At 43.2% G+C, this 144,179-nt stretch overlaps 1 protein-coding gene across 1 annotated transcript; it reads right to left on the bottom strand.

The window, feature by feature from the left end:
• Window positions 1-24,777: 24,777 nt before the first annotated feature.
• Window positions 24,778-66,757, bottom strand: LOC126424847 (UDP-glucosyltransferase 2-like). Its single transcript, XM_050087657.1, has 5 exons — window positions 66,696-66,757; window positions 53,086-53,932; window positions 45,898-46,120; window positions 36,958-37,177; window positions 24,778-25,901 (listed from the first exon to the last, which is right to left on the bottom strand). Exons 2-5 carry the CDS (start codon window positions 53,929-53,931, stop codon window positions 25,622-25,624), a joined length of 1,569 nt encoding a protein of 522 aa, XP_049943614.1. The 5' UTR covers window position 53,932; window positions 66,696-66,757; the 3' UTR covers window positions 24,778-25,621.
• Between the last annotated feature and the right edge of the window lie 77,422 nt (window positions 66,758-144,179).

Genomic DNA, 144,179 nt, shown 5'->3' with positions numbered 1-144,179 from the left:
TCTCTCTTGTTTACAAGACGGCAGATTTCTTCAGCCAAGAACTGTTTACCATAGTAATTCAAATGTAGGCCGTGACTAGTATGCATGTCTCTGTTTAATGTACTGACATCTATTAGATTCACATAAGGATATTTTTTGCACAGTTCATTTATCTCAATGTTCACTCTTTCTGTCAGTTTGTTTACCTATGAGGTTGATTTACCACAGTTACGTTTGTTTTGTTTAATTTGGGCAGCACACTGTCGAGAGCTGTGATGAGTATTTTACCTTTATCTCTGCCAACGTCGTTTGCGCCTGCACAAATTGCGACACAGTCATTAAAGTCAAGGTTTTCACATGATTTTGCAAGAGACTTCGTAACTTCTTCCATTGATCATTTGTAGATGCTTCCGTAGTCCAAATCAGTCATAATCCCTATGGATTTATTTTCATGATAATGAACATACCACGAATAGAGCTAATAAATCCTGTAAGTCATTCATATAATTCATGCACTATTTGAACATGAATATTTACACTTTGCAATTTCACATTCACGCTATTAAATCTCAGGAGTAGGTCCTTCCAAAACGCTTTCATGAATAGTGTTTCTAGTCTGCAGAGCTGATTCAGTAAAGTCGAAGGCTTCTTTCCCTTAAGTAGTTTCTCGCAGGTATTAGTGGCAACGTGTGTGAGAGCATTTTAATTTAGACCTACACATGTTTCCTCTCTTACCGACGAACGTGCTTTCGATAAACTTTCAACTGTTTGTCTTCCTGGTTTCATGAAATAAGTTGATCCCAGCGTTGTCTAGAACCGGCGAAAAAATTACTTACGTTTTGCGCGGAACTGAAAAATAAACATGTTTCCTGACAACGGTTTGCAGCACTAGTGCCGAATAAACTCAAAGAATGTGCTGCATGAGGCACACAATGTGTATTCGGATTTCGTTTTTAATTGCGTGCCTGCAAACCAGTGTAGGCACCTGACAACTTGCCTGTGTAGCTGGCCTCTACACTCAGTAATATCAATGAAATTTGTAGACAGGACTTTCAGTACGGCCTCAGGTAGGTTTTCAGGCTTGTGTTCCATCTTTGGTAAAAACAGAAGGAAACATTCCAACAGGTTCACCATTCTCGTTCACATATCTTGATATGAAAGATAACTGGTCAGCATGTGAAATGTCAGCAGTAGAGTCTATTATTTTAGAGAAACATGTGGCCTGTTTGATATCACCTATGATATCTTTTATAAATTCACAGAGCAGTTCTATTATGTCATCACAGATTGTTGAAGATAGATAACGTGTGTGTGTCTGCCCCGGACTTTCGTATCCTTCACTGTACTCTGTGAGAAAAGAATGGAAAAATGAAATGAAATATCGTGTGGCTAGGGCCTCCCGTCGTGTAGACCGTTCGCCTGGTGCTGGTCTTTCGATTTGACGCCACTTCGGCAACCTGCGCGTCGATGGTGATGAAATGATGATGATTAGAACACAACACCCAGACCCTGAGTGGAGAAAATCTCCGAGCCAGCCGGGAATCGAACCCGGGCCCTTAGGATTGACAGTCTGTCACGCTGACCACTCAGCTACCGGGGGCGGACAAAAGGATGGAACTTGCCTACAAGTTCAAGAGACATCACGAATTAACCGTTATGCAATGAATGCAATTTTTCAACGTGAGGGAAGTCCACGATTTGGTAGCTTCTTCACCAATGCAAACGCCCTTTCGAACGCATTGCGCCAGGACATTATTTTCTGCCTCAGCATATGAATCGAAATGGTTTTCTACTGTTCCATGCGATTTTTTTCTTGTCAAAAGTGACAACTCATAATTTTTGTGTCCAAATGAATTTTCATGATGAGATAAAATATTAGAAGTATTTCCCCGAATCTGAAATACCAATAGTAGCGATCGCAGTCTTACCTCCGAATAGTTTACATGGTGTACAAAAAATAGTAATGGTACTAGAGGGATATGCTAAGTAATCACGCAAAGTTGATTCACCATTCAAAAGCTTACGATAAAATAAATTTTTCTTCAATAACTGGTTTTACCGCCTACTGACCTTCGTGAACTAGAAAAGTCACCATTACAATTTTGATTAAGCCATGGCGTAAAAGAATGTCGATTGTTGATTCATTAACAGGCCATCCTGCAGGTTCATCACTACGAGGTTATTTCTCTTTGTAATATCTGTTTCGACATTCGGGTTTTTGTGTGGCTTGAATTCAGAAATAACTTTTTTTTCATTTTTCTGTTGTTTCGTTACCATTTATTTCTTTCACTCCATCTGTAGTGCTAGACCTTTCATCAGTACTACTTGAACTTAGACGAACCAGCAAAAATTTTTATGAAAAATTTGTTTGCTCTGCCAAGCATTTTTAGAACATTAGCTTCTTTTCTCGCTTTTTCTTCTCAAATTTCCGAAATGCCGCCCCACTTAATTTTGTGTTTGTTTTTGTCACTCTCAGTCATGTTACAGATACTTATGAAATTATCAACCAGCTCTGACATAAAAGAAAAATCACTTTGTAAATGAAAAGTATCCAGCTCAAAATAGGGCACACGAGCACAAAGCATTTTACTTTAAACACAAAAGTCAACCATCACCAAAAGAAAAGAATGTAAGTTTGTAAATAAAAGGTATCCAGTTCAAAAAAGTACCACGTGGCACATAAGCACAAAGGTTTTTTCTTTGAAGACGACAGTGATCGGCTGATTAGCTTGGATTACTTGAGCGAACTGTGCTATGAAATAATATCTCTAAGACAAGAACGACAATGTAGAATAATTTAATGTCATTGTCATCCCTTTCTCTGTTCTCAATGAAGTCAGAAGCCGACAGCACTCTCGGGGTAATAACGTTTCAGAGCTTATAATGTCGATCGTCTTCCAGACTGCTGTGAAATAACATTGAACAATTTCACAAACGTGATTCCTGACATAAATAAAGTTTTTAAATATCTATGCTGTCACCAAGTAAACTAATGATATTTCAAAGTTTCTATTGTCGATTTATGGGTTGTTTAAGCTATGAAATCACAGTACTAATAATTTTTGTATTTTTGTAAAATTTTAAAATAAATACAGTGCAAAATATGCCACCCTGCAAAGCTGCCGCCTCTAGGCCCGTGCGTAATGGGCCTATATGTGAATCCTCCTCTGGATCTATCAGTTGAATGTAGACAAGGCAGTCAAGCAATTTCAAGGTAAAGAAATTAATGACACCAGAGGGCCGCAACTTACGTGCTTTGCCAGCAAGATTAGATTAGATTCGATTAGATTAATACTAGTTCCATGGATCATGAATACGATATTTCATAATGATGTGGAACGAGTCAAATTTTCCAATACATGACATAATTAAGTTAATTTAACAACATACTTAAGTTAATATAACAACTTTTTTATTTTTTGTGTTTTTATTTTATTTTTTTAAATTTTTTTTAATATTTTTTTTTCTTAATTTATATCTAAAAATTCCTCTATGGAGTAGAAGGAGCTGTCATTCAGAAATACTTTTAATTTCTTCTTAAATACTTATTGGTTATCTGTCAGACTTTTGATACTATTTGGTAAGTGACCAAAGACTTAAGTGCCAGTATAATTCACCCCTTTCTGTGCCAAAGTTAGATTTAATCTTGAATAGTGAAGATCATCCTTTCTCCTAGTATTGTAGTTATGCACACTGCTATTACTTTTGAATTGGGTTTGGTTGTTAATAACAAATTTCATAAGAGAGTATGTATACTGAGAAGCTACTGTGAATATCCCTAGATCCTTAAATAAATGTCTGCAGGATGATCTTGGGTGGACTCCAGCTATTAATCTGATTACACGCTTTTGTGCAATAAATACTTTACTCCTCAGTGATGAATTACCCCAAAATATGATGCCATATGAAAGCAATGAGTGAAAATAGGCGTAGTAAGCTAATTTACTAAGATGTTTATCACCAAAATTTGCAATGACCCTTATTGCATAAGTAGCTGAACTCAAACGTTTCAGCAGATCATCAATGTGTTTCTTCCAATTTAATCTCTCATCAATGGACACACCTAAAAATTTGGAATATTCTACCTTAGCTATATGCTTCTGATTAAGGTCTATATTTATTAATGGCGTCATACCATTCACTGTATGGAACTGTATGTACTGTGTCTTATCAAAATTCAGTGAGAGTCCATTTACAAGGAACCACTTAGTAATTTTCTGAAAGACAGTATTGACAATTTCCTCAGTTAATTCTTGTTTCTCAGGTGTGATTACTATACTTGTATCATCAGCAAAGAGAACTAACTTTGCCTCTTCATGAATATAGAAGGGCAAGTCATTAATATATATTAAGAACAACAAAGGACCCAAGACTGACCCTTGTAGAACCCCATTCTTGATAGTTCCCCAGTTTGAGGAATGTGCTGATCTTTGCATATTATGAGAACTACTTATTTCAACTTTCTGCACTCTTCCAGTTAGGTACGAATTAAACCATTTGTGCACTGTCCCACTCATGCCACAATACTTGAGCTTCTCTAGCAGAATTTCATGATTTACATAACTGAAAGACTATGAGAGATCACAGAAAATCCCAATGGGTGGTGTTCGGTTATTCAGATCATTCAAAATTTGATTGGTGAAAGCATATATGGCATTTTCTGTTGAAAAACCTTTGTGGAAACCAAACTGACATTTTGCTAGTACTTCGTTTTTACAGATATGTGAAGCTACTCTTGAATACATTACTTTCTCAAAAATTTTGGATAAAGCTGTTAGAAGGGAGACTGGATGGTAATTGTTGACATTAGATCTATCCCCCTTTTTATGCAAAGGTATAACAATAGCATATTTCAGTCTATCAGGGAAAATGCCCTGTTCCAGAGAGCTATTACACAGGTGGCTGAGAATCTTACTTATCTGTTGAGAACAAGCTTTTAGTATTTTGCTGGTAATGCCATCAATTACATGTGAGTTTTTGCTTTTAAGCAAGTTTATTATTTTCCTAATTTCAGAGGGAGAAGTGGGTGAGATTTCAATTGTATCAAATTGCATAGGTATGGCCTCTTCCATTAACAGCCTAGCATCTTCTAATGAACACCTGGATCCTACTATATCCACAACATTTAGAAAATGAATATTAAAAATATTTTCAACTTCTGACTTTTTGTTCGTAAAGTTTTCATTCAATTTGATGGTAATACTGTCTCCCTGTGCTCTTGGTTGACCTGTTTCTCTTTTAATAATATTCCAAATAATTTTATTATCAGAGTTGCTGATTTCAGACATGATACACATACTTCTGGATTTTTTAATAACTTTTCTTAATATAACACAGTAATTTTTATAATGTTTGAAAGTTTCTGGGTCACTACTCTTTCTTGCTGTCAGATACATTTTCCTTTTCCAGTTACAAGATATTTTTATACCTTTAGTAAGCCATGGTTTATTACAAGGTTTCTTACAAGTATATTTAACTATTTTCTTGGGGAAGCAGTTTTCAAATGCATTTACAAACATGTCATGAAATAAATTATATTTTAAATTGGCATCAGGTTCACGGTACACCTCATCCCAGTCTAACTGCTGTAGGCTTTCCCTGAAATTTGCAATTGTTAAATCGTTGACTGAACGTACTACTTTGGAGGACTGTTTAGTATTGCTGAATGGAGCTATGTCATATATTGTAACTAGCTGTGCACCATGATCAGAAAGACCATTCTCAACAGGCTGAGCATTTATCTGGTTAAACTTATCTTGGTCTATAAAGAAGTTATCTATCAGTGAGCTGCTATCCTTTACCACCCGAGTAGGAAAATCAATAACGGGTGTCAAATTGAAAGAACCGAGTAATACTTCAAGGTCATTTTTCCTATTACCCTCTTTCAGAGAATCTACATTGAAGTCCGCACAAATAATAATTTGCTTCCCCCTGTCTGACAGATAGCACAACAAGGAGTCCAAATTTTTCAGAAATAGATGAAAATTTCCTGATGGGGACCTATATACAGTTACAATTATAAATGTGCCGTTATTTAATTTAAGCTCACAGGCACATGCTTCTATATGTTTCTCTACACAAAACTTTTTTGTTTCTATACTTTTTGCACAATGATAACTTTTGACATATATGGCAACTCCTCCTTTCTCCATATTTTCTCTCATTACATGTGCAGAGAGCTTATATCCACTTACATTTACCTTATCCATATCAGTAACAATGTGATGCTCAGACAGGCATAGTATATCTATTTCATCCTCAGCTTCTAAATCTTCTAAACAAACCAGAAGCTCATCTACTTTATTCTTTAAGCTCCCAATATTTTGATGAAATATACTTACATTATTTTTAATTATACTTTTATGAGAACCTTTCCTTATTCTAACATTTGCAGTACTCTCCTGTCTGAGTTTCTCATTGTGCTTAGGCCTAGTTCCTATACCAGTGGTCACATGGTGTTCAGAGAGGCACATTATGTCAACTGGGTTGGGTGACTTTAATTCATCAATGCAATTGCCTGGGACTGAGATACAACTTGGTGGAGATAAAATTTCTGGTGATTGGTGAAAATTTATAATTGATAGCTGTGATTGGTGATCCAATGTGCTAGAATTGTGCTGTTTAATTTCTTTCCTAAACTGAAGATTTGTTTCAATCCTGACCTCTCGTAGAACTTGACATCTTTCTGTCTTACCTATCCTAAAAAAGGTGCTGCTCCAACACCTGTAACCACTGGTATTTTACCATTCATGGAAGTGCCTCCCCACCTTAAATTTCCTGCCATTACCCCAGCCAGTTTCCCCTTCCCTTTCCTGTTGAGATGTAGGCCGTGCCTGGTATAGTCCCACCTATTGAGAGAATCAACAGGAACCACACCAATATGAGCCCCGCACCCGACCCAAGCAGCCGTTCCAACTCCAAATTACTCTCCCAACAGAAGAGTTCAAATGAGGCCGGTCATGGCGTCTCAGGACAGATACAAATTCAACATTGGTGTGTCTCGATGCCGACGCAATCTTTACCAGGTCACACGCTATACTGTACCCAGGATCTCTGTCGATGCTGTTCCCTGGCCCTCCCACAATAACCACGGTGTCTTCCCTGGTAAATCCTTTACAGAGTGAACCTAAATCCTCTGTCACCTGATCCAGACTAGCACTTGGTTTGAAAAAATTTGTGACCTGGTATTCTGGTCCTAATTCCTCCTGCAGAAGTTGGCCTACACCTCTGGCATGAGAACTGCCTAACAACAAAACTCTCTTCCTTTTTGATGACTTTCCTGCATTCTTTTTCAATTTACTATTGAAAGTTTGGTGTGTCCTGTCTACACCTATCTCTGCTTGAGGCTCATCAGTTTCTAACTGAAGCAACAGGTCAAACTTATTTTTGACATTCACCACAAAACTGTCAGACTTAGTTCTAGGCCTGTTCCTTCTGCTACCTGTTGCCACTTCCCACCTCTCTTTGCCCTTCTCCCTCCTTAACCTGTCCAAATCTTCCCTAGCCTGATCTAGCTCAGCCTGAAGGGCAGCAATTTTCCCCTCCTGTTCCACTATCTTCCTATCTCTGCTGCAAATCCTACATAACCACTGATGAGCCTGATCCACTTTCCCGACACCCACGCCACTGCAGTTCCCCCAGTGAAAAAAACTACTGCATCCATCACACCAAACCCCGGAACTAACAATTCTACGGCAAGTCAAGCACTTCTCACTCATGGCAAAAATAATACTTTAGCTAGAATAAATCAATTAAATTACCAAAAATCAAAAAAGACGTTACAAGAATTAAGCCTATTCACAAATGTATATAAGCAAGTTTCTGATTTAAAATTCCGCTGTTTTTCTGAGATCTGTATTAAAACAATGAAGGTATACGCTATTTATTATATATTTCACTCGATGGAATGAAAAAAAGGACAATTAAACGAGATACTTTAACTTTGATTCTCCAAAAACGTTACGAGAATTAGGCCTATAAACAAAAGTATATAATCAAGTTTCTGATATGAAGTTACGCTGTTTTTCTGAAATCTGTATTAAAACAATGAAGCTATACGCTATTTACGGTAGTTTACTTATTTGTTACCGAGAAGCTAGTTAAATTACCGTGAAAGAAGAAACAAACACGTTTACAAAATTTAAGCCTAAGCGCGACTTCGCGAAGTTACGATCTTTTCGTGTTTTCTGAAAAAATACGCAAAGAAAAGTCAAACCTTTAACGGCAAGACTAAACGATACACTAATGCACGTATTTAATTTGTTGTCGGCGTTAAACTAAATTATATTCCTGTCTAAATCATTTAACTTTCTGGAAATGGTTTCTGGCGTCACTTACTCGGCGGCCATCTTGGCACAGGAAGGTAGGCGAAAGCTGAGACACCTGGAGTGGTTGCACACCGGTCCCTTGGCAGAGGAAAGTTGTGGTTTCTCACACTGAGAAGAAAGTTGAGTTGGCCTCAGTCTTGCCTTATGTCACTGATTCACTTAATGAATTCGTTGAAGCGGGATATTACTGTCATGACCAACAACTCAGGTACCTCATCAACACGCACAGGCACTGTTCTGCATTAAACTGACCTGGCTGTGTGAAAAGTCGCCCAGATGCAGCATCAGTCTGTCACCACCATCGACTCAACAGGCTCGTCTGTTGACAGCTGGCGCAGAACGTGACATAGATGCTGGTTGGCCATGGACAGCTGCAATCAGTCGATGATCAGTTGGCTCTGCGTTGATAACTGCTGGATCGCTTGACTTGTCGGTTAGCTGGCTCTGGAAGGCCATACTAGCACCACCCTCTGTGTATGCTGGTTCGAGCCCAACTGAGGCGTCGGTCTCCATTCACCTCCAGGGGGCAGCCTATTCAACTGGTCGACACACCACGCCCCTTCGTGTCGCCACAAGACGCCTCTGCGAGTCCCAACATCAGGAATCGTGTGCCATGTGTGCAGTTTTCCTTGACCTTCACATCGCACAATCATGTACACCATTTACACAGATCTTGTACATAATTCTCAGTACCGTTTCCTGACAAATCAATAAAAACAAGTCCACATCTACACAGGTATAGGGTGGCAATATCAATCTATTCACTGTGATTTAGTTATTAAATAGAGCTGTGTCAGATTGTGCCACAACTGTCCTGAGTGGACTTAAAGCATACATAAATGGACGTCTTTATGGGACATGATGCAAGAGTGTGCATATTAACGTTTAATTTCACGTTTCATTTTTAAGAGACATATCTAGTATGGTTAAAGTGCCGACAATCCACAAGAATCCTGTAGGGAGGCAAAACAACATTAGTGACACTCAGTCGGGTTAGAGTTCAAGGATGTTAATTAATTTATCTGCATCATGCTATGTCAATTTAGTTTCATCATGCTATTAGTGAAAACAAGTATAACAGATGCTGCAAAATAATTCTGATACTCATACTCACCGCATACTCCCAAGTATACTACTGGACATACCAAAGATTATTTCCTTGCACTTAGATCATTTCCTAAATCAATGGGCATTACATCTGGCTTACTTCATCCATTACGTCATCTGTAACAAACTTGGGACAAAACATCCTCACAGTGCAAAGAGAAATAATTATAAAACCATCAAACTACATCTACTAATTATTTCCATCTGCTAACTTATGTTTTAAGAACGACAAGCTGCTGTATATTTCCTAAAAACCTTACCTCATGTTACAATACCTCGTTATTACCAGTTGGTTCTATTTTAATACCTCTTTTAACTCTATTTTGGCGTGAAATCCTAATTCTGTTACCTTTACCTCTGGCTATTCGTACTTACGTGAATGTCTGATGCTGCATATTATGTGACATTCCTTCTTTGTGCATCACGTCTCTTATTAATCTGTCTGCCGCTTTCCCTCCATACATGTACAGACAAAACAAAATTTAAAGTCTTTATGTGTATTATGTCTCTAATCTCCGAGATTAGCAGCTGGACGCCTCACAAAGTACAAGGATTCTCTCGCTCACCTGTGAGCCTGGTCGTTGAAACTCCTACCTATCGTCATCTCACCTTTTCAGTGGTCCTCTACAAGAAACCCTAATTACGCAAAAAAAAAGCCGACACCTGCCCTTGGGCCATGCCAAATCAACTTCACCTCAATACTGAATTACAAAAGGACTGCACCCCTCGAAGTGCGCCGAATGAACATCACCTTATGTGCCAAATGGCTAAAATGGCTCTGAGCACTATGGGACTTAACATCTGAGGTCATCAGTCCCCTAGAACTTAGAACTACTTAAACCTAACTAACCTAAGGACATCCCACACATCCATGCCCGAGGCAGGATTCGAACCTGCGACCCTAGCAGTCACGCGGTTCCGGACTCTAGCGCCTAGAACCGCTCGGTCACCGCGGCCGGCCACCTCATGTGCCACCTCTAACACTCCTTCACTTGTATGCAATGACTTCCTTCATTTACTAAACCAAACAGCAGAAACTTGTGGATAGCATGGGCTGTGTCTAACCACTCACATTGATTGCATAGGGAAGATTCCTTGATACATGGCCTACACGCTCCCTGTATCAATGAGTTTCGGGGCTAGAATGGCAGCATTTCCGGCCTCAATTTTTGCGTTCAATTTCTCATAACTTTCTTTAATCCTCTGTTGCACTGCGGCAGTACTGTCTTCAGTTTGTTTTTTAGCCATGTGCTACAATCAATTTGTTTTTTCATCTTTCAGTTTGTTTTTTCATCCCTGTGTTACTAACGTCAGTTTGTTTTTTCACCTCGGAATTCCTGTCTACAAGTAATTTCATCGGATCCTGCGTCTCTTTAACCCATTACAAGCGAAAACTTTATTATTTTATTTTTCAACATTTTTGACAATAATGTGATACCGCAATTGATAAATTGAAAGAAAAAGCTGTTTTGAAAAGATTCAGTATATTAATACAAGAACTACATACCGTCTCATTTTTGGGACACTGGCCAAATTACCTGTCAAAATGGGCAGTATTAATGTCAATGCAGGAAACTATAAGAAACTTCGTGACCAAATGAAAACACCGTTTGCAATCTTATGCATTGTCTGTTCAGTATCAAATGAAACAAAACAGTTGTCATATTGCACCTATGACACATTTTTGTTGCGTTTTTTCTCCTTTCTTGTAGTATCCACATCTCTTCTGTCTTTTATTTCAGAAAAGAAATTGGTTTCCTGGAGCTACTCATATATTTTCGCTCACCCGCCCTCCAATCACTTTGCCTCCATATGGTTCTCTGTATTTCGGTGTTGAACCTGCTTTCTTTGAAAGGTTAATGCTATTCTCCTTCGGACATCCAAAGGTGAGAGCTTCTCATTTGGGTTAGCAATTCCATGTGCACACAAAGCTTTTACTATGCAGATAGCAATCATCTGGGTGAATAATAACCACCACCAATTCTGTGATATTGCCCTCGTCCTATGAAGTGATATCTGCTTGTCCAGTAGATCAGTTCCTGTTGCCAGTACATATTCTCATGAGGAAGCTTATGGTACTCACTCAGAAGTAATGTGCCTATAAATGGTTTTAGCTCTCCTTTGGCTAGAAGAAAATTTATGCCTGTTGGCAAGCATAGATTTTGCTTTGTTGTGTAATATACTGAAGTGTCAAATAAACTGGTATAGGCGTACGTGTTCGAATACAGAGATACGTAAATAGGCATAATACGGCGCTGCAGTCGACAACGCCTACATAAGACAAGTGTCTGGTGCAGGTGTTAGATCGGTTACTGCTGCTACAATGGTAGCTTATCAAGATTTAAGTGAGTTTGAACATTGTGCTATAGTCGGCGCACGAGCGATGGGACGCAGCATCTCCGAGGTAGCGACGAAGTGGCGCTTTTCACGTACGACCATTTTACGAGTGTACCGCGAGTATCAGGAACCCGGTAAAGCATCCAGTCTCCGACACCGCTGCGGCCGGAAAAAGATCCTACAAGAACGGGACCAACGACGACTGAAGAGAATCGTTCAACGTGACAGAAGTGCAACCCTTCCTCAAATTGCTGCAGATTTCAGTGCTGGGACATCAACAAGTGTTAGCGCGCGAACCATTCAACGAAACATCATCGATATGGCTTTCGGAGCTGAAGGCATACTCGTGTACTCTTGATGACTGGACGACATAAAGATTGACGCCTCGCCTGGGCCCGTCAACACTGACAGTGGACTGTGATATGGAAACATGTTGCCTTGTCAGACGAGTCTTGTTTCAAATTGTATCGAGTGGATGGACGTGTACGGATATGGAGACAACTTCATGAATCCGTGGACCCTTCATGTCAGCAAGGGACTCTTGAAGCTGTTAGAGGGTCTGTAATGGTGTGGGGCGTGTGCAATTGGAGTGATATGGGACCGCTAATACGTCTAGATACGACAAGTGACAGGTACGTAAGCATCCTGTCTAATCACCTTCATCCATTAAATTCCACTGTGCATTCCGACGGACTTGGAAAATTTCAGCAAGACAATGCGATACCGCATACGTCCAGAAATGCTACAGAGTGGCTCCAGGATCACCCCACACGTCTACAATTCTTACGGAGTGGCTCCAGGAACACTCTTCTGAGTTTAAACACTTCCTCTGGCCACCAAACTTCCCAGACATGAACAATGTAGAGCATATCTGGGATGCCTTGCAACGTGCTGTTGAGAAGGGCTCTCCGCCCTCTCGTACTCTTATGAATTTATGGACGCCCTGCAGGATTCATGGTGTCATTTCCCCCCACCACTACTTCTGACATTAGTCTAGTCCATGCCACGTCGTGTTGCGGCACTTCTGCGTACTCCCTGGTGCCCTACACGATATTAGGCAGGTGTACCAGTTTCTTTGGCTCATCAGTGCAGTACTTACTAGTTCCTCAAGAAAAATATCCCCAAACGCCGGGTCCACTGTCTTATTTGCTAGACATTCTGAAACATAATTTTCAGTGCTCTTACCTGGTTCATTATATTTGTGTACAATTGTTCACATTTATACGACTTACATTTGTGTTTTGTGTTTGATATGTTTTGTATTTTCCAGTCCATGTCCTAATGCTTTTATTCGCTTAGCTTCTGGCGCTAAATCGGTGACATAAGCATCATGCCTTGTGCTTATAAGTTCTAAAGTACCTGGTGCATCTTGTACAATGTAGTCATTATTCAGTGCAGTTTCAGTAATGTGTCCTTCATCTGTTATTTATTCAACATTGGTTGGAATAATCACCAATTTTAGGTCATCCACATCGTATTTGCAGACTTCATAGCTTCCCAGTTCTGCTGAAACTTCTTCAACTGTAAGTTCACGTTGTATGCTTTTATCCTATTGGAATCGTAATATGTGAAATAGAATATTTCGTTCAACTACCTAACCCTGGGGAAAATCTCATACAACATAAAGAAAACAGATATCAATAACGTATATAATAATTTTTGTATATAATATGTGTAGAAATAGGCACACCTCTGAAGAAGTGCTAATGTAACATACCATTGTCCCAGAATTGGGACGCATAAAATAAATTAATATTGCACTTATGTAAGGAAATCTGAAATATACCGAATGTATGTTCATAAGAAACACACCCAGACAACTAAATAACAATTCATTGTTCTACAGAAACCACCATGAAGCATACAGTATACCCAATTGCGAAGATAGAAAATAGGCAGATTAATTCCTTTCCTAATTTAAGGTACTTATCGAAAGTTATTTCTTTTCAATGTGCAAGCATTAAAGCGGTCAGTTCAGTCTTTAGGCACATCAGTCAGAGTTGAAAGTTTCGTGAAATAAATGAAATATTTACATGCCAAAAACGGGACAATGGTAAATAATGGGTTAAACAAGTTTGAGAATTCCGATAACAGGTCAGCTCCAAACGCTTAACGTGTCAAATTGGACAGAGTTGGTGAGGTCGTAAGCATCTCTTGTGGGGTAGTGTCTGGCGTTACCTTACAGTCCTTGTCATCATATTCCCTACCTATAACTAACACGTCCACAGGGGGTGGTCCCGTATCAACTGGAGTTACCTCGTCTACAGTGCCATGTCATCCCTAACAGGATTAGTTTCCATCTCAGACATACTGTCACGCCCAAGAGCTAGCTCTCTCACGTCTTGCCTCATTCCGCATCATCATGAACCACAACTTCCTTCAGATCTCGCCTCCAGTCTACGTTCTAAAAGCAATCTATCCACAAAACACCAGACAACAACTTCAACAAAACAACGCCAGTAATCGGATCAGCAGAGAATGCAAAACTGGAAAAACGCGCACAGCATCTTAAATTTACTAACTATCCATTTTGTAAACAAAGCTATGAATTTACTGACTATCCCCTGATTTAACATATAAATTTCAAATGAGATTCACAACCACCATTAGTGAATACATTCATCATCTGAAAGGTACACTGTCACGAATTACATAAATATATCTATCTGACTTGATCAAAAGGTTACCTAACGGTGAAATCCGGGCTAAGGGTCGCCGTCATTTAATACAAGGCGCCACTGGTGTTGGCTGTAATAAGTCTCATTTGCACTGAGTGTCTCCACTCAGGGTGTATGTCCCCCACTACAGTCTGGGAGTATACAGGGTGAGTCACTAACTATTGCCACCAAGAATAACCCCGAAAGTATGATAGAAGCTGAAAAGTTTGTTTGACAAAAGTTGCATGGGGCAACAGGGGCCATAATATGTTTTTTTTTTTTTTTTTTTTTTCTAGGTGGGGTCGCGTTGGAGATACTGAAGGTCAAATTTTTTCTTTTAATGGGATGCTATAGTTTGGTACTTATTTTCTGACGGCGGCTATCGAGACGAATCCAACGATGTGTAACAGTAAGGTCTTTCAAGGTCAACGAAGGTCACAAAGGTGGCATGAACGTTCATTTACAGAAGATGCTCGATGTGACGACCATTGGTATCAATGCAGTGCTGCAATCTTTTTATCATGGATTGAGTGGTATTCCTTTTCACATCGGCACTTATCTAAGCACATGTTCGGACATTCTTTCGCATATCTTCAGGTGTAGTTGGAACGTCTTTATAAACAATGTGTTTCACAAATCCAGAGGTGTCAAGTCTGGCGAACGAGCCGGCCAAGACACATCTCCGCGTCCAATCCAGCGATATGGGAATTGTGTCTGCAACTCATTTCTAGCAATCAGCGAAAAATGTGCCGGACACCCATCGTGTTGATACCACATTCTGTTCCTTGTTCCTAAAGGTATTTCTTCGTATAACAGACCAAATGTTTCTTGAAGGAATGTGGTGTACTTCCCAAAATTAAGATTTCCTTCGATGAAATACGGGCCTATAATTCTGCCCTCCGGAATCCCACACTATACTACACCGACCACGGTTTTTGGTGTGCAACTTGCCACAGCCAACGTGCATTTTCAGTTGCCCAATAATGCATGTTATGGAAATTAACATTTCCATGGCTCATGTATGTAGTCTCGTCAGTAAATAAAATCTAATTAATAAATGTGTCATCCCTCTGAATCAAATTGAGCCCATTGGTAGAATTCAGTGGGATGCATACAATCTGTACCAGTTAATTCCTGGTGGAGACTGATATAAGGATGATATTTATGGCAGTGCAGAACACAAACAACACTACTCTGGCTCATGCCAGATTCCCTTGCGATTTGATGTGAACCACAGTGGCAAGTGTACCAATTTCCGTCTCTTCGTTAGTAATGTAGCCGTCACTGCCAAATGTAGATGTTGGTGTGCGGTGGAGGAATGTTGGACGTGGATGGAAACTGTCAGGATGTGCCGTATTAAAACTCGGCCGTCATCTTCAAGTATTTTATTATTCCCAGCTACAGTGCCGTGTTCCTCTCTGTCTGCGTCAAAGGGCCCTGCGATGCCGAGGACGCCACGTCGCAGTCTGAGGAGATCTGAAGGAAGTTGCAGTTTATGAGAATACAGAGTCAGCCAAAAGGCGAGAGGGATCTCGGGACAAACAGTTCGTCTGAGATGAAAGTGAATCCGGTTAATGATGGTATGGCAGCTGTAGGCGACTTCACTGCAATTAGTAAGGGATCACTTGTTCCAATGAAGGACATACCAGCGCCTAATGTGGTTAGTGGCATGTCGAGTGTTGGCATGAGTAGTGGGCCCTTTGATGACTTGGATGTGAATGAACCACACCCCATGACGCAGTAGTCATAATTAGGGACCATAACGACCAGGAGCAGTTGAATGGAATGGACAGTGTCTTGAAAGGAGGATATAAGATGAACATCAACAAAAGCAAAACAAGGATAATGGAGTGTAGTCTAATTAAGTCGGGTGATGCTGACGGAATTAGATTAGGAAATGAGGCACTTAAAGTAGTAAAGGAGTTTTGCTATTTGGGGAGCAAAATAACTGATGATGGTCGAAGTAGAGAGGATATAAAATGTAGGCTGGCAATGGCAAGGAAAGCGTTTCTGAAGAAGAGAAATTTGTTAACATCCAGTATTGATTTAAGTGTCAGGAAGTCATTTCTGAAAGTATTCGTATGGAGTGTGGCCATGTATGGAAGTGAAACATGGACGATAAATAGTTTGGACAAGAAGAGAATAGAAGCTTTCGAAATGTGGTGCTACAGAAGAATGCTGAAGATTAGATGGGTAGATCACATAACTAATGAGGAAGTATTGAATAGGATTGGGGAGAAGAGAAGTTTGTGGCACAACTTGACCAGAAGAAGGGATCGGTTGGTAGGACATGTTCTGAGGCATCAAGGGATCACCAATTTAGTATTGGAGGGCAGCGTGGAGGGTAAAAATCGTAGGGGGAGACCAAGAGATGAATACACTAAGCAGATTCAGAAGGATGTAGGTTGCAGTAGGTACTGGGAGATGAAAAAGCTTGCACAGGATAGAGTAGCATGGAGAGCTGCATCAAACCAGTCTCAGGACTGAAGACCACAACAACAAACAACGACCAGGGTTGTGAGTCAATGCCCGACACTAGCCGACAAAAAAGGCGTATGACCTCACCAACTCCGATCTTGTCTAGTGAGGTGTATGGAAGTGATCTGCTGTCAGCATTCACTAAGATGTTTAAGTGATGCAGGATTCGATGAAATTTCTTGCACACAGCAATTTCGAGACGAAAAACACATTGAAGATACTAAAGCAAGGATGAAAAAGCAAACTGACGATAGTAATGCAGAGAGCCAAAAACCAAATTGAAGATTATAACACAGAGCTACACCAAATTGAAGATGGTAATGCTGCAATGCAAAGACAGATTAAAGATGGTTATGAAAAATTGGATGCAAAAACAAAGGGCGGGAAAGTTGGTGTTCCAACTGTGCAACTCGAATTACAAGAAACCAAGAGGGAATTGGCATGTGGGTTAATAGAATAACTAAGACGGTAGATCAGGTTCCCACTCGTAAAATGCAAGTGGAAGAAATGATGAGTAGCAAGATGGAACCGAAGATAAGGCGAGAAAAGTGGGAAAGAGGGTGGCGATGTTGGAAGACAAAGCTCTTCAAACGTCAGAGCAAACTGAGCGGCAGTCGTGCGCGACTGCCGAGCAGTTAAAAATTAGTAACCATAAGTCAGTCAGGGGAGAGATTAAGACTGGGGAAACGTTTGCTGTTCCGATGAGCAAAGCTCCAGAAGTTCAAACATTTCTAGACTTTAAGAAACGGCAGATGATATTATTAACGGCCAGCAGAAAGACATGGCTGCGCAACTATAGTTGGAGTCACGAACGATGGCGGTCGAGTTAGGGTGGTTCTGCGCACCTTCATTACGCATTCTCCCAAAGCCAATGAGTGTGCAATAGTACTGTGACCGCTCTGGTCTTAATGCTGTAGCTAACGCGAGCATTAAACGTGATCATAGCGAGTTGTTTAGTGAATTTCTATTCCATTTGTTGCGAATTACCCCTCGCTTTCCAAAGCGATAAATTCTGCAGAAGCAAGCGAGAGACAATGTGCAGGATATACGCTTTCTTCAAGTGGAAAGTACGCGGATGAGCGTACCGCAACTGTCGTTTGGAGTCGTCAGCAATGCAATCCCCGTCTGTGCTTCGACATGCGCGAACTGCTATCTTTCGTGGATTGGACTACACTATCAGGCAAAGGAGCAGTACGGGTGAACCAACGAAGTATTGGGGGCTGTGGGGGAGGTATGTGGGGCACGCGAAACAGTCACAGTCTCAATAACTGTGCACCACTTAGGAGAATACACGCACATGATTTGGCAAGTGATGTGTAGGAGTCGACACAGTGGAGTCCATCCCTGTCAGGTGGAAACAGGGAAACAGTGGGGAAACGATGGGACTTCAGAGGTCACGAAATGTCAGGTGGCTAGACAGATTTTATTATTTTTTATTACTCCGTAAATTTCATACATTCAGTGATAATGGTAATATGCTCATCCTCGCGCTTGACTGGAACAATTTGAAATTTTTTCCCAACATCCATGGCTATTAATGTACCAGCTTGAATTCGTCTGTGGGCTGTTAGAAGGGGAATCCGCCATAAGAATGCAGCCGGTCGCGCAGCAGTGTTCAACTTAAACCATTTCACGACGCCTTCATGATTAGATTAGATTAGTACTTGTTCCATAGATCATGAATACGACACTTCGTAAAGATGTGGAACGTGTCAGGTTAATAAAAGGTGTCTGTACAAGATATTACATTACACAAAATATTACATGACACTTAACAGTTCTTTTGTAGGGGTTGGGGAAATTACCCACTTACTATATCCAAAAATTCATCCAATGTGTAGAAGGAGTTGCCATTAAGAAATTCTTTTAATTTCCTTTTAAATGCTTTATGGCTATCTGTCAGACTTTTGATGCTATTAGGTAAGAGACCAAAGACTTTTGTGGCAGCATAATTTACCCCCTTCTGAGCCAAAGTTAGATTTAACCTTGAGTAGTGAAAAATGAAATGGCGTGTGACGAGGGCCTCCCGTCAGGTAGACCGCTCGCCTGGTGCAAGTCTTTTGATTTGACGCCACTTCGGCGACTTGCGCGTCGATGGGGATGAAATGATGATGATTAGGACAACACAACACCCAGTCGTTGAGCGGAGAAAATCTCCGAGCCAGCCGGGAATCGAACCCGGGCCCTTAGGATTGACAGTCTGTCGCGCTGACCACTCAGCTACCGGGGGCGGAGCTTGAGTAGTGAAAATCATCCTTTCTCCTAGTGTTGTAGCCATGTACACTGCTATTACTTTTGAATTCGTTCAGATTGTTAATAACAAATTTCATAAGTGAATATAGGCTACAGCGAAGATGTCTAGCTCTTTAACTAAGTATCTGCAGGATGATCTTGGATGAGCTCCAGCAATTATTCTGATTACACGTTTTTGTGCAACGAACACTCACTCAATGATGAGTTACCCTTATAGCGTAAGTAGCTGAACTCAAACGTTTCAGCAGATCTTCAGTGTGTTTTTTCCAGTTGAACCCCTCATCAATGCATACACCTAGAAATTTTGAATATTCTACCTTAGCTACCGATTTCTGATCGAAGTCTATATTTATTAATGGTGTCATTCCATTTACTGTGTGGAACTGTATATACTGTGTTTTGTCAAAGTTTAGTAAGAGCCCATTTGCAGAGAACCACTTAATGATTTTCTGAAAAACATCGTTTACAATTTCACCAGTTAATTCTTGTCTGTTCGGTGTGATATCTAACTTGTAACATCAACAACTGGTTAAAGGCAGTCTGAAAAAGGATACAGGTAGAAATTACGAGGTATGTCCACGAAGTGAGTCCCGTTTGGTTATATAAAACAAACGTGTACAGATACAGAAAGAAATATTTATTGTACAAAAATCTACAACTGTTAAACTACATTTCTACATAGCTTCCGAAATTTTGTAGGCACCTGTCATAGCGTGGCACAAGTTTTTGAATGCCTTCTTCATATAAGGTTGCCGCCTCTGTATTCAACCATATGGTAACATGTTCTTCCAGCTCGTCATCATCATTGAAGTGTTGACCAACATGGACAGATTTTAAATGTAAGAAGCGATGAAAGTCGCTAGGAGCGAGGTCTGGGCTGTACGGAGGATGATCAAACGCGTCCCAGTGAAATTTTCGTAAGAGTTGTTTGGTCATATTCGACGTGTGAAGTCGGACATTATTAACAGGTGCTCGATCGTGTTGAAAGATGCAATCGTCATCACCGAATTGCTCTTCGACAGTGAGAAGCAAGAAAGTGCTTAAAACACCAATGTAGGCCTGTGCTGTGATAGTGCTACGCAAAACAACAAGGGGTGCAAGCCCGTTCCATGAAAAACACGACCACACGATAACACCAGCGCCTCCGAATTTTAAAGTTGGCACTACACACGGTGGCAGATGACGTTCACCGGGCATTCACCATACCCACACCTTGCCATCGGATCGCCACATTGTGTCCCGTGATTCGTCACTCCACACAACGTTTGTCTGCTGTTCAGTCGATCAATGTTTACGCTTCTTACACCGAGCGAGGCGTCGTTTGGCATTTACCAGTGTGATGTATGGCTTTTGAGCAGCCGCTCAACGATGAAATCCAAGTTTACTCACCTCCCGCCTAACTGTCATAGTACTTGCAGTGGATCCTGATGCACTTTGGAATTCCTGTGTGATGGTCTGGATGGATGTCTGCCTATTACACATTATGACCCTCTTCAACTGTCGGCAGTCTCGGTCAGTCAACAGACGAGTTCGGCCCGTACGCTTTTGTGCTGTACGTGTCCCTTCACGTTTTCATTTCAGTATCACATCGGAAACAGAGGACGTAGGGATGATTAGAAGTGTGAAAATCTCGCATACAGTGACACCCAATCATCTGACCACGTTCGAAGTCCGTGAGTTCTGCAGAGCGCCCAATTCTGCTCTCTCACGATGTCTAATGACTACTGAGGTCGTTGATATGGAGTACCTGGCAGTAGGTGGCAGCAAAGTGCACCTAATATGAAAAACGTGTTTTTGATGGGGATTTTGCAGAAATTGCTTAGCTTTCTAGGGGTGTGTCCGAATACTTTTGATCACATAGTGTACCTGTTGCTTAAGCAACACAATTTTCTCTACCATACGTGGGGAGACGGTCTGACTAGCACTGGCAGTCATGTGAAGCTCTCTCGTTCACGTTAAGGGCTTTGTGGCAGCCACAGCTGCTTGAGGTTTTCCATACCTGCAGCATCTCTCTTGGCTCGCTTGTTCATATAAATACTGGGGGAGTTTCTCATAGTCCAGGTGTGTACGTGTAACAGTGATCGATATTTCCACCGATGTGTTGGGATCTGATTGCTGTTACTGCAGACTGGAGATCCACAGCCAGAACTGATATGGCATCTGCGCCTTTTGTGTCAGCCACTAGACGAGAGAAGATTATATGTCTCCTCAGCCATTACTAATGTTGTGTTCGTGGCTATACTGTACACATCTGAGTCCAACTGGTGGACTATCCTGCAGGCAACGTGTTTTTGATGGGGATGTTGCAGAAATTGCTTAGCTTTCTAGAGGTGTGTTTTGTAGTTCTGTTCTGGTTTGGTTGGTAGCATCAGAATCTTACTATGACATCATATAATGTAGTACTGTTGTGGTGGCTTGGCAATGGATTATCTATTGCAGTGTGATATTTCTTGTGCATACTCTATGTTTGGTTAGAAACTGGTAGTGGTTATAGAATTTGATTTTACATCACCAATCTTTAAACATGGAAACAGAAAAGATTGTAACAACTACAGAGGTATCTCTTTAATCAGCGTTGTGGGTAAAATCTTCTCAGGTATTGGAAACAGAAAAGATTGTAACAACTACAGAGGTATCTCTTTAATCAGCGTTGTGGGTAAAATCTTCTCAGGTATTGTTGAAAGGAAAGTGCGAGTATTAGTTGAGGACCAATTGGATGAAAATCAGTGTGGGTTTAGGCCTCTTAGAGGTTGTCAGGACCAGATCTTTATCTGACGGCAAATAATGGAGAAGTGTTATGAGTGGAACAGGGAATTGTATCTATGCTTTAGATATCTAGAAAAGGCATATGCCCGGGTTCCTAGGAGGAAGTTATTGTCTGTTGTACGAGATTATGGAATAGGAGGCAAACTTTTGCATGCAATTAAAGGTCTTTACATGGATAGTCAGGCAGCAGTTAGAGTTGACGGTAAATTGAGTTCATGGTTCATAGTAGTTTCAGGGGTAAGACAAGACTGCAACCTGTCTCCACTGTTGCTCATATTATTTATGGATCATATGTTGAAAACAATAGACTGGCTGGGTGAGATTAAGATATGTGAACACAAAATAAGCAGTCTTGCATATGCGGATGACTTAGTTGTGATGGCAGATTCGATTGAAAGTTTGCAAAGTAATATTTCAGAGCTAGATCAGAAATGTAAGGACTATGGTATGAAGATTAGCATCTCCAATACGAAAGTAATGTCAGTGGGAAAGAAATATAAACGGATTGAGTGCCAAATAGGAGGAACAAAGTTAGAACAGGTGGACGGTTTCAAGTACTTAGGATGCATATTCTCACAGGATGACAACATAGTGAAAGAACTGGAAGCGAGGTGTAGCAAAGTTAATGCAGTGAGCGCTCAGCTACGATCTACTCTCTTCTACAAGAAGGAAGTCAGTACCAAGACTAAGTTATCTGTGCACCGTTCAATCTTTCGACCAACTTTGTTGTATGGGAGCGAAAGCTGGGTGGATTCAGGTTACCTTATCATCAAGGTTGAGGTTACGGATATGAAAGTAGCTAGGATGATTGCAGGTACTAGTAGATGGGAACAATGGCAGGAGGGTGTCCACAATGAGGAAATCAAAGAAAAACGGAATGAACTCTATAGATGTAGCAGTCAGGGCGAACAGGCTTAGATGGTGGGGTCATGTTACACAGATGGGAGAAGCTAGGTTACCCAAGAGACTCATGGGTTCAGCAGTAGAGGATAGGAGGAGTCGGGGCAGACCGAGGAGAAGGTACCTGGATTCGGTTAAGAATGATTTGGAAGTAATAGGTTTAACATCAGAAGAGGCACCAATGTTAGCACTGAATAGGGGATCATGGAGGAATTTTATAAGGGGGGCTACGCTCCAGACTGAACGCTGAATGGCATAATCAGTCTTAAATGATGATGATGGTGATGATGATCGCCAATATGATATGATGTCATTATTTCTGCAATGTTCATTTCTAACACACGAAATATGATAATGTGCATAATAGTAATGTAGTGATGGCTTAATAGTGATACATAAATCGGGACCATGCTGCATTGTGCTTGGCTGAGATGATCATGACGTCAACATGATGCAACGTGACTCTATGACATGACGAGATGTTATGCGATGCTGCGACACATTGTCTCGACGTGACGTCATGATGTGGTGTGATGAGATGCTGACGTGACGTCAAGAGCAGTGGGTTGGAATTCACGTAACTAGGTAAAATCCATAAAATTGTGGATAAACGGAAAAAATACAAAAACACGAAAAATTTGGGGAGAATGAGAGTACTTTCATATATGCAAGGGTAGGACCTCTGCTGTTGCCTCTAATGATGAAATATTGTGTTGTTGTTTACAAACAGCGACACCCTAGACCTCAACTGACATGACTTCATCATAATTTGTTACTAACAAATAGACACAGCCTACACCAATTCCAGAGTGTCCCAGTTATAGAAGATGAAGATGGAGAGGCGGTGGAGAAGAGGGGATGCTCGTTTCTCCTTGGTCCATTTTTGTATGACATGAGCAGTATCGAGTCGACTTGCATAACGTTTGTGGATAGGACCATATGAACGGTATCGAATTACTTCATGACAGAGTCTATAACGTGCACAATCGCCTTAGGTTTGTGGTGATTCTCCTGGGTGCCACAGAGCAATTCTCAGTGGCTCCTCAGGGGAGAGAGTGTTGGAGAGGCTTTGAATATAAGTCGGCCAAGTGGGTAGCTCGACACAGGTTGTGTAACCTGATACCACGCTTATCTTATCGGTGATAAGGATGGAATGTGCCTTAACTCTCTTTATTATCCTACTGAGATAGTATTGCGTTATGCCATTTTGTATTTCGGTTGCTAACCCCAGGTTCACCTAACACCATAATTCCCACATTCCCACTATAACTTATCCATTTCTCTTCCAAAATTCTATAGCTTGCCTATCCAATTAAGGGATGTAAAATTACACGCTCCGACCCACAAACATAAGTTTTATTTGTTTTTGCTTATTAGATCCTCCAGAAGAGTCTTCAAAATGGTTCAAATGGCTCTGAGCACTATGGGACGTAACTGCTGAGGTCATCAGTCCCCTAGAACTTAGAACTACTTAATCCTAACTAACCTAAGGACATCACACACATCCATGCCCGAGGCAGGATTCGAACCTGCGACCGTAGCGGTCGCGGGGTTCCAGACTGTAGCGCCTAGAACCGCACGGCCACCCTGGCCGGCAAGAGTCTTCACTCAGAGATCCGAATGGGGGAATATTTTGCCTTTGGAATAGATTACCCAAGAGGATGCCGTCATTATTAAGCCATACAGCAGAGTTGGATGTTTATAGGAAATGTAGCGGCTTTAGTTCCCCTTGCTTCCAGCTGTTCGTAGTACCAAACTAGTAAGGCCATGTCTTCTAATGTTAGAAGGCCACATCAATCAATCAAACTGTTGCCTCTGCTGCTACTGATAAGGTTGCAGCTTATCTTTTGGGAACGGTAAGTTAGTATGACGTCTGGATAAATCTGTATCGTTGAGGCAGACAAGCTTTAAGGCCGTGGTAAGTGAGAGTGGTGTAGAGTTTATAAAATGATATTTGTGATCAACAACAGTAATTATAAAGTAATCATTTATTAATTCGAAAAATTACATCAATATGACGTTTATTTATTAACAATACAAATTACAGGAACATTCTTGCTCACGTCTAGATAGATGATAATAATCGTCCTGACATAACAGGAAAACAAACGGTGGGTAGGAAACAAAGGACTCATTCTTGTGATCTCGTATATGTCGAAACTAAACTCATGTTCAGTTCTGATATAATGGCTCTCCTGCCCTCGGTATGTTTCCTTTATTGTCCTCCAGCCTGGAAGTGTGGACCACAAATCTAAGAAGACTGTGCTGTATGGGTGGTTATTAATCTTCCAAATCAGGGAACATCTTTTCTACTAAGATACTTACATGCGTTCAGGGAATGAAGGTTTTCCAGTCTGGCAACCACCTCGACACACATTACAGTTCATTATTCTCAGGTTTATAGTCTTTCACAGTTTGCTTTTGAATCTGCATGGAATTACTAGAAGCAATAGACTGACTAGAAAACGTAAACCATGTGAGAGATCACAGTCTAAAGATGCTGCTCTTTGAGAGCGCTGTGCACTGTCAAAATCATCCACCACATGCACTGATTACAATCCCATCTGGTCACATGTGTATCAGTTGGTCTGGGGCTTCTCATATGTCATGATAGGTGTTGACGTTTCTACAGTTGGCTCAGAGTGAAGTTATGAGCTTCTTCACTACAAGACAGTTGGTCTGGAGCTTCTCATATGTCATGATAGGTGTTGACGTTCCTACAGTTGGCTCAGAGTGAAGTTATGAGCTTCTTCACTAAAAGACAGAGATACAGCATCCTCCACACGTTTTGATGAGCCCTATTTGCCCATATCCCTATCAGTGGGTCTTGACCTTCCCACTGTTGGGCCAGAGTGAAGAGATGAGCTTCTTGACTAGAAGGTAGACAGCAGTACAGCCCGAGACAGCGACCAGGAGGACGAAGGCGATGATGTCCAGCAACCACCTCTGGTACCAGTAGAGGTCCAGGGAGGCGGAGCGCATGTGTGGCGCACCCCGATGCCTCAGAGCATACTCTGTCCACCAGACGGCCGTCTCCAGGGCTGTCTGCGGCTTGTCCCGATAGATGGCTGACAGCCGCTTCATGTTTTCCCTGTAACTGAAGACAAAAGCAAAACATTAAGACGTGATCTTCCAAAAAAGTAACAGTTTGCTATTCACAGTGGACTAACTCGTCTGAACAACAGTGGAATCATTACCACCGCTATCAAATAACACAACTGTTTGATGGATTAAAATCGTGCACCAGACTATGGGTACCAGTCACCCATGTTGTATGTTTCTTCATCTTTGCATGACTACTGTAATTTACATCCTCTGGAACCTCAACAATTTGCCCTTTTCCCACTTTCTTCCATCATCAATTCACCTATTCACTGATGCATTAGAAAGTGCGCTATCGGTCATCCCTCATCTTAGACTTGTTATACCTCAGTTTACTCGTTTCAGTACCTCTTCATTAGTTATTGAAACTACCCACCTACCTAGGGGCTTCTACTGTAGCAGCATATTTCAAAAGCTTCTGTACTCTAATTGTGCGTCCTGTTTATCACCAACACTTTGCTTCCATTTAAAGGTTCCCTCCAGACAAATAATTTCATTAAAATCTTCCTGTCATTGGCATCTGTGTTAGAATTCGATGCATTCATCCATTCCAGAAAGTCCAGTTTGCATTGTACTCGTATGTGCTCTTTACTTCTGGCATTATGAGTTAGTTTGCTTAAAAAATAACACTACTCGTCTATTATTTTTAGTAAGAGATTTCCTAATCAAAATTTCTCAGCGTTACATGGTTTAGTTCGACAAGCGTCTCATTTCCTAGGTCCCTCATTACCTGGCGGTATATCTCGAGTAACTCGTGCTCTGTACCTTGCAAATACACACACCCACCCACCCACCCATCCAGCCTCCCACACGCACACACACACACACACACACACACACACACACACACACACACGCATCCAGCCTCCCGCGCGCGCCCACACACACACACACACACACACACACACACACACACACACACACACACACACACACACATATATATATATATATATATATATATATATAGACGTAAACTGCCGAATTCAGGTAGAGTTACTGTCATTTATTTCTTGCCAGACTACTATTACGGAAATGCCAATCCTACATGCTGTTTTCTTAGCACATGACAAAGATGACTGCCAATAGCGTGCATATAAACTGAGGTGAGAAAAGTTATAGCGGATGCCGGTAGTGTAGTATACATAGGGCATAAAAGAGCAATGAATTGACGGATTAGTACTCAGGTAATGCGTGCGACATGGTTTCCGACTTCATTATGGCCCCACGACAGGAATTAACAGACTCTGAATGCAGTATGGTGGTTGGATACAGGGGACATCCAATTTTCGAAATCTTGGGGGAATCCACTATTGTGAGATCGACATTGTCAAGAGAATGCCGAGAAAACCAAATTTCAGGCATTACCTCTTACCACAGAGAACGCATTGGGCGACGGACTTAACGACCGAGAGCAGCGGCCTTTGTGTACAGTTATCAGTGCTAATAGACAAGCAACACACCGTGAAATAACCGCAGAAATCAATGCAGGGCGAACGACGAACGTATGCGTTATGAGAGTGCGGCGTTATGACAGTGGTGGCTCCATAATGGAATGGGCTGTGTTTACATGGGATGGACTTGGTCCTCTCATCCAACTGAACCTATCATTGACTGGAAATGACTATGTTCGGCTACCTGAAGATCATTTGCAACATTCGGGAGGACGACGGTTCAATGCCGCATCCGACCATCCTGATTTAGGTTTTCTGTGATTTCCCTAAACCGCTCCAGGCAAACGCTGGGATGGTTCCTTTGAAAGGGCAAGATCGACTTTCTTCCCATCCCTCCCTAATCCGATGAGACCGTTGACCTCGCTGTCTGGTCTCATCCCCCAAAACAACCCCAACCCATTTGGAACAATTCATGGGCTTAATGTTCCCAAACAACGATGGAATTTTTATGGATGACAATGCCCCTCGCCACCAGGTTACAACTGTTCATGATTGGTTTGAAGAACATTCTCGCCCACCATGAATACCATCGAACATTTATGGGTATAATCGAGAGATCAGTTCGCACTCAAAATCATGCGCTGGCAACACTTTTGCATTTATGGACGTCTATAGAGGCAACATGGCTCAATATTGCTCAAGGGGACTTCCAACGACTTGTTGAGTATATGCCCCGTCCAACTGCTGCGCTACGCCGGGCAAAAGGAGGTCCAGCACGATATTTGGAACTATCCCATGACTTTGACACCTAAATGGAATTATCTTATTGCATGACAGTTTTATCCATCATATTACTTTTGGGCATATACACTTATCAGGTATATTTCCGTTACATGGCTAAATTGAAATACCTCAATCATTCAGTTTCTATTGTTATGAAGTTCATCTTTAAACCTCTTCTCAGGACTATCACCACTTCTTTCAATTGTTCTTTCTAGTCCTTCGCCGTCACTATTAGAATTACAATGCTGTCAGCAAACATTAACTTTTTTTCCCTCTGTACTTTAATTTGCTTTCCAAATTAATCCCTGGTTTTCTTTACTGCGTGATCTACACTCTGTAACTTACAAATAGTAATTGAAAGGAATATTTATGTAGATAGAAAACGTAAGAAATATTTTTTCTGAGGAGTTATGAGTATAGAGTATTTCATTACTTTCAGACGGTTACGGCAACGACATATTTTTATTACGTAGCAGATCTATTTAAACCTAACGTGAGCAAGCCAATTTAAACAAAATTTGTATCAATTTTAGTTAGGAAAAAAGGTTTAGGAGGTGATGCAACATGCTGTTCATAATAGGCTGTGTCAGATGGATGTTCTGGAGGCTGAATGATCATTTAAGTGAGGTGTTGAAATGAGAGCCCATTTTCCTGAACGTAAAATTTAATACGCCTTCTAAACCACCAGTAGGTACGGACTGGACAACGTGGAGCATAGGCTACAAAATTGTCTCGGTTCCTTCTCAAGTACTTCAAATGGTTCAAAAGACTCTGAGCACTGTGGGACTTAACATCTGAGGTCATCAGTCCCCTAGAACTTAGAACTACTTAAACCTATCTAGCCTAAGGACATCACACACATCCATGCCCGTGGCAGGATTCGAACCTGCGACCGTAGCGGTCGCGCGGTTCCAGACTGAAGCGCCTAGAACCGCTCGGCCACACCGGCCGGCTCTCAAATACTGTTACCCTTTAATGTTTGTCGACTTTTTTCAGCTACAGTCTGATTTCCGTAAAGTTTTAGATCACCTTTCACTTGCTCTATTCTTTCTCTGGTAATTACAGCGATTCATACAACGAATTCAACTCAATAATGCCGTAAGATATCACTAAATCTATTAATTACGTGAATGAAGGTTTTGAAAATAGCATTTTGATCGTGATTGATACGTCAGTGATTATCGAAATGCTTTTTAAAGCTGTATATTTGCTGCAGTGTCACGTATAATTTCATTAATGAGCTACTGGTCTCGATCGTCGGCGACATACCTCAGATAACTTGTAGTTTCCTGTGGAAATTACATGAGACTGTTCAGAAAATATAACAATGTGAAATATTGTAACTTGGCTTTATAACAGCATAAAAGTAGATATCTGCATCTACTTCATACTCTGCAAGACACCTAATGGTTTGTGGCGGAAGATACTTTCGGTACCACTATCTGAACCCTCCAACCGTGTTCCACTCGCGAATAGTGCATGGGAAGAATGATTGTCGGTAAGCCACTGTATTGGCTCTAATTTCTCGAATTTTCTCCTCGTGGTCAATACGCGAGATGTATCTGGGGGGAAGTAATATGTTGTCCGACTTTTCCTGAAAAGAGATGCCCCGAAATTTCAATAGTAAATCTCTCCTTGATGCACAAAGACTGTTTTGTAACGTGTGCCAGTGAAGAATGTTTAGCATCTCCGTAACGCTCTCTGGCCAGCTAAACGATCCCGCGATGAAACGCGCCGCTCTTCTTTGGATCTTCTCCATCTCCTCTATCAGTCCTACCTAATAGGGATCACAGATGGATGAACAATACTGAAGAATCGGGCGAACAAGCGCCTTATAAGCCACTTCTTTCGTAGATGAGTTACATTTCCTTAAGATACTTCCGATGAATCTGAGTCTGGTGTCTGCTTTTCCCACCATCTGTTTTATATGGTCATTCCACTTAAGGCGGCGCTGAGCATTCGCAGCCACGCCTTTATATTTTACGGCAGACGCTGTCTCCAGCTGTTTGTCATCAATAGTGTAGCTGTACAGTAGTGGATTTCTTTTCCTGTGTATGCGCAACATGTTACACTTATTTACGTTCACGGTCAACTGGCAGAGCCTGCACCAATTATCAATTCTCGTCAAGTCGTTCTGCAAATTCTTCTGGCATTGCTACTTTAGTATAGACAACTGCATCATCTACAAATAGCCTTAAAAACGCTTTCTACTAGATCATTTATATATATATTGTAAACAGCAACGGTCCTATCACACTTCTCTCTGGTACTAGTGCAGTGTACAGTTCTTGCAGTATGGGCAAGAGGATTTTTACATCAATGGCTTCTATGGAAATGAGCGTTTGGCGTCATTGGCCGGGAGGCCCCTTGCGGGGCAGGTCCGGCCGCCTTGGTGCAGGTCTTATTACATTCGACGCCACACTGGACGACCCGCGCGTCGGATGGGGATGAAATGATGATGAAGACAGCACAACACCCAGTGCCTGAGCGGAGTAAATCCCCGACCCAGCCGGGAGTCGAAACCGGGCCCGTAGGACGGCAATCCGTCACGCTGACCTCTCAACTATTGGGGCGGACAATGGCTTCTATTGGAGTTACAGAGAACACGACTAGAAGTGGCTCATTGGCATTACAGGTGCGTTGCTGTCTCGTACAAACGGTTGTCTCCCAGGACTTGGGGGTCTTTGCCGGACCACATGGAGCAATCTGCAGCAGCCTCAAGTTCACGTCTTCGTCATGGTATCAGCATCTTGCACTGAGCCCACCTCCGAGACGTGGTGCCTTGGTGCAGTGTGTCATCCCATGCTCATTCCATCAGAAGCCAAACACCTGCCGAGGGACAGTGGGTCATACACCGTGCACAGCAACCGAATTCCAACCTCAAGGTGTGGGTGCCACACGCCAAGGGCTTCTAGGTTGCGGTCGTTCATTGCATAGCTGGCTGCTGAAGCAAGATTCCCTATCATCTTCATTCGCCACTGACGCGACTCAAGCAATGAGGTTACATGCAAGGCTGGGCATGTGTGTTGCAGCCAGTTGGCTGGAGCCTGGTTGTCGTCTAGCTGCTCACGTGGCTGTCCCCTCTGTTTAATGGGGGCGTGGTCGCTACACCACGCCGACGTAGCACGAATGAACAAGAAAAATAAAGTGTTGATTTCTACAGCCGAGTCTCTGCGGTTCTTCACCAGCCTCCGCTCCCATCTCGACGATCCGCTGCCAATCGTCCTGCACTGTAGCTACCCCTTCAGTCACGGGATTAGCTATAGGAACAATGGAAGAAAGTCGTTTCTTCAGATGAGTTTAGTTTCACATTATTTCTAATTTCTGGCCGAGTTTATAATCCAAGAATGGAAAATGATGGGGGTTCGGCGATTATTTGGGCAGCCATATCGTCCTACTCCATGGGAGTAATGGTTACTGTGCAAGGTGGCAGTACTGCCAAGGATTATGTGACCATTTTCGCTGATCAGGTCCCTCCAGTAGTAAAATGTTTGCACCCCAAAGATGATACTATGTTCCGAGACGACAGAGTCCATGTTCACAGAGCTTTCATCGCCCAGGACTGGTTTTGCAAGCACGAGCATGAATTGTCGTATCTCGTCTGGCCTCCACTGTCACCAGATCTCAATATTATTCAGTCTTTGTGATCTACTGTGAAAACATGGATATGCGATTTCTATCCACCTTCATTATAATTATCTTAATCTGCCACTGTTTTTCAAGAAGAATAACATAACAGTACCTTTAAAAACCACACAGGACCTGTATTTATCTATTCCGAGATGATCGGAAGGTGTTACGAACGCAATTGGTTTCTGACACCATATTAGACATGCTTTAGTGTTACCATTTTTTGTCCAACACGAAATGTAAATGTCGTGTGCGTAGGGCCTCCCGTCGGGTAGACCGTTAACATGGTGCAAGTCTTTCGATTTGACGCCACTTCAGCGACTCGCGCGTCGATGGGGATGAAATGATGATTATTAGGACAACACAACACCCAATTCCTGAGTGGAGAAAATCTCCGACCCAGCCGGGAATCGAACCCGAGCCCATAGGATTAACATTCAGTCGCGCTGACCACTCAGCTACCGGGGGCGGACTGTCCAACACTGTAGTCCCCGGAAGGTCGAAAAAATTTGCATAGAAGATTTCGGATTTGGCAGATATTTGTCGCCGCAGGTGTGTACTAGCGATAAATTGGATCCTTCACGACACAGGGAGCTGGCTTAGATTCTTATCAAAGAGTTGCACCACAGCGGAATTTGAGTAGATGGTGTTGGATCGTGTGGTGAAAGGTTTGCCTCGTAAGCACCCGTCAACTCTCCCACGAAATACGCACTTCTAAGAACACTTTGGATAGTATTGCTTGACCATCTTATACGTCCCTACCACAAACCACGTGTGTCAGCTGTGAAGCCAAATAATTTGGATTCCAGAATTTAGTTGTGTGGGTAGATAACGTAGTAAAGCATGCAATGTCACTGGTGAACTAGCAATTTGGACAGGTCGCTGTAAGTTGTAGGTTACTGATGTAAGAAAATATCTGTTTCCAAGTATTAGTCGAGTCAGCGAAGGAGAATTAGGGGAAAAGTTATTTAGTAGTAAATTACTGCACATTGCTAGGATGGAGTGTCATGGACAACATACTAAACATCCTGATCGGTGGGGTGTGAGCGCTGGGATAGGGGAGCATTCGAACATCGCTTTTGAAAGGTTTTCTCGAATAACTCGAAAACTGCGAGTCCAAGAGAAAAATTTTTTCGGTACTAAATTGAACCAAATTAAATTTCCTACAAAACAAGTCCCATTCACTTTTGCTCCGCGATTAGTAGTTTCCGTAGTGCGGGGGATAGAAGCGACGCGAATAGAAATACTGCTCTAACGCTATGAAATGAATGTTTATCTGTAAATTTAGTGGGTTAAAAAACAAATATTAAGTGCAGTAGAACCATATTAAGAAACAGACTGTGTCCTGGGAGAGTAACAGTGTGGACTGCAGAGGTGTCTGGCGCAGACACGGGACTGATGGCATGTCGTCTGATTGAGTTCATTCACCAGTCCTTCTTCACAGATCTGAAAACTGAGTGTCGAGCACGTGATTCCCCCTCCGTCTACCTCACTACGTCACAAGAAGCAACTGCAGGTTGACAAAGTTATATGGACCTCCACAGCGTGCCTTATGGATCCCTGGCGGCGCATATGCAACACGCCCGGGGAATGTTAATTTGCACAAAATTTGTTAGCACTACATGGAATGCAGGTACGAGTTCCTAGTAACACTAACGCATGTAATGCACGTTCACAGAATATATGTAAATCTCAGCGCTGCACTCTGCACGCTGTTCTGCACTGCTAGAGGGGAAACTGATTCTTTGTCATCCTGTGCGGAAGCTGTAGGATTCTTCCGGGAAAGGGAAGTTCCCTCTTCGTCAGTGCTGTTCGGTTTTCAGTTTACATACAGACCTCACCTTCCAAACCTTTACTTTCCAGTTTTCTTTTGCGAATAAACAAAATAACTCCACAGAGCTCACGTTTATACAGTGGAGTTATATTCAGCTTGCTAAGAAGGAACTTATTAGCAGTTGTTAAGTCAGCTGTTGGGTGAAAAAGCTCAACAGCTGGTTGTGTCAAGTGTCTACCACACTGAAGAGCCCTTTCCGAGTGCAAAAATGGTTCAAAGGGCTCTGAGCACTGTGGGACTTAACATCTGAGGTCATCAGTCCCTAGAACTTAGAACTACTTAAACCTAACTAACCTAAGGACATCACACACATCCATGCCCGAGGCAGGATTCGAACCTGCGACCGTAGCAGTCGCGCTGTTCCGGACTTCGCGCCTACAACCGCTCGCCCATCGCGGCCGGCTTTCCGAGTGCGGAACGCTGTCAATATGTATCCAACGATGTACGAGGGTTATCCAGAAAATAATGCACCGCATTTTTTTTCTCAACCGAAAACAATGCTACGAATGCAAAACGTTACGTATGTATTATCTGAAGCCTCCTAAGTGAGCACGCCAAGTTTCCGCACTTCCGACGGATAGCGTAGCTGCACCTTAATGGTGTAAGTGGTGTACGTTACAAGCAACGTACCATCATTGAATTTTTCACTGCAGAGAAAGAAACTGTGGGGAATATTCACAAACACTTGTGCAAAGTGTGGAGCATCTGCTATCGACAGAAGTACAGTTAGACGCTGAGCACGGAGGGTGAGGTCATCAGAAGGCGATTCGGCGGAGCTCCACGATTTGCAGCGATTGGGGAGACCATCCACGACTGTCTCACCTGACACACCTGACCTAGCCGCCTTGAACTTCCACTTCTCTGGGCCATTAAAGGATGCCATTCGTGGAAGACATCTTGAGGACGATGAGGAGGTGATTGACACAGTGAAGCACTGGCTCCAACACCAGGACAAGGGTTGGTACCGACAGGCCATACACGCCCTTGTTTCGCGCTGCAGGAAGGCCATAGAACGGGATGGAGATTACGTGGAAAAATAGGGTCTGTAGATAAAACACCATTCTTTCCTGTGTGCAATTCTCATTATGTTCAATAAAGAATTGCTGAAGCAAAAAATGTGCTGCATTACTTTCTGGGCAAACCTCGTTGATTTCATCTGGAATAATTTTAACAGTGTGAGGGGTACATCACACCTCGAAGTTCAACACACGGGAACGTATTTTACATAAAAACCCACTTCAAAACAGCAAATAAGAGAACTGGGCAAAAATCGGTGGGGGATACAGTCTATTAACTGAGAATCGAGCAGCGTTCTTTGTGGAGGAAGTCATCTGTTCCAGAACAACACTACAGCTGCCATACAGGACGGCTAAGCGTAAATTTCCCCTCTGGCAGTGTAGAATAATATGTATAGAATTCCCGCCTGGTTAGCTGTGTGGTCTACCGCACGGCTTTCCGAATTGGGAAGGAGCGCCTGGTCCCCGGCACGTATCCGCTCGGCGGATTTGTGTCGAGGTGCGGTGAGCCGGCCAGTCTGTGGATGGTTTTTAGGTGGTTTTCCATCTGCCTCGGCGAATGCGGGCCGGTTCTCCTTATTCCGCATCAGCTAGACTATGTCGGCGATTTCTGCACAAACAGGTTCTCCACGTATGCGTACACCACCATTACTCTACCACGCAAACATAGGGGTTACACTCGTCTAGTGTTCCCTGGGGAGGTTCACTGGGGGCCGAACTGCACAATAACCCTGGGTTCGGTGTGGGGCGGCGGAGGGGTGAAGTGGACTGCGGTAGTCGTCGTGGGGTTTGTGGACCACTGCAGCTGCGGCGGGGACGGAGCCTCTCCATCCTTTCTAGGCCCCCGGTTAACATACAATACAATACAATACAATACAGTGTATAAAATTACGTAGATTCTGTACATATGCATTACTTGCGTTAGTGCTGTTAGTAAATCATGTCTACTTTCCATCTAGCGTTAACACACCTTGTGGAAAATAAACACTCAGCAGGCATGTCTGCACCAGTGGTTCGTAGGGTGGCTTGTGGAGTGTCCGTATAACTTTGTGAAACACCCTGTAGCTGCTTCTTGTGACGCAGTGAGGAACAAGCGTGGGTAATCACTTGTTCCACCTTTGGAGTTCTTGAGTGAGTATAGGTGTACGAACACAATCTGGCGACGTATCTTTCCTTGTGCTTCTACACCACATATCTACCCCCTCCACACAGTTACACCTCTGGAACACAATTTATCCTTTATTATGGCTCTACTGCACGTAGATGTGGTACACACATTTAATATTTTTTCCTAACGCACTTCATTTGAAGATAAACATTAACTGTATACAGACAGCACAATATGCAGTGTGCAAACTATTAGTCGTAGAGAAAAAAATTTGTAAGACTTTTTTTTGGCAGGAAAATTTGATGTAGTTTAATTTAGTGCTGGGAGACAATTTTGCTAGAATCCGCGGTTTTCAAGGTACTCAAGAATATCTTAATGAAGTGACCTTCTTACACTCCCCCCCATCCCGACGCTCACACCTCACCGGTCAAAAAATGTTTCAAATGGCTCTGAGCACCATGGGACTTAACTTCTGAGGTCATCAGTCCCCTAGAACTTAGAAATACTTGAACCTAACTAACCTAAGGACATCACACTCATCCATGCCCGAGGCAGGGTTCGAACCTGCGACCGTAGCGCTCACCGGTCAGGATTTTTATTATGTTGTTCAGGACACTCCCTCCTAGCACTGTGCTAAATTTGCAACTATATGATTTATTTCTCCTAAACGACCACTTTTGGTCTTCGTTTTCTGGGCTGTATTGTTTCTTAGATATGAAGTCTGAGTTGTTAGGTCGTGTCATATGCCTCTTCAAACTTCTGCGATACTGGACGCATCAACTCCTCTGTTTGGATCTCTTATGATATCACCAGGTTTCATTCAGCCACCCAGTGATAGCATACTATTTCTGAAGAAGCTTCATGAAGAAAATCCCCGTAGACGGATCGAAACGCCCAGTGTTGGAGAAGTTTGGAGACGCAAATGACGTTACCTAACAATTCAGAAGATTTTACCTTCGCCGGCCGCGGTGGCCGTGCGGTTCTAGGCGCTCCAGTCCGTAGCCACGCTGCTGCTACGGTCGCAGGTTCGAATCGTGCCTCGGGCATGGGTGTGTGTGATGTCCTTAGGTTAGTTAGGTTTAAGTAGTTCTAAGTTCTAGGGGACTAATGACCACAGCAGTTGAGTCCCATAGTGCTCAGAGCCATTTGAGTTTACCTTCAATGGCAACAGCCATTAAAGCACGAAAACCTCTGTTATCACCTGCTCTCGAAGCAATCCCTGTGGGATCGCCTACCGTCTGCAGAATCTTGGGACGCTTTGTGTAGAGGAGATGGTCTCAACATACCTGGGATCCTTGAGGACCTTGTTGAGAGCGTCCAAGACCTTCTCCTTGGTCAGGGTCAGAGGGTCCAGCTCCACAGCGACGCCGTGGGCGACCAGCTTGTGCATGTTGAGCGCCTGGTCCAGCATGTACGGCACCACCACTGCCGGCACCCCGTGGTACAGCGTCTCGAAGGTCCCCAGCAGGCCGCCGTGCGCCAGGAACACCCTCACGTTGGGGTGGGCTGCGGACAGTGGACAGAGGCGTGCTAACCAGGCTCCATCTTCACTGAAACGATTGTTTATTGAGAACGTGATCGCTGCATATAAAAAGCCGTGTTCGGACTGACTGACCGACTCACCCAGTGACTCATCATCGTCAAGCCCAAACCTTTAAGAATAGAAACTTGCAATTTGCAAGTGGCGTCCATCTTAGACTGTAGGCGTCGTCTAAGAAGGGAGTTTTGGAAATTCCATCCCTAGGCGGGCGAAAGAGGCGATGAAAGGTTTTTTGAAAATATGTCACTATTAAAGTAATTCTGAAGGTAAAGGGTTGGGTTGATTTGGGGGGGGGGGGGGGAGACCAAACAGCGAGGTCATCAGTCTCCTCGAATTAGGGAAAAAAAGTCAGCTGTGCCCTTTCAAAGGACCCACCCTGGCATTGGCCTGAAGTGATTTAGGGAAGTCATGGAAAACCTAAACGAGGATGGCCGGATGCTGGATTGAACCATCATCCTCCCAAATGCGAGTCCAGTGTGCTAATCTGAAGGTAGACCCACGAAAATAGGTATTTGGTTCCTTAGTCGAAATCAAGAGGTGCGTGTTTCATCAGTTTTGAAAATCTAGCCCTTATGGGGGTAAAGTAGTGGGTGACAATTATTTTTAAATAAATAATTATTAAAGAAATACTTAAGTATTTTGAAAGTTTCGTCTCTGAAAATTGGAATCTGACTTCTCAGTTAGAAGGGAAAAAAATACATGTTGCAGTGTTTTTGGAAATTCAACCAATATTTTATGAAATATTTCATCATGAAACCATTTTTAAACCTAAATCTATGAAAATTTGAGTTTGGGTATTCGGTTGGAAATAAAAAACAAAATACGTGTGTTACTGTGTCTGAGAATTCAGACCCTAAAGCAGTGAAATGTTTTATGAACATATTTCATTGTGAAAGTATTTTTAAAGCTAAATCTGTGAAAATTAATATTTGGCTACTCATTTGGAAATGAAAAAAATAAATGTTTTACAGTTTTTGGATATTCACCCGCTAAGGGTGTGATAGGTTTTATGAAAATTTTTCATTGTGAAAATATTTTTAAAGCTAGTGTTTTTGAAAATAAATCATTATTAAAGAACTACTAAAGCATTTTTAAATATACAACTATGAAAATTGTTATTTGGTTTCTCATTTAGAAATGAAAACATATGTGTTTCACTGATTTAGAAATTCTGTACCATACCTAAGAGGGTAAATTAGGGCAAGACTGATTCATCGTCGAGTCCAAACCGCTAAGAATACAAACTTGAAATTAGGAGAGAGTGTGGATCTTATACTGTAGGCATCGTTTAAGAAGGATTCTTCGAAATTCCACTCCTAAGAGGATGAAATAGGGAATGAAAGGCCTTTTAAAACCATGTTGCAATTAAGGTGATTTTGAAGCTAGAACTACGAAAATTGGTATTGGTTTCGCAGTAAGAAATAAAAAAATACACGTTTCAAAGAGTGGAGAATCCAGGATGAAATACTGACAACATTGTGAAAAGAGCAGATTGCTGGTCAGTATATAGCGGAGATGTCGATTCGAAGATAGGCACAATAAAAAGACTAATAAACAAGTAAGATTTCGACCAAAAGGCCTTCTTCCGAATCAGACATCACACACACACACACACACACACACACACACACACACACACACACACACACACAGCCAAGACTGCGTTCAAATGTGTGTGAATTGCAAAGTGTGTGCGTGATTCGGAAGAAGGCCTTTTGGTCGAAAGCTTACTTGTTTGGCAGTCTTTTTAATGTGGCTATATCCTTTTCATAATATTGTTGAAATACATGTTTCAGCATTTTTTGAAATTAAACAACTAAGGGAGTAAAATAGAGGGTGACAGGTTTTTGAAAATAAATCATTATTAAATAACTACTAAAGCATTTGAAAGCTACGTCTACGAAAACTGATGTTTGACTTCTCGGTTGGAAATAAAAAATACATATTTCGATGATTTTGTGAATTCAACCTCGTAAGGGAGTGAAATGGGAGATGAAACGTTTTATAAAATTATTTGATTATGAAAGCATTTTAGAAGCTAAATCTATGAATTTTGTATTTGGCTTCGCTGTTAGAAATAAAAAATACGTGTTCCACTCTTTTTGGAAACTCAACCCCTAAGAGAGTGAAACAGTGGTTGAAAATTTTTAAGAAAATATTTCGTTGTATTAAAAAGCTTTTAAACCTAAATCTACGAAAGTGGTTTTTCACTTCTCCGTTAGATATAAAGAAGTACATTCGAAAAAGACCATGCTTCTATGGCCTTTATTAGCGTGGAATGTTTAAAAGTATTGCAATTTGTGAACTTTAATTAAATAAAAATAGAAGAAATCTGTGCTAACCATGTAGTCTATGCGAGCGAAGCAGTGGGCGTTAAGCTAGTTGATAGGTATAGTAGTAATACACTTAATTCATTAGCAAATGCTGTAGAAGCAACTGATATATCCCATAAGCTGTCAGAAGCGTTTGACTGTGTAAATCACAACATACATCTAAATATTTTGAGATACCGTGACGTAACAGGAAATGACGCAAACTGGTTCAAATCATACATATCTGACACGAAACAAAAGGCGTCAATGGGAAATGGTCTTGTATTATCATTATGCCACCGATAACAAGATTCTATCTTAAGACTCTCGTTTTTTTTTTTACCTGCTTCAGTGACTTTTTATCGGTAACATTAGTAGATGGGGAGTTTCAGCTTTGCAGTCTGAGTGAAACGGGCAGAATGCATCGCTGCTTAAGGTAGGTACTGGGAGATCAGAGGACACTGCAGCAACCACCCAGGATAGCTACCGAATGACCAGACAGCCTAGACTCCATTCTTGTTACTACCAGTCTTCACTGATTACCCAGACCATTTTTGCTAAAGAGATTTGCCGCATACTTATTTAATTTAGTGTTCTATAATTGCGAATAAATTATTTTGTGTTTATTTTGTATTATGTATTTTGTGTTACCAGGTATTTAATGCTAGAATCTTCGATTTATATGACAAGAAAGATATTTTGAATGAATGATGTACTTAGAAATTTCAAAGTTTTATTCTGTTCACTTTAACTCCCAAATAGATGCATTTTGGTTTAGGGCAAATGAGTGGTTGGCTCTACAAATAAAAGAGATTGCCAACAGACATGACAAAAAAATTGCTAACTTAGTTGAGAAGCAGGAACGTGCTAACAAAATGACTCACACTAATTTCACAGCTGAACCTAAAAAATTCTTTGACCGGGTCATTAATAAGACAGAAATTGTATTTTCGCCCCAAGAGGAGTCCCTCCTCTCCAAAGGATTAAAATTTAATTTCGAGCCTAGCACCGCAAATCCGAAAGTTCTAGAAGACACAATAGTTGTCTTGAAAATCGGTCTAGATTACGCCAAAATGCCTAACGAGAAACAAACCCGATTGGCCTACAAAATTATGAGTAAGGTCGCACACAGTGTACACAAAGAGGATAATAAAAATAAGGTTTTAAGCAGTATTAACCGCAAACTAATACAAAATGATGCTATTGTCACTAAAGCCGATAAGGAAAACTCCGTAGTTATATCCACAAAGCAAGAATACATAGACAAGACCGAAGCTTTCTTCAATGACAACGTGATAGTTATGCTTAACAATGACCCCACTATTACTCTCCAAAAAGAAATTAGAACTGGGATCCAAAATACTAAAAATTTGATAGGAGAGTTCCGAAAGAAGGGGCTGATAAACATGAATCCCAAGCCCCCTAAACTGAGAAGCCAGTTTAAAGTTCATAACTTAAATCATCCAATTCGCGCTATCGTTGACAGTACGGGAAGTGCCTATCATAAGCTGGCGAAATACTTGCATACTAAGATTAAAGAAAATTTCGTTTTTAGTAAAAACTATTCCGTTAAAAATTCAATTCTTTTAGCTACCAGTTTACGCGAGGTATACTGTTCTGAAGATTCTAAGCTATTATCGTTTGACATAACAAGTTTATACACTAATGTACTGGTCGATCACACACTGCAAATACTAGAGTGCAATTTACGTCACCATAAAAAATTTTTGGATAAAGAGGTCAAAGAGTTGATGATGCTGCTACGGATCGTTTTAAAACACAACTACTTTACATTTAATGGGAGGTTTTACTTACAACCAGCAGGTTTGGCTGTGGAAAGCCCCCTAGCTGGGATTTTATCAGAAATTTTTATGAACTAGTTAGAGTCTGATTTTTTTTGCCAGTGACAGAGAGATTCTTAGGAGAATAAAATTTTACAAAAGATATGTTGACGACATTCTATTAATCATTGATGATTCTCAAAATGATGTAGACCATATTTTTTCGATTTTTAATGAGCTTCACCATAATGTCAGTTTTACAATTGAGCGAGAATCCGATACTAGGTCCTTAAATTTTTTGGACCTCACTTTAACTGTGGTTGACAACCGCATTGAATTTAAGATTTTTCGGTAAAACACGTTTTCCGACAATATTATACCTGCAGACTCGGCCCATCCGTACACCCATAAGATGGCCTTTTTTCATTCTAATAGTCATCGAGTTACAGCTATCCCTCTTGCACCAGATGCGGTAGAAACTGAGCTGGTCACACTTGAGAATATTGTTATAAATAACGGCTATAGGCCTCAGTTGATAAGACAGATGTATAACAAGGAAATAAAGAAAAGTAACATTACGTCTTCCACCCTAGGGGATGTGTTAGACGACAAACAGGTGGCAACGATATCTATCCCTTATATAGGCAATATAGGTTACAAATTGGGGCGTTTACTCAGGGCCCATAATTTCAGAGTCGCCTATTCTACTAATAATAGTTTACATAGGAATTTTATTCACTCCGTGCAGAGTAAGAGCGATAAACTTTCCCAATCAGGAGTATATAAAATTACATGCGGGGATTGTCCAAAATTTTACATCGGGCAAACGGGACGATCTCTGGGTCTCAGGTATAAAGAGCATATTCGTACTAGAAGCGGTGACGGTACTAAGGGCTCTACTTATGCGGAACATCTTGCGCAAACGGCTTATTCGCCGTGCCCTCCAGTTACTATCGAGTTACTTCATGCCGAGGTTAAGGGCTTAAAACTTATACCTCCCGAGGAGATCACGAATGTAAACTTAGATTCGAGCGCGCACGGAAGCCTTCCGGCAGTCGTTCTTCCCGCGAACCATACGCGACTGGAACAGGAAAGGGAGGTAATGACAGTGGCACGTAAAGTGCCCTCCGCCACACACCGTTGGGTGGCTTGCGGAGTATAAATGTAGATGTAGAGGTCAGTTCGCGCACAAAACGCTACACTGGCAACACTTCCAAAATAATGGACGGTTGTAGGGGCAGCATGGCTCAATATTTCTGCTGGAGTCTTCCAACTACTTACCGAGCGAGGTGGCGCAGTGGTTAGCACACTGGACTCGCATTCGGGAGGACGACGGTTCAATCCCGTCTCCAGCCATCCTGATTTAGGTTTTCCGTGATTTCCCTAAATCGTTTCAGGCAAATGCTGGGATGGTTCCTTTCAAAGGGCACGGCCGATTTCCTTCCCCATCCTTCCCTAACCCGAGCTAGCGCTCCGTCTCTAATGACCTCGTTGTCGACGGGACGTTAAACAACACTAACCTAACCTAACCTCTTCCAACTACGTGTTGAGTCTATGCCACGTCTATGCACTACGCCGGGCACAGTGAGGTCAGACACGGTATTAGGAGATATTACATGACTTTTGTCATGTGTACATTTCCACTGGTGGTCCCATGAAATACGTGTTGATTAGTACACTTTTAGTGCTGACTCAGTCTTCACGTTACAACAAAAAAATCTGCAAATTCCAACAGTGAAAATCTACGTGAAGACTCCTCGGAGAGGCACTCGCGGTATTCGATGGTAAGTCAATTATTATCCGCAATTTAGTTAGATTTTTGTTTATGTTGGTAGTACTACCGTCTTACGTTGATCACGCATGCTGTTATATGTTGTTATATCTCTGCAATTTTCAAGCTGCTAGGTTAGTTTCGTGATCGCTGCCGTGCTGTTAATCATGGCTGCTCCGCTGTCTATTTGCACCAAAGGAGAGCAACGCTTAGTGATCCGTTTTTTGTGGTCGGAAGGCGTCAGGGCCGAACTTCATCGAAAACTTTCGGTACAGCACGGGAATAGAGTTTTACCTCAACGGAGTGTCTACCAACGGATTGAAAAATTCCCAAATGGTCGCACAAGTGTTTCGCACGATGAAGGAGCCGGACGACCGTTTACTGCCACAAATGAAGAAACCATTGAGCGTTCACGTGAAACGATTCTTTTAGACAGACCATTAACTGTTGACGAAGTGGCACATCGTCTGCATATTAGTCATAGTTCTGCCTATGAAATCACACATAACACACTTGGGTATCATAAAGTTTGTGCTAGATGAGTTCCGAAACAACTCAAACAGTTGCATAAACAGTCGCCCTTGGACATCAGCAAAAAACATTTGGATCGCTATGGTAACGATGGGGACAACTTCTTACACATGATCATTACTGGTGTCCCAACATGGAGCCATCATTACGAGACGGAGAGTAAACGGCAGAGTATGGAATGGAAAATCCAAATTCGCCGTGCAAGAAAAAGTTCAAAACCCAACCGTCCGCAGGAAAACTGATGCTTACTGTTTTTTGGGACGCACAAGGTCCAGTACTGGAACATTATGGGGAAATGTGCACAACAATAAACAGTGTACAATACAGTGAGATGCTTACTGCCAGGCTAAAGCCTGCAATCCGAAGCAAACGCCGAGGATTGCTGTCAAAAGGTGCTGTGTTGTTGCACGACAATGCCCGTCGGCATACTGCTCCCCACACTGCTGAAACGCTCCAGAAACTCAAATTTGAAGTACTGGATCATCCTCCATGTAGTTCCAATCTTGCCTCTTCTATCACTTGTTTGGTCCACTCTAACAGGCATTAAGGGGCCGTCGATTTGTGTAGGACGAAGCAGTGAAAGAAACGGTGCATTCCTGGCTCGCAGCTCGACCGAGAAACATCCTTTATGAGGGCATCAGGAAACTTGTACAACGATGGACCAATTGCGTCGAAACGCAAGGAGACTATGTCGAAAAATGACGCTCTTGTAAGTTTCGTATTTCATTACAATAAAATTGTATAACTACAATACTGGCCATTAAAATTGCTACACCAAGAAGAAATGCAGATGATAAACGGGTATTCATTGGAGAAATATATTATACTAGAACTGACACGTCATTATATTTTCACGAAATTTAGTTGCATAGATCCTGAGAAATCAGTACCCAAAACAACCACCTCCGGCCGTAATAACGGCCTTGATACGCCTGGGTATTGAGTCAAACAGAGCTTGGATGGCGTGTACAGGAACAGCTGCTCATGCAGCTTCAACACGATACCACAGTTCATCAAGAGTAGTAACTGGCGTATTGTGACGAGGCAGTTGCTCAGCCACCATTGACCGGTCGTTGTCAATTGGTAAGAGATCTGCTTAAACGCTCCATAAACTCAAATTTGAAGTACTGGACCATCCTCCATGTAGTCCCAGGAGAATGTGTTGGCCAGGGCAGCAGTCGAACATTTTCTGTATCCAGAAAGGCCCGTACGACATGCGGTCGTGCATTATCCTGCTGAAATGTAGGGTTTCGCAGGGATCGAATGAAGGGTAGAGTCACAGGTTGTAACACATCCGAAATGTAACGTCCACTGTTCAAAGTGGCGACAATGCGAACAAGAGATGACCGAGACGTGTAACCAATGGCACCCCATACCATCACGCCGGGTGATAGGCCAGTATGGCGATGACGAATACACGCTTCCAATGTCCGTTCACCGTGATATCGCCAAACACGGATGCGACCATCATGTTGCTGTAAACAGAACCTGGATTCATCCGAAAATATGACGTTTTGCCGTTCGTGCACCCAGGTTCGTCGTTGAGTACACCATCACAGGCGCTCCTGTCTGTGATGCAGCGTCAAGGGTAACCGCAGTCATGGTCTCCGAGCTGATAGTCCATGCTGCTGCAAACGTCGTCGAAATGTTCGTGCAGATGGTTGTTGTCTTGCAAACGTCCCCATCTGTTGACTCAGGCATAGAGACGTCGCTGCACGATCCGTTACAGCCATGCGGATAAGATGCCTGTCATCTCGACTGCTAGTGATACGAGGCCGTTGGGATCCAGCACGGCGTTCCGTATTACCCTCCTGAACCCACCGATTCCATATTCTGCTAACAGTCATTGGATCTCGACAAACGCGAGCTGCAATGTTGCGATACGATAAACCACCATCGCGATAGGCTACAATCCGATCTTTATCAAAGTCGGAAACGTGATGGTACGCATTTCTCCTCCTTACACGAGGCATCACAACAACGTTTCACCAGGCAACGCCGGTCAACTGCTGTTTGTGTATGAGAAATCGGTTGGAAACTTTCCTCATGTTAGCACGTTGTAGGTATCGCCACCGTCGCCAACCTTGTGTGAATGCTGTGAAAAGCTAATCATTTGCATATCACAGCATCTTCTTCCTGTCAGTTAATTTTCGCGTCTATAGCACGTCATCTTCGTGGTGTAGCGATTTTAATGGCCAGTAGTGTACTTTGCAGATAATAAGTGGCTTACCCTCGTATATTGACATTACTTCCTCAAGGAAGAAAATAAAAATTTTAGATTGTTAACTTACCCAGGACATCGTTCTGCGGAATCCACTTCATGATCTTGACGTTTGCCGGCTTCCCCGGCAAATCTTCAGCCTCGAACTTCCAGAGGACCTTGTAGGGCAGCTCTGCGAACGCCTCGAGGAAGGCCCTCCGCTGGTAGTCCTTGAGCATGTCACTGCGGATGTTGGTGCCCAGGTTCATGTAGATGACGCCTTCCGTCGCCGCGTCGAGGAACTGCTTTATGTCCTTCAAAAGAGTCGCAAGGACGTTCGGTTACCTTCACTGCTAAGCAAATGATTCCTCCAAATGTGCACCCAGCTTAACGAACCAGGCAAAATAAAGTTATTGATTAAATTCGGTCTTGAGTCACAGTATTCTTATTTTCAGATTATTGTCCAAAGCGTTTCGGACGTACAACTCCATTTTCAAGAACTGTACAGGCACAATGGGAGTTATATCTCCTTCATTTTTCCATCTTTCAGAAGCAGAATTATTAGAAGGAACGAGAAGACATTGTCACTCGGCACTAATGAGAGAAATGGTAGAGAAATAGGAGAAATTAAGTATTGTAACATAATACGTGCCTTCGATGACCACCTAGCATTCCAACTACCCTGGTCTCTTTCTCTCTTTCCTTTCTCTCTCTAATTCTGTCTCCGTCTCTCCGCCTCTCTCTCTCTCTCTCTCTACATCCTTCCACCCTCTCTCTCCCCCTCTCCCACAGTCACTTTCCAGGCGGTTTCATTTCATTTGTATGCGTAATTTATTTGGATTACTAGAATAGTATTACTATCCGACGAGATCAACAAATATAAATTACAGACACTAGAACCAGTAAACTGTAACAAGTATTTTGAGCCACTCTGTATGTTAGTAAGCATGTCAAAACTCGTGTTGAATACGTAATAGCCGGCCGGAGTGGCCTAGCGGTTCTAGGGGCTGCAGTCTGGACCCGAGCGATGCTACGGTGGCAGGTTCGAATTCTGCCTCGGGCATGGATATGTGTGATGTCCTTAGGTTAGTTAGGTTTAAGTAGTTCTAAGTTCTAGGCGACTGATGACCTAAGAAGTTAAGTCGCATAGTTCTCAGAGCCATTTGAACCATTTTGAATACGTAATAATGTAAAACTAAAATAGTTAATTGTCGCTCCTCAAAGTAATATTTTAATTTTTTATTTTGTTTTGTAACCGTAAATAAAACGAAATTCAATACAGGGTTATTACAAATGATTGAAGCGATTTCACAGCTCTACAATAACTTTATTATTTGAGATATTTTCACAATGCTTTGGACACACATACAAAAACTCAAAAAGTTTTTTTAGGCATTCACAAATGTTCGGTATGTGCCCCTTTAGTGACTCGGCAGACATCAAGCCGATAGTCAAGTTCCTCCCACACTCGGCGCAGCATGTCCCCATCAATGAGTTCGAAAGCATCGTTGTTATGGCACGTTTCTTGGTAGAGGAGGTTTAAACACTGAATCTTTCACATAACCCCACAGAAATAAATCGCATGGGGTTAAGTCGGGAGAGCGTGGAGGCCATGACATGAATTGCTGATCATGATCTCCACCACGACCGATCCATCGGTTTTCCAATCTCCTGTTTAAGAAATGCCGAACATCATGATGGAAGTGCGGTGGAGCACCATCCTTTTGAAAGATGAAGTCGGCGCTGTCGGTCTCCAGTTGTGGCATGAGCCAATTTTCCAGCATGTCCAGATACACGTGTCCTGTAACGTTTTTTTCGCAGAAGAAAAAGGGGCCGTAAACTTTAAACCGTGAGATTGCACAAGACACGTTAACTTTTGGTGAATTGCGAATCTGCTGCACGAATGCGTGAGGATTCTCTACCGCTCAGATTCGCACATTGTGTCTGTTCACTTCACCATTAAGAAAAAATGTTACTTCATCACTGAAAACAAGTTTCGCACTGAACGCATCCTCTTCCATGAGCTGTTGCAACCGCGCCGAAAATTCAAAGCGTTTGACTTTGTCATCGGGTGTCAGGGCTTGTAGCAATTATAAACGGTAAGGCTTCTGCTTTAGCCTTTTCCGTAAGATTTTCCAAACCGTCGGCTGTGGTACGTTTAGCTCCCTGCTTGCTTTATTCGTCGACTTCCGCGGGCAACGCGTGAAACTTGCCCGCACGCGTTCAACCGTTTCTTCGCTCACTGCAGGCCGACCCGTTGATTTCCCCTTACAGAGGCATCCGGAAGCTTTAAACTGCGCTTACCATCGCCGAATGGAGTTAGCAGTTGGTGGATCTTTGTTGAACTTCTTCCTGAAGTGTCGTTGCACTGTTATGACTGACTGATGTGAGCGCATTTCAAGCACGACATACGCTTTCTCAGCTCCTGTCGCCATTTTGTCTCACTGCGCTCTCGAGCGCTCTGGCGCCAGAAACTTGAAGTGCGGCTTCAGCCGAACAAAACTTTATGAGTTTTTCTACGTATCTGTAGTGTGTCGTGACCATATGTCAATGAATGGAGCTACAGTGAATTTATGAAATCGCTTCAATCATTTGTAATAGCCATGTACTTCACGACAGAACTGGACAATAGGTGAAGTATGTCACAAATATGCTAATTCGTTCAAAATGTGGAAGTATTTTACCAAAGCAAAAGACGAAGTAGCGAAATGTAGGTAATTTGTTACTAGACTTAAGTGCTCTCACTTCTTTAGCACTTCTCTCATTAATCTCACCCACTTCTCTCATTAATCGAACCTGAGACAATTTTCTCGTTAAATGTGGCAACTGTGTCGTTCCGTTACTGTTAGGTGAAAAGCTGATGTGGGCATAACGCCCTTTACGCCTATACGGTCCTTGAAAATGGAGGTCTAACTCCGAAACGCGTTGGACGATATTTAAAAAATAAATATATTGTGACTGGGGACGGAATTCTATTATTACAATTTACATCTGTAACCTAGAAGTTACAGTCCCAGACAGCCCACAACTTGATGTCTGTTAATAATGTGACAAAATAAATGTTACGAATAAGAGTAAATACTTTAGTCGCCACAATGCAACGTAATTGGAAAAAACAGAAATGGAATGAAGGTAGAGCTTAACGTTTCAACGACGACATTGTCACTGACGGTGCACAAGAACGGGAAGGGCAGGGGGCGGGAAAAATTTGGCGATGTCCTTTGTAGAGGAGTCATACCAGTGTTAGCGGTAAGGGATTTACAGAAACCACAACAAATTTATTCTGGATGGCCAAATGAAGGCTGGAACTCTTGCTAGACACGCTTGGAAGTCTTACACTATGTAATCAAAAGTATCAGGACACCTGGCTGAAAATGACTTACAAGTTCGTGGCGCCCTCCATCGGTAATGCTGGAATTCAATGAGGTGTTGGCTCACTCTTAGTCTTGTTGACACCTTCCCTTCTCGCAGGCATACGTTCAATCAGGTGCTTGAAGTTTTTCTTGCGGAATGGCAGCCTATTCTTCACGGAGTGCTGCACTGGGGAGAGGTATCGATGTCGGTCGGTAAGGCCTGGCACGAAGTCGGCGTTCCAAAACATCCCATAGGTGTTCTATAGGATTCAGGTCAGGGCTCTGTGCAGGCCAGTCGATTGCAGGGATGATTGTCGTGTAACCACTCCACCACAGGTTGTCCATTATGAACAGGTGCTCGATCGTGTTGAAAGATGCAATCGCCATCCCCGAATTGCTCTTCAACAGTGGGAAGCAAGAAGGTGCTTAAAACATCAATGTAGACCTGTGCTGTGATAGTGCCACGCAAAGCAACAAGGGGTGCAAGCCCCATCCATGAAAAACACGACCACACCATAACACCACCGTCTCCGAATTTTACTGTTGGCACTACACACGCTAGCAGATAACATTCACCGGGAACTCGCCGTACCCACACCCTGCCATCGCATCGCAACATTGTGTACCGTGATTCGTCACTCAACACAACGTTTTTCCACTGTTCAATCGCTCCTTACACCAAGCGAGGCGTCGTTTGGCATTTACCAGCCTCATGTGTGCCTTATGAGCAGCCGCTCGACCATGAAATCCAAGTTTTCTCACCTCCCGCCTAACTGTCATAGTACTTGCAGTGGATCCTAATGCAGTTTGGAATTCCTGTGTGGTGGTCTGGATAGATGTCTGCCTATTACACATTACGACCCTCTTCAGCTGTCGGCGGTCTCTGTCAGTCAACAGATGTGGTCTGCCTGTACGCTTTTGTGCTGTAAGTGTCCCTTCACGTTTCCACTTCACTATCACATCGGAAACTATGGACCTAGGGATGTTTAGGAGTGTGGAAGTGACACCCAATCGCCCTATCAAGTTCGAAGTACGTGAGTTCCGCGGAGCGCCCCATTGTGCTCTCTCACGATGTCTAATGACTACTGAGGTCGCTGATTTGGAGTACCTAGCAGCAGGGGGCAACACAATGCCCCTAATATGAAAAATTGTATTTTTTGGGGGTGTCTGGATACTTTTGATCACATAGTGTATGTTTTAACCACCTCTATCACTAGCAACAGAGGAAAGGGCAAAGAGAGAGAAAATGATGTGAAAAATCCGCCACAAGTCGGGAGTGTGTTTGTCTCTTGGTATCGGGTTTGCAACAGCAGTAATTACATTTCTTCGCCTTATGATTTTTCATTGGATCGATTTCAGCAAAACTTGCTTGGTACGTTTATCACTTAAGCGCCTGGAAAGAAGCATCATTTGGATAAGAAACACCAACCTCCCATAGGAATTGGGGTGGCGACCTAGAAGCACGAGTCAGGGATGAACTGAGCAGTTTCAACCAATTTTTGCATATATGTGATTCATGACTTGTATTTTTGTGTTATTACAACTACACCTATAAACATACTACGTGAGGGATACATTATTTTTACACGGAGAAAGAACTGAGAAGAAATGTTCCAAACCCGCAAGGTTTGCTAGCTATGCGACTTCATACACTTTGCTCGTTAATAATACGGCAGACAAATTGAGAAATTACCGTAAACCAGGTATACTTAGTCATGATTATCACATTTAAATGTGAAAATCGGTCAGTTTTTTAGCTTCTGTGGTATTTATGTTAGTGAACATAGGGGCTTGAATGAAAGGATTACGTACTAATTAGGACAATACATTTTCTAGAATGCGGAGGAGGAAAGGGGGAAAAATGTATGTGGTCAAAATTAGCATGGATTTGGGGATACAATGACCGCCCTATTCTTGCACCACTACTGTCAGCTGCCGCTCCATTTGTACTGAAAAGAACGCAATGAAACTTTGACCACCCAGAAATAAATACTTAGATCTAAACTTTTCTTAAGCGTTTTATTAAGTCTCATAAAAGAGAAGGCCTAGTACGGTATATAAATACAATGGAAGATACTAAGATGGAATACCACACACATAGCTCCAAATTTAGCCGAGCATAATACCTTCAATTTCTTTCATCTTAGACCTAAATCCTCGTTTCAGAACATTCAATGCAGTTAGAATAATGCTGTCTGTTCTTCACTTATGGCCAAACAAACTTCGTTCCATGTTTCCGGAGATATTCGGAATTATATGTTGTACCTGAATCACTGCCTGAACTACAACAACTTGCAATTTGAGCAATACATTTCTGGCATTTGTTTTTCTTAGTTGTAGGCAGATTAACAAGTACAAATGAGCCTTCCCGATGGTTAATTTTTGTATACCTTAGAGCCATACTGTTCTTACACCAACGATGTTTATTAAACTATCTATCTGTAATCCTGGGGTAACAATGGCCAATGGTCACAGTAACTCCGAACCGGAGGAATGGTGCACACGACCTCAGAAATCGCAATATAGTGGCAGTTATATCCATGAGTACTGTACTGCTGTGCGGTCTGGGATCCTTACCAGATAGAATTAACGGAGTACGTTGAGAACGTACAAAGAAGAGAAGCACGTTTTGTATTATCGCGAAATAGTGGAGAAACTGTCACTGACATGGTACAGGAATTGGGATGGCGTTTTCCGTTGCGGTGGAATTTTCTCACGAAATTTCAGTCACCAACTTCCCCCTCCGGATCCGAAAATATTTGGACGTAACCTATATAGGGACGTTGTTAGCTGTTTTTCATTCTCCATTGCCACAGTGTTTATCTGTGGCAGTCAAGAATGAAAAACAGTTAAGTGTATTGGTTAAAAACGGTCTTGGTTGCAATTTTAGTGTTTTATTTTTCAACGACGCGTTTCGCCTTATTTAGGCATCTTCAGGTTATCTTTTCCAGATGGACGCGATAACCTGAAGATGCCTAAATAAGGCGAAACGCATCGTTGAAAAATAAAAAAAACTAAAATTGCAACCAATACTGTTTTTAACCAATACTGTTAAGCACTGGTTTGCTGTATGCCACATATGGATTGGAAGAATTTCTAAACGGTTAAGAAATCAATCGTAAATAATGCAGCACAATAAATAACGCGGAATGCCAAAAACTGCCAAGTGCAGATGTGAAGTGGAGCCTGTCGACTGCTAGCAAGAGCGGAAGGAGCAGATTATGTAAAGAAACACCAGTAACCACAGAAGATGCTTTGTAAATAATTCTTTGTAATCAGATTGCAGCCAGCTCAAGACAACCTATCGTAACAGATACTGTGAAGGTGGTTCTATGAACCCTCTGCCAAGCATTTAAATGTTATTTGCAGAGTATCCTTGTAGATGTAGAATACACTGAAATTCGATATTTCATTTCAAACAGGTTAAAAAATTCTAGTTTCCCAGTTTCTTACACTGAATCCTCTAAGTCTGATTTTACGAATTAGATATTTATTCTGGAACACAAAGTATTATTCAAAACTTTAAGATTTTGCTTATTGACGAACACATCCGATGAAAATGGGCTTCGTCGCTAAACCAAACCATATAGCGCATACTAACTCCCTATGCCACGCGATGAACAGTGCAGTTTGAACGTCCTAAGGCAAACCGTTCAGAAGTTATGAGGTTTTATTTCATGTAGTTCAACAGTTGTCACCCGTTATGTTTCCGAGTTTGTAGTTATTGCTGTTGCATTGTCTTCGGCCTACACGTTTTTTTGAAGAAGACTGGTTTACATCCGTCGAAACCATGGTACAAGGTTGAATAAAACCACCTTTCATTGCAACAGGTGGGCTGCTTTTCATGCGTTTACTGATCTCTAGCCGTTGCTGAAGCGCAGCCGCATTCGAAATATTTAAGTAAACTATCTTAGGTTTTTCTTTACCTTAGGCAGTGGCTTCGGTGGTTCCACTTGCAGTCCACCAATCTCTATAATGGCCGGCACCAGAGGCTTCGGGTAGTCGAAGCTGAAGTGCGCATTCACCATCACAAACTGGAAATTCTTCTCTATTTCACTGGGCGGAGGCACAGACTCGCCAAAGAACTTCCGAGCGATCTCGTCCTGCACTGGCAAGTAGTGGTATTTGCGGTAGAGGCCGACAGCTGTGTCGAACACGAAGTTGTGGACCCTCTGCAGGAACGTCATGTGGTCCGTATGCTGCAAGGTGTAGGTGTTCACGTAGGCGGGGTTGTGGAAGTTCCCCATCAGCTCGTTGGCCCACGGAGGGCTCCCGTAGGCTATGATCCCGATGAGAGGGGGATTTCCGAACTCGTGTACGAATCCCAAGAGGCACTCCTGTATCATCACTTCGGCGATGATCAAGTCGAAGGTTTCGTTTTTGGTGAGCTCCATCAGCCGGCGACCGCCTTCAGAGTTGATGGCGTGGTCGCAGCACATCTCGCCCCAGTCGAACAGCTGTTTGGCCAGGTACCAGTGGCTGCGTTCTGCCAGGTCCTCGAACTGCTCTTCCTCCCCCTCCCGCAGGCCCTCGTAGCCCCTCTCGGAGAGGATGAGCCGGTAGTTGGGGACCGGGCTCTTCTCCACGTCTGGGGTGAAGACAGTCACCTGGTGGCCCCTGCGGGCCAGCTCAAGCATGAGGGCGCGGTTGAAGTGGTAGTGGCTGGGCGACGCCGTGCTCATCAGGCCCAGGATCTTAGCCGACTCGCAGGGCTCTGTGAGTGACACCAGCACCAGCATCAGTGCAGCTACCGAGATGTGGGTCTTCTCCATCCTGAAATCAAGACACTGCATTAGGGTCATCAACAAATGGAACATACATGTAGAGAGCAGAGCTATTGTCAACACTGAGGGTCTTCATACATCCATAATTAAACTGGATGATGGTGGGACATCAGCTGGTATAATTTTTATTAAAAATGAAACTACTCCTGCTGTACTTAAGATTTCATATTTATTTGGCTACTAGTTTCGATGTTGCGTCAACGCCATCTTCAGGCCCATACACTTTGATGATATCAATTGTGTGTGACTAGAAGTCCGCGGTGAGACCAATACGTGCTCCACATGGATGGCGGGCATGGTTTAATTTTTGACTGAAATTTATTTTTGTATCTTTCTTTTGCTACTGCCTTTGTCCCACATTGTGCACAGGGTTGGCAGGGTTAAGTACGGAATTGGCATGGTTAATTTAAAGGGGTGGTCGGATGCCCTTACTGCAATCACCCCATACCCCCCCCGGGATGGAAGTAGTGTACTCGAGCTGTCTGCGTCTAGTGTAAATCGTGAAACAGCGTGAATGTGTTTCAAATGTCTGGGAGTCGTGGAACGGATTCTGGGCGTAGGAACCAGCCCAGTATTCACCTAGGAGGATGTGGAAAACAGCCTAAAAACAACATACAGACTGGTCGGCACACTGGCCATCGTTGTTAATCCGCCGGACGGATTCGATCCGGGTCGGCGCACTTACCTGAGTCCAGGAAGCAGCGCGTTAGCGCTCTCAGCTGCCATGGCGGGTTGTCATTTATTTTTATATCTTACGTATTAAACGCTACTCTTCCTGTGTGTAAGCTACTAAAATGTTCTAAAAACATAATGAAGTTTAATGTTAACTTGCAATAGCTTTTGGTCTTCATTGTGATTTTGCTTCATAATTGCAGTGGAAGATGTAAATTTTGAGTGTCCTGTTATCTAGAAATGCACACATCATCTACACCGTTCACTTGTGTGTGTCAAATTCTGCAACGTAGATGAACCAGTCACAAAGATGTAATAGTGCTCCAGAAACTGAAATATAGAAAAACGAAGCCCAGAAATAAGATTTACAGATGTTTATGAGGATATCAATTGGCTTTGTAGTTTTGGGAACATTTTTAGTACTAAATATGTAATTAACTACTTCTAAATAGTTGTGTGGTTTCTTTTCCACATTGCAAAAATTTTGCTTCACTTTAGAAAATACATTATAGTGTCTTATATTTTTCGTAATACCAGTACATCCCTATCGCTATCGCTATCGCTTGCGCCTTTGTCCCGCATTGTTTACGGGATTGGCGTGGTTAAATCGGATTTGGCATGTTAATGTGAAGGGGTGGCCAGATGCCCTTCCTGCCGCCACTCCGTACTGCCCCAGGATGGAATCAGAGTACCCTATCTGTCTGCATCTAGCGTAAATCATGGAAAAGTGCGGATGTGTTTCAAATGTCTGTGAGTCGTGTAAATGAGGCGGGACATGGGGACCAGCCCGGTATTCACCTAGAGGGATGTGGAAAACCGCCTAAAAACCACATCCAGGCTGGCCAGCACACTGGCCCTCGTCGTTAATCCAGCGGGCGGATTGGATCTGGGGCCGGCGCGCCTACCCGAGTCCAGGAAGCAGCGCATTAGCGCTCTCGGCTAACCTGGAGGGCAGTAGTACATCCCTAGTTACCCCAAAAAATTGATTTCGTAGTTTCTGTTAATCGATGGAGTATTTTAAATTTTTTGATATCTTGCCGATTAGGTTTGAAGTGTCGTCAGTATTTGTGATTATTGTCGCCAAGTCTTTAGCGTTTCTGACAGCACAACGATGTCACTGACAAAGTTTCAATTTCTTCTACTTTACATCGTTCATCAAAAGTTTCAAATGGTTTCCTCATTAAGATTCTACCATTTAAAGTAGATAATGATAAAATGATACATATTTCCTAATGCTAAGCTGTAGCATATTTGATAGGTTCTGATGTGTAAATGCTTTCTGGCGATGTTATGTTGCAGACTAACATATCAGCATATGTAATATTTATACGGTACATGTGTTATTCTTTCCATTTCTTGTAGAGAGCGATACGATATCGACCATGTAACGCAGTAGGGGACAGACTAAATTAACAATATCATGAGATCGGTATCACAGTTTGGGATGCATGTTTACAGCTGAATTACGATTTAGGCTAATATAGGTATGTTACATCTGTTCCCGTCAGCACTTAATGTCGATAGTCATTTGTTACTACCTTGCACGATACTTAAACGTAAGATTTCTCAAACAAAGTTCGTCTTGCTATTATCTCATTTGGAACAAATAAACATTCAAACATAGAAGAATTGTAGCTTTTGTGGAAGTAGTAATAATTTTTCTTTTATGCTCCCTTCCACGTATGAATTGAGAAATTCGTAATTATAGTCAGAGTTTTGTTTCAAAGATTAAATATTTTAATTTATTATTCATCTTGCTGACTGGAATAACGTGGGTAAATTTATTGGAAATAATTTATTTAAAGAAATGTTTTACAAAATATTAATGCAAACAAAGATGCATAGGTTTTATGTTCTAGAAATTTCGGAAAGAAAACGATGTTAGATTGCATAACAAATATTACTGTTTTGTTGCATTGAAACTGTAAATTTATAAAGTATACATAAGCACTTTTGATTAACATATGTTTTATGATTTGTCAACATTTGAGTAAGCTATTTTTTCGATCGTTCTCACGCCAAAGCAGAGTTTTTGTAATGGTTGACTAAGCGCCAGGTGTAAGTCAGTTGATCCGTTGCTTTAATACGTACAAAAAGCAGGCCATTTCTTGTTCAAATTTCAGACGCAACAGCTGTATGTCTTTTGTCTTCATCTCTTTGTCCTGTGTTATTTGTTAAAATGAAAGTGTGAAGTGTGTTTCCTAGAAAATGTGAACAGATTGTGAATAAATAATGAAATTACAATTAGAATTTTATTTAAAACAATTAAAACTTGGGGAACTCGTAGACATCAACATCACGGCTGTATCCACAACTGAACTACGAGCCGCAATCACTGGAGATAGGTAGTTAGAATTAAATTTTGTTATCTGCCTCACTTTCCACTAAATTCTGTCACAAGCTTAATTAGTTGTAAATAACGCTACTACGGAATAATGAAGTAAGCCTAAGAGATGAGAGCTGAATCATTTTAAGCTACATGGAACATCTTGGAGATTATAAAAGGTAAGTGTCGCAATAAATGTAGCTTTTTGGAAAGTGAGATGCTATAATCTTGTCAAGACTCTTGTATCTCAAGAGATTAATGAGGATCTAATTAATAGTTTATAATACCCAAGTTACATCTACGTCTTGAAATCCGAGGATGAGATTATGGGTCGAAATGTTTCGAAAAAAATTAGTCATAATTTGGTTGCGTTACGTACGTGCAAGCATTATTGCAAGACAATACCGTACAACAAGTCTGCCAATGCAGTGTTTCGCTTTGCACATCAAATGACTGTCGTCATTCTGTAACAACATTTGATGTGGCCATTCATGACGCAAAATCATTTTGCACCTCATTCCCTATTTCTGCCTTGCGCGTGTAGCACAATTTACTGACCTAACTGCTTCATATCCAATACCACGGTGCACAGAAGACGAAACCAAATGTTCTCATGTTATCAGAGATGTAGGTTTCACAACTGCATTTCCTGTTATCAGTGGCGTAGCTTCTTTATCAGCTTATCCAAGTTACGTTCCCCCTGTCCTTTCTCTCACATCGCCAATACTCCCCCAGTTTTTCTAATCACTGTTTCTTTCAGTTTTGTCCTATTACCTCTCGTTCATTTAACTTTATCCTATTATTTCGTTCTTCTAAATTTATGCTATTATTTTTCGTTCCTCAAAATTCCCCCTGCTGTTTATCTTTCTTGCTCTGCTATATTGACTTCTTCGGCAGGCTTGATTCCTTGTATTTGACGCAGTGCTTTTCTGCTACTGTATCGTCATTGCACTAGAAAGGAATACTGTATATACATTCCACTATCTTAATAGGAGTAAAATGTATGTAATATCTATGTCCACATTGCAATTATTTGTATTATTATTGTTATTATTTTCAACTTATGCTCTATGTAGGTTCCAATGAACTATTATCAGAATCTGCAAGGTTGCCTGATCACGTGCAATAGACTGTCTAGAGGCATCAGTTATGTGAGATAAAATGTAGATGAAAATAAACAATTGTTTTAATTTTGATTACATATTGCAGACTACTAAAACTCTGTGGACCATATGTGCTAAAGTGGTGAGGATGGAATTCTTCCCAGCTGTTCTGTGAGTGTCACACATTGATCCGGGCAGTCAGCCATCTCTTGATGGTAGACATGATACAAATCTGTGAAAGATTGAGTTTCCACTAAAATGTAAAGTGATTTCAATACCAAGTGCATTTGTACAAGGATGATTTCGCAAGAAGTGAGTGCCACGTTCAATCTATGTGTCTGGGAAATTAGCTTTATATGTTCATAATAGAGCATAAACTCTGTTACTGACAGGCTGCAGCTTGAAATTTATAACACGACTGAATAGTTTACCTGATGAGACTAAGACCTGGTATACCTTTTCTCTATTCCTGTTTCCCAGGCAGTGTTGAAATTTAATTCCATGAAACGGTCTGTTTTCGAGGAAGGCATATATCATGAAAAATCAGTGTTATAATAAGATGATGATGAAGCCCCATATTCCGTAACAGAGCGTAGGGGACGATGCAGGAGACCCGCACCGCCGTAGTGGCAAGGTCCTAGTGAAGGTGGTTTGCCATTGCCTTCCTCCGACCGTAGTGGAGATGAATGATGATGATGATGATGATGAACACGACACAATAACACCCAGTCATCTCGAGGCAAGATTCCCCGCCGGGCATCGAACCCCGGACCCCGTGCTCGGGAAACGAGAACGCTACCTGAAGACCACGAGCTGCGGACGTTTTAATAAGGCAAATATACACACGATTGGCCTAAACAGGTAGGAGGCGACGTCGGGGCTGATGAGTTTGGACTCAGGAGAAATGTAGGGGACAGTACACGTGAGACAGCACAGAACTTTCGAATAATACAACGTGGGGAGGACACGACGTTGGGATCACAGGCTTACTTCAAACTTTGTACACCTTTAGTAGGCCATTAAAATAACATAATGTGCAACCAGTAGGGTGCACTACTCTGGAAATTAAGAGAAAATCTCCAAAGAAGTTTAACGCGTCAGTTATGTGGCTTAAGTGTCAGTGCCTAAGTGCGGCACATCAGAATTCATGGTTGTCAAGTGGGGCAGGCACTGTAGCTCAGCGAGTTCGGCCAGAGGGTTAGCTGCTCTGTGTAGTAAAAAAACTGAGTAATGAACTTTAATGAGTGTCAACGGACGTTCGGCGCGAACAAATTCAATGAACAATAACGAACAAAAAGAGATTTAAAAAAAGTCATAGCTTTCGAGCTTCGTAAGACGAACGTGTGTGAGGCGACAGTTCGACTCCCACCCAAACTTAATTATTCATATTTTTTTCATCAATGGTCATATTGTTTAATTTATATGACATTTGAGAGGTAATAGAATGCAAAAACCCACGTTTGTTTGCATGAGGTTTCAATATATGTTTTCCATGTTGTATGACAAAATAGCATCCTGCAATGTGTGATGTCGACAGCACATTTGACGAGTAACTGTACATTACTCTTGTGGTCTGGCACACTGTGATTTACTACATTACTGACTGTGAATAACGTCAGTGGCGTCATTATTTATCGACGTTTGACTTGGACTTCCCTAGCTTTCCCTCGTCCTCGAAATTTAATTAGTAAATAGTCAAATAACGTATTATATTCACTAGGGTTTTTTCTATTATATTACCTCTCAAATGTCATGTAAATTTAATAATGTGACAAGTGGTGAAAAAAATATCGATTACAAACCTTCGCCACGTCCACACTCCTTTCCCAAAGCGCGAACGTTAACCACATAACCACAATGACTCCTTACGGCCAGTATCTTCGCAAAGGTACAGCAATCGTACACTAAAGCGCCAAAGCAACTGGTATAGACATTTGTATTCGAATACAGATATATGTAAAGAGGCAGAATAAGGTCCTGCGGTCGGCAATGCCTCTATAAGACAACAAGTGGCGCAGTTGTTAGATTGGTTACTACTGCTACAATGGCAGGTTATCAAGATGAACGTGGTTTTATAGTCGGCGCACGAGCGATGGAATACAGCATCTCCGAGATAGCGATGAAGTGGGGATTTTCCCGTACGACTGTTTCACAAGTGTACCGTGAATATCAGGAATCTGGTAAAACATCAGATCTCCGACTTCGCTGCGGCCGGAAAAAGATCTTGCAAAGACGGGATCAACGACTGAAGAGAATCGTTCAACATGATAGAAGTGCAACCCTTCCACAAATTGCTACAGATTTAAATGTTGGGCCATCAACGAGTGTCAGCATGCAAACTATTCGACGAAACATCATCGAAATGGGCTTTCGGAGCCGATGACCCACTCGTGTACCCGCGATGTCTGCACAACACAAAGCTTTACGTCTCGCCTGGGGCCGTGAACACCGACAATGGCCTGTTGATGACTGAAGACATGTTGCCTGGTCGAACGAGTCTCGTTTCAAATTGTATCGAGCGGATGGACGTGTACGGGTATGGAGACAACCTCACGAATTCATGGACCCTGCATTTCAATAGGGGACTATTCAGGCTGGTGGAGGCTCTGTAATGGTGTGGGGCGTGTCTACGTGGAGTGGTATGGGACCCCTGTTACGTCTAGATACGACTCTGACATGTGACACGTACGTAAGCATCCTGTCTGATCACCTGCATCCATTCATGTTCATTGTGCCTTCCGGCGGACTTCGGCAATTCCAGCAGAACAATGCTACACTCCACATGTTCAGAATTGCTACAGAATGGCTCCAGGAACACGCTTCTGAATTTAAACACTTCCGCTGGCCACCAAACTCTCCAGATATGCACATTATTGAGCATATCTGGGATACCTTGGAAGTTGCTGTTCAGAAGAGATCTCCACCCCGTCGTACTGTTACGGATTTATGGTCAGCCCTGTAGTAATCATGGCGTCAGTTCCCTCCAGCACTACTTCAGACATTAGTCGAATCAATGCCACGTCGTGTTGCGGTTCTTCTGCGTGATCTTGAGGGCCCTATACGATATTAGGCAGTTGTAGCAGTTTCTTTGGCTCTTTAGTGTGTAATAGACGCGCAAAACTCCTCGTGTGAGTTTCTTGGATTTGCCAGAGTAGTGCACCTTACTGCTTCCACATTATATTGTTTTAATGGCTACTAAACGCGTACAAAGTCTGAAGTATGTCCGCAATCCCAACGACATGGTCTGCCATTGTTATAACGCAGATTGAATAATGACAAACCCAAATTTAAACACTGTTAAGTGTAATATGATTTATGTAATGCTGAAATTGTGAGGGATGAATTACGTAGAGTCGGAGTTAATTTATAACTTGTACAGAAATAAGACAGCAGTTGTAAGAGGCGAAGAACCTGAAACGAACGTGAATTTGAGAAGGTTATGGATCAGGGTTGTAACCTATCCCTCATGCTAATCGGGGTGTACATGAAGCAAGCAGTAAAGGAAACACAAAAGAAATTTGTAAATGTAATTAGTGTTCAGTCTTTTCCGGGGACGCTAAGATTCTATTACGGACAGCAAAGGACTTGGGAGATCAGATGAACAGAATGGATTGTTGATTGGCGACTCCATGGAGTGCTGCTGTATGCATAACGACCTTATATGTTAAATTAAAAGGAAGGTCAGCGTTGGCCGTAATATTGATGTTTTATTGATAGCAGAATCGATTTTCGATCACATAGTGATCATCTTCAGTGCCGTACAAATTAAACTCAGACACTGGTATCAAGTTATCAATAACCAAAACTGAGAAGCGATCACAGTAACAGTTATTGTGATCGTTTCTCAATTTTGGTTATTGATAACTTGATACCAGTGTCTGAGTTTAATTTGTACAGCACTGAAGATGATCACTATGTGATCTAAAATCGATTCTGCTATCAATAAAACATCAATATTGCGGCCAACGCTGGCCTTCCTTTTAAAGAATGGATTGTGTCTTGAAGAAAGGTTATATGATGAATATCAATAAATGTTAAATACGGATAAAGGAGTATAGCCATTTACAAGAATTGATATATTGCTGCTTTAACACATTGACTAATTTGTAAAGGAATCACACGTTTGAAGGCGTTTTATACATGGCAGTTCGATTCTTTAAAGAATCAGAGTTCGGGGATTTAGCTGTACTAGTATCGCTTGTGGTCGAACTTCGACCAACTGTGAGTGGACCCAATCTGGGGTAAAAAGTGCCATGTATCTTAAAGTGATGATCTCCACGTAAAACTGTTGCTGAAATGTTAGTCTGAGAACTGACCCATAACAAATGCTGCATAGTAGCTATGAGTATTCTTGAAACAATTCTTTGATTTCGCTTTAATTGATCGATCATTTGAAGTGAGTCTTTGATACAGTGCGTTAAAGAGTAAATTTTATGTTAACAGCGGCACACTAACTTTCCCTTTATGACAACACAGTGCGAATGCCGTTGTATTGCGGTACAGTAGTCTCTGATTTGAAATAATTTGCATTATGAAATATGCACTGTATATTCATGAAACTGCAATTATAACTGTTAAAATTATTTAGAATCACATTTAAATGTATCCTTCAAAACGACAACAGAATTATCATTATCAATGTGAACGTTACTCCTATTATTGTGCCTGTGCAAATATTGTGTCTCTAGCTCTTCGTCTTTCAGCCCAACCCGTTAGTGTTCTTCTTCAATGCATAACTTAAAACAAATACATTCTCCGAATAATAAGGGAAGTCCTAGCCATCAAAATGAAGAAATTGAAAATTAGGAACACTTCAAAGTTTGTGGTGACAACGACTAACGAATACAAAGTTAGCCCCATTTACTCTCAGACAGAAGTGAGAAAACAACGATAATAAACAACGTTTGTTGCCCCCGACCGCTTGGTTACTACGTTTTGCTTTCCACTGCTCACAACTTCAGCAACGTAGCAGTTGTGGCATTGTAGATGCCCGGTAAGCTTGTGTTACTGCAAATGAAATAACTGTAACATTTATACATGAGAATCCGTAGAATGCATTTTCACGAAACATTGTTTACCTTCATGCGTTATCCCTACCGTTGCACCTGGTCAGTACACAGGGTGGAAATTGCTAGCACTTCAATTTTCGATGTTCACGTACTGGAGACTTTAATGCGCGGTAGGGAAGGTGTCATCAGAATTATGAATGTGAAAGGATCTGCTTCTTTACCACTCTTAGCGGCTACGTAGATACCTTTTCCCTGTGCACGTCTATGGCAAAGTGCCTTTCAAATTATATAAGTTTCATTGGTCTCCGTGTATAATTAATATTAAAAAGCCGGTAGTTCAAAATGGCTCTGAGCACTATGGGACTCAACTGCTGAGGTCATTAGTCCCCTAGAACTTAGAACTAGTTAAACCTAACTAACCTAAGGACATCACAAACATCCATGCCCGAGGCAGGATTCGAACCTGCGAGCGTAGCGGTCTTGCGGTTCCAGACTGCAGCGCCTTTAACCGCACGGCCACTTCGGCCGGCCCGGTAGTTCAGTTTTCGTGTTCACGTGGTAATATTATGATAATGTAATTACCGCTACGCCAGACAAATCATTCTATCGTAGATATTTAGAGGTTTCCGCGAGAAGCCGAGAGGAGGGGTGTCCGTAGTCTAATATAAATTTAAATATTAGGAAGTTTTTTTGAAAATATGTGTGTGAAGTGTTGCCTCGTATGAAAGAGAAATGCGTGCAATGAACCGCATAGGCCAGAGGGAAATAAAAGCTTTTGGAAGTCTATTGTAACGGAAGAATGCTAAAAGTGGTTGGTTAGCTCAAGTACTGAATCCAGCTGATGAGAAAGGGATATGTGGCACAAAACAACGTAAAGTAGGTACCGGTAATACGACGCGTACTTAGGCACCAATGAATAGTTAGTTTGGCAATCAAAGGAAATGGATGTAGACATCCGTAAGCGGGTTCGTACGGATGTAAGTTGCAGAAGCTGTGTAGAAATGAAGAAACTTGCACTGTATACAGAGCCGCTTCAAACCAACGGTTGGACTGAAGACCCGTCAGATGTAGAAGTAATTTCGGGTGTGCCCCAGGGAAGGGTGTTGTCACCCTTGCTGTTCACGTAGTATATTAATGACCTTGCAGACAATATTAATAATGAAATCACGCTTTTTGCAGATGATGCAGTTGTTTATAATGAAGTATTGTCTGAGAGAAGCTGCTTGAATATTCAGTCAGATGTTAATAAATTTCAACGTGGTGCAGAGATTGGAAATTTGCTTTAAATGTTCAGAAATGTAAAATTTTGCACTTCACAAAATGAGAAAACGTAGTCTCCTATGACTATAATGTCAATGAGACACTGTTGGAATCGGCCAACTCGTACAAATACCTGGGTGCAGTACTCTGATGCGATATGAAATGGAATGCTCACATAGCTACAGTCGTGGGTAAAGCAGGTGGTAAAGTTAGGTTTGTTGGTAGAATACTGGCCAAGTGCAATCAGTCTACAAAAGGGATTGCTCACAAATTAAGTTTGTGGGACCTGTACCAGATAGGATTAACAGCAGACATTGAACGTATACGGAGAAGGGCAGCACGAATGGTCACAGATTTGTTTAATTCGTGGGAAACTGTCACAGAGACACTGAAGTTGTGTGACTGAATTCGTGATTTCCTGTCAGAAAGATCACAGTTCGTACTAATAGACGGAAAGTCATCGAGTAAAACAGTAGTAATATCCGGCGTTCACCAAGGAAGTGTTATAGGCCCTCTATTATTCGTGATCTATATTAACCACATAGGAAACAATTTGAGTAACCGTCTTAGCTTGTTTGTAGATGATGCTGTCATTTACCGTCTTGTAAAATCATCAGATGATCAAACCGACTTGCAAAATGATTTAGATAAGATATCTGTATGGTGCGAAAAGTGGCAATTGACTCTGAATAAGGAAAAGTGTGAAGTTATTCACATGAGTACTAAAAGAAATCAGCTAAATTTCGATTATGCGACAAGTCACACAAATCTGAAGGATGTAAATTGAACTATATACTTAGGGATTACAATTACAAATAACCTAAATTGGAACGATCAAAAAATGGTTCAAATGGCTCTGAGCACTATGGGACCTAACATCTGAGGTCATCAGTCTCCTAGAACTTAGAACTACTTAAACCTAACTAACGTATGGACATCACACACATCCATGCCCGAGGCAGGATTAGAACCTGGAACGATCACATAGATAATATTCTGGGTAGAGCAAACCAAAGACTGCTTCATTGGCAGAACACTTAGAAGGTGCACCAGGCCTACCAAAGAGACTGCATACACCACGCTTGTCCGCCCTATTCTGGAGTATTGCTGTGCAATGTGGGATCCACATCAGGTGGGACTGATGCACGGCATCGAAAAAGTACAAAGATGGGCAGTTCGCTTTGTATTATCGCGAAATAGGGGAGATAATGTCACAGACGTGATAAGTGAATTGGAGTGGCAATCATTAAAACAAAGGCGTTTTTCGTTGCGACGGGATCTTCTCATGAAATTTCAATCACCAGTTTTCTCCTCCGATTGCGAAAACATTCTGTTGGCACCCACCTACGTAGGGAGAAATGATCATCACGATAAACCAAGAGAAATCAGGGCTCGCACAGAAAAATTTAAGTGCTCGTTTCTCCGCGTGCCGTTCGAGAGTGGAACGGTAGAAGACAGCTTCAAGGTGGTTCATTGAACCCTCTGCCAGGCACTTTATTGTGAACAGCAGAGTAATCACGTAGATGTAGATGAAGGAACTGAACTGGCAGACCCACGAAGACAGATGTAAACCATCCTGAGAAAGTCTGCCCTAAGTTTCAAGAATTGGCTTTAAATGATTACTCTCGGGACGTACTACAACACCCTACACATCGCTCATGCAGCACAGAGGCATGCAAACCATCTGTAGTGTTGGCAGAAGAGCCAACACCGTGTTACTAGAGGAGGCCGAAATGCACGCGTTTTAGCTCACGCAGGCTGGCGTGAGGAGGGAAGAACTATACTGACGTGAGGTCTGGTACATGACAAGGAATGAGAATTCAGAAAGCGGACGTAATTAGTTTCAGACTTAACTTTAATCCATTGATGATGAATGTCGCTCTTGACGGTACATGATTCACAATATTATATGTTCAGAATAGTAACTGAATATGGCGCCTTGCTAGGTCGTAGCAAATGACGTAGCTGAAGGCTATGCTAAACTGTCGTCTCGGCAAATGAGAGCATATGTAGACAATGAACCACCGTTAGCAAAGTCGGCTGTACAACGGGCGAGTGCTAGGAAGTCTCTCTAGACTAGACCTGCCGTGTGGCGGCGCTCGGTCTGCAATCACTGATAGTGGCGACACGCGGGTCCGACGTATACTAACAGACCGCGGTCGATTTAAAGGCTACCACCTAGCAAGTGTGGTGTCTGGCGGTGACACCACACTATCATTATTCCCGCCCTCCATACATGAATGGGACAGGAAGAAAACCTAATAACTGCTACAGTTGAATGTACCCTCTGCCATGCACGTTACGGTGCTTTGCAGACCATAGAGGTAGGAGTAGAAGACTGCAACAACAACAGAGCGGAATATCAATATGAGTAAAACCAACCTGTTACGGACGCCGGCACAGTAGATGTCGGTGAGTAAGGTGCTATCGGTACTGCAGTATCTGTGGGAATGAGGCTCCCAGCGATCGCCCAGCTGATATATCCGCGCGGCGCGGCCTTGCACAGGATGAGCTGACACTATCTCAAGGTCACACGCGCGCATGGCTCGTCATGCGGTCCGGACCCGTACGCTTAACGGACGCCCGCGCACTGAGCCCTACCCTCGAGCAACACCGAGCAGCCGGAAAGCAGCGCCGTGGAAACGCTAAGTCCCATACCTCCAGACATCGCGCCTCTGTTCCACCAGGATCCCTCACTCCTCGGTTGCGCACGTTATTACGCAAAGTTACGAAAGCAAACCTGGTTCCTGAGACCTGTTTGCACGATATCGATAAATTGCAAGTAGGTCTACACCCTTACTAGGATAGGTCGTACTACCTACATGTCTTTCAGTGCTCCCATGGCGCTCACAACTTCCCTTTCAACTACTTTATTTGCTTCCTTCCGATTGACACAGTGTTGCGCAATATTGTGGGTGGTTGTGCTGCATAAAGGCAACACCAAATTTTCAGAAAGCTCAGGCTCCACTCTCGGACAAGCTATGTTCAAATTTACCTACGATGTGTTCAAATGGCTCTAAGCACTATGGGACTTAACAGCTGAGGTCATCAGTCCCCTAAACTTAGAACTACTTAAACTTAACTAACCTAAGGACATCCATGCCCGAGGCAGGATTCGAACCTGCGACCGTAGCAACCGCGTGGTTCTGGACTGAAGTGCCTAGAACCGCGCGGCCACCACGACCGACCAATTACCTACGATGTACCTAAATTTAAAGAGAAAACACAAGATGGTTTCTAATGCCATACAAACACAAACTCACACATAAAATCATCAACATTTTCAAAAGACAGGACATAAACATAGCGTACACAACAGTTCTGTCCAAAAATACATTCCAAAACTAACAATAGACACAGACATATACCAGAAAGCAGGCATATATCAATTACAGAGCAACACTTGTGATGACAGGTATATAGGACAAACAGGAAGAACATTGGATGTTAGATACGAAGAATACACACATGCTGGAAGTGTGGGACAAACCTCTCGGCATTTCCAGAACACCTGACAGAACACAACCACAAACCAACCTCTAGAGAAAAAGACACGAAAATAGTTAGAATCGACAACAAAAAACACCTCCTAACTCTGCAAGGAAACTACGACGTACAGAAAACCGAAGCAGAAAAAAAAAAAGAAAAAGAAAACTGTTGAATGATCAAGTACATATGACAAACAACTCATTGCTTGCGGTAATAGATAATGTAATAGAGTAGCACTCCAACAAAGAGTAATATTAGTAATAATACCACCAACCCCCTTTCGACTACTTGTCCATGAATCCCTCCACAAAACATGTAGATCACATACACACACACACACACACGTGCGCGCGCGCACATGCACACATACAAATTGCACACAAAAGGGTACGTATACACTCTTTATCTCTCTTACACCACAAAATACTAATCCATATATATACAGGGTGGTCCATCTGAAGTTTCAGATGAGATTACCTGGAAAACTATACATTGTGTAAGACAAGTTCGTTAGCTCAAAGGGGGACATCAAATGATACTTCACGTGACCCCCAGCCCCCGCCCCCTTGGGTGGGGTGGGGGGCAGCTTGTAAATCTTAAATGGAAACCCCCATTTTTTATTGCAGATTCGGACTCTCCACAAAAAAGTAATCGAGTTTTGTCCGAAAATTTTTTTTAAATCATTGACAGATGGCGCTGAAATCGAGAAAAATTAAAATTGGGGAAGAACGATTTATTTAGAATGATCTGAGAAAGACGCATCAAATCGGCCGAAAATGTGCACCCTATATATATACTCATTGTCTCCCTCTTAGGACTGAGGTGGCGCAGTGGTTAGCACACTGGACTCGCATTCGGGAGGACTACGGCCATCCTGATTTAGGTTTTCCGTGATTTCCCTAAATCGCTTCAGGCTAATGCCGGGATGGTTCTCTTGAAAGGGCACGGCCGGCTTCCTTCCCCATCCTCTTTATATATCTTCTGTTCCAGGACAGCTTCCCATTTGTGTCTTTTCTCTTCCACATCTAATCTTATAGTCTCTATCCAGAGTTTTCTTGGTCTTTCTCGTCGTCTCCTTCCTGCGAAGTTCAGGTTGAAATACCATTTGGCAGGTCTTTGGCCATTCATTCTCTTTATGTGCTCATACCACTTAAGCGTGGGTTTCTTTATGAACAGGAGCCTCAATACCAGCTACTTTTCTGTTCACCTTATTCCTAATTTCGTCCTTTCTAGTTGTTTGGTTCATGGTTCTGTTGAATCTCGCTTCTGTTTCCTGAATTCTGCTGAGGTCTTTGTTTAATAGGGTACATGTTTCTACACCATATGTTATGATTGTTACGAAATAGGTGTGGTACATGGTCGCTTTTGCTTTTCGTGGCATTTTATCATCCCAGAGGAGATTTCTGATTTGACTGAAAAAACTGTATGCTTTTTGTATTCTGGTGTTGTCTTTCGAGATAATGCTTCCTAGGTACTCGAAATGTGAGACAGATTCTACTTTGACTCCTTCTAGAAATATATTTGAAGTTGTTCCTTGCCTGTTGATGGTTATTTCTGCTGCCCCAGTTTTACTTACTTTTAGTCCGAAATTTTTGAATGTGTTGTTCCAATCATTAAGTTTCTTCTGTGCTTCAGTTTCTGTCCCTCCCCATACTATCAAATCATCAGGGTATTTCGTTCACTGTCTATTTTATTGACAGATTGTATGACCTTGTCCATTACTATTACAAATAGTGGCGATAGGGCACTTTCTTATTGGACACCACTCTTTGTTTCAAACAATTCTGATCGTCCGTTACCTATGTGGACACAGCTGTAACACTTTTGGTACAGCATCTTCACATTATCCATTAGGTACTTTGGTACCTTTAGGCCTTCCTAACATTCCCATATCTTGTTCTGAGGAACATTGTCATGTTGTTGTTGTTGTGGTGGTCTTCTGTCCTGAGACTGGTTTGATGCAGCTCTCTATGCTACTCTATCCTGCGCAAGCTTCTTCATCTCCCAGTACTTACTGCAACCTACGTCCTTCTGAATCTGCTTAGTGTATTCTCCCTCTATGATTTTAACCCTCCACACTGCCCTCATATGCTAAATTTGTGATCCCTTGATGCCTCAGAACATGTCCTACCAACCGGTCCCTTCTTCTTGTCAAGTTGTGCCACAAACTCCTCTTCTCCCCAATCCTATTCAATACCTCCTCATTAGTTATGTAATCTACCCATCTAATCTTCAGCATTCTTCTGTAGCACCACATTTCGAAAGCTTCTATTCTCTTCTTGTCCAAACTATTTATCTTCCATGTTTCACTTCCATAAATGGCTACGCTCCATAAGTATACTTTCAGAAACGACTTCCTGACACTTAAATCTATACTCGATGTTAACAAATTTCTCTTCTTCACAAACGCTTTTCTTGCCATTGCCAGTCTACATTTTATATCCTCTCTACTTCGACCATCATCAGTTATTTTGCTCCCCAAATAGCAAAACTCCTTTACTACTTTAAGTGTCTCATTTCTTAACCTAATTCCCTCAGCATCACCCGACTTAATTCGACTACATTCCATTATCCTCGTTTTGCTTTTGTTGATGTTCATCTTGTATCCTCCTTTCAAGACACTGTCCATTCCATTCAACTGCTCTTACAAGTCCTTTGCTGTCTCTGACAGAATTACAATGTCATCGGTGAACCTCAAAGTTTTTATTTCTTCTCCATGGATTTTAATACCTACTCCGAATTTTTCTTTTGTTTCCTTTACTGCTTGCTCAATATGCAGATTGAATAACATCGGGGAGAGGCTACAACCCTGCCTCACTCGCTTCCCAACCGCTGCTTCCCTTTCATGCCCCTCGACTCTTATAACTGTCATCTGGTTTCTGTACAAATTGTAAATAGCCTTTCGCTCCCTGTATTGTAACCCTGTCACCTTTAGAATTTCGAAGAGAGTATTCCAGTCAACATTGTCAAAAGCTTTCTCTAAGTCTACAAATGCTAGAAACGTAGGTTTGCCTTTCCTTAATCTTTCTTCTAAGATAAGTCGTAAGGTCAGTATGGCCTCACGTGTTCCAATATTTCTACGGAATCCAAGGTTGGCTTCTACTAGTTTTTCCATTCGTCTGTAAAGAATTCGCGTTAGTATTTTGCAGCTGTGGCTTATTAAACTGATTGTTCGCTAATTTTCACATCTGTCAACACCTGCTTTCTTTGGGATTGGAATTATTACATTCTTCTTGAAGTCTGAGAGTATTTCGCCTGTCTCAAACATCTTGCTCACCAGATGGTAGAGTTTTGTCAGGACTGGCTCTCCCAAGGCCGTCAGTAGTTCTAATGGAATGTTGTCTACTCCCAGGGCCTTGTTTCGACTCAGGTCTTTCAGTGCTCTGTCAAACTCTTCACGCTGTATCATATCTCCCATTTCATCTACATTCTCTTCCATTTCCAGAATATTGTCCTCAAGTACGTCGCCCTTGTATAGACCCTCTATATACTCCTTCCACCATTCTGCTTTCCCTTCTTTGCTTAGAACTGGGTTTCTATCTGAGCTCTTTATATCCATTCAAGTGGTTCTCTTTTCTCCAAATGTCTCTTTAATTTTCCTGTAGGCAGTATCTATCTTACCCCTAGTGAGTTAAGCCTCTACGTCCTTACATTTGTCCACTAGTCATCGCTGCTTAGCCAATTTGCACTTCCTGTCGATCTCATTTTTGAGACGTTTGTATTCCTTTTTGCCCGCTTCATTTACTGCATTTTTATATTTTCTCCTTTCATCAATTAATTTCAATATTTCTTCTGTTACCCAAGGATATCTACTAGCCCTCGTCTTTTTACCTACTTGATCCTCTGCTGCCTTCACTACTTCATCCCTCAGAGCTACCCATTCTTCTTCTACTGTATTTCTTTCCCCCATTTGTGACAATTGTTCCCTTATGCTCTCCCTGAAACTCTGTACAACCTCTGGTTTAATCAGTTTGTCCAGATCCCATCTCCTTAAATTCCCACCTTTTTGCAGTTTCTTCAGTTTTAATCTACAGCTCATAACCAACAGATTGTGGTCGGAGTCCACATCTGCCCCTGGAAATGTCTTACAATTTAATACCTGGTTCCTAAATCTCTGTCTTACCATTATATAATCTATCTGATACCTTCTAGTATTTCCAGGATTCTTCCATGTATACAACCTTCTTTTATGATTCTTGAACCAAGTGTTAGCTATGATTAAGTTATGCTCTGTGCAAAATTCTACCAGAATCTTTCATTTCTTTCCCCCAATCCATTTTCACCTACTACGTTTCCTTCTCTCACTTTTCCTACTCTCGAATTCCAGTCACCCATGACTATTAAATTTTCGTCTCCCTTCACTACCTGAATAATTTCTTTTATCTCATCATACATTTCATCAATTTCTTCATCATCTTCAGAGCTAGTTGGCATATAAACTTGTACTATTGTAGTAGGTGTGGGCTTCGTGTCTATCTTGGCCATAATAATGCGTTCACTATGCTGTTTGTAGTAGCTCACCCGCACTCCTATTTTTTTTATTCATTATTAACCCTAGTCCTGCATTACCCCTATTTGATTTTGTATTTATAACCCTGTATTCACCTGACCAGAAGTCTTGTTCCTCCTGCCATCGAACTTCACTAATTCCCACTATATCTAACTTTAACCTATCCATTTCCCTTTTTAAGTTTTCTAACCTACCTGACCGATTAATGGATCTGACATTCCACGCTCCGATCCGCAGAACGCCAGTTTTCTTTCTCCTGATGACATTGTCATATGCTTTCCCAATGTGCACAAATAAAATCACAAGATTTCTTCCATACTCCCAGTGCTTTTCTCTCAGTTTTCTTATTGCAAAAAATAAGATCCATAGTCCTCGGTCTTTCCTTAATCCCTATTGTTCTTCCTCAAGCAAAGATGCTACTATCTTTCTAATTCTCATTTCTATGATCTTTTCAAACAGTTTCAGGGTGTGTGACAGCAACGTGATGCTGCTATAATTTCCACACTTCCATCGACTGCACTTTTTGAACATAGGGATGATGACTCCTTTACTCCACTCTTCTGGAGCAAAGGAGTCATCATCCCCCATTCACACCACATAAATAATGCACCTTTTTATTATCTTCAAAATTATAACTCAGTACATTATAAATGAGGACAGCTACCAACTCGTATGCTGCCTGTCTGTGCTACGTGTATAACAGATCTGACATTCAACTTAATAATTAACAATTAGAATAAATTTATTATTTTTCACATTTCGCGTTCTTAGATTTCACGAAGTTCTTCCTTCCGCACTGCCCGCTCCATGAAATTCCCATCTACACCTGAGCAAGTAAAGTCGTTCCTTACAGCCACCGGATCGTTATCACTGGTATCAGCACATACGATTTAAAGGACCTCCCAACAGTGGGTGCGCACCACTTATCTCCTACTCTCAGTCACGAACATTTTTTCTCTGACCTATGTATCTCGTGGTTATAATTAAACTTTCCCTGTTTAACACTTTAAAACACGGGAACTTTTTACCATACGAGTACCAAACATGGTAGCATAAATGTCAAGGGCATGGGGAAGAGAAATAATGGAGAAACACTTTTAATATGCTGCTACGGTACATCGTGCCATTCCATACAGGTACCATTACTGCTACAAAACGGGCTCAATATGGCGCCAATCAGTGTCCAGAAGAGTCTGAACGCGCAGGATTGCATTCTGCACAGCAGAACGAAGCATGTCGATAGGTATGTTTGGTACCTCTCTTGATTCGCTGCGCTTCAGATCAGCGCATTAGTGAATGTTCCCCTGCTAAACCCTGTCCTTCAGGTGGCTACACAACCAGAAATCACAGGGAGTGATATCAGGTGATTGTGCCGGCCAAGCATTTGGAGGCGATCTTCTGATATTTCGATCGTTTCGAAATGCGTTTCGGAGAAGCAGGTGAACTTCACGAGCGATGTGCGGTGGGGCCCCATCTTGCATGAAAACTGTTGATTTCCATGCGTCTCTCTCCTCTAGAGCGGGTATGACATGCGGGCGAAGAATATCGCAGTACCGCTGGCCAGTCACATTCCACGTCTTTGGTCCTTGAGTGCCAACCTGTTCAAAAAAGAATGGGCCAATGATGAACGTAGCCGTGAAGCCACGCCATACGGTGACACGTTCACAATACAGAGGTACGTCATGCACAGTGACTGGAGATGAAGATCCCCATACTCGGCAATTCTGTGTTTTCACCTCACCGCTAGAGAAAAATGAGCTTCGTCTGTCAATAGAACGGTCCAGGGCCAGCCCTCATCAACTTCAATCCTTGCGAGAAAGTGAAGGTAGAAGTCAACACGTTGTTGTGCGTCCTGGAGTGCAAGCTGCTGTACGATATGGATCTTGTACGGATACCATCTGAGAATGGTTCGAAGCGCTTTCAATACAGTGGACTACGGAATATTCAACTGTCGTGATACAGCACGCGTCCTGACGATTGGGAATTGCGCGCAGCGTTGTCTGGCATAGCAACAGCGATTTCATAAGCCACCTCTCTTCCCAGAGCGACGCCCAGTTCTCCAGTTGATTCGAACTTCATCATGCTCCGCACATCAGGTGGAGAAAGAGGACCCTTCCATAATCCTTTCAGCCGGTGATATTCCCGAAGTGCACCTCCGATAGCTGAGTGGTCAGCGTGATGGAGTGTTGTGCTACGGCCCCGGGTTCGATTCCCGGGTGGATCGGAGATTTTCTTCGTTCAGGGACTGTTTGTTGTGTTGTCTTCATCATCATTTCATCCCCATCCGGCGCGCAGGTCGCCCAATGTGGCGTCGAATGTAATAAGACCTGCACCAAGGCGGCGGGACCTGCCCTGCAAGGGGGCCTCCCGGCCAATGACGCCAAACGCTCGTTTCCATATCCAGTGCAGCTGCAGCATTACTGTTGTTTTGATAATAGATACTCACTAATAGTGCCCTGCTCCTTTTGTCCAGACTCACGTTGCACATCAACAAGTGTACTGTGACTGGTCAGGTTTGTGAGACTATGAATCAAGATGACTGATCCCGACACCTGTTGGCCATAGTTGGAAATGGACGGTGGTGCTGTTTCACATGGTAATCAGATGCCCCATACTCTGGACATTAATGCTGCCAAGTTTGGTACTCGTAAGGTAATTAGTTTCCGTGTTATAACGTGTTAAAAATGGTTCATATGGCTCTGAGCACTATGGGACTTAACAACTGAGGTCATCAGTCCCCTAGAACTTAGAACTACTTTAACCTAACTAACATAAGGACATCACACACATCCATGGCCGAGGCAGGATTCGAACATGCGACCGTAACAGTGGCGCGGTTCCGGACTTCGCGCCTAGAACCGCTCGGCCACACCGGCCGGCTATAACGTGTTAAATGGGGAACCACCCCGCATTTAAAGACGTGATACCTCTCATTCAGGGAACCTCTCATTCAGGGAACAACCGTAGGTGCAAGCATAAGCGGCCAAAGGCACTACTAGCTAGGGCATAACCACCTATGGCAAGCAACATACACCCACAGGCGACAAACGTCGGCAAGCCCCTGCATAGCAGCAACGTTGACTGGATATACCAGCTGCTATTAAAGCCGACCAACGGGCTACAGCAGGGAAACCGACGAGCTCTCCCACTGACGCACAAACAAATCGCCAACATCAGCCTAGACTGTGCATCTGATATATGACCTATCGGCCCAAAACGATGATGAACCTAACTGTCACAGGTTGCTGACGCTGACCGAGAGATAAACGCCGGCACCCAGCGGCAGCCGCACAACGTCAGAGGTATCGACATGCATGATACCCACTACTAACAAAGCCTACCCTTGCATGACCTGCCGCAGGCAGCAAGACATCTGCTACTGCTCTTACTACCCGACCTAACTATCGCAGAGGTTTTTCCCTTGGTTGTTGCCTTGGCACTTTTTTCCCTCTGCCCTTCAATTCACTATCCTTCGTTCGACTTTCGACCCAATCTATCTCCAGATGAGCGCGTATTAATGGTTAACCTTAACCAGACGTACGCAGACATCGCAGTACCCACATCCTCCGACACATCGCTTTAGTGCAGAGATGGCAGTACACCTTTTGAGTTGGCCATGATGCCGGTGTGGGCATGGAGGGACTCCACCTCTTGTGTGTCATTCAGGGAATGGGATGTATCACTACGCCCTGATTGACTGTACGAAGAAAAATGAAAAAGTAAGTTATACTTATCGTCCCACACTAGGACCACAGTGCAACAGGAGAGGCGCATTGTCAGGAGAGGGTAAATCTTCCTAGTTTCCTGCAGAGAGAGTTATGCTGCAGTATGGATGACAGGTGCATCGCAGGATGAGAGCGAAATGGCTCAGCAACTGGAAACGTACTTCAGATCTGAAGCATGTGGGACAGTATGATTCTTCTGAGCAAAACGTGTGGATATAAAACAAATTCAAAGTGATTTTCTGTTGGTATGCAGACCAAATGCAGTATCGCGTTGAGCTGTGGTGGTATGGTGTCGACAAATTGACGAAGCCCATACAGAAGGGGGTGATTCTGAACGGAAAACTGCGTGGTCTAAGGGGGAATTGTCAGCGTTCGCGCATGGGTGTGTGTGTTGTCCGTAGCGTAAGTTAGTTTAAGTTAGATTAAGTAGTGTGCAAGCTTAGGGACCGATGACCTCAGCAGTTTGGACCCATAAGAACTTACCACAAATTTCCAAATTTTTGAACGGATCCCGGCGGAGGTTCGAGTCCTCCCTCGGGCATGTGTGTGTGTGTTTGTCCTTAGGATCATTTAGGTTAAGTAGTGTGTAAGCTTAGCGACTGATGACCTTAGCAGTTAAGTCCCATAAGATTTCACACCCTTTTTTTTGAACGGGAAGTCCTTATCTTATTTATTTATTTATTTATTGTTTATTTAGCGTGACCAGACTAGGGCCTTAAGACCCTCTCTTACATCTGACCAGGAACAACACATACCAAAGATTTCACAAAACGTTCACAGTAATAACAGTCATAATAATGTTAACAATGATAACAGTATTGTAATAATAGCAAAAGTGGACACTAATAACAATAATAACAATAATAATGATAATGATAATAATAGTGAATGGCATAAGGAATTAAATACATTTTTGGGTACCTTTGAGTCTGTATTAGAGTTATTAGGAGCGAAAAGAATATAGATGAAGGAGAAGATTGAAATGGCAGTGGCAGTAGAAGAAACAATAAAATACAAACAGAGAACTGTGCTGACAAAAGTGGGGGGGGGGGGGGGGCGGGGGAGTGGGAATTGTGGGACGGGGGGAATTTGCGAAACTAAGCTGTTGATCTGAGTATGGGAGAGATGGTTGTTGTGATAGGTGGGCTATTAGCTGTCTTTTGAGGCTTGGGAGGGATTTGGTTTCTCTGATATGCTGTGGAAGATTGTTCAGCAGTCGGGTTCCTGATACGGAGAAAGACTTAGAGAATATGTCAGTGTTAAGTGCTGGTGCAGAGAGGATTTCACTTTGTTGAGAGCGAGTGTTTCTGCTGTGCTGTTCAGGTAGTAGTCTAGAAGCTGGTGGTAAGGAAGAGGTAGTGCAATGATAAGAAGACGATAGAGCGAGCGTAGGGTATGATACTCTCTACACCTATTGGCACGTAGCCATTACAATTGTTTGTAGGCAGAAGTGATATGGTCGAAAAAGCGAATGTCACAAATGTAGCGTTCACAGGCATTCATCGCCAGTTCCAACCTGTGTGAGCTTTCGTATGAAAGCCCTTGGAGAATAGCATCACCATAGCCGAGTATGTGGCTTACACCAAGCGAATTCCATCTTTTTGCAAAGCTGCAAGAACACAAAGAAGGAAAAAGATTTTCCAATTATGTGAACATTCATACAGCGGTTCTCTAGTGGCTGCGCAGTCAGGGAGTAGACTTCAATGGTCGAGGAACTGAACAGCTCATAGAACATTCCGACCGTTGTTTACAGAGACTTGTTGATTATGTTGAAACATGGTGTGGTGTATCTAGGTAATTTTGAGGGGTAGTGCACCATTCAATAAGGAATGACTTACTTTTTGAAGTTCCATTGATCAAGACATTGAAAAAAGGATTAAAAGTAGGTGAAACTTCCTGGCAGATTAAAACTGTGTGCCGGACCGAGACTCGAACTCGGGACCATTGCTTTTCGCGGGCAAGTGCTCTACCGACTGAGCTACCCAAGCACGACTCACGCCCCGTCCTCACAGCTTTAATTCCGCCAGTACCTCGCCTCCTACCTTCCAAACTTCACAGAGGCTCTTCTGCGAAACTTGCAGAACTAGCACTCCTGGAAGAAAGGATATTGCGGAGACATGGCTTAGCCACAGCCTGGGGGATGTTTCTGGAATGAAATTTTCACTCTACGGCGGAGTGTGCGCTGATATTAAAATTCCTGGCAGAGTTCGAATCTCGGTCTGGCACACAGTTTTAATCTGCCAGGAAGTTTCATATCAGCGCACACTCCGCTGCAGAGTGAAAATTTCATTCTAAAAGTGGGTGGTTGAAATGGAAATGAAAGTATGGCGTCACTGGCTGGGAGTTCCCAGGTGGGAAGATCGGCCGCCAAGTGAAAGTTTTATTGAATGCGACGCCACATAGGGCGACTTGTGCGTCGACAATGGCGATGAAATGATGATGAGGACAGCACAACACCCAGTTCCTGAGGGGAGAAAATCTCCGACGCCAGCCGGCAATCGAACCCGGGCCCCTGTTGTCAGCGATGTGAAAGTCGTAGGACACTCTTAGCAGTACCAGTTGTGTTGGCCGTGCGACGCGGTCTATTGTCCGACGAATTTGTAGCAGTTCTGAAGCGAATGCTGTGAAGTGTTTCCTTCAGTTTAGAAATGGTTCAAATTACTCTGAGCACTATGGGACTTAACTTCTGAGGTAATCAGTCCCCTAGAACTTAGAACTACTTAAACCTAACTAACCTAAGGACATCACACACATCCATGCCCGAGGCAGGATTCGAACCTGAGTTCGATTCCCGGCGGGGTCAGGGATTTTCTCTGCCTCATGATGACTGGGTGTTGTGTTATGTCCTTAGGTTAGTTAGGTTTAAGTAGTTCTAAATTCTTGGGGACTGATGACCATAGATGTTAAGTCCCATAGTGCTCAGAGCCATTTGAACCATTTTCGAACTTGAGACCATAGCGGTCGCGCGGTTCCAGACTGTAGCGCCTAGAACCGCTCGGCCACCCCGGCCGGCCTTCAGCTCTTAATGTATACATTTTACAGCCCACTTTTATTGGATGTTTATTCTAGCCTTGGTCCATGCCACCACCTCTGAAAGTTGCCTACCATGCAATGTTAGCAACAACTATCCAGTACATGTATTCCACTGGCAATGGTATCAGAACGGTTTTCGCTCAGAAATTTCGACTCGTTCGTCTCCGGTACAGGGACCCTTACCTCAAATTCATACGTGTATCCTTCTCCATCATCCTTGAAAGCTAGACACATCATCAAGGAATCATCCTGGAAGTAGTTACATTTACAGGCACCGTTGCCTACAACTTTGACGGTGGATGATGTTTCGGGACATGGGTTCCTATGCAAAACTCGATCTACTAAGTCCCCTCTACAGCCTCTATATAAGTGTCTAACATGTATATACAGGATGCTCCACAGTTCATGTATGTAGAGAGCAGTGGTAAGACCATTTGTAATGTACGGGTCAGAAAGTTAGGCCATGCATAAATCAAACGAAAAGTTACAGCTTACAGACACAAAAACTGCACGCTGATCTGGAGGAGTTACCGTGAAAGGCAGAGCGAGAAGCGATCAAAGCAGTGAGTCGTTTAAGGTGGCACACAAAGCAAGAGAATCGCATACGCTGGTAGGAGCGTGTCATGCGCCGTGAACCAAACCGTATGACAAGACAGCACTTAGCGTAAAAGCTCTGAAAAGAATTCCTGGACGCCCACCAAGTATATGTAGCAGGAACAAAAGAACGACCATATAACGATGTGACTGCACTCTGAAATGAAGCAGGTTAGTTCTGAATGGCGTTGCAACATTGAAACGGTCAACCCCAAGAGACATGTAGAACAAGTAACGGAAAAAGAAGGAGTAGTAGTTTATGTGTAGAAACGTACTTAAGTACGCGAGGGTTGCCCAGAAAGTAATACTTGACATTTTATGTATGTCAGCCTACAACAATGTTACGAAAATAAAACATTAGGTATGAATTGTATGGACTTTTCCGAATGCATATGTAAAATTTCCGTTCCCTGCAACAGATAGCGTAGCAATATTCGAAATGGCGTCTGTAAGTGATATGTAAGGGGCGATCAAGGTACTTCCGTTTGAGGCAGTTGCTGCTGCATAATGCAATATAGCGCGACACCGATGTGTGAATGTAAGCACCAACAAGTAGGCAAGGCATTAGTTCAACATTCGTGTCTTTCCGGCATACGTCCAGTAAATGCAGAAACGTGGACTAAGGCAGCTTATTATTGAGGGCATCTAAATAAGACCAACGTGCCGTTATTCTTTTCTTGGCTACTGAAGGATAAACGCTAGTACACATTCATCAGAGATTGAAGATTGAGCCGGCCGCTGTGGCCGAGCGGTTCTAGGCGCTTCGGTCTTGAACTGCGCTGTTGCTACGGTCGCAGGTTCGAATCCTCCCTCAGGCATGGATGTGTGTGATGTTCTTAGGTTAGTTAGTTTAAGTAGTTCTAAGTCTAGGGGACTGATGACCTGAGATGTTAAGTCCTATAGTGCTTACAGCCATTTGAACCATTCGAACTGAAGAACGTGTTTGGGGCATCATGTCTGCCGAAAGCCACCATTGTGGAATTGTGCGCCAAGTTGCTTGCTGGTCACGATTCGACACAAGACGATGGTCGACGTGGAAGGTCAACAGAATATATGAGAACCAAACCTACCCAGTCATGACATGGTTGGTCAGAGGAGATGGACAATTACGAGAAACGGTCCAGCCACATCCAGTTCCTATCCCAGTGTGGGTCACAAGAGAAATTGTCCAGCAATGTCCAGTTTCTACTAAAAACTCAGGATGGTTGGTCGGGCCAACCTGTGCGAAGAAGACGAGTCGTCAGCCCTGTTTCTCTCACAGCCATGCTCCACACTATGGGGGATGAGGGAGGAGGGGAGGGGTTCTTTGTGAACATCAACATCGCTCATCAGTGGGAACGACTGTGTGGAGTCACTCTGACTGTAGATTGCACACTGTGCCTATGTCATGTCCAATTGGTCTGTGTACACTTGTGACAATGAAATCGCTATTACTCCTTATACTGGCTGTGTATAGTGTATTCTACGCCTATCTGCATCCGACTTCCTTCATTGGTGACCCTGATGTAACATGAATACCAGGTCGTCGTTCACCAGCCATGGCTGGGCAGACTGCGTCAAAGTTACAATCAAGTGATTTACAATATAATGAATTACAGAATAACATATAAAGTTTATACAGCTAATGTGTGTAGACTATATCATGTTGAGTGCGTCCATTTGCTTTCTTCACAGTCAAAGAATTCTTGGACCGAGTATAGTGGGCATTGTTTTAGGTTCAAATGGCTCTGAGCACTATGGGACGTAACCTCTGAGGTCATCAGTCCCCTAGAACTTAGAACTACTTAAACCTAACTATCCTAAGGATATCACACACATCCATGCCCGAGGCAGGATTTGACCCTGCGACCGTAGCGGTCGCGCGGTTCCCGACTGTAGCGCCTAGAACCGCTCGGCCACTCCGGTCGGCCATTGTTTTAGGCCTTCAGCAGTTTATTTCTTGAAGTTGCCCAGCGGCAGGGTCTGCAGTTCAACAGGTAGTTTGTTGAACATTCCCACAGCGATCACCGGAAAACTCTCTCTTGCATTGGACAGTTGGCAGGTTGGTAGATTTATGACTTCTTTGCTGCGGGTATTATGGATGTTATGCCTCTTGTTGTAGGTGTTTAGGTTTTCCCTTATGTGGATGAGGCATAGTAGTACATAGTGGCTATAAACAGTCAACTTTCTGGTCGAGAGGTGGCACGGGACTATGAAGGCGACTCTGTGAGACAGTGGGTCCTGGCCCCAGGCACTGCCAAGGGTGCTCCTCAGTCAGCACATGTACCACTTCCTGAGATCCTATATGGCGAAAAACTCTTCCTCCCACAGACTTGGCACAGCCTACGAATCGACACAGCTCACAATGACTTGCCGACAATAGTGGACCGAGTTCACACACGTATACAGCACATTTACGTGCCGCCACCATCACCACACATGCAACCAAAAGCCCTCATTGATAACGACCTTCAACAGTAAGAGTTTGTAATGATACGTGATGACACCATATGTCCAGTCATCCAGCCACAATACATAGGGCCTCACAAAGGACTGTCCCACGGTAAACAAACGTGCAGCACACCAGCAGCAGTGCCACTGGAGACGCTCAAACCTGTGTTGGTTCTGGAGGACGACGACACTACGCCCTTGACAGACATCGGACCACCCGACTACAGCAAAACCGAGCGAGGTGGCGTAGTGGTTAGACTCTGGACTTGCATTCGAGAGGACGACGGTTCAATCCCGCGTCCGGCCATCCTGATTTAGGTTTTCCGTGATTACTCTAAATCGCTCTAGGCAAATGCCGGGATGGTGCCTTTGAGAGGGCACGGCCGACTTCCTTCCCTAATCCGATGAGACCGATGACCTCGCTGTCTGGTCCCCTTCCCCAAAACAACCCAACCCAACAACGACTACAGCAAAGGTGGAGAGACAACGCCGACGCCAAGAGCCTCGCCCCTGGTGCCGGCACCGCGTTGTCAGCCGCACATGGAGGTGCCGTCGTAGTCACCTGCACCGGACGTCACCTCCGAATTGCGTCACCACCGCGTCAGACGACCCCCTCAGCTACTGGCGCAATATCACGCCATTCGCCAATATGCCCCTTCTCCTTCCGCGGCGGGCAGCGAATGTCGACGTACGCTGGTGCCCTCATCTACATCTACATCTACATCCATACTCCACAAGCCACCTGACGATGTGTGGTGGAGGGTACCTTTAGTAGCTCTATCGGTTCTCCTTTCTATTCCAGTCTCGTATTGTTCGTGGAAAGAAAGATTGTCGGTATGCCACTGTGTGGGCTCTAATCTCTCTGATTTTATCCTCATGGTCTCTTCGCGAGATATACGTAGGAGGGAGCAATATGCTGCTTGACTCCTCAGTGAAGGTATGTTCTCGAGACTTCAACAAAAGCCCGTACCGAGCTACTGAGCGTCTCTATTGCAGAGTCTTCCACTGGAGTTTATCTATCATCTCCGTAACGCTTTCTTTATTGCTAAATGATCCTGTAACGAAGCGCGCTGCTCTCCGTTGGATCTTCTCTATTTCTTCTATCAACCCTATCTAGTACGGATCCCACACCGGTGAGCAGTATTCAAGCAGTGGGTGAACAAGTATACTGTTACCTACTTCCTTTGTTTCCGGACTGCATTTCCTCAGGGTACTTCCAATGAATCTCAGTCTGGCACCTGCTTTACCGACGATCAACTTTATATGATCATTCCATTTTAAATCACGCGTAATGCCTACTCCCAGATAATTTATGGAATTAATTGCTTCCAGTTGCTGACCTGCTATATTGTAGCTAAATGATAAAGGATCTTTCTTTCTGTGTATTTGCAGCACATTACACTTGTCTACATTGAGACTCAATTGCCATTCCCTGCACCATGCGTCAATTCGTTGCAGATCCTCCTGCATTTCAGTACAATTTTACATTGTTACAACCTCTCGATATACTGCATCATCATTCGCAAAAAGCCTCAGTGAACTTCCGATGTTAGCCACAAGGTCATTTATATATATATTGTGAATAACAACGGACCTACGACACTCCCCTGCGGCGCACTTGTAATCACTCTTACTTCGGAAGACTTCTCTCCATTGAGAATGACATGCTGCATTGTTATCTAGGAACTCTTCAATCCACTCACACAATTGGTCTGATAGTCCATATGCTCTTTGTTCATTAAACGACTTTGGGGAACTGTGTCGAACGCCTCGCGGAAGTCAAGAAACACGGCATCTACCTGGGCACCCGTGTCTATTGCCCTCTGAGTGTCGTGGACGAATAGCGCGAGCTGTGTTTCACACGATCGTCTTTTTCGAAACCCATGCTGATTCCTGCAGAGTAGATTTCTAGTCTCCAGAAAAGTCATTATACTCGAGCATAATACGTGTTCCAAAATTCTACAACTGATCCACGTTAGAGGTATAGTTCTGCACATCTGTTCGACATCCCTTCTTGAAAACGGGGATGACCTGTGCCCTTTTCCAATCTTTTGGAACTCTACGCTTCTGTAGAGACCTACGGTACACCGCTGGAAGAAGGGGGGCAAGTTCCTTCGCGTACTCTGTGTAAAATCGAACTGGTATCCCATGAGGTCCAGTGGCCTTTCCTCTTTTGAGCGATTTTAATTGTTTTTCTGTCCCTCTTTCATCTATTTCCATATCCACCATTTTGTCATCTGTGTGACAATCTGGAGAAGGAACCAGTGCAGTCTTCCTCTGTGAAATAGCTTTGGAAAAAGACATTTAGTATTTCGGCCTTTAGTCTGTCATCCTCTGTTTCAGTACCATTTTGGTCACAGAGTGTCTGGACATTTTGTTTTGATCCACCTACCGCTTTGACATAAGACCAAAATTTCTTAGGATTTTCTGCCAAGTCAGTACACAGAACTTTACTTTCGAATTCGTTGAACGCCTCTCGCATAGCCCTCTTCACACTACATTTCGCTTCTTGTAATTTTTGTTTGTCTGCAAGCCTTTGGCTATGTTTATGTTTGCTGTGAAATTCCCTTTGCTTCGGCAGCAGTTTTCTAACTAGGTTGTTGTACCAAGGTGGCTCTTTTCCATCTCTTACTACCTTGCTTGGCACATACTCATCAAATGCATATTGTACGATGGTTTTGAACTTTGTCCACTGATCCGCAACACTATCTGTACTTGAGATAAAACTTTTGTGTTGAGCCGTCAAATACTCTGAAATCTGCTTTTTGTCACTTTTGCTAAACAGAAAAATCTTCCTACCTTTTTTAGTATTTCTATTTACGGCTGAAATCACCGATGCTGTAACTGCTTTATGATCGCTGATTCCCAGACGAGTTCAGAACCATAATACGCAGCCATCAGACACACGCCCCAACGAGAAACGGTCCGACCTCGTCTTGCTCACGCACCAGCCACGGCACAGCCGATCAGGTGATCTCGCCCATCACTCGCTGTCGATGTCCCACACTCCCCGCGGGGGGCTTGATGCGAACATCGAGAGCTTCAAGAGGTCGAAACCTCTCTGACGTCTCTGGGACAGGATCTTAGGAGAGAAACAGTGGAGACTAGCAGTTCATTCTTGGCGTTGTAACGGTGTTAAAGCTCTGTAAATTCGCTCTGTGCAATAAAACGATTCACGTAGAACTGTGTCGCACGTCATTCGGTAGCGTTTCTATGAGCCTTGTAGTGTCCTTGTAGAGAACAGATGGTCCTCTAGTTGCTGCACAACCTAATTTTCCTGAAAAATGCAAGTAATCGTGTCATGTCAGATACATAGCGATTAGGATTGACGTCAGTGAATTGATTCTCTACAACACTTTGGCTGTCCTGTTATCACACCACCACCAGATACTTCACTTCCATTACTCTTAATGATGCATCATTGCGCAACATTGTACATGTATAAGCCCTGCTAGTGAACTTCTAACGTATTTTTTGTCGACTGAGTTTACTAAATACGTTATAACACACTGAAGCGTCAAAGAGACTGGTATAGGCATGCATATTCAAATACAGAGATACGTAAACAGAATACGGCGCTGCGGTCGGCAAGGCCTATGTAACATAACAAGTGTCTCGCGCAACTTGTTACATCTGTTACTGCTGCTACAATGGCAGGTCATCAACGTGAACGTGGTGTTATAGCCAGCGCACGAGCGATGGGACGCAGCATCTCCGACGTAGCGATGAAATGCCGGTTTTCACGTACGACCACTTCACGAGTGTACCGTGAATATCATTAATCTGGTAAAACAAATCTCCAACAGCGCTGCGGCCGGAAAAAGATCCTTCAAGAACGGGACCAACGACGACTGAAGAGAATCGTGCAACGTGATAAAAGTGCAGCCCTTCCGGAAATTGCTGCAGATTTCAGTGCTGGGTCATCAAAAAGTGTCAGCGTGCGAACCATTCAACGAAACACAATCGCTATGGGCTTTCCGAGCCGGCCCACTCGTGTACCCTTGATGACTACATGACACAAAGCTTACGCCTCGTCTCGACCCATCATCACTGGCAGTGGATTGTTGATGACTGGAAACATGTTGCCTGGTAGGACGAATATCGTTTCAAAGTGTATCGAGCGGATGGACCTTTTGCGGGTATGGAGACAACCTCATGGATCCTGCATTTCGGTATGGGACTGTTGAAGACGGTGGAGACTCTGTAATAGTGTGGGTCGTGTGCAGTTGGAATGATATGGGACCCCTGATACGTCTAGATATCACTGTGACAGGTGACATGCACGTAGACATCCTGTCTGATCACCTGGCCCCTTTCATGTCCATTGTGCATTCCGACAGAATTGGGCAATTCCAGCAGGACAATGCTACAGAGTGGCTCCAGGAACAGTCTTCTGAGTTTAAACACTTCCGCTGGCCACCAAACTCCCGAGACATGAACATTATTGAGCATATTTGGGATGCCTTGCAATGTGCTGTTCAGAAGAGATATCCACCCCTCGTACTGTTACGGATTTATGGTCACCCCTGTAGTAATCATGGGGTCAGTTCCATCCAGCACTACTTCAGACATTAGTTGAGTCAATGCCACGTCGTGTTGCGGCTCTTCTGCGTGATCGCGAGGCAGGTGTAGCAGTTTTTTTGGCTCTTCAGTATATAAGAGATGGCTGTTTTCCTGAAACAAAGTTCCAAAAAAATGTATTACCGCTCTGATTGGTTTCTTACGGCCCGTCACGAATTTCTCTCCTGTGCCATCTTCTTCACCGTAGAGCGGCACTTGTCCTCGGCGTCCTTAGTGTTTTGTTTTTTATGTTCCGTTCTCTGTCTTCTTCCACAGTTTTTACCACCTGCAACTTTCCGAAGCACCATGGTAGTTTATCCTTGATATCCCAACATATGTCCTGTCAAACTGTCACTTTTTGTTAATGTTTCCCACACGTTTCTCACTTCGCCGATTCTGCAGAGAAACTAATCCCTTAGCCGGCCGCGGTGGACGTGCGGTTCTAGGCGCTTCAGTCCGGAACCGCGGGACTGCTACAGTCGCAGGTTCGAATCCTGCCTCGGGCATGGGTGTGTGTGATGTCCTTAGGTTAGTTAGGTTTAAGTAGTTCTTGATGGTCTAAGATGTTAAGTCCCATAGTGCTCAGAGCCATTTGAACCAAACTAATCCCTTACCAGTCCGCTTAATGTTCAACACCCTTGCGCAGCAGCACATGTCAAACGCTTCGATTCTCTTCTGTTTCCCACTGTCCACGATTCACTACCATACAATTCTGAGTTCCAAACGTACATTCTCAGAATTTTTTTCGTCGAATTAAGTGCTATGTTCGATAGTAGTTGACTTCTTTTGGCTAGGAGTGCCCCCTTTGCCTGTATTATTCTGTTTTTTATCCTCTCTTTACTTCGTCCGTTATGTGTTATTGCCCTTCCAAGATAGCAGAATTCCTTCACTTCCTGTACATCGTGGTCCCCAATTTTGATGTTAGTTTGACACTAATTCATTTTTGCTTTTTGCTCAACGTTTTTTCTAGGTCGACAACTGGTCTGGTGATTTTTTATTCATTCTCTGGTGCGTTTATCTTTCTTTCAGCCAAAATGATTATCATCTAATGTATCCTTAATTTTCTTATTCATTATTCTGTAGATTTTTATTGTCAGCAGCTACGATGCGTGAACTATTACGCTGGTCGTGCGATAGTTTCAACTTATCTGCCTTTCCTGTCTTTTAGATTGTATACATGATATTATTCTTGGAGATCTGGTGATATATCTCCAGACTAACAGATTGTACAAACCAATCTGAACAGTTGTTTGATAGCCACTTGCCGCCAATGATTTTAGAAGATCCGCAGGAATGTTGCGTAGCCTTGTGCTTTATATGATTTCAGTTCTTCCAAAACCCTGTTAAACTCTAATACTTGATCCCCTTTGTCTTCCGTATCTAACATATACAAAAATCGGTGCCTCTCTGAGAACCAGGTCATTACGCGAAGTAAGACGTAGCTGTTTGTTAAATGGAAGACGTAGAAATGTGGATGTGGGATCATCCACTTAATCGGAAAAATTACTATTTCGTGTAGTTTCTCGTCCTTATAGAAGTACATCAAATTAATGTAATTTGGCTCAGCACAACACGTTATCAAATTTCGCATCTTCTCAGATTCACTGCACGTTATATAGCATTTCAAAAATTGTAGCTACAATGAAAACGAGAAGAAATTGTATATCAAAGATCCTACTGATCTTTGTTTTGCACTTGAAGTACTCATCGCCAAATTTCTTTACGTCTGTTTTTCCTTCGCCTCGAAATGTTATCTCGAAGAATTCGTTGCCGTGCCAGAGACACACATTTTTTTCAGTTCATGAAGGTTTCTGACTGGAGGCTGCTATGACGGCATTCATCTTCCAATCGCACTCAAGACATGCTCTACGAGTGAAAAATCTGGAGACCGGGCAGGCCAGCGAAGGACCTGCAGATTACTCGAAGCGTTTCTGGCGAGGAATGCAGTGTGAGGTCTGACATTATCTTGTTGGAATATGCAATTTGGCACCCTGATCATGATAGAGAGAACGACATTCTTGTCACATACTAGCCTACCTTCAACAATTTCCAAACGGTCCTGCTGTCATATCCAGTAGCTTCCCAATCCTTGATCCCAACTGCGGAGAGGTATGAGAGAATGGTTACTTCCTATGACGTTCAACCAGGTTGACGTCTCTGTGATGGTCACAGACAGAAACATTATTCATCACTAAAAACCGTACTGTACGACTCAGTTTTCTCTTTGACTGTGGTTTTACACCTCGTAAGTCTCTGTTGCCTGTGGTAAGGTGTCAGCAGCAACGCGAAATCTCGATCCGCCTTCCACTAATTTAGAATAAGTGTCGTTTATTTCCGTCTACGATAACAAAATTATTTTGTCTTTAGACTACCGGTGTCGATCAGCGATGAACATTTTCAGAACTTTTTTTTAAAGGAACACACCACCATTTCACTGTTTTATTGCTTATTTAAATACAAGCCAGATTTCGGCCTTTTATGCCATTTTCAAGTATTTGCTAAAAGCAAAAATTTCATACACCATCACTGTACCAACATAACATAATGGATCACTATCGTTCCCCACCCACCTGCACCCTCTCCCCGTTCCGCAATGCTTTGTTTGTCTTTATCTATCACAGTTTCTTGTCACCCTACCCCTTCCTCACTTTGAGCCTCCAACCACTTGCTTATGGGTAGGCCGTTAAGGTTTCTTACCCTCCCCCCCCCCCTTCCCCCTATCCACCACCCTAACTTTCTCCCAACTCTTCACTCTTGTTTTGATTTTTCCTGCTTCAATATTTAATCGAATATGCACACATACCCCTACTGTCAGGTTATTCAGTCCCTCCCCTCCCCTTCCCCACCACATCCTCTACATATACCCACCTTTGCTTTTCCCACTTTTCCATCTTGCTATTGTCCTTTGACATTTCCTCCCCCTCCCCCCTCCCCCTCATTATTTGATTTCAAACCCATCTGTGTCTCTTGAAACATCCCCTTAGAAAAATTTACAAATGACAGTGCTGGAAAACCTCTACGTTATTTGATTTTCAAACAGCTGAGCAAAACTGAACGTACTCAGACATTTCTCTCTTTACTTATTCTGATCATCAATAAATTGACACACAATATTTTTAGCGCAAAGCAATCTGACTTTCGCGTTAGTATTTTGCAGCTGTGAGTTATTAAACTGATAATTCGGTAATTTTCACATCTGTCAACACCTGCTTTCTTTGGGATTGGAATTATTATATTCTTCTTGAAGTCTGAGGGTATTTCGCCTGTCTCATACATCTTGCTCACCAGATGGTAGAGTTTTGTCAGGACTGGCTCTCCCAAGGCTGTCAGTAGTTCTAATGGAATGTTGTCTACTCCGGGGTCCTTGTTTCGACTCAGGTCTTTCAGTGCTCTGTCAAACTCTTCACGCAGTATCGTATCTCCCATTTCCTCTTCATTTACATCCTGTTCCATTTCCAGAATATTGTCCTCAAGTACATCGCCCTTGTATAGACCCTCTATATACTCCTTCCACCTTTCTGCTTTCCCTTCTTTGCTTAGAACTGGGTTTCCATCAAAGCTCTTGATATTCATGCAAGTGGTTCTCCTTCCTCCAAAGATCTCTTTAATTTTCTTATACGCAGTATCTATCTTACCCCTAGTGAGATAAGCCTCCACATCCTTACATTTGTCCTCGAGCCATCGCTGCTTAGCCATTTTGCACTTCCTGCCGATCTCATTTTTGAGACGTTTGTATTCCTTTTTGCCTGCTTCATTTACTGCATTTTTATATTTTCTCCTTTCATCAAAGTGAAATAATATTCAAGTAACTAACACAGGTTACACTTCGAGATATCAGCTCAAACTGCCCGTCCCAGCAGCCTCGCTGCTTCCCTATTTATATATTCTAAATAATGGATGGTCACTTGGACCATTATTACTGAATAATGACAACATATTTTTAATCGTATTTACAATTAAAAGTTCCAAAACAAAGATGTTCTGATTACACAGAATAATACATCTAAAATTACAGAATTGAATAATATGTGAAATTTATAATGTAAAAATGTTTTTAAATGTGAAAATTCGATCTAAATATGAGTACAAACGAAACAGGTTTTGATTGACAGAATTTGTAATAGATGCCTAGAATTTTGTAATTAGCCGTGTATCTGGTTACAACAATACGAGTTTAATTAATAAAGTCATTAAGACGGAATGTTCTTTACAGCTTTCATCCTAAATTTACGTTTTACAGTATGTGCTTTCGTTTGCAAGCGACAGAATAACTTCTTGAATGAGTAAATTACATTCGTAAAAGTCCAATTATTTGAATAATTACAGTTTGCGATTAATACCATATATTTTATTCCTACCTAATTCAAGTCTTTCACATTACTACAATGAATTGCCACAGTTTGTTAAAATACATCGTCGTTTGTTTTATTTTGTAATAGTATCTGCTAATTAGTCTCCAACTTAGAGTCATTTTTATGAAATTCATGAATCACCACAATACCAATCATTTTAAAGTGAGGTATTGTACTACACGATGTCAGGCAATCAAAGTTTTCATTAAGTCTTTGTATATTAGGTATATTACAAGGTGTTCCATTCCGCCACCGGTGCTGTTGGCAAATGCGGTATTGTCGTTGGTGCGTGTGGAAGTGCTGCAATACTCCCCCCAACGCATCCCACAATTCCTCGATGGCATTGCCGGCCGCTGTGGCCGAGCCGTTCTAGGCGCTTCAGTCGGGAACCGCGCTGCTGCTACGGTCGAAGGTTCGAATCCCGCTTCGGGCATGGATGTGTGTGATGTCCTTAGGTTAGTTAGGTTTAAGTAGTTCTAAGTTCTAGGGGACTGATGATCTCAGATGTTAAGTCCCGTAGTGCTCTGAGCCATTGAACCATTTCTCGATGGGATTTAAGTCAGGGAAAATGACAGGTCAGTCCATTTGCCGAATATCATCTAGTTCCAAGAGCAACTCCCCAAGCGCTGTTGATGATGCCATCGCACATTGTCATCCATAAAAAGGAACTCAGGGCTGAATGCTCCCCTGAAAAGATGATCTCGCGGAGGAATCACAGTAACGCTGACCACTGGATGTATGGTGTTGGGAGATGTGGAGGTCAGTTACGCCCATGAAAAATTATGCCTGTCCACACCGTAACACATGGACCTCCATAACGAACGTGTATGACAACGCTGGACGCAACCAGATATGGTGAGAGGTGGGAACACGTAATACGCCCAGAAACACTCTCTAACATGATCATTTTTGCGATCCAGGTGTTATGGCGTGGGGAGACGTAATGTTGCGTTGGCATATTGGCATTAGTTTCTTCATAGATGAAACACACACATATAAAACAGTTACATGACATGAACACAGTCCCCCCAAAAATTCACCCTTAAGACAGAAACAGACATGAAACTTATTTTCCTAGACACCAGCAAACAAAATCAACACCGACGTAATTCTAGAATTTAGAGGGAACGTACTACCACAAGTACTGGGTGTTCAGAAATAACTTTGCAGTACCATGCTGTGGTGTGCTAGGTAATGACTGATATGATTGTAGCGGTTCCACCGTTTAGGATAGGGGAAGTTAGTTTTGTGCGATATTCTGAACACAAGTTATAGCCAGGTGTGGGACGGATTGCAGTAAGTTAAACATACCAGCAGTTGCGAAGGCAAATAGAGGCTACAGGGGCGTAGAGCTGCCGGAGAGGGCACACACAGCAGTTTTCATGGCGCAAGTCGCAGGCAGAAGGGGGCCACTAGCCAACCTGTGCTATGCGCACGTTAGGCGAAGAAGTACACTTGGCAAAACAGAGGCGCACAGCCGAGAATAAATAGGTATCGTTTTCTAACGAGATTCATTCAAGTTTGGCAGCTCTCCTGGATGGCAGGGCATATCACACCACCAGCTTCACACAACGGCAGATGGAGCGCCAGCGTTCTAGTCCACGGCAGGTTGTTGGTTCGACCCCTGAGGCCGATGCAGGATCTGTGGCCACCCAGCCAGCAGCGGGCCACTACCACGGGCAGTCGTCCTGGCTTCCAACTCACGCCGGTGACAACCGGAGCAACGCACGCAGACTTGGTTGTGGACCACAGCTGCTTGTTGTCGCCATGTCCAAAGCCAAGCTGGACCATCTTGCAGTTGTCAGCGGGCTGCTTGGTGGCTCCTTGGGGCAGCACGGAGGCAACGAGGACGGTAGCCGGAGAGTTGGCTGTTGGCGCAGCCATCCTGACATCATCGGAACTTAGCTGGCTGGCCAAGGCCGGCACGACACTGCGTTGCATTGCCCAGGCCGCTGGGGTGCCTCCTCAGCATTGTGGGGCCCTGTGACACAGAGGAAGAGGAACGAGGGCACTGTAGCTAAAAAACATTAAATCACTTGGAAAGTTGTCGCCGAGTTTTAATACGGCACCTCCTGGCACCCATCCACTACATTTGATGTCTCCATCCACTACATGATTATCAATTATTAATACAGTATTTTCTATTGTTAAACATATTTGACCCATATACTTCAGGTATTTGCATTTGTTCGCAGGTCTGGTTTGATTGGAGACCAACGTCTTGTGTGACAACATTGTGATCCAGGTCATCACGCTGATGATTGAACAAAGAGGACTTCTTCTGGGGCATGTGTTCCGCAATGGAGACAAGCTTACCACAGCAGTAGAATCTGCATTTGGAACAAAGTTCCCAGGAGTGAAGATGCCTAACTGCAATGCTGTATGGAACCTCATTACCAACTTTTGAAAGACTGGAAGCGTTCATAATGATTAATCAGGCATGTTATCCACATCCACATCCGAAGAGAAGGTGGTGGAGGTGCAAGACATGATGCTGCAAAATCCAAAGAAATCGGTTAGGCGACTAGCTCAGCAGGCCCACGTGTCCGTGGGTTCCGCTCACGTGATTCTCTGGAAGCCACAGTCCATGTATCTGTATAAAATGTCAGTCGTGCATGAACTAAGAGACACCGATCGCCCAGCTCATGTGAACTGGTTTCTGTCCTTCCTACAGGACAATGGTGAGGTGATTCTTGACAACCTTTTTCACAGATGAAGGATGGTTTTACATCTCCAGTTATGTGAATAGTCGTGTATGGACTACGGAGAATCTGCATGAATTTAAGGTGTCCCCACTGCATGATCAAAAGGTTTGTGTTTGGTGCGCCATGACTCATAAACGCATCACTGGGCCCATCTTCTTTCAGGACACCATAAATCCATTCTGGAGCCCTTCCAAAGATGAACTGAAACAGCACGAAATTGAGAAGGCCTGGTTCCAACAGGATGGGACGACCGCACATACCGCCCACAAAAATGGCTCTGAGCACTATGGGACTTAACTTCTGAGGTCATCAGTCCCCTAGAACTTAGAACTACTTAAACCTAACTAACCTAAGAACATCACACACATCCATGCCCGAGGCAAGATTCGAACCTGCGACCGTAGAGGTCGTGCGATTCCAGACTGTAGCGCCTAGAACCGCTCGGCCATTCCAGCCGGCATACCGCCCACAAAGCGATCAACTTTTGAAAGGACACCTTCGGTGACGGCATCATCTCTCGAGAACTCTGACCTCCATGTTCACCTGGCTTGGCTCCACCGGCTTACTTTCTGTGGGGTACGTTGAAGAGAAAGGCTTGTGAAGGCAATCCGCACACCATACAAGAACTCTTAAGTTGCACTAACATGTCATATTCGGAGCATCACTCCCGATGTCCTGCACAACGTCTTCAAGAACATGCAGTACGTGTGCAACACTGTCTTCAAGTTCAAGGGGGTCACTTCCAGCATCTCTTATAACTTCCATAACTTTAATAGGCAAGTTATGCACTGCACAGTTGCTTACTGAACACCCTGTATAACCATTCACAACTAATTCAGTCACGCACTGACACACAAACATTCTAGTTTCATCCTCCGCAGGCTTAAGAGAACTCCCCTGGAGAAACTTGACTATACACAATACAACAGACAGCCAGACAAAATGGGCGCAATATACTAATGATAAAATGAACTACGAAGTAAAAAGTAAAAAAGAACAAACAATGGATAAATTATCAGAAACAGAAAAGAGACAGGGACACCAACACAAATAACACTGGGATCCAGGATCAGCTTACAAAGAACACAGTATGGTCTAGCTGTTTTTCCAGATACGTTGACGACACGTTCGTCATTTGGTCCCACGGGCGTGAGAACAATGATGAGTTCCTGGAACATCTCAACAGCATTAATAGTAACGTACAGTTTGTAAGTAGGCTGATTAGGTTTTTATGTTGGTAACGCCACGTAGTGCTCTGTATTAAAATCACTGACTGTGCTGTGTGCAGTCTGTGGCTGGTTGGACTTATTGTTGGAATATTCCCTTGTGTAGTGTTGGGCAGTTGGGTGTGAACAGCGCGTAGCGTTGTGCAGTTGGAGGTGAGCCGCCAACAGTGGTGGATGTGGAGAGAGATGCCAGAGTTTTGAGAGCGGACGATCTGGTCATGTGTCCGTCAGAAAAAAGAAATTTGTAAGTCTGGATGTCATGAACTTATTATACATAATGATTTTTGTACACTATTAAGGAAAATACATTGTTTGTTCTCTATCAAAATCTTTCATTTGCTAACTATGCCTAGGAGTAAATAGTGCCTTGAGTAGTTAGAATCTTTTATTTAGCTGGCAGTATTGGCACTCGCTGTATTGCAGTAGATAGAGTAACGAAGATTTTTGTGAGTTAAGAGATTAATGAAGGGTATAGATTATTGTTAGTCAGGGCCATTCTTTTGTAGGAATTATTGAAAGTCAGATTGCGTTGCGCTAAAAATGTTGTCAGTTTAGTGATGATCAGAATAAGTAAAGAGAGAACTGTCTGAGTACGTTCTGTTTTGAGCAACTGTTTGAAAATCAAATAACGTAAGTGTTTTTCCAGCACTGTCATTCTTTATATACAAAGGGAAAGTTTCAAGTTCACCATGGAGACAGAAAAAGACAATGCACTACCATTCCTTGACGTCCTCGTCTGCCGCAAACGAAATGGTTCAAAATGGCTCTGAGGATTATGGGACTTAACTGCTGAGGCCATCAATCCCCTAGAACTTAGAACTACTTAAACCTAACTAATCTAAGGACAACACACACATCCACGCCCGAGGCAGGATTCGAACCTGCGACCTTAGCGGTCGCGCGGTTCCATACTGTAGCTTCTAGAACCGCTCGGCCACCCCGGCCGGCAAACGAAAAGGTAGCTATAATGGTACTTTGACTACCGCGCCTCCGCCAATACAAAGATATAATTCACGATCGCGCACGCAGAAGAGCGCTGTGCCAGCGACCGATTTTTATAAATAATTTTTTTCTTTTTTTTTACTTTTGCCTAGGTTTTGTTTTTAACAGATAATTAATTACTCTCTCTCTTGTCTTGATACGAAAGACGTGTATTTTTCCGCGCTGTGTTGAATGTGCTTTTGGGTGGAAATTAAAATTATATTACAAAGCGAGGTTGTTTCAATAGTGATTCGAGGTGGTTATCGCCAAATTTGTGAATTGATCGTGACAGTGACAACTTGAAGTTTTCAACAGACAGAGAAAAGTGAAAGACGGGTTGTCTTACAAGGGAATTAGGACGACAGCCACGAAGACTATATTGTAATTAGTACTGCGTTTCTAGCAAGATTATAAGGTAAATTTCTACTAGTTTCTGATGCCATTTCCGTACAGTCGCTTTTTGTACTGTTGCCGACCCGGTCTGCCATGCACGGTCAAATTACAGCACCATCTCAATCAATAATATGAAGTCCGCCTTATCCGTAACTGAAACCACCAAAATTCAAAACCCAATCAGATTTTCTATTTTATATTTTCACGGCAGAACCCCGAGTAAATGAAACACTACATCGCCATGGTCACAGCGTCTATATAAAACGTACTCACACCGATCACTACTTGCACGCCATCAGCCATCATCAGCCGACACATCAGCCCACTGTGTTACAAACTTTGGCACATCGTGGAAGAACAGTATCAGACACCGATAAACTGCCCCACGCGCTGAGATACCTACGTAATATCTTCAGAAACAACGGCTCCAACGTTCAACAGATAAATGAAGTGACCTGAAGCAGGAATCAGAATAAGACCACCGACGAGAAACAGGAAAGGAAACTCGCGTTTTTGCCATTCTATGGATCGGTGTGTCGGCTAAGATAAGCCGTCTGCTTAAAAGACCCAAGATCAAATTGGTCTTCAGGGCACCAGCAAAAATCCGGCAGTTACTGCGACTAGTTAAAGATACAGCAGGTCTCAGAACACCTGGGGTCTATAAGATACCTAGCGATTGTAGCCAGTCTTTCGTCGGAAAAACGGTACGCACTGCAGAAAAATGCAGGAAGAAGTACGGTGGGTTTTATCGCCTACGCTGTTCCGAGAAATCCACTTTAGATGAGCATGTTTTAGATAACAGTCACCGGGGCAAAATTGACGAAACCTGTGTCGTGGCTGAAGACCTTACAGATACAACTAGACTCTCTGACAGCGCCGCAGGCACGGGATATTCTGAACGCCATTGTGGTCGTAAGAGTCTGGCAAATTGACGCGTATTAGGGGTGGTAAGGACACAGTTCGCACATTACATATTTATTGGTGTACACACACAGTATTCGTTAGTCATATCGGTGTTGTGAAACTTCCTGCCAGATTAAAACTGTGTCCCGGACCGAGACTCGAACTCGGGACCTTTGCCTCCGCAATATCCTATCTTCCAGGAGTGCTAGTTCTGCATGGTCAGCTGGAGAGCTTCTGTGAAGTTTGGAAGGTAGGAGACGAGGTACTGGCAGAAGTAAAGCTGTGACGACGGGGCGTGAGTCTTGCTTGGGTAGCTCAATTGGTAGAGCACTTGCCTGCGAATGGCAAAGGTCCCGGGTTCGAGTCTCTTTCCGGAACACACTTTAAATCTGCCAGGAAGTGTCATATCAGTGCACACTCCGCTGCAGAGCGAAAATCTCATTCTCATTCATATCTGTGTTGTCTGCACATTCCAGTTTACGTGAAGAACAATGACGAAGAGTTGTGTAGCGTTTAATTGGCTCAAATGGTTCAAATGGCTCTGAGCACTATGGGACTCAACGTCTGAGGTCATTAGTCCCCTAGAACTTAGAACTAGTTAAACCTAACTAACCTAACGACATCACACACATCCATGCCCGAGGCAGGATTCGAACCTGCGATCGTAGCGGTCTCGCGGTTCCAGACTGCAGCGCCTAGAACCGCACGGCCACTTCGGCCGGCAGCGTTTAATTGCACGAATTTGTTCGATAAAGAAAACAATATTGCCTTTCATAGAGATTTTTATATTAGGGACTTTCAGTCACAGCACTTACATTTTCAGAATGGATACATCACTGACTTAACATTTTTTAGAAAACAGCTGCTGTTTTTGACAGTACTCGTGGACATGAGGCTCAAAATGTTCCATTATTTTGAGCTGTAAAATATTTCGGATATTGATGAGAACACCATGCACTCAGGTTTCAGGATTCACCTGCACACTGCATATGGCATGCAACAGTAATTATGTAGCATACCAGATACCAGAAAAATTATGTGATGCTAAATACGTGTCATATCAAAAATTTGGTGTCTGAACAACGGATCGCTACAATCCACGTTCATGTTAAGATAATAAGCTCCATTTAGATGTGACCAAACAGTTATGCCCACTTTCTGTAGTAAGTAAAAAAATCACTAAACAAGTACTGGTTCATAATTAAATTGCTATCTTGTAGTTGCATACTTAAATGAGGCATGACGCTTTTGACATAACTCAACGGAAGATGTCTTATAACCAAAGGCGCGTATGTTTACCACCACAGTGCCGGCCGAGACATCTTTCAAATTGTCTGCTGTTTACAGTAGACCACTCACGGAAGTGTGGGGCCTCGGTTGTGGCTGTGTAGTGAAAGAAGCCACCGAAATTAAAAATCAGCAATAACACCTTTAATAGAAACAGCGGCCTGAAGTTCAGTGCGGCGTGGGATCCACCGATCACAGAGATGAAACGATCACGTAAAACCCTGACTGTGTATGCCGATATACGGCGATGCCGCGATAACAGTGACAACATAGGCGACAACTATAGTCTAAATGGTGTAAGAAGATCCCTGACAGTTGGTAGCACTATTACCCGCTTCCAGCTGCGAAGCGCTGATCGCTGCAGGCGAAAACAGTAGCTGTGTACAGAGTCCTGGCAACACTTTTACTAACACGCGTTACACAACTGGTTGAATGGAGTAGCCGTATCCAGCTCCCAGCAACTGTCGAGGATCTTCTTATACCGCCTCTACTGCAGCGTATACAAGGGTGTGCCGGGAGCCAGCTGGCAGTCATACCACTTAACAGTGACAAAGGTGTGTTCTGTATAAAGCTCATGGAATTTTAACCACTTGATGCAGCTGCAAAACTGAGAACTTTTTATTCAGAAAAAGGAACGCATTGTGTTTTGCATATGGTGGAGTTAAAAAACCCAAATTTCAGAGTCCTTGCTCTTTTAAAGACAAGCAGTTTTCTTGTATCTGTAATTTTTATCCCGCAGTAGCTCCAATGAGAAATTCTGCATTCCCATATTTTGTTGTATTTCTGCTATTTGTAACATTTTTGAATAACTTACTTCTGTGGACAGTCTGACGCTGTGTAAGTGACGGCAGATTAAAATCTGTAGAATTTACAAGAATCTTTGATTGACACTTTTTATTTTATTTTATAAACACTTTCGAGGGCGAGCCATTATACAATGGCTATTCAGAAAGTAAGGTCCGATCTGTCTCTTTATTAACTTCAAAACATAAAACCGACAGAATGAAATTTTCACTCTGCAGCGGAGTGTGCGCTGATATGAAACTTCCTGGCAGATTAAAACTGTGTGCCGGACCGAGACTCCGCTGCAGAGTGAAAATTTCATTCTGGAAACATCCCTCAGGCTGTGGCTGAGCCATGTCTCCGCAATATCCTTTCTTCCAGCAGTACTAGTTCTGCAAGGTATGCAGGAGAGCTTCTGCGAATTTTTGAAGGTAGGAGACAAGGTACTGGCGGAATTAAAACTGTGAGGACGCGTCGTGAGTCGTGCCTGGGTAGCTCAGTTGGTAGAGCACTTGACCGCGAAAAGCAAAGGTCCCGAGTTCGATTCTCGGTCCGACACACAGTTTTAATCTGCCAGGAAGTTTCATGAAACCAAAAAACTGCAGGGACGGATTCCTGACTAGAAATGGAGGAGAAAAGGTCCTATGAACATGTATTCTGAAATGCATCGTTGCCACGGTAGATGGCCCTGACGAACGACAGTTACTCTGACCATATGCCGTGTGTTCCTTGCGTGTTGCAGGCTGTGTGATTGACGCAGCATATCGTAAGCAGGACAATGGTCCGGAATTCATGTCAGGAACAAGCCGAGATGCCATTTGTGTACGGTCAAAAAGATGGAAACAATCGAGAGGCAACACGGCTATACCAAAACAAGTGCCCTCGCGGACACCAACCTCATCAGACAGCATTTCAAGCCCTTTTTGGGCGTTGGTGTGATCATGGGTCCTTTCACACAGAACGCATGATAATAAAGTGTGTACACATAATCGTCCTTTGGTTTACATCATGTTGGCTGACCACTTGCCTGGAGCTTGTACTAGGGTTCATCTAAATATCCTGTAGAATGCGGTCCTCCAAATCTGGCGTACGCACAGTCCGCCGTCTCCCTGCACGTTCGTTTGTCTGAAAGGACCCATTCCATTACAAACGCCCAAAAAGGGCTTGAAATGTGTGATGTGGTTGGTGTCTGTGAGGGTACTTCCATTGGTATAGCAGTCCTGCCTCTCGACCGTTTCCATTTGCTTGGCCGTACACAAACATCACCTCGGCTTGTTCCCGACATGAATACCGTACCACCCTGATGCTTACAGTGCGCTGCGTCAATCACACAGCTTGCAACACACAAGGTACACGTGATGAGATGAACTGTCATTCGTCAGCGCCGTCTACGATGGCTACGACGCATTTCCGCAGACATGTTCGTAGGATGAGATTTTCACTCTGCAGCGGAGTGTGCGCTGATATGAAACTTCCTGGCAGATTAAAACTGTGTGCCCGACCGAGACTCGAACTCGGGACCTTTGCCTTTCGCGAGCAAGTGCTCTACCAACTGAACTACCGAAGCACGACTCACACCCCGTACTCACAGGAGAGCTTCTGTAAAGTTTGGAAGGTAGGAGACGAGGTACTGGCAGAAGTAAGGCTGTGAGTACCGGGCATGAGTCGTGCTTCGGTAGCTCAGTTGGTAGAGCACTTGCCCGCGAAAGGCAAAGGTCCCGAGTTCGAGTCTCGGTCGGGCACACAGTTTTAATCTGCCAGGAAGTTTCATGTTCGTAGGATATTTTTCCCTCTATTTTTAGTCAGGAATCTGTCCCTGCAATTTGTCGGTTTTATGTTTTGAAGTTAATAAAGTCTTATTGAACAATTGAGGGTTCTTAATTAAGCTCCGATAATAAGAAAAGAAAAACGGCGCAGACTCTCTGCAATGTTACTCAAATTTTTTGGTATAAGATAGCCTCTACATCTTCGAAGGATCGGCTTAAGGCCGTTCAGTTGTCTAGACCCGGTAACTCCTGGCTGGATGGTTTGAATTCTGAAGTTTCTAACAGTATGGGCCTTCTTAAAAAAAATTAAATAAAATAGCGGTTAGAGAAAACATAATGCCTGATTAAAGCCACCTATAGGTTTGAAGTAATAATACGTGGTAAGCTACGGCTCACTGCCCCAATAAATTACAGTCAAATGATGGATTGAGATTTAAATTCGACTAGGTGGCCGACTTATTAGAAAAATTCAAAAATCGTTTAAAAGGCCATGGCAATGTACAAACTTTTAAAAACTTACGGCACCATGGTCCACAAAATATTTACCAAAAAGGTTAAATTTTTAACCGAGTTTCTTAAACAATGGGACAGTTAGAAAAATGTCAAACTCCTGACCAATGGCCGGCTGTAGACTTTAAATGTCAATATTTCATAGTGTCGGCACAGTGATCAATTAAATTTCAAAAGGGAGGCTAAGCTTTAAAGTTGTGGTGGGCACAGGGGCCGAGCGGTTCAATAATAAAATTAGAGTGAGATCAAGTTGAAACATGTACTGCTTCTAGTCACTGTGAACATTGGCGCATTTATATTTCAAACAGAGTTGTAGCAGAAGTTTTAAAGTGAATTCAACGCAGGGATTGACGAACTGAATCAAACCGGACCACAACAAGTAAACCCTCCTAAACGCTCAGGGCATGTTACACTTAAATTCTAAATTGTGAAACAGTTCTAATCTTTATATTAAATCGGCATAGAGGCCTTTTAGTTTAAGAAACAGGGCTCTACTAAGAGCCTCTTCAGGAAACACGTAAATACTTCTAAAGCCTCAGTTAATGCCACACTTAAATTACGAATAGAGCAACGGTGCCGGCTACCGTGGCCGAGCGGTTCTAGGCGCTTCAGTTCGGAACCGCGTTGCTGCTTCGGTCGCAGGCTCGAATGCTGTCTCGGGCATGGATGTGTGTGATGTCCTTAGGTTAGTTAGGTTTAAGTAGTTCTAAGTCTAGGGGATTGATGACCTCAGATGTTAAGACCCATAGTGCTTAGAGCCATTTGAACCATTTAGAGCAAAGGTTATAACTTTTAGATAAAATCGGCGCGATCGCCGTTTAGTTGAGGCAAGCAGACTCTACTAAGAGCCACTTACTGAAACAAGTGAACAGTTCTAAAGCATCCATACATGCCACTTCTAAATTACAAATAGAGTAATAGTTCTAATTTTCAAGTTACACACTGTACAGTTTTAAGTAAGTAACCATTAGAACTTACTCAAAGCGAGATTGAATTTTAAAGTTAGCCCGCCTCTCCAGCCGAATAACAGCCTAAGGAAAACGGTAAGTACAGATTATACTTCAAAACTACATAATTTCCAGAGCCATACAGCTGCTCTGTGGAGGACCCCACATGAGCGACCTATTCAAAACGCGACAGGTCGGCTCTTGACTGTAATAAGACTAAAACAAACAAGTTATCTGCTACACTGAAGTACACTGAAAGCCGTCTAAGTTTGTGGCTACTATCTGCCGAGACCACACTTTCGGACTCGCTTAACACACAGTAAGATACTCGAGCAGACCAAAATTAAGATACAAAACGCAGTACAATCTACGACAATAAAGAAAACGACAAACACAGGCTCATTAACATTCCGTGAACACTGCTGAGGAAGGCCAAAAGGTGAGGAACAATTAACCAACAACCTCTTGACCCAAGATCGCCAAAGCAGGAAGTTTCCAGGACAAGAAGGGTGGGAATACGATAAGGTCACACTGTTAGAGACCGAAAAAGGCTGTTTCCTCTACCAGGAGAAATCAACCGACGCTTTCACGAAGTCAATGTGCGGCGGCGCGGTTCCTTCCGTCCCTTTACCTGTGAACGTTGTCTCAGCAGATCATCAGCAGGGAAGCCGAGCGAAACCTAATGTACTTCGACGTGAACCAGGCTGCAATTAAAGTCACTAATCTACGTTTCGGGAGAAAGTTTTCACACGAAATGAAAGGTTGGAAATTTTGTCCTTAATATATTTTGAAACTTAGGTGAACAAGTATGACTGCCAAGCCCGTGCTAGTTCTTAACACGGTCACTCACAATCCCTTTCACTCACGTTAGCAAGTTTACGGTGTTGCATTTCCCGAAAACGTAATAGCTACAAAAGGACGGATTGTTTTTGATTGAGAATGCTCGACAAATATTAAGTCTGTCGATACCTAATGCAGTCACAGTTTTTAGCCACCGACCTGCTTAATACGCCACGCGGAATTTAGGTCTTTTCTCGTCACAAAATTCACTTGAAAATTCCGAAATTTCTACACATCCATCGGAATAATTATGCTGTCACTTTACAACACTTTTGATGTATGAAACACTGCTATATCCGGCAACTTATCATTTCCATCGGAACCACTACTACACACGTCCGAACTGTTTCATGGCTAGGCTCCGACTCCTCTCTAGAGTATTCTAAGTCTTCTCTACCAGCGCGCGAAGAATACTGCTTTACTATTGGTTAGTTTACTCAACTGCCAATAAGAAAACAACATTGTCCCGCGTCAGTTCGCGCTTTTCATCAATAACAAATTGCAAAATAGTAAACCTAAAGACTGCACTTTTTACCGACGTAATTATCTAATATGCTGAAGTTTTGTTTATGCATAAAGTTATTTACTATTGTTATTTATACCTGAATTAACTTTCCCTTTAACATAAACTTACTTTACAAATCTATTCTACAAAAATCCCCTTTGTCTACATTCATACTTCTTCGAACTGTTCCCACACTAAATCCCACTACATAACTCGTTAAACAATTATCTTCATATTAACCTTAAACCACACTCACGCATCATTCATACTGCTAAAACACATTTATAACATTTTACATACACAAAAAGACATAATAACACTTTATGAAAATACTAGAACAGTTTATAAAAGACAAATGATTGGTTCAAATGGCTCTGAGCACTATGCGACTTAACTTCTGAGGTCATCAGTCGCCTAGAACTAATTAAACCTAACTAACCTAAGGACATCACACACATCCATGCCCGAGGCAGGATTCGAACATGACACCGTAGCGGTCACGCCGTTCCAAACTGAAGCGCCTAGAACCGCACGGCCACTCCGGCTGGCTATGAAAAACATTCTATTACTTTAGTGCACTCTAGTGGGCACAATCGAAACTAAATCACAGTTCCCTATCCAATACTGTCCTCTATCGGCTGATACATAAACTACGTGCGCGTCCAGTCTCGCGTCACCATCTGTCACCATCCAGCTCTGAGACACATCTCCCACTTAACCTCCTCCAAGGCAGGATCGGTATACGGCGCTACGCCTCAAATGGTTCCAAATAAACAGTGTGAATCAGTCGGACGCTAGCGAGGTCTCACACACCGACAACACTGGCACCGAGGCAAATCCAGCGTTCATCAGAAGGAGTTCCATGCCCGTTGCTCTTGGTCGGTCAATGCAGAGCATTTAATGCTAGTTGTGGTCGACGCTGGAGCTGTCATCGGATGATGTCCCACATGTCCTCGATTGGACACAGATCTGGTGATCGAGCAGGCCAAGGCAACACGTCGACACTCTGTAGAGCATGTTGGGTTACAACAGCGGTATACAGGCGAGCGTTATCCTGTTGGAAAACACGCCCTGCAATGCTGTTCATGAATGGCAGCACAGCAGGTCGAATCGCCAGATAGACGTCCAAATTCGCAGCTAGGCTCGTCGAATAATCAAGAGGGTTCTCGAGCTGTCGTACGAAATCACACCCCAGACCATAACTCTAGATGTAGGCCTAGTGTGTCTAGCATGCAGTCAGTTGGGTACAGACCATCACATGGCCTCCTTGTAACATGGCCAACACACGGCCATCACTGGCACCGAGGCAAACCCAGCGCTCATCAGAAAACACAACAAACCTCCACCCTGTCCTTCAATGAGCTGTCGCCTCATACCACTGATGTAGCAAATGGCGGTGGTTTGAGGTCAGTGGAATACACTCAATAGAGCGTCTAGCAGAAGGATGTAAGTTGCAGTAACTACCAGGAGATGAAGAAGCTTGCACAGGATAGAGTAGCATGGAGAGCTGCATCAAACAACAACAACAACAACAACAACAGAGCGTCTGGCTAGGGCCTTTCCTCGAACTAATACACTCCTGGAAATAGAAAAAAGAACACATTGACACCGGTGTGTCAGACCCACCATACTTGCTCCGGACACTGCGAGAGGGCTGTACAAGCAATGATCACACGCACGGCACAGCGGACACACCAGGAACCGCGGTGTTGGCCGTCGAATGGCGCTAGCTGCGCAGCATTTGTGCACCGCCGCCGTCAGTGTCAGCCAGTTTGCCGTGGCATACGGAGCTCCATCGCAGTCTTTAACACTGGTAGCATGCCGCGACAGCGTGGACGTGAACCGTATGTGCAGTTGACGGACTTTGAGCGAGGGCGTATAGTGGGCATGCGGGAGGCCGGGTGGATGTACCGCCGAATTGCTCAACACGTGGGGCGTGAGGTCTCCACAGTACATCGATGTTGTCGCCAGTGGTCGGCGGAAGGTGCACGTGCCCGTCGACCTGGGACCGGACCGCAGCGACGCACGGATGCACGCCAAGACCGTAGGATCCTACGCAGTGCCGTAGGGGACCGCACCGCCACTTCCCAGCAAATTAGGGACACTGTTGCTCCTGGGGTATCGGCGAGGACCATTCGCAACCGTCTCCATGAAGCTGGGCTACGGTCCCGCACACCGTTAGGCCGTCTTCCGCTCACGCCCCAACATCGTGCAGCCCGCCTCCAGTGGTGTCGCGACAGGCGTGAATGGAGGGACGAATGGAGACGTGTCGTCTTCAGCGATGACAGACGCTTCTGCCTTGGTGCCAATGATGGTCGTATGCGTGTTTGGCGCCGTGCAGGTGAGCGCCACAATCAGGACTGCATACGACCGAGGCACACAGGGCCAACACCCGGCATCATGGTGTGGGGAGCGATCTCCTACACTGGCCGTACACCACTGGTGATCGTCGAGGGGACACTGAATAGTGCACGGTACATCCAAACCGTCATCGAACCCATCGTTCTACCATTCCTAGACCGGCAAGGGAACTTGCTGTTCCAACAGGACAATGCACATCCGCATGTATCCCGTGCCACCCAACGTGCTCTAGAAGGTGTAAGTCAACTACCCTGGCCAGCAAGATCTCCGGATCTGTCCCCCATTGAGCATGTTTGGGACTGGATGAAGCGTCGTCTCACGCGGTCTGCACGTCGAGCACGAACGCTGGTCCAACTGAGGCGCCAGGTGGAAATGGCATGGCAAGCCGTTCCACAGGACTACATCCAGCATCTCTACGATCGTCTCCATGGGAGAATAGCAGCCTGCATTGCTGCGAAAGGTGGATATACACTGTACTAGTGCCGACATTGTGCATGCTCTGTTGCCTGTGTCTATGTGGCTGTGGTTCTGTCAGTGTGATCATGTGATGTATCTGACCCCAGGAATTTGTCAATAAAGTTTCCCCTTCCTGGGACAATGAATTCACAGTGTTCGTATTTCAATTTCCAGGAGTGTAGATTTGAAGCAGTTACTTGTGTGACTGTGGTACCAACAGCTGGTCAAATTGCTGCTGCAGATGCAGTACGATGCGAGACAACCATAACGCCGAACACGGCGGTCTTCACTTTCGGTTCTGGCACGAGGCCGCCCACGTAGTTTCCTGTGACTACCGCTTCCAGAAATCATGTACAGTGACCGTATTCTTGCCAAGTCTTTCTTCGATATCGACGAGGGAACATCCAGCGTCCCGTAGCCCTATTACGCTACCTTGTTCAAACTCAGTGAGCCGTAACACCAACTCACTACGTACTGTCTCAATGGTAGCCAGCGCTCATTACCGTTACAGCACGTGTTTAAAGGAAACGCTCTTCGCTTTGTCTTGCGGCAGAACGTAAATTTGAATAGATATGTAAAGATGGAGAGGCGCATATTACTAGGTGTAGGATAGATACTGCCTACAGGAAAATTAAAGAGACCTTTGGAGAAAAGAGAACCACTTGTATGAATATCAAGAGCTCAGATGGAAACCCAGTTCTAAGAAAGGAAGGGAAAGCAGAAAGGTGGAAGGAGTGTATAAAGGGTCTATACAAGGGTGATGTACTTGAGGACAATATTATGGAAACGGAAGAGGATGTAGATGAAGATGAAATAGGAGATATGATACTGCTTGAAGAGTTTGACAGAACACTGGAAGACCTGAGTCGAAACAAGGCCCCGGGAGTAGACAACATTCCATTGGAACTACTGACAGCCTTGGGAGAGCCAGTGCTGACAAAACTCTACCATCTGGTGAGCAAGATGTATGAGACAGGCGAAATACGCTCAGACTCAAGAAGAATATAATAATTCCAATCCCAAAGAAAGCAGGTGTTGACAGATGTGAAAGTTACCGATCTTCCGGTTTAATAAGTCACAGCTGCAAACTACTAACGCGAATTCTTTACAGACGAATGGAAAAACTGGTAGAAGCCGAACTCGGTAAAGATCAGCTTGGATTCCGTAGAAATATAGGGACACGTGAGGTGATACTAACCCTACGACTTATCTTAGAAGAAAGATTAAGGAAAGGCAAACCTACCTTTCTAGAATTTGTAGACCTAGAGAAAGCGTTTGACAATATTGACTGGAATACTCTCTTTCAAATTCTGAAGGTGGCAGGGGTAAAATACAGGGAGCGAAAGGCTATTTATAATTTGTATAGAAACCAAATGGCAGTTATAAGAGTTGAGGGACATGAAAGGGAAGCAGCGGTTGGGAAGCTAGTGAGACAGGGTTGTAGCCTCTCCCCGATGTTGTTCAATCTGTATATTGAGCAAGCAGTGAAGGAAACAAAAGAAAAATTCGGAGTAGGTATTAAAATCCACGGAGAAGAAATAAAAACTTTGAGGTTCGCTGATGACATTGTAATTCTGTCAGAGACAGCAAAGGACCTGGAAGAGCAGCTGGACGGAATGGACTCTGAGGAGGATATAAGATGAACATCAACAAAAGCAAAACGAGGATAATGGAATGTAGTAGAGTTAACTCGGGTGATGCTGAGGGAATTAGATTAGGGAATGAGGCATTTAAAGTAGTAAAGGAGTTTTGCTATTTGGGGAGCAAAATACCTGATGATGGTCGAAGTAGACAGGATATAAAATGTAGACTGGCAATGGGAAGGAAAACGTTGCTGAAGAAGAGAAATTTGTTAACATCGGGTGTAGATTTAAGTGTCAGGAAGTCGTTTCTGAAAGTATTTGTATGGACTGTAGGCATGTATGGAAGTGAACCATGGACGATAAATAGTTTGGACAGGAAGAGAATAGAAGCTTTCGAAATGTGGTGCTACAGAAGAATGCTGAAGATTAAATGGGTAGATCACATATCTAACGAGGAGGTATTGAATAGAATTGCAGAGAAGAGGTGCTTGTGGCACAACTTGACTAGAAGAAGGGATCGGTTGGTAGGACATATTCTGAGACATTGAGGGATCACCAATTTAGTATTGGAGAGCAGCGTGGAGGGTAAAAATCGTAGAGGGAGACCAAGAGATGAATACACTAAGCAGATTCAAGAGGATGTAGGTTGCAGTAGATACTGGGAGATGATGAAGCTTCTACAGGATAGAGTAGTAAGGAGAGGTGCATCAAACCAGTCTCAGGACTGAAGACCACAACAACAACATCATCTTTCGCATGTAGAAACACGCTTACCAACTTTCGTTTATCTAGCGCATCTCCTTTTTGACGGTGGGATATTTTTCTTCGTCAGTCAATTTTACATGTTCTAGTTTCCACTCGTTCTCCACTCGAAACAAGTAAAGAAAACATTTTGCTGGCGCGTATACTTTCGTGCGGCATAACAGCGAGTTTCGAGTCCCACGAGAAAGACAGGCCGCGGCGCGTGCGTCACGAAGGTGGTCCTAAACTCGGTCGCACGCTCAGCTCAGCAGACAAAATGCGTTACCTGTTAACTCGCAGCTGGGCGTGTAAGTACTAACGAGAATTCTATCTTCCACTGGAATCTTCTATTATGAAGTCTTACTGATTAACAGTACTACAGCAAAATTTAATTTAAGATCAATACTCGGTATAAATGGTATAACGGCTTGTTTATGGCATTTAGTCTCTTCTGCTTAACAGTACTCATTACACGCTGGAAGTGGTGCCTTATACCATTGATAATCATTTTAGCATGATTTTATTGTATTGTACGCCAGTACAGCCGTAACAAATTATAAGCAGGCCCATGGACTTCCCATCATTATAGGACTAATAACAGTAAGATTCCATAATAGCGGTTTCCAGTAGAAGATTCAGTTTTCGTTTGTACGGAGACGCCTAGTTACGAGTTAACAGGCGCAGAAACGTAGTTTGTCTGCTGATTTGAGCGAGCGCAGGACTACCTTCGTGACGTACGCGCCGCGGCCTGTCTTTCTCGTAGGCCTCGAGTGTGTTTCCATGCCCCCACTGCCAAAAAGATTGTACCACCTCAGAGAATGCATCACTACTGCTATCATAATCACTGATACCACGTTGCTGCATAAGCTGTGTAACGAAGTAAAATGAAAACTGGGGAAGTTTACTTTGTATGCCTATTCATGCAGGATCATGTTGTACATGTTATACTTTCGAAATTATGGAGCTTTTAAAATGAGTGAATCACTTATAGTAGCCCTGTATAGCTCATTTCAGAAACCAATTCGACAAATCTGCAGACGTCAGTCCTCTAATTACATTGTGTAGTATTTTCCTGTATTACGAAATATCGCTTAATGGGACTCCCCGAACTCACAGTCTCTTCAGATTCTATAAGTGAACCATTTATCTTCTGTGCGAGGTGTGTCAGATAGCGCTTATCTGCCGTGATACTCGTGCTGTCCTGTTTGTCTGTGATTGATCGTCAGCTTCAGCCTTCAGCAGTCACTTGGAAGCACCTGATGAGAAATTTATCATTTCTTACTGTCTATTTCTAGGTATACTGTGGCGTATGCTCATAACATGCTATAACCGAGTCGACCGCACACAGATAATTTCCAACAGAATTTCGCAATGTTACATTCTACAATGTATTCGCAATTACGCGCATTTGAATCCTGCTGGGCAGCGCGACGTAAAAGAAGGAAGATTTTCAGAGTTTTATTTCGGCTTTTCTTTGTGCGAGCGCAACCGCAAGATCACGGGCTCCGGGTGGAGTAAATGAAACATTGTCTAATTCACTGCTTTTTGCAGCGTGTTTCAAAAAGGTAGATCCCATTTCCCAAGACTATTTTTTCTATGTGATTGATTCCAGACTTTTGGGATTAATTTTGAACTGGGATTACTCTAAGCCTTTCCATCGATGTTAAAAACTGGACTCGGCACCAACTGTTATTTGGGGGTTTATGTGATTGGTCTCCTGACGCAGTGAGCCCTCGCGAACGTCCGTTCCTTACACAATAAACGCCGCGTCCAGTTGGCGGTAACACAGCTCAACAAAAGGCGTTCTGCGAATTCTGTTTCTGCGGGTGGCATTCAGTCAGAACTGTGCGGCGAGATTTTCGTCGACGGTACGGCACACGACTTACTACCAGCGAAAGGGGCTTACGGGCCTCACACTTGCCTCCAAGGTCACCCGATATCACGGTGTGTTTTTTTGCGGGGCGTCTGTGAAAGATTCCGTCTATGTGACTCCCCTAAGAACAACTTAATAGATAAGTGCTAGTTCTGAATGTACAGTTAAAATTATTTTTTAGAAACATTTGGAATTACGAGATATTTGCACACTTAAGATTTATATTCTTAATTACGCAATCCTGTACTGTTTACTATGTTTATTTTTGAAGTCATGTGTAAGATAATAATCGAAATTAATAATGTAGCGAAAGCTAGTAGGAATTCATTTGTTAAGAAAAATTGTAAGCCCTTTGGAATATTGTTTTTTCGCAGAGTGTGGGTGTCGTAAGCTTGCCTCTGATGTGATTGGACGTATTTTTCTATAATAGGTGCGAACAATGCAATATCGGCTTTGTTCAAATGTTCAAATGTGTGTGAATTTCTAAGGGAGCAAACTGCTTAGGTCATCGGTCCCTAGACTTACACACTACTTAAACTAACTTATGCTAAGAACAACACATACATCCATGCCCGAGGGAGGACCCGAACCTCCGGCAGGAGGGTCGCATTTGTTAATGTGAAAAATCAAAATACTCTATGTTATACTAAAATGTGAGAAAATTAGTGGATAATATATCAATGTAAAAAATTCTGTAACAACAATCTTCCAATTAGTTCAAACCCACCGTGAGGACCTGATGTGAGATTTTCAGCTTCAAGAATCAGACGCCTAGACAAGAAGAACTGGAGTCATCTCAACATGACAAGCTAAGTAAACATGAAAGTTTACTGTAATCTTCGCTCCTCTCAAAATCTTCAAAAAACTTTGCTTATTAATTTGGACTGGGCATTGTTTGATGTGGACAATAGCTCGAAGAACGAAGGAGGGGGGGACGGGGAGAGATTACAATACTCACCTGTGCAAGAATATTTACCCTTGTGAAATCAGATGGTTCTTCTGAAGTAGAAGATATAGTCTTGTAAAATGGGATAAACGTTTTGGGACTGAGAAATGGGAAAGACCCGCATCTCTAGGACAACGTCCGTACTAAGAGGACGCTACGCAACGGAGTAAATTTGCTTGTGTACGCGAAGTCTCACGGCAAAAGATGCAGGGCAGTATTTTACGTCAATCACATCGCGATTACGAGCAGAGAGGTATTCACGCTTGCATTTCGGGATATCCGACAGCGGTGCGTGTCATTTATGCACTTTTGATAACTTTTTTATCTCTTGACCTTACGCGTTTCGACTTTACGTCGTTTTCAAAGGCAATGTTACGTCAGTTATATAAAGTTGTTCGGAGATACGTCGTAGATGTTAACATGCTCGGTCAGGAGACGAGTGCAAAGTGATAGTGATTTATGTGCTTTTTGTAAGACATTGTAAAATGGTTTCCATGTTTACTGATGAAATTGTTTTAGGCGATGTAACAATGAAAATTGTTACACTGTTGCATCGTATAAAACAATTTCGTGATTAAACATGGATCCATTTCACAATGTCGTACAAAAAGCACATACATTGCTATCACTTTGCAGTTGTCTCGTGATCGAGAATGTTGACATGATACAATCTATCTACGAACCGTTTTATATAACTGAAATAACACTACCCTTAAAAATGACGTAAAGTCGAAAAGCGTAGTGTTGTTGAAAAAATAAAACTAAAATAAAACTGTGGTCAGGACATAAAAAAAGTCAGTACATAAAAATAGCATCGTCGTCTAACAGTATTTTCGTTCAAATTGCACCGTTTCATTTATTTTAAGCGTCATCTTCGCTTTCAATTTCTCGGGACGTGATTGACGCACTGCCATGCAACTACCGCCACCCTTTTTATGATTTTTCATGTTGTTGATTGCGCAAGAAATATTATGTGCTGTCCATTAGAAATAAACACAAGGTTTCGTTGAAAATAATATTTACTTACATGTTACAATGTCCCATAGTATTTACCTTCATGAGATCCTGCGAAAGTCGATTTTCAATATCTATAGTTTTCCAAAGATATCTGCGCTGAAACGTTGAAGTGGTCAACCCTGTGAAAGGGTCAGTTAAACAGTTAAACGAAAACGGGAGAGGTGAAAGAAATGTAAGCAAACTGCTTATTATTTCAAAAGTAAGCGCCGTAACTGTTAATACAATCATCCCACTATGAGGAAAGACAGTGAAAGCCTTCATGCAGAAATGTTACCGGCTGTACCTAGACGTGAACCTCTTCGTCGGAAGTAACTCGATGGCCATAAATGTCTTTCTTCAGGACTCCGAGCAGATGGAAACTCTTGTAGCGTAGTTGAAAATGCTTTCCAACAGAACACCTGCCCACATGTTGCCAAGGACTTACAAGGGTTATTCGCGAAAGTAAGGTTTTTGCAAAGTGAGAAAATTTTCCAAGGTACAACATTGCCATGTACTTGGGAACATATATTCTACTGAAATTTAAAGCGTCGCACTCAAAAAAACATCTTGTCAGTGCTGTATTTATCACTTCATATGTTACGTTATTGCTCTAGTACACAGAAATAGTCATTGACCGAAATTAAATTAAGTAGAAGTATTACCACAAACCATTTACGAGTGAAATACATTTTGAAATAAAACCTATTGAAAACTAATACAAAGTTTCGTTTTCAAAAGAGGTAAATATCTTAAAGATATTAAAGAAACTCCTATTGAACATTAATGGGACATAATCGAGCTAACCCTGATGAAATACGTGTTGCATTGTGTGCAGATTAGACAAAATAATGATTTATTCATTTGCATGCATCACGTGTTCGACGGTAGAAGACCTTCTTCCGTTTCAAAGCACAAAACGAAGCCTGACGGACAAAGTTTGGTTTATCAGTCCGCAATAAATAATATATAGCATATATAGGGTTTTACTCACCATAAAATTTTGTAACTAAAGAATTAACAATATCACCCCGATAGCTTTAAGATGTTAGGGACAAAGGATACTTCCTGACAGTCGAGCAGCGGTCATGTACCAAATACACTCCTGGAAATGGAAAAAAGAACACATTGACACCGGTGTGTCAGACCCACCATACTTGCTCCGGACACTGCGAGAGGGCTGTACAAGCAATGATCACACGCACGGCACAGCGGACACACCAGGAACCGCGGTGTTGGCCGTCGAATGGCGCTAGCTGCGTAGCATTTGTGCACCGCCGCCGTCAGTGTCAGCCAGTTTGCCGTGGCATACGGAGCTCCATCGCAGTCTTTAACACTGGTAGCATGCCGCGACAGCGTGGACGTGAACCGTATGTGCAGTTGACGGACTTTGAGCGAGGGCGTATAGTGGGCATGCGGGAGGCCGGGTGGACGTACCGCCGAATTGCTCAACACGTGGGGCGTGAGGTCTCCACAGTACATCGATGTTGTCGCCAGTGGTCGGCGGAAGGTGCACGTGCCTGTCGACCTGGGACCGGACCGCAGCGACGCACGGATGCACGCCAAGACCGTAGGATCCTACGCAGTGCCGTAGGGGACCGCACCGCCACTTCCCAGCAAATTAGGGACACTGTTGCTCCTGGGGTATCGGCGAGGACCATTCGCAACCGTCTCCATGAAGCTGGGCTACGGTCCCGCACACCGTTAGGCCGTCTTCCGCTCACGCCCCAACATCGTGCAGCCCGCCTCCAGTGGTGCCGCGACAGGCGTGAATGGAGGGACGAATGGAGACGTGTCGTCTTCAGCGATGAGAGTCGTTTCTGCCTTGGTGCCAATGATGGTCGTATGCGTGTTTGGCGCCGTGCAGGTGAGCGCCACAATCAGGACTGCATACGACCGAGGCACACAGGGCCAACACCCGGCATCATGGTGTGGGGAGCGATCTCCTACACTGGCCGTACACCACTGGTGATCGTCGAGGGGACACTGAATAGTGCACGGTACATCCAAACCGTCATCGAACCCATCGTTCTACCATTCCTAGACCGGCAAGGGAACTTGCTGTTCCGACAGGACAATGCACGTCCGCACGTATCCCGTGCCACCCAACGTGCTCTAGAAGGTGTAAGTCAACTACCCTGGCCAGCAAGATCTCCGGATCTGTCCCCCATTGAGCATGTTTGGGACTGGATGAAGCGTCGTCTCACGCGGTCTGCACGTCCAGCACGAATGCTGGTCCAACTGAGGCGCCAGAAGGAAATGGCATGGCAAGCCGTTCCACAGGACTACATCCAGCATCTCTACGATCGTCTCCATGGGAGAATAGCAGCCTGCATTGCTGCGAAAGGTGGATATAGACTGTACTAGTGCCGACATTGTGCATGCTCTGTTGCCTGTGTCTATGTGCCTGTGGTTGTGTCAGTGTGATCATGTGATTTATCTGACCCCAGGAATGTGTCAATAAAGTTTCCCCTTCCTGGGACAATGAATTCACGGTGTTCTTATTTCAATTTCCAGGAGTGTAGTTTTATCTTGTGACTTCGGTTTTACATATCTTGTGGAAAAGAATGACCAGGAAAGTAGTTGGTTCTTAATTTTTGTGACAATGATTTTATATCAGCTGGTCTGCCTCATGTATCATTATATCCAAATGGTTTATAAATGTTAATCTACATTCAGATCTGATGATGACACCTTTGGTGTGCTGAAACCGGTTATCCAGTATTTAAGCGATCTTGACTTTTGCATTATTTCAAAAACTTGATGTATTTCCCTAAAAATTGATACTATCACCTCTGTAGGTACTATGAAATAATTTATATGAATTTTCAAAGTTGAAAGTCCTTTCGGAAACACCCTGTATTAGACCATGCTGAGTCTATAGTCGTCCACGAGCTAATCTCTCGATTGAGTGCCATAAATGTTCGATAGGATTCATGTCGGGTGATCTGGGCGGCCAAATCATTCGCTCGAACTCTGCAGAATGTTCTTCAAACAATCATGGATAACTTTGGCTTAATGAGTTGTTTGGGAACACGAAGTCCATGAATGACTGCAGATGGGCTTCAAGTAACCGAACATAACCATTTACAGTCAATCATCGGTTCAGTTGGACCTAAAGACTAAGGGTATTCCATGTTAACATAGCCCACACCATTAGGGAGCTCCCACCAGCTCGAGAACTGCCTCGTTGACAACTTTGGTCCATGGCTTCGTGAGGTCCGCGCCACACTCTAACCTTATCATCAGTTCCGACTAGCCAAGGTTTCCCAGCCGTCTAGGGTCCAATCGATATAGGCCAGGAGAGCCGCTGCAGGCGATGTCGTGCTGTTAGCAAAGGCACCCGCGTCAGTCGTCTGCTGCCACAGCCAAATTTCGCCGCACTGCCCTAATGGATACGTGCGTCCCAAACAGATTTCTGCGGATCTTTCACGCTGTGTTGCTTGTCTGTTAGCACTGACAACTTCAAGCAAAAGGCGCTGCTCTCGGTCGTGAAGAGAAGGTCGTCGCCCACTGCGTTGTCCATGGTGAGAGGTAGTGCCCGAAATTTGGTATTCTCGGTACACTCTTGACACTGTGGATCTCGGAATATCGAATTCCGTAATGATTTCCGAATCTGAGTGTTCCATACGTCGAGTTCCAACTACCATTTCGCGTTCAAGGTATGTTTATTCCCATGGTGCAGCCATAATCAAATCGGAAACTTTTTCACATGAATCACCTGAGCACAAGTGACAGCTCCGGAATGGCCTGCCCTTTAGTATCTTGTGTATGTGCATATCGCTGTCCCATGACTTTCCTTGCCTCGGTGTATACCGTGATGATCAAAAACGTCCATCACCCCCTAGGTACTCTACCTCGGCATTCATTGTGAACTCAGTGAACAGCCAGGTACTTCTTCAATAAAATTCTTCAGGGTATCAGACCGCATCGTCATAATTTAAAATGCGCCAACGTTTCGGCCAGCGTTGCAGCTAGCCTTCATCAGGGCCTTACGTTAGCTGCTAAATGAACACGCTTGGTTCCTTAAATAGCTGCACGAGAAAACCGTGTCGTTACTTGATTGGCTGTAAAAGGAGGAGGAGGAGGGGTGAAAGGTATGCTTTATTGGTGTTTCCTTTATTATGTGTCATTGGCTGAAATAGCTGTTTTCTATTGGTCTTTATATTAATCCACCCCATTGGAGGAGACGGACGAATAGCGAACAGGTGATGGCTGTGACGTCACACTGTTTCCATGCTGTCCAGAAGCCGGCTGCGGCGTGCCATTGCTTTGTGTGCTCGCGACCACTACTGCGGCTCTCCGCGTGTCTGCATGGGCCGCCACGGCTCTGCCGCCGCTCCGTAGCCCTGCTATTGCAGGCAGCCAAGACCTCGGAAGCTTGTACCCGTCCTCTCTATTCATGTTGGCGGGTCTTTTGGCTACTTCTATCGCCTCTCTAATCTTTCTTTTGAAAGTGAGAGGCTGTTTCGCCAGGACGCGGGCTTCTTGAAAAAACATTGGTTTCCCACACTCGTCTCGGTGTTCCGCCACTGCTGACTTAGTGTGTTGTTTCAGGCGGATATATCTTTCATGTTCCGAGAGCCTTGTGCTAATCGGACGTCCCGTCTCACCTATGTAGACTAATCCACACGCACAACCAATTTCATACACGCCAGCTGTGTGTAGTTTGTCTACTGCATCCTTGGTAGAACCGAGCATGTCTGATATTTTGTTTCTGCTTCGGAAAATTGGTTTGATGTCGGCTTTTCGTAGAATTTTGCCAATACGTTCGGTGACCCCTTGTACATATGGTAACACAGCAATGCTCTGTGCCTCCTTCTCCTCTTCCCTATTAGTCTTCTCCCTTATCGACATGGTGCTGTCTATCATCTGCTTCCCATAGCCATTAGTTCCGAAGATGGACCTGAGGCGTTCAAGTTCTGTCTTCAGATGTTCTTCGTCGCTTATCCTGTACGCTCTCTTCGTTAGCGTGTGCAGGGCGGACTTCTTCTGCATGGGGTGATGGTGGGAGGAGGCGTGAAGGTACCTGTCCGTATTGGTTGGTTTCCTGTACACTTTGTGGCTAAGTTTACCATCAGGTTTTCGATAAACTTCCACGTCGAGAAAAGTCAGCACCCCATTCTTCTCTGTTTCCATTGTAAACTGGATTTTCCTATGCTGTTGGTTAAGGTGCTTGTGGAAGTTATGACGAAAGTATCATCGACATAGCGAAGCCAACAATTTGGGCGTAATGGTGCGGACTGGAGGGCTGTTTCCTCAAATGCCTCCATGAAAATTTCTGCTGCGATAGGCGATAGGGGTGAGCCCATAGCTACACCGTCAGTTTGTTCATAAAATTGACCTCTCCACTTGAAAAAGGTGGTCGTCAGACAGTGGCGCACAAGCTCACATATATCAGATGCCATGCGTTCTTCTAGGATGTTCACAGTATCTGACACTGGGACATTCGTGAATAGGGATTTGACGTCGAAACTAACCATCAGATCTTGGTCCGTAACACGCATTTCCTTTAGGAGAGACACGAAGTGAGTGGAATCCTTAACGTAGGACTCTGTTTGGTGCACTAGGTGTCGGAGCCTAGGTGCCAGTTCTTTCGCTAGGTAGTAGGTCGGCGAATTTATACTGTTTACTATGGGCCTTAAGGGGAAGTCGGTTTTGTGTACCTTCGGTACACCATACATCCTTGGTGCCTGTGTCACTTGCGGGATGAATCTTTTGGCCTTGTCGAAGTTGATTCTAGAGTGCTTGAGCATTGCCTGCGTCGTTTTGATTGCCTTGGCCGTCGGATCTCCCTGAAGTTTCTTGTAGGTAGGTTCTGCGAGAATATCTTCCATTCGTTTGTTGTAATCAGTCGTGTCCAAGACTACAGTGGCGTTGCCCTTACCTGCCTGTACCACTACTAAGTGGGGGTTGTCCCTGAGTTCCTTAATGGCATGATATTCCTCAGCGTTGATGTTTTGCTTCGGTGGCTTTGCTTTATTCAGAACTCTGACCGTTTCCTGCCGGATCTTCTCCGCCTCGGCCTGTGGCAGATGACGTACCGAAGCCTCTACGGATTCTATGATATCTTCTGATTACAGTAGCTGTGTACAGAGTCCTGGCAACACTTTTACTAACACGCGTTACACAACTGGTTGAATGAAGTAGCCGTATCCAGCTCCCAGCAACTGTCGAGGATCTTCTTATACCGCCTCTACTGCAGCGTATACAAGGGTGTGCCGGGAGCCAACTGGCAGTCATACCACTTAACAGTGAGAAAGGTGTGTTCAGTATAAAGCTCATGGAATTTTAACCACTTGATGCAGCTGCAAAACTGAGAACTTTTTATTCAGAAAAAGGAACGCATTGTGTTTTGCATATGGTGGAGTTAAAAAACCCAAATTTCAGAGTTCAAAATGGTTCAAATGGCTCTGAGCACTATGGGACTCAACTGCTGAGGACATTAGTCCCCTAGAACTTAGAACTAGTTAAACCTAACTAACCTAAGGACATCACAAACATCCATGCCAGAGGCAGGATTCGAACCTGCGACCGTAGCGGTCTTGCAGTTCCAGATTGCAGCTCCTTTAACCGCTCGGCCACTTCGGCCGGCAAATTTCAGAGTCCTTGCTCTTTTAAAGACAAGCAGTTTTCTTGTATCTCTAATTTTTATCCCGCAGTAGCTCCAATGAGAAATTCTGCATTCCCATATTTTATTATATTTCTGCTATTTGTAACATTTTTGAATAACTTACTTCTGTGGACAGTCTGACGCTGTGTAAGTGATGGCAGTTTAAAATATGTAGAATTTACAAGAATCTTTGATTGACATTTTTTATTTTATTTTATAAACACTTTCGAGGGCGAGCCATTATACAAGGGCTATTCAGAAAGTAAGGTCCGATCTGTCGCTTTATTAACTTCAAAACATAAAACCGACAGAATGAAATTTTCACTCTGCAGCGGAGTGTGCGCTGATATGAAACTTCCTGGCAGATTAAAACTGTGTGCCGGACCGAGACTCCGCTGCAGAGTGAAAATTTCATTCTGGAAACATCCCCTAGGCTGTGGCTGAGCCATGTCTCCGCAATATCCTTTCTTCCTGCAAGGTATGCAGGAGAGCTTCTGCGAATTTTTGAAGGTAGGAGACGAGGTACTGGCGGAATTAAAACTGTGAGGACGGGTCGTGAGTCGTGCCTGGGTAGCTCAGTTGGTAGAGCACTTGGCCGCGAAAAGCGAAGGTCCCGATTTCGATTCTCGGTCCGACACACAGTTTTAATCTGCCAGGAAGTTTCATGAAACCAAAAAACTGCAGGGACGGATTCCTGACTAGAAATGGAGGAGAGAAAAGGTCCTATGAACATGTATTCTGAAATGCATCGTTGCTACGATAGATGGCCCTGACGAACGACAGTTACTCTGACCATGTGCCGTGTGTTCCTTGTGTGTTGCAGGCTGTGTGATTGACGCAGCATATCGTAAGCAGGACAATGGTCCGGAATTCATGTCAGGAACAAGCCGAGATGCCATTTGTGTACGGTCAAAAAATGGAAACAATCGAGAGGCAACACGGCTATGCCAAAACAAGTGCCCTCGCAGACACCAACCTCATCACACAGCATTTCAAGCCCTTTTTGGGCTTTGGTATGATCATGGGTCCTTTCACACAGAACGCATGATAATAAAGTGTGTACACATAATCGTCCTTTGGTTTACACCATGTTGGCTGACCACTTGCCTGGAGCTTGTACTAGGGTTCATCTAAATATCCGGCAGAACGCGGTCCTCCAAATCTGGCGTACGCACAGTCCGCCGCCTCCCTGCACGTTCGTTTGTCTGAAAGGACCCATGCCATTACAAACGCCCAAAAAGGGCTTGAAATGTGTGATGTGGTTGGTGTCTGTGGGGGCACTTCCATTGGTATAGCAGTCCTGCCTCTCGACCGTTTCCATTTGCTTGGCCGTACACAAACATCATCTCGGCTTGTTCCCGACATGAATACCGCACCATCCTGATGCTTACAGTACGCTGCGTCAATCACACAGACTGCAACACACAAGGCACACGTGATGAGATGAACTGTCATTCGTCAGCGCCGTCTACTATGGCTACGCAGACATGTTCGTAGGATATTTTTCCCTCTATTTTTAGTCAGGAATCTGTCCCTGCAATTTGTCGGTTTTATGTTTTGAAGTTAATAAAGTCTTATTGAACAATTGAGCGTTCTTAATTAAGCTCCGATAATAAGAAAAGAAAAACGGCGCAGACTCTCTGCAATGTTACTCAAATTTTTTGGTATAAGATAGCCTCTACACCTTCGAAGGATCGGCTTAAGGCCGTTCAGTTGTCTAGACCCGGTAACTCCTGGCTCAGCGCAGTCGGTACTAGGATGGTTTGAATTCTGAAGTTTCTAACAGTATGGGCCTTCTTAAAAAAATTAAATAAAATAACGGTTAGAGAAAACATAATGCCTGATCAAAGCCACCTATAGGTTTGAAGTAATAATACGTGGTAAGGTACGGCTCACTGCCCCAATAAATTACAGTCAAATGATGGATTGAGATTTAAATTCGACTAGGTGGCCGACTTATTAGAAAAATTCAAAAATCGTTTAAAAGGCCATGGCAATGTACAAACTTTTAAAAACTTACGGCACCATGGTCCACAAAACATTTACCAAAAAGGTTAAATTTTTAACCGAGTTTTTTAAACAATGGGATAGTTAGAAAAATGTCAAACTCCTGACCAATGGCCGGCTGTAGACTTTAAATGTCAATATTTCATAGTGTCGGCACAGTGATCAATTAAATTTCAAAAGGGAGGCTAAGCTTTAAAGTTGTGGTGGGCACAGGGGCCGATCGGCTGAATAATAAAATTACAGTGAGATCAAGTTGAAACATGTACTGCTTCTAGTCACTGTGAAAATTGGCGCATTTATATTTCAAACAGAGTGGTAGCACAAGTTTTAAAGTAAATTCGACACAGGGGTTGACGAACTGAATCAAACCGGACCACAAGACCCCTCCTAAACGATCAGGGCATGTTACACTTAAATTCTAAATTGTGCAACAGTTCTAATCTTTATATTAAATCGGCATAGTGGCCTTTTAGTTTAAGAAACAGGGCTCTACTAAGAGCCTCTTAAGGAAACACGTAAATACTTCTAAAGCCTCAGTTAATGCCACACTTAAATTACAAATAGAGCAACGGTGCCGGCTACCGTGGCCGAGCGGTTCTAGGCGCTTCAGTTCGGAACCGCGTTGCTGCTTCGGTCGCAGGCTCGAATGCTGTCTCGGGCATGGATGTGTGTGATGTCCTTAGGTTAGTTAGGTTTAAGTAGTTCTAAGTCTAGGGGATTGATGACCTCAGATGTTAAGTCCCATAGTGCTTAGAGCCATTTGAACCATTTAGAGCAAAGGTTATAACTTTTAGATAAAATCGGCGCGATCGCCGTTTAGTTGAGGCAAGCAGACTCTACTAAGAGCCACTTACTGAAACAAGTGAACAGTTCTAAAGCATCCATACATGCCACTTCTAAATTACAAATAGAGTAATAGTTCTAATTTTCAAGTTACACACTGTACAGTTTTAAGTAAGTAACCATTAGAACTTACTCAAGGCGAGATTGAATTTTAAAGTTAGCCCGCCTCTCCAGCCGAATAACAGCCTAAGGAAAACGGTAAGTACAGATTATACTTCAAAACTACATAATTTTCAGAGCCATACAGCTGCTCTGTGGAGGGCCACACATGGGCGACCTATTTAAAACGCGACAGGTCGGCTCTTGACTGTAGTAAGACTAAAACAAACAAGTTATCTGCTACACTGAAGTACACTGAAAGCCGTCTAAGTCTGTGGCTACTATCTGGCGAGACCACACTCTCGGACTCGCTTAACACACAGTAAGATACTCGAGCAGACCAAAATTAAGATACAAAACGCAGTACAATCTACGACAATAAAGAAAACGACAAACACAGGCTCATTAACATTCCGTGAACACTGCTGAGGAAGGCCAAAAGGTGAGGAACAATTAACCAACAACCTCTTGACCCAAGATCGCCAAAGCAGGAAGTTTCCAGGACAAGAAGGGTGGGAATACGATAAGGTCACACTGTTAGAGACCGAAAAAGGCTGTTTCCTCTACCAGGAGAAATCAACCGACGCTTTCACGAAGTCAATGTGCGGCGGCGCGGTTCCTTCCGTCCCTTTACCTGTGAACGTTGTCTCAGCAGATCATCAGCAGGGAAGCCGAGCGAAACCTAATGTACTTCGACGTGAACCAGGCTGCAATTAAAGTCACTAATCTACGTTTCGGGAGAAAGTTTTCACTCGGAATGAAAGGTTGGAAATTTTGTCCTTAATATATTCTGAAACTTAGGTGAACAAGTATGACTGCCAAGCCCGTGCTAGTCTTAACACGGTCACTCACAATCCCTTTCACTCACGTTAGCAAGTTTACGGTGTTGCATTTCCCGAAAACGTAATAGCTACAAAAGGACGGATTGTTTTTGATTGTGAATGCTCGACAAATATTAAGTCTGTCGATACCTAATGCAGTCACAGTTTTTAGCCACCGACCTGCTTAATACGCCACGCGGAATTTAGGTCTTTTCTCGTCACAAAATTCACTTGAAAATTCCGAAATTTCTACACATCCATCGGAATAATTATGCTGTCACTTTACAACACTTTTGATGTATGAAACACTGCTATATCCGGCAACTTATCATTTCCATCGGAACCACTACTACACACGTCCGAACTGTTTCATGGCTAGGCTCCGACTCCTCTCTAGAGTATTCTAAGTCTTCTCTACCAGCGCGCGAAGAATACTGCTTTACTATTGGTTAGTTTACTCAACTGCCAATAAGAAAACAACATTGTCCCGCGTCAGTTCGCGCTTTTCATCAATAACAAATTGCAAAATAGTAAACCTAAAGACTGCACTTTTTACCGACGTAATTATCTAATATGCTGAAGTTTTGTTTATGCATAAAGTTATTTACTATTGTTATTTATACCTGAATTAACTTTCCCTTTAACATAAACTTACTTTACAAATCTATTCTACAAAAATCCCCTTTGTCTACATTCATACTTCTTCGAACTGTTCCCACACTAAATCCCACTACATAACTCGTTAAACAATTATCTTCATATTAACCTTAAACCACACTCACGCATCATTCATACTGCTAAAACACATTTATAACATTTTACATACACAAAAAGACATAATAACACTTTATGAAAATACTAGAACAGTTTATAAAAGACAAATGATTGGTTCAAATGGCTCTGAGCACTATGCGACTTAACTTCTGAGGTCATCAGTCGCCTAGAACTAATTAAACCTAACTAACCTAAGGACATCACACACATCCATGCCCGAGGCAGGATTCGAACATGACACCGTAGCGGTCACGCCGTTCCAAACTGAAGCGCCTAGAACCGCACGGCCACTCCGGCTGGCTATGAAAAACATTCTATTACTTTAGTGCACTCTAGTGGGCACAATCGAAACTAAATCACAGTTCCCTATCCAATACTGTCCTCTATCGGCTGATACATAAACTACGTGCGCGTCCAGTCTCGCGTCACCATCTGTCACCATCCAGCTCTGAGACACATCTCCCACTTAACCTCCTCCAAGGCAGGATCGGTATACGGCGCTACGCGTCAAATGGTTCCAAATAAACAGTGTGAATCAGTCGGACGCTAGCGAGGTCTCACACACCGACAACACTGGCACCGAGGCAAATCCAGCGTTCATCAGAAGGAGTTCCATGCCCGTTGCTCTTGGTCGGTCAATGCAGAGCATTTAATGCTAGTTGTGGTCGACGCTGGAGCTGTCATCGGATGATGTCCCACATGTCCTCGATTGGACACAGATCTGGTGATCGAGCAGGCCAAGGCAACACGTCGACACTCTGTAGAGCATGTTGGGTTACAACAGCGGTATACAGGCGAGCGTTATCCTGTTGGAAAACACGCCCTGCAATGCTGTTCATGAATGGCAGCACAGCAGGTCGAATCACCAGATAGACGTCCAAATTTGTAGCTAGGCTCGTCGAATAATCAAGAGGGTTCTCGAGCTGTCGTACGAAATCACACCCCAGAGCATAACTCTAGATGTAGGCATAGTGTGTCTAGCATGCAGTCAGTAGGGTGCAGACCATCAAATGGCGTCCTTGTAACCAACACACGGCCATCACTGGCACCGAGGCAAACCCAGCGCTCATCAGAAAACACAACAAACCTCCACCCCGTCCTTCAATGAGCTCTCGCCTCATACCACTGAGGTAGCAAATGGCGGTGGTTTGAGGTCAGTGGAATACACTCAATAGAGCGTCTATCAGAAGGATGTAGGTTGCAGTAACTACCAGGAGATGAAGAAGCTTGCACAGGATAGAGTAGCATGGAGAGCTGCATCAAACAACAACAACAGCAGCAACAACAACAACAACAACAGAGCGTCTGGCTAGGGCCTTTCCTCGAACTAATAGATTTGAAGCAGTTACTTGTGTGACTGTGGTGCCAACAGCTGGTCAAATTGCTGCTGCAGATGCAGTACGATGCGAGACAACCATAACGCCGAACACGGCGGTCTTCACTTTCGGTTCTGGCACGAGGCCACCCACGTAGTTTCCTGTGACTACCGCTTCCAGAAATCATGTACAGTGACCGTATTCGTGCCAAGTCTTTCTTCGATATCGACGAGGGAACATCCAGCGTCCCGTAGCCCTATTACGCTACCTTGTTCAAACTCAGTGAGCCGTAACACCAACTCACTACGTACTGTCTCAATGGTAGCCAGCGCTCATTACCGTTACAACACGTGTTTAAAGGAAACGCGATTCGCTTTTGCGGCAGAACCTAAATTTGAATAGATATGTAAAGATGGAGAGGCGCATACCACTAGGGGTAAGATAGATTCTGCCTACAGGAAAATTAAAGAGACCTTTGGAGAAAAGAGAACCACTTGTATGAATATCAAGTGCTCAGATGGAAACCCAGTTCTAAGCAAGGAAGGGAAAGCAGAAAGGTGGAAGGAGTGTATAAAGGGTCTATACAAGGGTGATGTACTTGAGGACAATATTATGGAAACGGAAGAGGATGTAGATGAAGATGAAATAGGAGATATGATACTGCTAGAAGGGTTTGACAGAGCACTGGAAGACCTGAGTCGAAACAAGGCCCCGGGAGTAGACAACATTCCATTAGAACTACTGACAGCCTTGGGAGAGCTAGTCCTGATAAAAATCTACCATCTGGTGAGCAAGATGTATGAAATAGGCGAGATACCCTCAGACTTCAAGATAAATATAATAATTCCAATCGCAAAGAAAGCAGGTGTTGACAGATGTGAAAATTACCGAACTATAAGTTTAATAAGTCACAGCTGCAAAATACTAACACGAATTCTTTACAGACGAATGGAAAAACTGGTAGAAGCCGACATCGGGGAAGATCAGTTTGGACTCCGTAGAAATATTGCAACACCTGAGGCACTGGGACACGTGAGGCAATACTGACCTTACGACTTATCTTAGAAGCAAGATTAAGGAAAGGCAAACCTATGTTCCTAGCATTTGCAGACTTAGAGAAAGCGTTTGACAATGTTGAATGGAATACTCTCTTTCAAATTCTGAAGGTGGCAGGGGTAAAAAACGGGGAGCGAAACGCTATTTACAATTTGTACAGAAACCAGATGGCAGTTATAAGAGTCGAGGGACATGAAAAGCAAGCAGTGGTTGGGAAGCGAGTGAGGCAGGGTTGTAGCCTATCCCAGATGTTATTCAATCTGTATATTGAGCAAGCAGTAAAGGAAACGAAAGAAAAATTCGGAGTAGGAATTAAAATCCATGGAGAAGAAATAAAAACTTTGAGGTTCGCCGATGACATTGTAATTCTGTTAGAGACAGCAAAGGACCTGCAAGAGCAGCTGAACGGAATGGACAGTGTCTTCAAAGGAGGATATAAGATGAACATCAACAAAAGCAAAACAAGGATACTGGAGTTAAAGTCGGGTGATGCTGAGGGAATTAGATTAGGAAATGAGACACTTAAAGTAGTAAAGGAGTTTTGCTATTTGGGGAGCAAAATACCTGATGATGGTCGAAGTAGAAAGGATATAAAATGTAGACTGGCAACGGCAAGGAAAACGTTTCTGAAGAAGAGAAATTTGTTAACATCGAGTATATAGATTTAAGTGTCAGGAAGTCGTTTATGAAATTATTTGTATGGAGTGTAGCGATGTATGGAAGTGAAAAGTGGACGATAAATAGTTTGGACAAGAAGAGAATAGAATCTTTCGAAATGTGGTGCTACAGAAGAATGCTGAAGATGAGATGGGTGGATCACGTAACTAATGAGGAGGTATTGAATAGAATTGGGGAGAAGAGGAATCTGTATCACTACTAGAAGAAGGGATCGGTTGGTAGGACATGTTGTGAGGCATCAAGGGATCACCAACTTAGTATTGGAGGGAAGCGTGGAGCGTAACAATTGTAGGGGGAGACCAAGAGGTGAATACACTAAGCAGATTCAGAAGGATGTAGGTTGCTGCAGGTACTGGGAGATGAAGAAGCGTGCACAGGATAGAGTGACAAGGAGAGGTGCATCAAACCAGTCTCAGGACTGAAGATCACAACAACAACATCATCTTTCACATATAGAAACACGCCTGCCAACTTTCGTTTATCTTGTGCATCTCCTTCTTGACGTTGGGATATTTTTCTTCGTCGTCAGAAAATTTTACATGTTCTAGTTTCCACTCGCTCTCCACTCGGAACAAGTAAAGAACTCAACATTTTCCCAACGCGTATACTTTCGTACGGCATAACAGCGTGTTTCGAGGTCCACGAGAAAGACAGGCCGCGGCGCGTACGTCACGAAAGTAGTCCTGAACTCGCTCGATTGCTCAGCTTAGCAGACAAAATGCGTTTCTAAAACTGTTAACTCGCAGCTGGGCATGTAAGTACTAACGAGAATTCCATCTTACACTGGAATCTGCTATTGTGAAGTCTTACTGATTAACAGTACTACAACAAAATTTAATTTAAGATCAATACTCGGTATAAATGGTATAACGGCTTGTTTATGGCATTTAGCCTCTTCTTCTTAACAGTACTCATTACATGCTGTAGGTGGTGCCTTATACCATTGATAATCATTTTAGCATGATTTTATTTTATTGTACGCCAGTACAGCCGTAACAAATTATAAGCAGGCCTATGGACTTCCCACCATTATAGAACAAATAACAGTAAGATTCCATAATAGCGGGTTCCAGTAGAACATTCAGTTTTCTTTTGTGCGGACACACTTAGTTACGAGTTAACAGGTGCAGAAACGTAGTTTGTCTGCTGATTTGAGCGAGCGAGAGTGCGCAGGACTATCTTCGTGACGTACGCAACGCGGCCTGTCTTTCTCGTAGGCCTCGAGCGTGTTTGCATGCCCCCACTGCCAAAAAGATTGTACCACCTCAGAGAATGCATCACTACTGCTATGATAATCACTGATAACACGTTGTTGCATAAGCTGTGGAACGAAGTAAAATGAAAACTGGGTAAGTTTACTTTGTATGCCTATTCATGCAGAATCATGTTTGTACAAGTTATACTTTCGAAATTATGGAGCTTTTAAAATGAGTGAATCACTTATAGTAGCCCTGTATAGATCATTTCAGAAACCAATTCGACAAATCTGCAGACGTCAGTCCTCTAATTACATTGTGTAGTATTTTCCTGTATTACGAAATATCGCTTACTGGGACTCCCTGAACTCCCAGTCTCTTCAGATTCTATAAGTGAACCATTTATCTTCTGTGCGAGGTGTGTCAGATAGCGCTTATCTGCCGTGATACTCGTACCGTCCTGTTTGTCTGTGATTGATCGTCAGCTTCAGCCTTCAGCAGTCACTTGGAAGCACCTGATGAGAAATTTATCATTTCTTACGGTCCATTTCTAGGTATACTGTGGCGTATGCACATAGCATGCTATAACCGAGTCGACCGCACACAGATAATTTCCAACAGAATTTCACAATGTTACCTTCTCCATTGTATTCGCAATTACGCGCGTTTGAGTCCTGCTGGGTCAACGCGACGTAAAAGGAGGAAGATTTTTCAGGCTTTTATTTCGCCTTTTCTTTGTGCCGATATTACTATCATTGTTTCAGAGTTGGCTCGTTTCCCCACGTTGTTACGGTCTTCATACCTTTTCCTAGCAGGCCAGCTGCTCCGTTTTGAATATTCTCCTTAAGTTTGGTCCTTTTCTTTGTTTGTAAACTAGTGTTATTTCTTGCAGATAATCTTTTGCTACACCGACCTATTTTGTTGTTTCAATTTTAGCATTACAGTTTCGAGAATTTCGCAACATGTCTTATCTGGTGGATTCACTTTTTTAATGCCCTATCTAATTTTGTCCTTGTGTTTTTCGTACCCGAATGAACGTTTCTACACTTGTGAGTTTCTGTTTTTACTCTTGGTACGTATTTTCCTTCTACAGTATAATTTGGGCCTAGTATTTTCATGATAACGTTTAGTTCTCTCTCTTTGGATTTATTAAATGGTTTTCTGTTTAAAATCACAGTTTCAGCCACATTAAGAGATTGTATTGTAGCATTTCAGTTGTGTGTTTTCAGACGCAAGGTTTGTTAAGTCCCGAGGCTCAAAATTTCTTTTTATATATCACAGCAATTAACTATTTGGGCTACGAAGTCTTTCGCGACGGAGCCCTTGGATAAAATTGCTGACTTTGGTAATTGCTTTGAATATCCGAAGTCACTGAAAGCGTCGATGTTTGAATACTTTAGCAACCGACGAACTGTTAGTGGCAGGATACCAAGCCACAAAAAGCACAATACTTCACCCAGAAAAAAAGACAAGATTATTTAAGAAGTTGTGAAACTTGACAATCTCAATCGAATGCAAGAAAATGAACAATAAATATTTAGTATTCGAGATATTTAGTATTCGAGAAATTTTCGCAGACGTTTGACAGCGTGCGCTTCTGTAGTGCTTCTGGCTCAAAATAATTTCAGTATAGCACAGTATGAATTCAGGCACTAATGGGACACACAGAAAAGATATCAGTTAACACATGTACCAAAAGATACATCAGGTATCGGTAAACATTTAGTTAACATATCATTTGACAATTGTAAGCACAGCAGATACGAACAATCAATGAGCATCTAGACTGAAGGGCCAAAGAAAGTGGTACACCTGCCTAAAATCGTATAGGGCGTCCGAGAGCACGCAGAAGTTCCGCAGCACGGCGTGCATTGGACTCGAATAATGTCTGAAGTAGTGCTGAAGGGAACTGACACCATGAATGCTGCAGGGCTGTCTATAATTCAGCAAGAGTACGAGGGGTGGAGATCTCTTATGAACAGCACGTTGCAAGGCATCCCAGGTATGCTCAATAATGTCTGGGGAGTTTGGTGGCCAGAGGAAGTGTTTAAATCAGGAGAGTGTTCCTGGAGCCACTCTGTAGAAATTCTGGACGTGTGGGCTGTTGCGTAGTCCTGCTGAAGTTGCTCATGGACATGAAAGGATGCACGTTTCATCTGTCAGAGTCGTATGTAGACGTATCAGGGGTCCCATATCACTCCAACTGTGCACGACCCATATCATTACAGAGCCTCCGCCAGCTTGGTCAGTCCCCTGCTGACATGCAGGGTCCATGGATTCATGATGTTGCCTCCATACCTGTACACGTCCATACGCTCGATACAATTTGAAACGAGACTCGTGCCATCAGGCAACATTTTATCAGTCATCAACAGTCTAATGTCGGTGTTGAGAGGTCCAGGCGAGGCGTGAAGTTTTGTAGAGTGCAGTCATCAAGGGCACACTAGTGGGCCTTCAGCTGCGAACGCCCCTATCGATGATGTTTCGTTGAATAGTTCACACGCTGACACTTGTAGATGGCCCAGCATTGAAATCTATAGCAATTTGCAAAAGGGTTGCACTTCTGTCACGTTGAACGATTCTCTTGAGCCGTCGTTAGCTCCGTTCCTGCAGGATCTTTATCCGACCGCACCGATGTAGAAGATTTGATGTTTTATCGGATCCCTTATATTCACGGTAGACTCGCGAAATGGTTGTACGGGAAAATCCCCAGTTCACAGCTACATCGGAAATGCTCGTGCGCCGAATATAACACCACGTTCAAACTCAAATCTTGATAACCTGCCATTGTAGCAGTAGTAACCAATTTAGCAACTGTGTCAGACAATGTGTTACATTGTTATATCGTATAAAACAGTTTCATCAATAAACCTGGAAAACGTTTTACAATGTCGTACAAAAAGCACATAAATCACTATCACTTTGCACTTGTCTCGGGATCGGATATGTTGACATGATACAATCTATCTACGAACCATTTTATATAATTGACGTAACACTGCCCTTGAAAAAGAGTAAATCCGAAAAGCATAGTGTTGTTGAAAAAATAAAACTGTGGAGAAATATAAGAAAAGTCATTAAAAAGTACATAAAAATAACCTCATCGTCTCACAGTATTTTCCTGCAAACTGCAGCGTTTCATTCAAACGTCATCTTCGTTCTGCAGTTTTTCGGGACGTAATTGACGTACCGCCATGCAACCAGCGCCATTCTTTTTGTGATTATTCATGCTATTCATTGCGTAAGAAATAATATGGAGTGTCCATTAAAAAAACACAAGTTCTCGTTGAAAGTAATATTTACTTACATGTTACAATGCCCCATAGTACTTACTTTCACGAGCTCCTGCCATACATTAAAACCTGTGAAAGACGTTTTTCAATGTCTGTAGTTTTTCCCAACATACACTCCTGGAAATTGAAATAAGAACACCGTGAATTCATTGTCCCAGGAAGGGGAAACTTTATTGACACATTCCTGGGGTCAGATACATCACATGATCACACTGACAGAACCACAGGCACAGAGACACAGGCAACAGAGCATGCACAATATCGGCAATAGTACAGTGTATATCCACCTTTCGCAGCAATGCAGGCTGCTATTCTCCCATGGAGACGATCGTAGAGATGCTGGATGTAGTCCTGTGGAACGGCTTGCCATGCCATTTCCACCTGGCGCCTCAGTTGGACCAGCGTTCGTGCTGGACGTGCAGACCGCGTGAGACGACGCTTCATCCAGTCCCAAACATGCTCAATGGGGGACAGATCCGGAGATCTTGCTGGCCAGGGTAGTTGACTCACACCTTCTAGAGCACGTTGGGTGGCACGGGATACATGCGGACGTGCATTATCCTGTTGGAACAGCAAGTTCCCTTGCCGGTCTAGGAATGGTAGAACGATGGGTTCGATGACGGTTTGGATGTACCGTGCACTATTCAGTGTCCCCTCGACGATCACCAGTGGTGTACGGCCAGTGTAGGAGATCGCTCCCCACACCGTGATGCCGGGTGTTGGCCCTGTGTGCCTCGGTCGTATGCAACCCTGATTTTGGCGCTCACCTGCACAGCGCCAAACACGCATACGACCATCATTGGCACCAAGGCAGAAGCGACTCTCATCGCTGAAGACGACATGTGTCCATTCGTCCCTCCATTCACGCCTGTCGCGACACCACTGGAGGCGGGCTGCACGATGTTGGGGCGTGAGCGGAAGACGGCCTAACAGTGTGCGGGACCGTAGCCCAGCTTCATGGAGACGGTTGCGAATGGTCCTCGCCGATACCCCAGGAGCAACAGTGTCCCTAATTTGCTGGGAAGTGGCGGTGCGGTCCCCTACGGCACTGCGACGGATCCTACGGTCTTGGCGTGCATCCGTGCGTCGCTGCGGTCCGGTCCCAGGTCGACGGGCACGTGCACCTTCCGCCGACCACTGGCGACAACATCGATGTGCTGTGGAGACCTCACGCCCCACGTGTTGAGCAATTCGGCGGTACGTCCACCCGGCCTCCCGCATGCCCACTATACGCCCTCGCTCAAAGTCCGTCAACTGCACATACGGTTCACGTCCACGCTGTCGCGGCATGCTACCAGTGTTAAAGACTGCGATGGAGCTCCGTATGCCACGGCAAACTGGCTGACGCTGACGGCGGCGGTGCACAAATGCTGCGCAGCTAGCGCCATTCGACGGCCAACACCGCGGTTCCTGATGTGTCCGCTGTGCCGTGCATGTGATCATTGCTTGTACAGCCCTCTCGCAGTGTCCGGAGCAAGTATGGTGGGTCTGACACACCGGTGTCAATGTGTTCTTTTTTCCATTTCCAGGAGTGTATTTGCGTTGAAACGATGAAGTGGACAACCCTATATGAGGGGCAGTTAAACGAAAACGGGAGAGATGGGAAAAATGTAAGTAAACTGTTTGTTGTTGTTGTTGTTGTTGTTGTGGTCTTCAGTCCAGAGACTGGTTTGATGCAGCTTTCCATGCTACTCTATCCTGTGCAAGGTTCTTCATCTCCCAGTACCTACTGCAAACTACATCCTTCTGAATCTGCTTAGTGTATTCATCTCTTGGTCTCCCTCTACGATTTTTACCCTCCACGCTGCACTCCAATACTAAATTGGTGATCCCTTGATGCCTCAGAATATGCCCTACCATCCGATCCCTTCCTCTACTCAAGTTGTGCCACAAATCTCTCTTCTCTCCAATTCTATTCAATACCTCCTCATTAGTTGTGTGATCTACCCATCTAACTTTCAGCATTCTTCTGTAGCACCACATTTCGAAAGCTTCTATTCTCTTCTTGTCCAAACTATTTATCGTCCATGTTTCATTTCCATACATAGGTACATTCCATACAAATACTTTCAGAAACGACTTTCTGACACTTAAATCTATACTCGATGCTAACAAATTTCTCTTCTTCAGAAACGTTTTCCTTGTGATTGCCAGTATACATTTTATATCCTCTCTACTTCGACCATCATCAATTATTTTGCTTCCCAAACAGCAAAACTCATTTACTACTTTAAGCGTCTCATTTCCTAATCTAATTACCGCAGCATCACCCGATTTAAATCGACTACATTCCATTATTCTCGTTTTGCTTTTGTTGGTGTTCATCTTATATCCTCCTTTGAAGACACTGTCCATTCCGTTCAGCTGCTCTTCCAGGTCTTTTGCTGTCTCTGACAGAAGTACAATGTCTTTGGCGAACCTCAATTTTTTTATTTCTTCTCTATGCATTTTAATTCCAACTCCGATTTTTTCTTTTGTTTCCTATAGTGCTTGCTCAATATACAAATTGAATAACATCAGGACAATATACTACACTTTACTATACTAAATCTTATTCAATTTCGAAAAAACTTTATATTTAGCCTTTTGTTATAAAAAAAGCTGGTTGCAAAATCTCAGCTTTCTGGCTGGGACACTTTAAAAGTTAGAGAAAACTACCAAAAATACCGAAAACCGACATAGTAAGATTAAAGTCAGTTCGAATGCATAACAGTTTCTTCTTTGCTATCAGTTGGTATCATTATTGAATTTTACAAAATGTTAGGTCAGTATTTTTGAATTTATATACTTAAATAACGTTCACAATTTTTCGTTTTCGTATTAGAGAATTCAGTAAGAATTAATATTCATTTAATGATGAGGGTAAATGAGAGTGTAGCTTGGTCATGGGAAAGTGTGCAACAAGATGTTGCAACGAAAGCTGTAATTCTCCTTACTTGCTGATGACGTACGACCAAGTGTGCTTGTTTTGGTCAGAAGACAGCCAGAATAGTTATTTGTAGAGTAATTTTTTTCTAAAGTTATTTCAAGATTAGTTACCGTTTGGTTTGGTTAGGTGGAACATTTTATTAATATTTGCAGCATAAAATGACGTAAATGCATCTGTGAATGTTGATTGGAGTAAAACAGTTTAGGCGCGAATATGATCTTGGAAGATTGATCTGATTGGCTGTTCGTTTGATTAGACAATCAGAGTGGAGTCTTTTCCGGGCTCTATCAAGTAACATTTGCGCTGAGCAACGGCATTGAGGCATCGTAGTCTCGCTGTTGGACGCGCAGATCATGTTGAATGTGTCCGAAAAGGTTACATGTAAAATGTAGAAGGTACTGTTACTTTGTGTTCGGTTTATATCGCCATGAAAGCAGATGCAGTTACGGATAGATTGTGAAAATTTGAGCTTTGTGACGGAATTGGTTGGAGAGATAAACGTATGTGAGCTCTCAGCCTTTGTGAAGAATTCCGCGTGGCACATTTCGTAATTGTTTATGGAATAGTTGGCAAGAGACTTCTTTTAAAGAAATCCACTGAAAAGGACAGCATGTAAAACTCATGTTGTAGCTGAGTATAAATTGTGAAAATCGTTTAACAATTCGGGTTGAACTTTGGTACATTTCTGGTGCTAGATGGTATGAGCTATGAGATGAGGACGGTCATATTAACTGTTAGTTTTAAATGCGGGCTAATGGCACCTATTTGATTTGGCATGTAAAACAAATAAAGAACTATTTGCCGAATTTTGACATTTTTCGAAGAGATGAAACGATCGACGTCCACCCGAAAATTGTTATATTTACATGACATTTAGCTACAGAGTTAATGGGGACTGTGCTAAAGTAAGTATTGACGATGTTTTTCTTCAACGCTGCTTTTAACATCGTCAGAACAGTATCTACGTTGCGGAGAAGCGGGTTGACCAGACGCCGTACTGAGGTAGGTGGAACTTTTGTGGTTGACAGTACGACAAAAGAAGCAGTAAGCAGTTACGCGAATTTTAACCCAGCAACGCCGCAACTTCATGTTCCCAAACAACTCATTGGGCCATAGTTGCCCACGTTTGCTTTGAAGAACATTCTGCAGAGATCGAGCGAATGATTTGACCACCCAGATCACCTGACATGAATCCCATTGAACATATATGGGACACAAACGAGAGGTTAGCTCGTGGACGACTATAGACTCAGCATGGTCCAATACATGGTGTTTCAAAAAGAACTTTTAACTTTGAAAATTCATATAAATTAATGCATAGTACCTAAAGAGGTGATTGTAGTGCCAGTTTGTAGGGAAATACATCAAGTTTTGTCTCGCGTAGTTTGCTAGTGCCGAACCGCACCATATGGAGCACTAGCGGCAGCTGCGTTAAGGATGGCTGTCTTCACTGGACCTGAATGTGCTAGCTGTGTGTTTTTGGTTTGATGAATCGAAGTCGGCGATAACAGTTCAGCGTAATTCTCACACGAAGTAAGCTTAAGATTCTCCTAGTAGGCATAAAATTTATGAATGGCGTAAATGTTTTGTAGAAACAGGGTGCTTGCTAAAACATGGGAAATCATAAGGTCATCCAAAAATAAGGGGATAGTATACCTAGATATAACAATTTTTGGTATCGCAGATCGAGGAGGACGACCAAGAACGAAATGTTTACTTCATGCAAGATGGTGCACCACCCCACTGCCTGGCTGATGTCTGGGAATTTCCCAGTGACAGCTTTCCAAGTCTTTGGATTGGCCTTGATGCGCTAATTGCTTGGCCCGCAAGTTCCCCAGACATGACCTCCTTTTTTTATGAGGATTCATCAAGGATATTGTGTTTATACCTCCCATGCTGGCTTCTGTACTTGAACTTACAGCAAGAATTCTCGCCGCCACTGAGCAACTTACACCTGCAATGTTACAGCGAGTTTGGGGAGAAACTGACTTCCGATGGGATGTCTGCAGGATGACCAACGGAAGTCATATAAAACATCCTTAGTTTCAGGTAAAAAAAACTTGATGTGTTTCCCTACAAAACAACACTAAACTCAGCTCTATATCTTCTTTCAATAAATTTACACGAATTTTCTAAAGTAATTTTTGAAACACCCTGTATTTATGTGGGGGACTTCCAACAACTTGTTAAGTCTATGCCACGTCGAACTACTGTTCTGCGCTGGGCAAAACGAGGTCCATTCGACTTTAGGATGTATCCCATGACTTTTGTCTCCTCAGTGTAGACTTTTTGCGGGATCGGCAGTGTTTACTCCGGCCGCACTGGACGCTGCCAGAGCGACAGTCTCAATCTGCCGAGTCCACGAACTCCATTAAGAAAGACCTGCTGAGTTCTGTCCGCTAGGCAGTCTTCAATGTAAACAGGATACTGGTCTAGCATTCCACGAGTTTTTGTTTTGCCCACTAGGAACCGTAAATTAAGGACGAACAGAGCGTCCTGTGTTTCACAAGGTGCGTATTTGACGCTGCCCGAACTCTGGTTGCTACAGATGAAACTTTGTTCTCCAAGAACGTCATAACATGCTAGCATCAAACGTGCTTATGCTGCAGCTTGCTGAGATCAGAGAGGTAGGCCAGTAGTTACACTCAAGGACTCATTTGCGGAAACAAGACCATCTACCGTACTCCAACCGCTGGAAGCACAGGTTGCTCCAGCTACCTACAATAATGTGCTGCTAGTAGGCTATCACATCAGTTTCCCTAATCTGTACAGAATTCAAGAGGTATTTGATCAGGGTTAGCTAATTTTCTTCTCTAGAGTAATGTTTTTATCTTGTTGTAACTTGGTTCAAATGGCTCTGAACACTATGGGACTTAACATCTGAGGCCATCAGTCCCCTAGAACTTAGAACTACTTAAACCTAACTAACCTAGGGACATTACACACATCCGTGCCCGAGGCAGGATTCGAACTTGCGACCGTAGCGGTCGCGCGGTTCGAGACTGACGCGCCTAGAACCGCTCGGCCACACCGGCCGGCTGTTGTAACTTAAGCTAGTATCTGCCATTTCTGTCATTTCATCTTTTGCGCAACAGAACCAGTGTAGTGGACTTTAGTAAGGAAACAGTTTTGAAAGATGAAATTCAGTATTTACGCTTCCTCTGTGTAATATTCCGCAGTGATGCCAGCACGGTCATTGGGTGACGGTATAGATGACTTGTATTATTCTATCCGCTTTACATCAGACCATAATGTGGTTTGGATTATTTGGAAGATCAGTAAGACAGACAAAGTACTACTTTCCACATAATTGGACAATTTTCGCGCAGCACTCTTTACAGTAGTTTAGAGTATGATCAGCAGAGTACAGAGGATGGTACACCTTGGAACACATGGTGTTTCGTGTTCGGTATTTGAAGCTGGTTACCTTTTCAGAATGACGTGAAGGAACGCACACCAGAGACTGCGATAAACATGTCAAGCTTTTTCCTCTCGTGGTGGTGGTGGTTGTTGGGATGTTTAAGGGGGACTAAACAGCTAAGGTCATCAGTCCCCCTTTCCTCTCGTCTTTTTGTTGTGAGACAAGACGTTGTTTTGTGTCGACATGAATCCCACCGAACATTAATGGTACACAGTCTATAGATTAGTTCGTGCACAAAACCCTGCACCGGCAACACTTTCGCAATTATGGATGGCTATATAAGTAGCTTGCCTCAGCAGCCGGACTTCGAGCGACTTGTCAAGTCCATCCCACGTAGAGTTGCTGCCCTCCGCTAGGTAAAACGATATCCATCTCGACATTAGGATGTATCCTATGATCTTTGTCTCTAACATACTAAATATATTTGGGTGGTATGTTAATTTTTCCGTTAAAAATTTTATGGTGAGTAAAATCCTATATATGCTATATATTCTTTATTGTCGACTGATAAACCATAATTCGTCCGTCAGACTCCGTTTTGCGCCTTGAAACGAAAGAAGATCTTCTGCCGTCGAACACGTGATGCATTCAAATGAATGAATCTGTACAGAATCCAACAAGTATTTCATCAGTGTTAGCTCCATTATGTCCCATTAAAATTCAGTCAGAGTTTCTTTAATGTCTTTAAGATGTTTACTCCTTTTAAAAACGAAACTTTGTATTAGTTTTCAATAGATTTTGTTTCAAAATGTATTTAACTCGTAACTGGTTTGTGATAATACTTCTACTTAATTTAATTTCACTTACTAACTATTTCTCTGTAGTATAGTAATAACGTAACATATAAAGTGATAAATACAGAACTGACAAGATTTTTTTTGAGCCTGGCGCCCTAAATATCAATAGAATATATGTTCCCAAGTATATAATCATGTTGCATCTTGGAAACTTTTTTCTCTTTTGGACAGTCCTTACTTTCCCGAATAACTTTCGTGATTTCACAAGGATCCAGCAAAGTCCTTGACAATATGTGGGCAGGCATTCTGTTGGAAAGTTTTTTCGACTACGCTACAGGAGTTTCGCTTGGGAAACCCTTACACATTTCTATCTGTTGAGAGTCCTGAAGAAAGACATTCGTGGCCGTCGATTAGCTTCTGACGAAGAGATGCACGCCTGAGTACAACCGCAAACATTTCTCCATGAAGTCTTTCATTGTCTTTTGTCATAGCGAGATAAATGTATTAACACTCACGGCACTTACTTTAAGAAATAATAAACAGTTTACTCCCCCCCCCATGAACTATGGGCCTTGCCGTTGGTGGGGAGGCTTGCGTGCCTCAGCAATACAGATAGCCGTGCCGTAGGTGAAACCACAACGGAGGGGTATCTGTTGGGAGGCCAGACAAACGTGTGGTTCCTGAAGAGGGGCAGCAGCCTTTTCAGTAGTTGCAAGGGCAACAGTCTGGATGATTGACTGATCTGGCCTTGTAACACTAACCAAAACGGCCTTGCTGTGCTGGTACTGCGAACGTCTGAGAGCAAGGGGAAACTATATCAGTAATTTTTCCCGAGGGCATGCAGCTTTACTGTATGGTTAAATGATGATGGCGTCCTCTTGCGTAAAATATTCCGGAAGTAGAATAGTTCCCCATTCGGACCTCCGGGCGGGGACTACTCAGGAGGACGTTGTTATCAGGAGAAAGCAAACGGACTGGGGCGCTGAAAGTCAGATCCCTTAATTGGGCAGGTAGGTTAGAAAATTTAAAAACGGAAATGGGTAGGTTAAAAGTAGATATAGTGGGAATTAATGAAGTTCCGTGGCAGGACCAACAAGAGTTCTGGTCAGGTGAATACAGGGTTATAAACACAAAATCAAATAAAGGTAATGCAAGAGTAGGTTTAATAATGAATAGGAAAATGGGAATGCGGGTAAGCTACTACAAACAGCATAGTGAACGCATTATTGTGGCCAAGATAGATACAAAGCCCATGCCTATCACAGTAGTACAAGTTTATATGCCATCTAGCTCTGCAGATGACAAAGAGATTGATTAAATGTATGATGAGACAAAAGAAATTATTCAGATAGTGAAGGGAGACGTCCCAAATTGATTTCTGCGGTTCTTTCACGCTGTGTTGCTTGTCTGTTATCAATGAAAACTTCCTGCAAACGCCGCTGCTCTCGGTCGTGAAGAGAAGGCCGTCGCCCACAGCTCTGTCCGTGGTGAGAGGTAATGCCTGAAATTTGCTATTCTCGGTACGCTCTTGACACTGTGGATCTCGGAATCTCGAATTTCCTAATGGTTTCCGAATCTTAGTGTTCCATACGTCGAGCTCCAACTACCATTTCGCGTTCAAGGTATGTTTATTCCCATCGTGCAGCCATAATCAAATCGGAAACTTTTTCACAGGAATCACCTAAGCACAAGTGACAGCTGCGCCAATGCCCGCCCTTTAGTATCTTGTGTAAGCTGTGGTGCCGACACTGTAGTGCGTATCACTGTTCCATGACTTTCCTCACCTCAGTGTATACCGTGTTGATCAAACAAAAGTATTCCCGGCCAGGTACGTTTACCAAAAACACACCATCATCAAGGTGCACTACCAAGGTATTCATTGTGAACTCAGTGAACAGCCAGGTACTTCTCCAAATTCTATACAGTCATAGGATGTGGCTGATCAGAAAGAATGTTTCTGTAGGAATAACATGATCTCTTCACATCATAGGACGTTGGTGGCGCAAATTTTAGGAGAAGAAATATTCGCGAAGAGATGTACGCTGGAGCATCTTCTCACCCACTGAGTATGCATATTACTAAGCGGCCAATCCAAAACACAGTACCACTGGCAGGGTACCTCTCGAACAACTTTCAAGCGCCTGGTGACTTCTTGTATTTCAGGTGATTCCTTACTGAATTTAAAAATTTGAAACACCATCATAACCTACTCATTAAGAGATATAATACACTACTGGCCATTAAAACTGCTACACCACGAAGATGACGTGCTACAGACGCGAAATTTAACCGACAGGAACAAGATGCTGTGATATGCAAATGATTAGCTTTTCAGAGCATTCACACAAGGTAGGCGCCGGTGGCGACACCTACAATGAGCTGACATGAGGAAAGTTTGCAACCGATTTCTCATACACAAACAGCAGCTGACCGGCGTTTCCTGGTATAACGTCGTTCTGATGCCTTATGTAAGGAGGAGAAATGCGTACCATCACGTTTCCGACTTCGATAAAGGTCGGATTGTAGCCTATCGCGATTGCGATTTATCGTATCGCGACATTGCTGCTCGCGTTGATCGAGATCCAATGACTGTTAGCAGAATATGGAATCGGTGGGTTCAGGAGAGTAATACGGAACGCCGTGCTGGATCCCATCGGCCTCGTATCATTAGCAGTCGAGATGACAGGCATCTTATCCGCATGGCTGTAACGGATCGTGCAGCCACGTCTCGATCCCTGAGTCAACAGACGGGGACTTCTGCAAGACAACAACCATCTGCACGAACAGTTCGACGACGTTTACAGCAGCATGGACTATCAGCTCGGAGATCACGGCTGCGGTTACCCTTGACGCTGCATCACAGACAGGAGCGCCTGCGATGGTGTACTCAACGATAAACCTGGGTGCACGAATTGCAAAACGTCATTTTTTTGGATGAATTCAGGTTCTGTTTACAGCATCATGATGGTCGCATCCGTGTTTGGCGACATCGCGGTGAACGCACATTGGAAGCGTGTATTCGACATCGCCATACTGGCGTATCACCCGGCGTGATGGTATGGAGTGCCATTGGTTACACGTCTCGGTCACCTCTTGTTAGCATTTTGAACAGTGGACGTTAGATTTCAGATGTGTTACGACCCGTGGCTCCACCCTTCATTCGATCCCCGCGACCCTACATTTCAGCAGGATAATGCACGACCGCATTTTTCAAGTCCTGTACGGGCCTTTCTAGATACAGAAAATGTTCGACTGTTGCCCTGGCCAGCGCGTACTCCAGATCTCTCTCCAATTGAAAACGTCTGGTCAATGGCGGCCGAGCAACTGGCTCGTCACAATACGCCAGTCACTACTCTTGATGTTCAAATGGTTCAAATGGCTCTGAGCACTATGGGACTTAACTTCTGAGGTCATCAGTCCCCTAGAACTTAGAACCACTTAAACCTAACTAACCTAAGGACATCACACACATCCATGCCCGAGGCAGGATTCGAACCTGCGACCGTAGTGGTCGCGCGGTTCCAGACTGTAGTGCCTAGAACCGATCGGCCACAATACTCTTGATGATCTGTGGTATCCTGTTGAAGCTGCATGGGCAGCTGTACCTGTACAAACCATCCAAGCTCTGTGTGACTCAATGCCCAGGCGTATCAAGGCCGTTATTACTGCCGGAGGTGGTTGTTCTGGGTACTGATTTCTCAGGATCTATGCACCCAAATTGCGTGAAAATGTAATTACATGTCAGTTCTAGTATAATATATTTGTCCAGTGAAGAATACCCATTTATCATCTGCATTTCTTCTTGGTGTAGCAATTTTAATGGCCAGTAGTGTATTATATAAAAATTTTAACACGGTAAGACAAGTGTTGTAGTGTGTGTGAGATGCGGCAGGGTAACTCACACTCCACGAATACCCTGACTGTGTTCATCCAGTATTCGAAAATGAAAGCACTTAGCGACTTCCAGCAACTTTTACACATAATCTTAAAGCCTTACTAAAAATTTTCTCGCTGGAATTCCCAGAAAATGATGAAAGGAAAAAGTTTATCCCTTACTATACTTTACCACTTGAAGTGCCTGAAAAAATACACTCATAGCAAAAAAATTTCAACATCAAAAAGAAATTGTGCGACACAAACGAAAAGTGGTATGCGTGTTTCTACATCTGAAAGATAATTTCTATTCAACTTCTGCACTACTATGAGGATGCAAACCATGTTTGCGTTAAACAGACGTTGCAATGGTCGTGATCGTTAGTTATCTTTGGACATGATGAGATGATGATAGTGAAGAATGTGTTTACGGCGACAAAAAAGCTGAAACGCCTGGTTAATTCCGCAGAACAGGTAGTTGGAATTGTGGAAAGGGACCAAAAGGGGGTTGTCAGTTACTCAGACACATATAACATATAACTTTATTTAGTTGTCCAAACAATACAGCAAAAATGTTTGAACTTAGTTATCGCCTGAATAGGCCACACTATCTTATGCCTTAAGGGCACAACCACTTAAATTTAAAAACGGCTGAAAGCCATTAACTTAAAATTCAGACTCAAAACAGAATACTTAGAAGGCAGAAGACCTCGTGTAAGTAAGTTCTATAACTAGACTGAAGGTCCAACAAATCTAACACTTGAAAGCAAACAAGTTTAATTTAAAGACGGCTGAAGGCCCATGATTTAAGACTGCAGGTAAAATTAATTAAAAAAAAAACACAAGGCAGAAGGCCTTATCTTTAATTAGACTGGAGGCCCCACACAGTCTGATACTTGGAAGACAAGAACTTTAATTTAAAACAACTTATTTAAAACAACTAAAATAATTTTTAGTAGGCAGAAGGCCCAAAGCTTTATCTTTAAACAATATTTTACACAGGCTGGAGGCTCAAACAATATAAGATTTAACAAGTAAGGAATTTAAATTTTAACGTGGCTGAAGGCCCATAATTGTAAAAAAAAAAAAAGAAACTACAATAAATTTTCAAAAGGCAAAACACTCAAAACTTTATAAAAAAAATTAAGTGAGGCTAAGACACAAACAATGCAAGGCTTGTCAAGTAAGGAACTTTCAATTTAAAGCGGCTGAAGGCTCATTATTTAGAACCCAGCTAAAAGCATACAAATTCAAACCATCAGGTATAAGCCATTAAAATACAAAATCAAACACCAATAAGAAAAGGCAGTACAGCCAGCGGCGCTCAGAATTTTCTGGGGGGTCGGTCTGCACTTGAAATATTAACGTTCGCTTAGGGGAGACAGGTAGTCGGCCCAACTATATCCGATCCGCCAGCAACCCAACCAAGAGACAGACAACGGACCCACCGACAAGACGACTTGCTTTCCAGCCGACGACTGCACAAGGAACTCCAAAGCTAAAACGTAAAACGCGTAGCCAACCACAACCAGGAATTCTAACGGCCACAAGGCAGAAAATTCCACTGGTACACTTGGACTTCAAATAACCAGAATTCAGTTAAACTCCATCGGATAGTGGCCAAACTTTCGCCAACTCGAACACTCGCTGTTGCTCACGGGAATGCCCCCAACAGCCAGGTGGCAGTACAGCAAAAACAGGATGTTAAATAAGATAAG

Source organism: Schistocerca serialis, chromosome 10, assembly GCF_023864345.2.
Source record: "Schistocerca serialis cubense isolate TAMUIC-IGC-003099 chromosome 10, iqSchSeri2.2, whole genome shotgun sequence".
Lineage (NCBI taxonomy): Eukaryota > Metazoa > Arthropoda > Insecta > Orthoptera > Acrididae > Schistocerca > Schistocerca serialis.
Note: the sequence above shows the minus strand (reverse complement) of the source record. Positions and strands in the feature narration are given on the sequence as shown.

Coding starts and splice junctions, on each gene's coding strand:
- LOC126424847 (XM_050087657.1), bottom strand. CDS start 53,931: ATGGAGAAGACCCACATCTCGGTAGCTGCACTGATGCTGGTGCTGGTG. Junction 46,121..53,085: donor CACCGAAGCCACTGCCTAAG/GTAAAGAAAAAC, acceptor ACTCTTTTGAAG/GACATAAAGCAGTTCCTCGA. Junction 37,178..45,897: donor TCCGCAGAACGATGTCCTGG/GTAAGTTAACAA, acceptor CACTGTCCGCAG/CCCACCCCAACGTGAGGGTG.